The sequence below is a fragment of the Falco cherrug genome, chromosome 19 (genome assembly GCF_023634085.1).
Source record: "Falco cherrug isolate bFalChe1 chromosome 19, bFalChe1.pri, whole genome shotgun sequence".
Classification (NCBI taxonomy): Eukaryota; Metazoa; Chordata; class Aves; order Falconiformes; family Falconidae; genus Falco; species Falco cherrug.
The window spans coordinates 4,977,876-5,107,204 of NC_073715.1; the positions used below are offsets into that span (position 1 = coordinate 4,977,876).

The 129,329-nt window shown below is 66.7% G+C and overlaps 15 protein-coding genes and 1 non-coding gene across 24 annotated transcripts in view; 11 read left to right on the forward strand and 5 right to left on the reverse strand.

Annotated features, from left to right (window-relative positions):
* Positions 1 to 3,001, forward strand: part of PRKAG1 (protein kinase AMP-activated non-catalytic subunit gamma 1) — a 3,195-nt gene extending 194 nt beyond the window's left edge. Inside the window, 11 exon segments of the mRNA XM_055697197.1 lie at positions 1 to 51; positions 317 to 398; positions 483 to 541; positions 667 to 712; positions 1,056 to 1,110; positions 1,224 to 1,350; positions 1,744 to 1,909; positions 2,000 to 2,103; positions 2,204 to 2,257; positions 2,259 to 2,351; positions 2,449 to 3,001. The exon segment at positions 1 to 51 is cut by the window's left edge and continues 194 nt beyond it. Of these exon segments, the coding sequence (XP_055553172.1) occupies positions 1 to 51; positions 317 to 398; positions 483 to 541; positions 667 to 712; positions 1,056 to 1,110; positions 1,224 to 1,350; positions 1,744 to 1,909; positions 2,000 to 2,103; positions 2,204 to 2,257; positions 2,259 to 2,351; positions 2,449 to 2,547 (936 nt within the window). The 3' untranslated portion in view covers positions 2,548 to 3,001.
* Positions 3,002 to 15,670: 12,669 nt separating this feature from the next.
* WNT1 (Wnt family member 1) lies at positions 15,671 to 17,508 on the reverse strand. The gene is made up of 4 exons (XM_005435976.1): positions 17,408 to 17,508; positions 16,877 to 17,130; positions 16,396 to 16,661; positions 15,671 to 16,159 (listed from the first exon to the last, which is right to left on the reverse strand). Exons 1-4 carry the CDS (start codon positions 17,506 to 17,508, stop codon positions 15,671 to 15,673), a joined length of 1,110 nt encoding a protein of 369 aa, XP_005436033.1.
* Positions 17,509 to 20,545: 3,037 nt separating this feature from the next.
* ARF3 (ADP ribosylation factor 3) lies at positions 20,546 to 24,160 on the forward strand. The gene is made up of 5 exons (XM_055697257.1): positions 20,546 to 20,679; positions 21,638 to 21,808; positions 21,921 to 22,031; positions 22,163 to 22,287; positions 23,202 to 24,160. The coding sequence occupies exons 2-5, from the start codon at positions 21,661 to 21,663 to the stop codon at positions 23,361 to 23,363; spliced, it is 546 nt and encodes a 181-aa protein (XP_055553232.1). The 5' UTR covers positions 20,546 to 20,679; positions 21,638 to 21,660; the 3' UTR covers positions 23,364 to 24,160.
* Positions 24,161 to 26,145: 1,985 nt separating this feature from the next.
* On the forward strand, positions 26,146 to 29,122 carry FKBP11 (FKBP prolyl isomerase 11). The gene is made up of 6 exons (XM_055697189.1): positions 26,146 to 26,322; positions 26,776 to 26,841; positions 28,402 to 28,489; positions 28,604 to 28,637; positions 28,734 to 28,804; positions 28,889 to 29,122. The coding sequence occupies exons 1-6, from the start codon at positions 26,209 to 26,211 to the stop codon at positions 29,104 to 29,106; spliced, it is 591 nt and encodes a 196-aa protein (XP_055553164.1). The 5' UTR covers positions 26,146 to 26,208; the 3' UTR covers positions 29,107 to 29,122.
* A 137-nt stretch (positions 29,123 to 29,259) lies between these two features.
* On the reverse strand, positions 29,260 to 32,047 carry CCDC65 (coiled-coil domain containing 65). Its single transcript, XM_055697190.1, has 9 exons — positions 31,875 to 32,047; positions 31,500 to 31,645; positions 31,237 to 31,404; positions 30,999 to 31,168; positions 30,718 to 30,856; positions 30,413 to 30,610; positions 30,125 to 30,343; positions 29,883 to 30,035; positions 29,260 to 29,760 (listed from the first exon to the last, which is right to left on the reverse strand). The coding sequence occupies exons 2-9, from the start codon at positions 31,632 to 31,634 to the stop codon at positions 29,419 to 29,421; spliced, it is 1,524 nt and encodes a 507-aa protein (XP_055553165.1). The 5' UTR covers positions 31,635 to 31,645; positions 31,875 to 32,047; the 3' UTR covers positions 29,260 to 29,418.
* A 10-nt stretch (positions 32,048 to 32,057) lies between these two features.
* On the forward strand, positions 32,058 to 35,715 carry RND1 (Rho family GTPase 1). The gene is made up of 5 exons (XM_055697188.1): positions 32,058 to 32,339; positions 32,414 to 32,501; positions 34,664 to 34,773; positions 34,885 to 35,019; positions 35,112 to 35,715. The coding sequence occupies exons 1-5, from the start codon at positions 32,073 to 32,075 to the stop codon at positions 35,355 to 35,357; spliced, it is 846 nt and encodes a 281-aa protein (XP_055553163.1). The 5' UTR covers positions 32,058 to 32,072; the 3' UTR covers positions 35,358 to 35,715.
* A 504-nt stretch (positions 35,716 to 36,219) lies between these two features.
* DDX23 (DEAD-box helicase 23) lies at positions 36,220 to 42,072 on the forward strand. Of its 2 annotated transcripts, none has more exons than XM_055697021.1 (17): positions 36,220 to 36,324; positions 37,295 to 37,512; positions 37,651 to 37,749; positions 37,926 to 38,022; positions 38,125 to 38,190; positions 38,319 to 38,457; positions 38,570 to 38,703; positions 38,793 to 38,905; positions 39,001 to 39,144; positions 39,336 to 39,561; positions 39,714 to 39,859; positions 39,954 to 40,131; positions 40,233 to 40,475; positions 40,644 to 40,795; positions 40,962 to 41,070; positions 41,212 to 41,386; positions 41,472 to 42,072. In XM_055697021.1, the coding sequence occupies exons 2-17, from the start codon at positions 37,295 to 37,297 to the stop codon at positions 41,693 to 41,695; spliced, it is 2,463 nt and encodes an 820-aa protein (XP_055552996.1). In that variant the 5' UTR covers positions 36,220 to 36,324; the 3' UTR covers positions 41,696 to 42,072. The 2 variants fall into 2 exon arrangements, with proteins under 2 accessions (XP_055552996.1, XP_055552998.1); XM_055697023.1 differs by having other exon boundaries at positions 38,573 to 38,703.
* On the reverse strand, positions 41,799 to 47,705 carry CACNB3 (calcium voltage-gated channel auxiliary subunit beta 3). The gene is given in 18 exon segments (XM_055697024.1): positions 41,799 to 43,335; positions 43,337 to 43,390; positions 43,393 to 43,512; positions 43,514 to 43,525; positions 44,114 to 44,203; positions 44,205 to 44,264; positions 44,356 to 44,459; positions 44,538 to 44,681; positions 44,777 to 44,886; positions 45,015 to 45,073; positions 45,314 to 45,394; positions 45,641 to 45,660; positions 45,757 to 45,821; positions 45,893 to 45,947; positions 45,950 to 46,007; positions 46,099 to 46,221; positions 46,330 to 46,452; positions 47,532 to 47,705. Coding segments are annotated over 18 exon segments (1,422 nt in total). The 5' UTR covers positions 47,574 to 47,705; the 3' UTR covers positions 41,799 to 43,233.
* A 3,592-nt stretch (positions 47,706 to 51,297) lies between these two features.
* Positions 51,298 to 66,422, forward strand: ADCY6 (adenylate cyclase 6). Its single transcript, XM_055697025.1, is given in 24 exon segments — positions 51,298 to 51,476; positions 52,565 to 53,399; positions 55,173 to 55,232; positions 55,234 to 55,323; positions 55,441 to 55,562; positions 55,681 to 55,792; positions 55,876 to 56,003; positions 56,753 to 56,911; positions 57,015 to 57,156; positions 57,244 to 57,372; positions 58,060 to 58,085; positions 58,191 to 58,338; positions 59,390 to 59,487; positions 59,557 to 59,644; positions 59,728 to 59,844; positions 59,944 to 60,000; positions 60,002 to 60,103; positions 60,550 to 60,725; positions 60,816 to 60,845; positions 61,306 to 61,435; positions 61,561 to 61,824; positions 63,351 to 63,555; positions 65,734 to 65,858; positions 65,942 to 66,422. Coding segments are annotated over 23 exon segments (3,471 nt in total). The 5' UTR covers positions 51,298 to 51,476; position 52,565; the 3' UTR covers positions 66,071 to 66,422.
* A 1,328-nt stretch (positions 66,423 to 67,750) lies between these two features.
* On the forward strand, positions 67,751 to 77,178 carry CCNT1 (cyclin T1). Its single transcript, XM_055696927.1, is given in 10 exon segments — positions 67,751 to 67,969; positions 68,732 to 68,813; positions 69,128 to 69,256; positions 70,143 to 70,203; positions 71,642 to 71,704; positions 72,098 to 72,143; positions 74,459 to 74,492; positions 74,494 to 74,623; positions 74,982 to 75,052; positions 75,488 to 77,178. Coding segments are annotated over 10 exon segments (2,241 nt in total). The 5' UTR covers positions 67,751 to 67,793; the 3' UTR covers positions 76,937 to 77,178.
* Positions 77,179 to 80,259: 3,081 nt separating this feature from the next.
* On the forward strand, positions 80,260 to 91,640 carry KANSL2 (KAT8 regulatory NSL complex subunit 2). The gene is given in 12 exon segments (XM_055696928.1): positions 80,260 to 80,518; positions 81,486 to 81,664; positions 82,274 to 82,388; positions 82,801 to 82,968; positions 84,240 to 84,295; positions 84,298 to 84,336; positions 84,339 to 84,379; positions 84,382 to 84,402; positions 85,210 to 85,306; positions 87,970 to 88,223; positions 90,273 to 90,509; positions 91,368 to 91,640. Coding segments are annotated over 12 exon segments (1,587 nt in total). The 5' UTR covers positions 80,260 to 80,267; the 3' UTR covers positions 91,497 to 91,640.
* LOC129734350 (small nucleolar RNA SNORA2/SNORA34 family) lies at positions 91,163 to 91,291 on the forward strand. Its single transcript, XR_008729966.1, has one exon. It is a non-coding gene; the product is annotated as a small nucleolar RNA SNORA2/SNORA34 family (small nucleolar RNA).
* A 1,804-nt stretch (positions 91,641 to 93,444) lies between the features above and the next one.
* Positions 93,445 to 103,296, forward strand: NCKAP5L (NCK associated protein 5 like). Its single transcript, XM_055697246.1, is given in 13 exon segments — positions 93,445 to 93,558; positions 97,455 to 97,496; positions 97,568 to 97,675; positions 98,682 to 98,750; positions 98,864 to 98,902; positions 98,998 to 99,117; positions 99,225 to 99,338; positions 99,741 to 101,507; positions 101,509 to 101,561; positions 101,674 to 101,827; positions 101,942 to 102,020; positions 102,128 to 102,422; positions 102,871 to 103,296. Coding segments are annotated over 11 exon segments (3,030 nt in total). The 5' UTR covers positions 93,445 to 93,558; positions 97,455 to 97,496; positions 97,568 to 97,573; the 3' UTR covers positions 103,109 to 103,296.
* A 592-nt stretch (positions 103,297 to 103,888) lies between these two features.
* On the reverse strand, positions 103,889 to 107,501 carry TMBIM6 (transmembrane BAX inhibitor motif containing 6). The gene is made up of 10 exons (XM_055697142.1): positions 107,390 to 107,501; positions 105,475 to 105,578; positions 105,275 to 105,383; positions 105,062 to 105,182; positions 104,885 to 104,933; positions 104,709 to 104,806; positions 104,522 to 104,601; positions 104,304 to 104,404; positions 104,154 to 104,226; positions 103,889 to 104,034 (listed from the first exon to the last, which is right to left on the reverse strand). The coding sequence occupies exons 2-10, from the start codon at positions 105,528 to 105,530 to the stop codon at positions 104,011 to 104,013; spliced, it is 711 nt and encodes a 236-aa protein (XP_055553117.1). The 5' UTR covers positions 105,531 to 105,578; positions 107,390 to 107,501; the 3' UTR covers positions 103,889 to 104,010.
* Positions 107,502 to 107,824: 323 nt separating this feature from the next.
* FMNL3 (formin like 3) lies at positions 107,825 to 126,770 on the forward strand. 7 transcript variants are annotated; one of them, XM_055697122.1, is made up of 27 exons: positions 107,825 to 108,033; positions 111,671 to 111,754; positions 111,849 to 111,929; positions 112,016 to 112,092; positions 114,255 to 114,338; positions 114,661 to 114,813; positions 116,214 to 116,322; positions 116,414 to 116,490; positions 116,581 to 116,674; positions 117,224 to 117,298; positions 117,409 to 117,519; positions 117,590 to 117,739; positions 117,888 to 117,989; positions 118,064 to 118,310; positions 118,501 to 118,569; positions 119,819 to 119,943; positions 120,023 to 120,225; positions 121,052 to 121,286; positions 121,376 to 121,444; positions 121,570 to 121,650; positions 121,760 to 121,889; positions 121,966 to 122,126; positions 123,999 to 124,100; positions 124,182 to 124,271; positions 124,367 to 124,478; positions 124,593 to 124,691; positions 126,145 to 126,770. In XM_055697122.1, the coding sequence occupies exons 1-26, from the start codon at positions 107,887 to 107,889 to the stop codon at positions 124,682 to 124,684; spliced, it is 3,060 nt and encodes a 1,019-aa protein (XP_055553097.1). In that variant the 5' UTR covers positions 107,825 to 107,886; the 3' UTR covers positions 124,685 to 124,691; positions 126,145 to 126,770. The 7 variants fall into 7 exon arrangements, 6 of the variants coding, with proteins under 6 accessions (XP_055553097.1, XP_055553098.1, XP_055553099.1 ...); XM_055697123.1 differs by having other exon boundaries at positions 117,593 to 117,739; XM_055697124.1 differs by having other exon boundaries at positions 112,019 to 112,092.
* A 1,658-nt stretch (positions 126,771 to 128,428) lies between these two features.
* Positions 128,429 to 129,329, reverse strand: part of ATG101 (autophagy related 101) — a 2,280-nt gene continuing 1,379 nt past the window's right edge. For both annotated transcript variants that reach the window (XM_055697140.1, XM_055697141.1), the window contains exon 3: positions 128,429 to 129,329. This exon is cut by the window's right edge and continues 42 nt beyond it. In XM_055697140.1, coding sequence (XP_055553115.1) covers positions 128,967 to 129,329 — 363 coding nt within the window. In that variant the 3' untranslated portion in view covers positions 128,429 to 128,966.

Here is a 129,329-nt window from a genome sequence, read left to right on the forward strand (position 1 = left end):
GACCTGATCCCCACCAGCTCCAAACTGGTTGTCTTTGACACTTCCCTGCAGGTGGGCTGGGCCAGGAGGCAGGTTTGGGGCTGGGGGCCGCGGGATGGGGGCTGGGCTGGAGCCTGGGGGCTTTTAACTGGGCTCAGGGGGCAGGTTTGGGGCTGGGGGCTTTTAACTGGGCCCAGGGGGCAGGTTTGGGGCTGGGAGATGGTTTCAGGGCCCTTCCCCCACCCTGTAAAGGTCTTAGGTGCTGGGGTGGAGGGACATGGGCTGCTGGGGGGGGGTCCCTGTCCCTCCCGTGACCCCCGCCATGTCCCCCCCCCAGGTGAAGAAGGCTTTTTTCGCGCTGGTCACCAACGGCGTGCGGGCTGCCCCGCTGTGGGACAGTAAGAAGCAAAGCTTTGTGGGTGAGCAAACGGGATGGGGAGGGGTCTGGGAGGGGTCCTAGGGGGTCTCGTGGGACCCTGCTCACCCTGCCCATCCCCCCCCAGGCATGCTGACCATCACCGACTTCATCAACATCCTGCACCGCTACTACAAGTCACCCATGGTACGGAGCAGGCGCCTGCGCTGAGCTCGTCCCCGCGGGGACCCGGGGTCCGGTTTCTACCCTCCCCCCCCCGCGACAAAGCGAGCGATGCCGGGTTTGATCCCAGTTTGTCTCCTTACACCCAGGTGCAGATTTACGAGCTGGAGGAGCACAAAATCGAGACGTGGAGAGGTGAGAGGGATGGCCGCCGGCTGCCTCCCGCTCTCCCAGCCCTGCCTGGTGTGGCCGCAGCCCCCCGCCTCTGCCCCCCGCCTCTGCCCCCCGCCTCTGCCCCCCGCCTCTGCCCCCCGCCTCTGCCCCCCGCCTCTGCCCCCCCGCCTCTGCCCCCCGCCTCTGCCCCCCGCCTCTGCCCCCCGCCTCTGCCCCCCCGCCTCTGCCCCCCGCCTCTGCCCCCCCGCCTCTGCCCCCCGCCTCTGCCCCCCGCCTCTGCCCCCCGCCTCTGCCCCCCGCCTCTGCCCCCCGCCTCTGCCCCCCGCGGCGCTGCCGGTCCCCTCAGCGTCTCCTCTCCCCACAGAGGTCTATCTACAAGACTCCTTCAAGCCCTTGGTCTGCATTTCCCCCAATGCCAGGTACTCCCCTGCTGCGGGGAGGGGGGGGGGGGGCACAGCTGGCGGCGGCACCCTTGGGTGCGAGTCTGGGGTCTGTGCCAGCCCCACTGCCCCCTCTCCCTTCTGCCCCGCAGCCTCTTCGACGCCGTCTCCTCCCTGATCCAGAATAAGATCCACCGCTTGCCCGTCATCGACCCCGACTCGGGGAACACGCTCTACATCCTCACCCACAAACGTATCCTCAAGTTCCTCAAACTTTTTGTAAGTCGTGCCCCCCCCGCCCCCCCACCTGCCCTACCGCGGCGGCGGGGGCCACCCCGAGCCAAACCTGGTCCAGGCTGTGCCACGTACCCCCAGCTCCGGGGTTGGGCGCAGCTTCGGTGCCTCGCAGCGGATTTTTTGGGTGCTGGGAGCCCCCCCAGGATGCTGCATGGACCCCGCAGCCCATCTCTGCCTCCCCTGACCGCGCCGCCTCAGCCTGGGGGGGTCCCCCGGCCCCCGCTCCGCACCCAGCGCTCTCTGCTTTCACTCCTAGGACCCGCGGCCCAGGCCCCCCACAAGCCGGGGGGCGACCAGAGCCGGCAGCGCCGTGGGGCCTGGGGCACAGCAGGCCGAGCCAGCGTCAGCACTGTCCCCCCTCCCCGTCCCCTGCAGATAGCAGAGGTCCCAAAGCCCGAGTTCATGGCCAAGACGCTGGAGGAGCTGCAGATCGGCACCTACAGCAACATCGCCGTGGTGCGGACCAGCACCCCCATCTACGTGGCGCTGGGCATCTTTGTGCAGCACCGTGTGTCTGCTTTGCCGGTCGTCGATGATTCGGGTAAGGATGGGGACCGGCGCGGGTGTCACAGCGTGTGTTGGCTGTCCCCAAAGCACCGGCTGAGGTGTCCACGTTTCCTCCGGTGTGCAGGGGACCAGCCGGACGGAAACGGGCACCGTGGGCACCTCTCACAGCCGTTTCCTTCCCTCCCTAGGGCGGAGGTGGTGGATATCTACTCCAAATTCGATGTTATTGTGAGTACTGGGGGGCAGGAGGGGGGAAACCTGAACTGGGGGGGGGGTGGGGGTGGTCCTGTGTGACCCATTTGTGTCCCCAACGCTTCTCCCTGCCCAGAACCTGGCAGCTGAGAAGACCTACAACAACTTGGACGTGACGGTGACGCGGGCGCTTGCAGCATCGCTCCCACTACTTCGAGGGCGTCCTCAAGTGTTACAAGCACGAGACGTTGGAAACCATCATCAACCGCCTGGTGGAAGCCGAGGTACCAGTCCACCGGGGCACCGGTGATGGGCAGGGAGGGGGGGCTGGGGTCCCCCAAACCGGCCTCAGCCCCCTCCCTGTGTCCCCCCCACCCCCAGGTTCACCGGCTGGTGGTGGTGGATGAGAGCGACGTGGTGAAGGGGATCGTCTCTCTCTCGGACATCCTGCAAGCCCTGGTTCTCCCCCAGGGTCCTTGAGGCAAGGGGGGGTGGGATTCAGCCCCTCCCGGTGCCCCCCCCCTTCCTGTCCTGCCATGCCGTGCCCCTCCCTGGGCTGGCGGGGGACCCCTGGGGTGGGGACCCCACTCACCAGCAGCATCCAGCAATAATCTCCAGCCGTGGGGCAGCCCCCCGGCGCCCCAGCCTTTCCCAGGGGGAGGAGAGCCTGTGGGGACCCCCCCCACACACACACACGCCACGTGCTGCGCCCCCAGAGCCACACTGGTTGGGCTGGGAGTACTGGGGGTAGCCCCACCGGCGTGCAAGGGCCAGGTTCACCCACCTCCAGGCCAGAGCAGACCCTCACCCCACCACGCTCCCACCGAGGGATTTCACTTCTGTTCAGTTTTAATCACCCTCGATCAGCTCCGTCCGGCCTGGGGCTGCCCCCCCCCTCCTGCATCTGCCCCCCCCCACCCCCCCCACCCCCCACTGCTTTGTGCTTGGAGAAAAACTGCAAATAAACACAGACCTGGCACAAAGCCAGCCTCGCTGCGCTGCGCTCAGGGGGCACCGGAGCCGCGGGAGGGGGGTACCCACACAGGGGGTTTGCGCCCCCCCCCCCCCCCCCCCAATCCTGCTGTGGGAGAGGGGGAATCTGCTGAGCTCACCCAGACCCTAAATCCCTGTTTGTTCCGCCTGTGGGTTTTCTAAAAAGCTGGGATTGGGGACAGGACGGGGACCCGGTGGGACACGGGGACCCTCGTGGTGGCGGCCACGGTGAGTGGGGGGTGTCAGGGTGGGGAGAGGGGGAAGCTGGAGAGGGGGGGAGGGGTGGGGTGCTGGGGTCCCCGTGGGGTGCTGGTGGGGGTCACCGGTGGTGTGGACGCTTGGGTTCGCTGCCGGTGGTGCCCCTCGGGGGAGGCGTGAGGCCCAGCCGTGCTGAGCGTGGCACATTCCTGGCGGGGGGGGGGGGGAGGCTGAGACGTGCCCCCCCCCCATACCAGCTCCCACCAGCACTGGGGTCCGGCACAGGCTCTGGCACAGCGGTGCGAGGTGAGAGCTGGGGGCAGCTGTCTATGGGGCTGGAGGGGGGGGGGGGGGGTGAGGCTGGAGGAGGGGTCCTGGGCGGTCTGGTGCTGTACTGGGGGGTGGTGACCCCCACCACGACCAGCTCCCCCCCCGCCCCAGCTCCCACCAGCACTGGGGTCCGGCACAGCGGTGCGAGGTGAGAGCTGGGGGCAGGTGTCTGTAGGGCTGGGGGGGTCCTGGGGGGGCTGTTCCTGTACTGGGGGGGCTGATGCTGTACTGGGGGGGCTGATGCTGTACCAGGGGCTGGTGGCCACCCCCCCGCCTCAGCTCCCACCAGCACTGGGGTCCGGCACAGCGGTGCGAGGTGAGAGCTGGGGCAGGCGTCTGTGGGGCTGGGGGGGATGTGTGAGGCTGGGGGGGTCCTGGGGGGTCTAATCCTGTACTGGGGGGCCTGATTCTGTACCGGGGGCTGGTGACCCCCACCAGCACTGGGGTCCGGCACAGGCTCCAGCACAGCGGTGCGAGGTGAGAGCTGGGGCAGGCGTCTGTGGGGCTGGGGGGGTCCTGGGGGGTCTGTTCCTGTACTGGGGGGGCTGATTCTGTACCGGGGGCTGGTGACCCCCACGACCACCAGCTCCCACCAGCTCCCACCAGCTCCCACCAGCACTGGGGTCCGGCACAACGGTGTGAGGTGAGAGCTGGGGCAGGTGTCTATGGGGCTGGGGGTAGATGTGTGAGACTGGGGGGGTCCTGGGGGGTCCGATCCTGTACTGGGGGGTCCGATCCTGTACTGGAGGGCCTGATGACCCGCACCAGCACCAGCTCCCACCAGCACTGGGGTCCGGCACAGGCTCTGGCACAGCCGTGCGAGGGGAGAGCCGGGGCAGGCGTCTGTGGGGCTGGGGGGGGTCCGGGGGGGGCTGATGCTGCACCGGGGGGGGCTGATGCTGTACCGGGGGCTGGTGCCGGTGCCGGTGCCGTTGCCATGCCGCCGCCGGAGGGTTGCTAAGCTCCGCTCCGAGCCCGCGTGGGCTGCAGCGCTCGGTGCCAAACCCGGCATCGCTCGCTTTGTCGCAGGGGGGGGAAGGGATCCCGGGGGGGGGTGGGGGGGTGGGGGGTGGGGGGGGGCGCACCCCCGGAACGGTTGGTGGGGTCCCTACGGTGTGCCGAGCTCCCGGCCACCTGGGTTACCCCGGGTGGGGGAGGGGGCTTTGGGGGGGGGGGGTGGGGGGCACTGGCGGTGCCACCAGGCAGGGCACGGGGGTCCCCATTGCTGCACGTGCGGCGGTGGCTGCGTGCGGGTGGGCTGGCGGCTCCGCCGAAGCTCCGGTGAACTGTGGGGTCCCCCCTTGGTCCCCCCCGTTTTGTTGGGGACCTTTTTAACCCCTTGGGGTCATGCTGGGTGGTCCGGAGCGGGGTGCTGGGCGCCTGCGGATCTGCGAACGGACCAAACTGCTGCTGGTGGAGATCGACACGGTGGCGTGTTGCAGCCCGGGCGCTGGCATGGCTGGGGGGGGGGTGCCAGCCCCAGCCCCCCCTGGACCTACCGCCGCATCGCCGGGGAGTACGCGTGAGTGGGGACGGGCAAGCTGGGGGGGGGTCCATCCCACGCCCTGACCCCCCCTTCCCCCCCCCCCCCCCCCCCAGCCATGCCCCCCCCCCCCCCTCATGTCCCCCCTCTGTGTCTTGCAGGTACCTGGAGAAGCGCTTCGTGGCGGAGCTGGCCCCCCCCTGGCCCCCAGCGCCCCCCGCTCCCCCCCGCTGCCTGCAGGACTTCGGCACCCCCGCTCCCCGCCGCGTGGGAGAGCCGCCCCCGCGCACCCCCCCACCCGCTGCCCCCCGGGACAGCCCGAGGGGACGGGGGGCAGCGGACCCCGGGGGCAGCCCCCACCGCCGGCACCTCGACCCTCGGTGCCGGGGGGCAGGCGGGGGCCCCCCAGCTACGAGGCCCACATGCAGCGGGTGCAGGCGACCCACGGGCACCGCGGGGGCCCCCCCCCCCTACATCTCCCCCCCTGCCTACGATGCTCCCCATCGCACCCTACAGCTCCGGCCCCCCCCGGGGACCACGCAGCCCCCCACCCGCAGCCCGGGGTCGGGGGGCTGTGCCGGGGGGGCTGGAGCCACACGCTGCCCCGGGCGGCCACCGAAGCTGGCCACCAGCGACCCCGTGGCATGCAGCCATCCCCGGGGCGGGGGGGCGCCTGGCCCCCCCCGGCACAGCCAGACGTTGCCCCGGGCGGCAGCCGGCCGGGAGAGGGTCCCAGGCCGGGGTCGGAGGGGAACGGGGGGCCACGTCCTCATCGATGCCACCCGTGTGGTGGTCCGTGCCCAGTATGTCCCCCCCCCTCAGCGCCAGCAGGTCCGCTATACCGGGGGGTCCCCAGTGCCCACCGCCCCCCCGGGCAGCCCTCCTGCCGCCCCCGCAGCTGTCATCCCCCCGGCAGCCCCCTCCCCTCCTAGGGAGCCCCTGGGCAGCCCCCGCAGTCCCTGGCGGAGCCCCAGGAGTTGTGGGGGTCCCCGGGGTCGACCCCCCCCCGCGGCGGCCGGTGCTGTACGCCCAGGCCTTGCGGGAGGCCGTGTCCCGCATCCGCCGGCACACGGCGCCCGACTCCGACTCGGAAGCGGAGGGGGGGCCGGGGGGGTCCCGGTGGCGGCACTACCGGGACGCCTGCGCCTACAGCAGCAGCAGCAGCAGCCTGGAGAGCACCGGAGCCCCCCCAGGGACCACCAGCCCTCCCCGAGCCTGAGGGGAGGGGCTTAACGGGGTGTGGTGGCCTGGAGGTGGGGCGTAGAGGGGTGTGGCAGCCTAGGGGTGGGGCTTGGATGGGTGTGGCCCCCGGGGTTGGGGGCTGGGGGCTGTGGTCCCCGCGGGCTGACCGCAATAAAGGCTGCGGGATCCCGGTGTGCTGCCTCTGCCCCGTGTGTGTTGGGGGGGTGTGGGGGGGCAGCCCCCTCCCCAGGACCCCCCCCCCCCACCTCCTGCACCACCCCCCACCCCAGAGAGGACCCAGGCATCCAGACACCACCCCCCACCCCCCACAATGCTGGGGGGCAGTGGGTGGCCCCGGGCATCCTGGTGTGTCACAGCGTGGGTGGGACGCGTCAGTGTTGTCGTCCCCCCCCCCCCCCAGTGTCGTGTCGTCGTCCCCCCCCCCCCGCCATGGCCCCGGGTCCCCTGTAATGAGTAGGTGAGCACCACAGGTTTGGCCCACGGCCACCAGCCCCACGTCACGGCTGGGGGGGGACCCCGGGTGAGTCACTGGAGGGGACTGTCCCCCCCGAATGGCCACCACCTCTTAGTCACGCTGCGGGGGGGGGGGTTGGGGGGGGGGGGGGAGGATCCCCACGGCCAGAGGAAACCGCACAAATAACGTGTCCAATTTGCACGTTATTTAAAACCAGCTCCTCCCCCGCCCCCCTGCGCGACCCTGTCATTATCCCGGTGACACCGGCCGGGAGGTCACGGTGTGGGGCAGCCAGCACAGCGGGGGGACCCTGGCCCCCCACACCCGGGGGGAGCCGCTCGCAGGGCAGCCCCAGGGTCACATCACCCTGCGTGTCCCCTGTCCCCAGGGTCACATCACCCCACGTGTCCCCAGGGTCACATCACCCCACGTGTCCCCCGTCCCAGGGTCACATCACCCTGCGTGTCCCCTGTCCCCAGGGTCACATCACCCCGCGTGTCCCCAGGGTCACATCACCCCACGTGTCCCCCGTCCCAGGGTCACGTCACCCCATGTGTCCCCTGTCCCCAGGGTCACATCGCCCCACATGTCCCCAGTCCCCAGGGCCACATCACCCCGCGTGTCCCCCATCCCCAGGGTCACGTCACCCCATGTGTCCCCTGTCCCCAGGGTCACATCACCCTGCATGTCCCCTGTCCCCAGGGTCACATCACTCCATGTAACCCCCGTCCCCAGGGCCACATCACCCCGCATGTCCCCAGGGTCACATCGCCCCACATGTCCCCAGTCCCCAGGGCCACATCACCCCGCGTGTCCCCCATCCCCAGGGTCACGTCACCCCATGTGTCCCCTGTCCCCAGGGTCACATCACTCCATGTATCCCCCGTCCCCAGGGTCACATCACCCCGCGCGTCCCCTGTCCTGGCACGGCACTGGGGTCCCACACCTGGGCCTGTCCCCAGCCGTGACGGTGACCTGAGCCCACCACGGCTGTGGCCTGGCGTGGCTCGGTGCAGCTTGCCGTGGCCTGGCACGGTTGGTATGGTCTGCACAGCTTGGTGTGGCACAGTATGGCACGGCACGGTATGGCCTGGCATGGCACAGCACAGCTTGGTGCTGTTTGGCACAGTTTGGCACAGCTTAGTGCTACCTGGCATGTCTTGGGATGACTTGGCACAGCCTGGCATGGTTTGGTGTGACACAACACAGCCTGGCATGGCTTGGCATGGCTCAGCACAGCCCAGCAAAGCCTAGACCAGCTCGGCATGGCTTGGCACAGCCTGTATCAGCTTGGCACAGCCTGGCATGGCACAGCCTGGCACAGCTTGGCAAAGCCTGGCATGGCTCGGCACAGCCTGTATCAGCTCAGTGCAGCCTGGCATGGCTTGGCAAAGCCTGGCATGGCTCAGCACAGCCTCTATCAGCTCGGTGCAGCCTGGCATGGCTTGGCACAGCTTGGCACGGCTTGGCACAGCCTGTATCAGCTCGGTGCAGCCTGGCATGGCTTGGCACAGCCTGGCATGGCTCAGCACAGCCTCTATCAGCTCGGTGCAGCCTGGCATGGCTTGGCACAGCTTGGCACGGCTTGGCACAGCCTGTATCAGCTCGGTGCAGCCTGGCATGGCTTGGCAAAGCCTGGCATGGCTCAGCACAGCCTCTATCAGCTCGGTGCAGCCTGGCATGGCTTGGCACAGCTTGGCACGGCTTGGCACAGCCTGTATCAGCTCGGTGCAGCCTGGCATGGCTTGGCACAGCTCAGCATAGCTTGGCACAGCCTGGCATGGCTCGGCACAACCTGGCATGGCTCGGCACAGCCTGGCACGGCTCGGCAAAGCCTGGCACGGCTCAGCACAGCCTGGCACGGCTCAGCACAACCTGGCACGGCACAGCATGGCTCGGCATGGCTCAGCACAGCCCGGCACTGCGGGACACGGCTCAGGACCACCGGGCACAGCTTGGCACGGGTCAGGACAGCCTGGCACAGCTCGGAGCAGCCCGGCACGGCTCAGCACGGCTCGGCAGGGCCGGGCAGGCTGCCCGGTGTGGCCCGGGGTGTCCCAGACGCGGGGGAAGGCGGCGCGGCCCTTTCCGTGGGCTCAGCTCCTGCCCAACCCCCCCCCCCACTCCCCGCCGAGAAAATCACCTTCTAATTCGGGCTGCGCTGGCGCCAGCGCCGCCCCCCCACCCCCTCCGGGCCCCCCCTCTCGCCGCCCCCCCCGGGCTCCCCCTCCCCCGCCCCCCCGGGGTCCCGTCCCCCCCCCCCGACTCTCCCCTCCCGCCGCCCCCCCGGACCCCCCCTCAATCCGCCCCGACGCCCCCCGTACCCCGCTGCAGCCCGGGCCGGCGGGGGGGGGGGCACAGCCCGCGGGGGTGCCCACGCGGGGGACCCGGGGGGGAAGGGGGGTGTCCCGCCCCGGGGGGGGGTCCCACTCGCTACCGGGGGCTCCAGCCCGGGGTGCGATCCCGTCCGTGGCCGCCAGATGTCGCCGCGCAGCCGGTGACCGACCGGAGCGGGGGCACCGGGGGGCTCCGGGGGGCTCCGGGGGTCCTGCCCCGGCAGGGTGGGGACGCGGGGGGGCCCTGAGGGACACAGCTGGCACCCGGGGGGGGGGGGGGACGTGGCCACGCGGGTGTTGGTGTCCCCGCAGAGTGGTGACACGCGTGTGTCACCGGTGCTGGCGGTGTCCCCAGAGAGTGGTGACCCACGTGTGTCACCGGTGCTGACGGTGTCCCCAGAGATGTGTGGTCACACGTGTGTCACTGGTGTCCCCAGAAAGCTGTGCCCATGTATGTGCCCATGCCAGCGGTGTCCCCAGAGAGCCATGACCCACATGTCACTGGCGGTGGTGGTGGTGGCCCCAGAGAGCCATCACCCCAATGTGTCACCGCTGCTGGTGGTGGCCCAAAGAGGTGCGGTCACACGTGTGCTGGTGCCACTGGTGTCCCCAGAAAGCTGTGACCATGTATGTGCCCATGCCAGTGGTGTCCCCAGAGAGCTGTGACCCACGTGTGTCACCGGTTGCTGGTGGTGTCCCCAGCGATCCATCACCCCAATGTGTCACCAGTGCTAGTGGTGGCCCTAGAGAGCCATGACCCACATATGTCACTGGTGCTGGCGTTGTCCCCAGAGATGTGTGGTCACACATGTTCCAGTGGTGTCCCAGAAAGCTGTGACCGTGTATGTGCCCATGCCAGCGGTGTCCCCAGAGAGCCGTGACCTACGTATGTCACTGGTGCTGGTGGTGGCCTCAGAGAGCCATGACCCATATGTTTCACCAGTGCTGGTGGTGTCCCAGAGAGCCATCACCCCAATGTGTCACTGGTGCTGGTGGTGGCCTCAGAGATGTGTGGTCACACATGTGCTGGTGCCACTGATGTCCCCAGAAAGCTGTGACCATGTATGTGCCCATGCCAGCAGTATCCCCAGAGAGCTCTGGCCTACGTGTGTCACCAGTGCTGATGGTGTCCTCAGAAAGCCATGACCCACATATGTCACCAGTGCTGGTGGTGTCCCTGGAGAAGTGTGGTCACATGTGTGCCGGTGCTAGCGGTGTCCCCAGAGAGCCATGACCCACATATGTCGCTGGTGGTGGCCCTGGAGAGCCATGACCCACGTATGTCACCGGTGCTGGTGGTGGCCCTGGAGAGCCATGACCCATGTATGTCACCGGTGCTGGTGGTGTCCTCAGAGAGCTGTGACCCACGTATGTCACCAGTGCTGGTGATGGTCTGAGAGTGCCATGACCCCAAAGTGTCACCAGTGATGGCAGTGTCCCCAGAGAGCCATGACCCACGTGTGCAACCGGCGCTGGCCACACCACGACCCGCGTGTGCCATCAGCACTGTCCATGATGTCCCCACAGAGTGGTGGCTCCGACATGTGCATGACACCAGCCACACCACAGCCACGCAGCGCCGGCCACGCCGCAGCCCCATCCCACCGTGCCAACCGCATCTCCGCGCCGCGGTAGCCACATCCCTAGGCACGGTAGCCACATCCGTAGGCATGGTGGCCACACGGGGCCGGCTCCTCCACCGGCTCTCCCAGGCCGCATGGAGAAACCCGGTGGGAAGGTGGGGGTCCGGTGAATGCACCATTGTTGCGCGGGGTTGGAGTCACAGATAATTACCTCAATTAGTTACAATGGCAGAGTAATAAATACAGGCTTAGTGGCTCCTTCCCCACTGCGGCTTCTCAGATTAATCCAGCCCGGGCGAGCGGAGCTGAAAGGAGTGATGGACAATTCATTAAACTCGCCGAATGGCGCACAAGGCACCCGTGAAGGCCGGCGTTAGCCCCCGGCGGCTCCGGCTTTGTCCCTAATTGTTCGTCTCGGGCATTGGTCACCTATCAGGGAGTGGGTGACGGTGACGGTCCCCCCGGGGTTGGCATGCCCGGGGATTAGAGGCCAGCCCTGCCACGGTTGCTGGGCTCCTTGGCCCCGCGTCGGAGGAATGTGGCGGCCGGGGGGGGTGGCAGCCGGACAAGCCGGGAGCTGGCGGGACGTAGACCCGCGTCAACCGGAGGCGAGGGGCACCGGGGCTGGGCCGCGGCCGATGGGGAATGGGGGACGGGATGGGGACAGGGTGGGGATGGTCCCACAGGTGGGCTGGTGCCACTGGCTGGGCTGTGCAGCTGGACGTGGCTCTGTCCCTCCGTCCTGCGCTGCTGTGTGCCATCCCGTCCCTCTGTCCCGCGCTGCTATGTGCCATCCCATCCCTCTGTCCCGCGCTGCTGTGTGCCATCCCGTCCCTCTGTCCCGCGCTGCTGTGTGCCATCCCATCCCTCTGTCCCGCGCTGCTGTGTGCCATCCCGTCCCTCTGTCCCGCGCTGCTGTGTGCCATCCCGTCCCTCTGTCCCACGCTGCTGTGTGCCATCCCATCCCTCTGTCCCGCGCTGCTGTGTGCCATCCCGTCCCTCTGTCCCACGCTGCTGTGTGCCATCCCATCCCTCTGTCCCGCGCTGCTGTGTGCCATCCCATCCCTCTGTCCCGCGCTGCTGTGTGCCATCCCATCCCTCTGTCCCGCGCTGCTGTGTGCCATCCCGTCCCTCTGTCCCACGCTGCTGTGTGCCATCCCATCCCTCTGTCCCGCGCTGCTGTGTGCCATCCCGTCCCTCTGTCCCGCGCTGCTATGTGTCATCCTGTCCTTCTGTCCCACGCTGCTATGTGCCATCCCGTCTCTCTGTCCCGCGCTGCTGTGTGCCATCCCATCCCTCTGTCCCGCGCTGCTGTGTGCCATCCTGTCCCGCCATCCTGCGCTGCTGTGTGCCATCCCGTCCCTCTGTCCCGCGCTGCTGTGTGTCATTCTGTCCTTCTGTCCCACACTGCTGTGTGCCATCCTGTCCCTCTGGCCCACGCTGCTGTGTGCCATCCCGTCCCTCTGTCCCGCGCTGCTATGTGCCATCCTGTCTCTCTGTCCCACGCTGCTATGTGCCATCCCGTCCCTCTGTCCCACGCTGCTGTGTGCCATCCCGTCCCTCTGTCCCGCGCTGCTGTGTGTCATCCCGTCCCTCTGTCCCGCGCTGCTGTGTGCCATCCCGTCCCTCTGTCCCGCGCTGCTGTGTGTCATTCTGTCCTTCTGTCCCACACTGCTATGTGCCATCCCGTCCCTCTGTCCCGCACTGCTGTGTGCCATCCTGTCCCTCTGTCCTGCACCTCTGGGAATGCCACCATCCCTCTGTCCCATGCTGCTGTGTGCCATTCTGTCCCTCTGTCCTGCACCCCTGGACATGGCTCTGTCCCTCTGTCCTGCACCTCTGGGAACGCCACCATCCCTCTGTCCTGCACTGCTGTCTGCCACCCTGTCCTGAAACTTTGGGCACTGCCCTGTCCCTCTGTCCTGAAACTTTGGGCACTGCCCTGTCCCTCTGTCCTGCACCTCTGGTCACTATCCTGTCCCTCTGTCCTGCACCTCTGGGAATGCCAGTGTCCCTCCATCCTGCACTTGTGTGTGCTGCCCTGTCCCTCTGTCCTGCACCTCTGAGCACTGCCCTGTCCCTCTGTCCTTAATTCTGGGCACTGCCCTGTCCCTCTGTCCTGCACCCCTGGGCATGGCTTTGTCCCTCTGTCCTGCGCTGCTCTGTGCCATCCTGTCCTTCTGTCCTGCACCTCTGAGCACTGCCCCGTCTCTCTGTCCTGAAACTTCGGGTACTGTCCTGTCCCTCTGTCCTACACCCCTGGGCATGGCTCTGTCCCTCTGTCCTGCACCCATGGGAATGCCACTGTCCCTCTATCCTTCACTGCTGTGTGCCCCCCTGTCCCTCTGCCCTGCACCCCCGGGCAGATCCCCCCCCCCAGCCCTCCAGGGGGGTGGTCCCAGCCCACAGCAGACCCAGCTTGCAGCCACCATCCAGCTGTTACCCGGCTTCCCAGATGTGCCAGGCTGGCACAGGGCGGGACCGTCCCGTCCCTGTCCCTGTCCCTGTCCCTGTCCCTTCGTCAGCCCCGGCGCTGCGACAAGCAGCTATTTCCAGCACCTGGCTGTATTTGTCCAAGCCGGGGAGGTCTGCACCCCGCATGGGGGGTGCCCCGTCCTGCCCGGGGGTCATGGCTGCCCGAGGTGCCCGGCAGTCACCGGCACGCAGGAAAAGCTGAGTAACAGAGGTGACTTATAAGAATGTCATTATCTATATTCCTGCCTCCCCACCGCAGGAAAACAGGTTATTTTCATGCCCTGTGCGTGTGCAGAATTTAGCAGGCAGATAACTCCCGGCAGGCGGGAGATGCTCAGAGGGTTATTTCAGGCTGTGTTCCTTTCCAGGCGTTTTTTCTCGCATTTCTTTATTTTATTTTGCCACGCCAGGCTGTGTTTTGACCTTGGCGCGGACAGCGGGGGCCCCCGGGGTTGTTTCCCGCCCCCCCCCCCCCCGGGTCTAAACATCAACTTTTCCACTATCGGCTCTGGGGGATATTTCAGGCAGCAGCAGCGTCATCCTGCAGCCTTTGATGCTGCGGATCCCCAGGGGCCCTGTGAGGTTCCCAGCTTTGGCCACGGGGCAGCCCAGGCTGTGGGGACCCCCACCCCCGCGGGTGGGTCCTGCTGGGACTGGGGGTCCCCGGGCAGGGCCGCTCCTTGCCCACTCCCTGTGGCTGGATGCCACCGTGGCTCCGTGGATCACCCAGTGCTGGACATGAGGATGGAGGTTGCATCCTGTGCGGTGCTCAAGGCGTGGAATTGTGGCACAGAGGATGTATCTGGACAGGGATGGCTGTCCTGGGGGATTCCCACCCCGATGGGATACACATCCCAGTGGGATACCTGGCCCAGAGGGATGCCCTTCCTGGGATGCCAGTCCTGGGGCTATGCCCAGCCCTGGGGGATGCTTACCCCTGGGGAATACCCATTTCCAGGGGGATGCCCATCCTGGTGGGGTGCCTGTTCCAAGGGGATGCCTGTCCCAAGGGGATACCTGTCCTGGTGAGATGTCCATCCTGGTGGGATGCCCATCCCAAGGGGAAGCCTGTCCCAGCGGGATACCCATCCCAGAGGGATGCCCTCCCCAAAGGATGCCCATCCCAGGGGGATACCCATCCCAGAGGGATGCCCTTCCTGCAGGATGCCCGTCCCAGGGGGATACCCATCCCAGAGGGATGCCCTCCCCGAAGGATGCCCATCCCAGGGGGATACCCATCCCAGAGGGATGCCCTTCCTGCAAGATGCCCATCCCAGAGGGATGCACTCCCCAAAGGATGCCCATCCCAGGGGGTATACCCATCCCAATGGGATGCCCTCCTCATAGGATGCCCATCCCAGGGGGATATCCATCCCAGAGGGATGCCCACCCTGAAGGATGCCCATCCCAGGGGGATACCCATGCCAGCAGGGCACCTGCCAGCCCAGAGCTGCTCCCCACCTTTGCCACAGACTTTCTCCGGCTGCAGCCGGGCCCCACACATGGGTGTGTGGGGCCAGTGGCCAGTCCCAACCCCCCTGGCCCTGGCCCCAGTAACCTCGGTGCCCTCCCTGGCCCCCCTCCTCCCCCGGAGCCGAGGGGAGCCGTCAGCCCCGGCCGGGAGCGGTGATGGACGATGCTCATTCCCTGTCTGCCGTCTTGTACCTCCCGTGGCCGCTCCCAACGCTCGGCCTCGGCGGCACCAGCCCCGCCGTCCCGGCAAATTCCAGTGCCAGAGATGCTGCAGCCCAGGTGCCATGGTGATGGGCGCCCCAGCCATGGGGATGGGCGCCCCAGCCATGGGGATGGACGCCCCAACCGGGAGCAGAGGCAGGGATGGCTGGGCTGGAGACGGGCACAGCGGGAGAAAGAAGGGGGTCTGCAGGGAGGGGGTGACGAAGAGGAGGGGAGGGCCGAGGAAAGGGGTAGAAGGTGGATGGACAGACGGCTGGAGGGGCTGGTGGACACAGAACGGGGAGGTGAGTGGATGGAGAGGTGACGGATGGATGGATGGATGGTTGGATGGATGGGTGGATGACGTGGGTGGATGTGCTCCCCCCCCCTGCAGCTCATCCCCTCCCTTCCCCAGCCCCCCCAGAAACAAATCGGGGCAGGACTGATAAAAATATATCCTTTATTCTTCTCTAAAGGCTATCAGTGAAACCTGTAACAAAGCATTATTATTATTAATAATTATTATTAATTATTATTATTATCTTTAATTATAAAAAACAGGGCCTGGGTCCAGCGAAGCGGCGAGAGGGGGGGGACAGCATCAAACCGTCCACAATAAATATTTTATTTACAGTAAGAAGAGGACCCCACGGAACCGGAGCAGCCAAGGGGGCAGCCGGGAAGGTGCGTGGCACCAAGCCCACCCAGACCGGCTGCTGGCCCCGGGGATGGGACAGGGGGGGTCCCAGGGTGCAGCCACACGCCCACCCATGGGCGCCTTCAATCCAGCCAGACACCCATCATCATGGGGGGGTGGCGCAGACCCCCTCCGGGGCTGGGCAGGGTGGTCCCCCGGGGGGGGGGGCGGGGGGGTTCACAGGCACTCGTGCAGCACCTGCGTGTTGGTGCAGTTCAGGCAGCTGACGTGGCAGCACCAGTGGAAGGTGCAGTTGCAGCGCTCGGTGACACGCTGGGTGCGCGTGCGGTACCCGCGCCCGCAGCACAGCAGCTCGCACCCATCCAGCCCTGGCGAGGAGCTGTTGCAGAAGCGCCCGGCCGTCCCCGCCGTCCCCGTTTTCCCGCTGTAGGTGCAGAAATTGGGTGACTTCTCGAAGTAGACAAGGTCATGGGGCGAGGGGGGTTTGTGGGCCGGGTTCTCGGGCTCCAGGTGATGCAGCTCCACCCGCGATGCCCGGTTGCTGCCCTTGTTGCCGTAGATGACGCGGGAAGCGCCGTCGAAGCGGTCCTTCAGGACGTCACCCACGGCGCGGAAGGTAGGCAGCCGCATCCAGCACGTGCGGACGGTGCAGGAGCCCGACATGCCGTGGCACTTGCACTCCTGGCGCATCTCTGAGAAGACCGTCTGCAAGGGGGGAGGGGTGCGAGGTGCTGTGAGCAGGCTGGGACACCCCCTCCCCACCAGGGGACCACCGTGCTCCTGCACCCCACTTCCCTGCAGCATCACATCATGCCCAAAGCTGAGTGGGAAACATTTCTCCGACAGTTGCCAACCCATCCATGGGGACAAGCTGGGGGTCTCGGTGGCCTCTGTCCCCATCCCCCCTCTCCGGGGCTGCCTGCAGCCCCCTGTGCCCTCACCATGCGCCCGGCCTCGTTGTTGTGCAGGTTCATGAGGAAGCGCAGGTCCCGGCCCTTCTCGCTGGAGTCCACAAATTCCCGCCCGAAGAGGCGCCCAAAGTCGATGTTGTCACTGCAGCCCCCCCAGTGCCAGTCGGGCCCCCCGGGACCGCGGCGCCGGTAGTCACAGGTGCAGGATTCAATGGAGCCCTCGGAGCAGGACCGTGCCACCGAGTGCGTCACGCCAGCACTGGTGATGGCAAAGATGAACGCTGTCTCCCGGCAGCCTGCGGAGGGGAGCGGGACCTCAGGGTGCTGCCAGAGTGGGGAGGGGGCACCCACCGGCACCTCTAACCCATAGCCACGCCGGGCTGATGATGGGCTGGGCGCCAGTGCTACCCCACGGTGAACCAGGGCTGCTTGGCCACACATGCCAGCTTGGGGGTACCACGGCGGGGATACGGGGAGCCCCGTGCCGCCTCCCGCCACCCCATACCCTCACCCCGGTTGACGATTTTGCCAAAGATGTTGGGGCCCTGGGAGGTGGGGCAGTTCCAGCGGCGGTTGCGGAATTGCCACTTGCACTCCTTGATGGCGGTCTGGAGGCCGGAGCTGACGCTGTGCAGGATGCCGGGGTTCTGGCGGATCAGCTTGCGTTGCTTGCGGCTCAGCAGCTGCAGGCTGGGGTCCAGCACCAGCTGCACGTTCTTGGAGTCGGTCAGCAGGTTGGTGGACGAAGCCACATTGATGATGCCCCTAATGGCACAGCCAAGGAGGGTGATCACCGAGGGGGGGGGGGAGGGGGTCCCCAGCAGCCCACTCCCCACTTCAACCCCACCCCCGGGGGTCTCCCTCAGCTCCTTGCTGCTACCACAGCATCCTCTCCCCGAGCATCCCCCGCAGCCGGCACTCACCCGGGGGTCACAGCCCCGTGCGTCCCCCTGCGTTCCCCATCCCCGGGGTCAGTGTGGCCACCACCTTGCCGGTGTCAAGCCCGGTCCCTCCACCCCGGTCCCGGTCCCGGTGGACTCACCACCACCGCCCGCTGTTGTTCACCGCCAGCGTGTTGGAGAGGGAGGAGAGGGCCAGAGCCCAGAGCGCCCGGAGCGCCAGCCCCAGCGCGGCGGCTCGCATGGCTCCGGCACCGGGAGGCCCCGGCAGAGTGCGCGGGCGAGCGGCCGCCGGGGTATTTATGGTGCCGCGGAGCCCCCGGCCCGGCCGCTACATCCACGCGTGTTTCCGGACGCGCGGGGCGGGCGGCTCCGCTGAGGGCGGCCGCGGGGGGGCCGCGGGGAGCGCCGGCCGGCCGGCTCGGAACCGCTACCAGCACCGGTTGCAAACCGGTGGCCGGTGCCCCGGGGGTGGCGTCGGGGGTGCGGTGCCCGGCGCTCCCCGCCCGGTCCCTGGAGCGCGGCGTCGGGCGCTGCTCCGTGCGCGGTGCCCGGTGGTCCGTGCGCGATGCCCGCTGCTCCGTGCGCGGTCCCCGGTGCCCGGTGTTGGCTGCTCCGTGCGCGGTGCCCTGTGTTGGCTGCTCCGTGCGTGGTCCCCGGTGCCCGGTGCTTAACGCTCCGTGCGCGGTGCCCGGTGCCCGGTGTTGGCTGCTCCGTGCGCGGTACCCGGTGTTGGCTGCTCCGTGCGCGGTCCCCGGTGCCCGGTGCTTAACGCTCCGTGCGCGGTCCCCGGGGACTCCCCGGGGTGGCGGCGCGGCTGGACTCGGCTCGGCGCGGTGGGTGCGCAGCGCTCAGCACCCGGGAGCATCTTCCAGCCCCTTCCCTCTTATAGGGGCGGCGCGGAGGGTCCCCATGGGCCTGTCCGGCCGAACGGGGCCTCCCCGCGTCCTCGCCCTAACAATGGGGAGCGGCGGAGCCGCGGCACCTCTTATGGGGCGGCCGGAGCGGCGGCGCCGGGCCTGTCCGTCACGGCCCGGATTAGCCCGGCGGGTGGCTGCGCCCCGGCCCCGTGCCCAGACAGGGGGACGGGGGGGGGACCCTGCTGCCGCCCCCCCGCCTGGCCCCGCCGCCCCGCTTTCCCGGTATCGGCCCCGGTTGGGGGGAGCCTGGCACGGCTCGGGACAGCTCCCGGTGCAAGGAGGAGCGTGTCCTGGAACGGGCCGGGATAGCGCTGGGAGCACGGAGGGAGCGGGGGCCGGGGATAGCGCGGGATCTCCCGGGACAGCACGGGGGGGGTGGAGTGACGGGATCTCCCGGGATAGCTCCGGGAGCACGGGAGGGGCAGAGTCCCGGGACAACCCGGGCCGCACAAGGGAGCACGGTCCCGGGACAGATCGGGGACTCGGTCCCGGGATCCCCGGGTTTGGAGGGGGCGGGGGGAGCGGCGGGGCCGTGCAGCACCCCCCGGGGCACGGGACCGTCGGGGCCGCACCGATTGCCGGTGCCGGTCCGGAGTCCCCGGACCCCTCGCCCGTCCCGGCCACCGCCCGTCCCGGTCCGTGCCCGGCGCGACGGGGCGGCCGCGTCCTCCCACCGCTCGGGGCCGGGTTGTCCCGGGCCGGGCTGGCTACGGACGGGGCCCGACGGTCGCCCGTGCACCCCGGGCCCCCTCCCCACCAACGTGCCCGTGGACGCCCACGGCGTGTGCGACCCCCGTGGGTGCGGCACGGCCCCGCACAGCTCCCCTGCCCCGGGGGACCCGGCGTGGGCCGGCACCGAGCGGCAGAGGGAGGAAGGGATGGACCGGGGGGAGAGGGATGGAGGGAGGGATGGAGGACGGGAGGTGATGGAGGGAGGGCGGGGGGGGGGGGCCTGACGGGGGGGGGGGCGGGGGGGGGGGCCCTGGCGTGCCCACGGTCAGGGCACGGTGACACCGTGCAGGTGCTGGCACTCGTCCCGGTGGGGGACGAGGGTCTCTCCCTGCTGGGGACCCGGGGGGTGGGCAGGTGTGAAGTCCCGGGGCTGGGGCCGGGGGGGTTGAGCTGAGCCCCCCGTTGTGGCGGGGTGCGGGGGGGGTAATCTCCCCGCGGCGGTTTCCCCGACCAGTCATGCGGGGCCGGATTAGCCCCGCTCGCCCGTCACGGCCCGGGGCTGCCGCTCCCGATTTCAATGCAAGGACGGACAAAGCCCGGGCCGGCAACGGGGGTGGGGGGGCTCGCACCGGGTACCCCCCCTCACCCCTTTCCCCGGTCCGGGAGGGGCCCGGGGCCGCCTGGGGTCTGCTCCAGGACGGCGTCTCCCGCCCCCCCCCTCCCCGGTTCCCGGCCGGGCCAGGCGGTGTCCGCGCCCTCGGGCCGCCGCCCCGTCGGGGCTCCCGGGGCTGAGGTCACCGGCCGCGGGGAGGCCCCGGGGCGCGGCCGGGAGGGCCCTGCCCGGGGCCGTGCCACCAGCGGTGGGGCCCAAACACGACCCCCCACCCACGCTGCTTCATCCCGGGACCCCCCTCTCCGCACGCCTCGCCACCCCCCGCCTCTCCCGCTGCCCCGACCCCCTCCCCCCCCCTCCGGTGTACCCCCCATCCCCTCTGCTTCCCCCGCGCAGCCCGACGGCAGCCCCGGGGGGTGATGCTCGGGACAACCCCCCCCCCCCCCCGGCTCTGGTGTCTCTGCGGGAGCCCGGCGGTGCCGAGCGGCTCCCGCAGCCGTCGGGGCGCTCGGTGCTGCCGGTGCCTCCGGGGTGGCCACCCTTACCTGCCCGGGGTGGAGGGGGGCGTGGGGGGGGGGCTCGGTTTCCCGTCCTGCCGCACCGAGCAGGGACGGACAGACAGCCGGGGGGATGTGTGAAACCGGGGGTGCCCCGCACCCCCCGCCGGCCCCTTCCCGGCCCCGTGAGCACCGGGGCAGCCTCAGTACCGCCGGTACCGCACCGGGGCGGGGGGGGGGAGGGGGTCACTGAGCCCCCCGTGCTGTTATTGGGGTCCTCGCCCCCCCGGGAAATACAGCCCCCCCCCCCCCATGTACACACACACCCCGGGACGGGGCTGCTATGTCCCGGTTCTGCTACCGGGGGGGGCGCCTTGAGGGGGGGGTGGTCCATCAGCCCCCCCCTCCAGTGCAGCCCCCCCCGCACTGCTGCAACCGCTGCCATGGAAACGTGTCGCGGTTCTCGCGAGCTCCGCGGGCCCCCCTCCCCCCTCCATCCCTGCGCGCGCCCCCGGGCCCGGTGCGGGGTTGGGGTGCGGCGTGTGTGTGCGGGAAACGAGGCGGAGGGACGGGGGGGGGGGGGCGACGGCGGAGAGGGGGGGGGCCGGCACCGGGCGCTCTCGCGAGATCGGCGCGATCGGGCCTCCGCTTCCGGCGGCGGGAGCGGTGCAGAGTCAGCTGCGGGCGGGGGGCGCCACCGGCACCGGCACCAGGTGCGGGGGGGGCCGCCGGGAGGCGGGGGGGGGGGTGTCCGCCCGGGGGCGGGGGGGAGGCCCGCGGCGCCGTGAATCGGCGGGTGCGCTGCACCCGGGGGGGGTGTGGAGGGGGGATACCGCACCGGGGGGGGGGTCGCGGGCTGCGGTGCGTTTGGGGGTGCAGGGTGCATTGGGGGTGCGGGGAGGGGGGGGGCAGCATCCCAGCTCGGGGGGGGGGTGTGCGGTGCAGCGGGGGGGCGGGTAGAGGCCGTGGGGCGGTGCGGCGGGCGGGGGCGGGGGGCGATGCGGCGGGGGGGGGCGGTGATTTGAGGGGGGATGCAATTCCCCCGGGGGGGGGGGCGGTGCGTTGGAGGGGCGCAGGGAGAGCAGGGGGGGGGATGCTGTGGTCCTGGGCGGGGGGGCGCAGTGAATTCGGGGGGCGTCGCGCCGAGGGGCTGCGGGGGGTGGGGGGGGCGGGAGTGGGCGGCAGCGCAGGGGCGGGAGGGGCGGGCTGCGGAGCGGGGGGGCGGCGGGGGCTCCCCTCCGGGGGGGGGGCAGTGGGTGAGCTGGGGGGCGCAGGGGGGGTGTCAGGGCCAGGGTGGGGGCTGTGTTGCGTCCGTCCCCCCCCCCGAGGAGGGCTGGGATCCGTGCCTCAGTTTCCCCCCACGCAAAGCTTTGGCCTGTCCCCTCATTGGGTGCAGCGTGGGGGGGGGGTCCCCAGCATGGCCCCCCCATATCGAGCCGCACACAGGGAGCATGTGGCCCCATCCCAGACCCCCTGCTTGGGGTCCTCAGAGCCCCGCATCCCCCCGTAACGTGGGGATCCCCGATTCCCACAGCCCCCCTGAAGCACGGGGAATCCCTGGAGCCCTACAGCGCCGCCTGCTCGCCCCCCCCCGCCCCCCTCCCCGCAGTTCTCAGGGCCGCCCCCCCCCCCCTCCCACCCCGCCCCAGCACCTGCCCCGTGCCCCCGCAGGATCCGGCCTCGGCTCCGTCACCATGGGCAACATCTTCGGGAACCTGCTGAAGAGCCTGATCGGGAAGAAGGAGATGCGGATCCTGATGGTGGGGCTGGACGCCGCCGGGAAGACCACCATCCTCTACAAACTGAAGCTGGGGGAGATCGTCACCACCATCCCCACCATAGGTGTGCAGCGGGGGGGGCCACCGGGCAAGGACCCCCACCCCATCACGGCTCCTGGGGAGGGGGGCTGGCGGCTCCGCGTGCCTCAGTTTCCCTCCGCTGTCGCTCCCCGCAGGGTTCAACGTGGAGACGGTGGAGTACAAGAACATCAGCTTCACCGTGTGGGATGTGGGTGGGCAGGACAAGATCCGGCCCCTCTGGCGGCATTACTTCCAAAACACCCAGGGTAGGTTCCCCCCCACCCCGGGGGGCTGCGGTGGGAGGAGGGGAGGCGGGGGGGGTCGCTGGGGAGAGCGGGGTGGTGGTGGGGCTGGCCGGGTCCTGCGCTCCCAGCAGCGCTCCGCTCGCCGCCCCCAGGCCTGATCTTCGTGGTGGACAGCAACGACCGGGAGAGGGTGAACGAGGCGCGGGAGGAGCTCATGCGGATGCTGGCGGAAGATGAGCTGCGGGACGCCGTCCTCCTCGTCTTTGCCAACAAGCAGGTGGGTCTGGGGAGAGGGGGGGGTACCTGGGGTGGGGCTGGGACCATCCCCGGGGTGTCAGGGCTGGTGGTCTGGGGTGGGACTGGGACCATCCCTGGGGCATCAGGGCTGGTGGCTGGTGGTCTGGGGTGGGACTGGGACCATCCCTGGGGCATCAGGGCTGGTGGCTGGTGGTCTGGGGTGGGACTGGGACCATCCCCGGGGTGTCAGGGCTGGTGGCTGGTGGTCTGGGGTGGGGCTGGGACCATCCCCGGGGTGTCGGGGCTGGTGGCTGGGGGCCTGGGGTGGGGCTGGGACCATCCCCGGGGTGTCGGGGCTGGTGGCTGGGGGCCTGGGGTGGGACTGGGACCATCCCCGGGGTGTCAGGGCTGGTGGCTGGTGGTCTGGGGTGGGGCTGGGACCATCCCCGGGGTGTCAGGGCTGGTGGCTGGTGGTCTGGGGTGGGGCTGGGACCATCCCCGGGGTGTCGGGGCTGGTGGCTGGGGGCCTGGGGTGGGACTGGGACCATCCCCGGGGTGTCAGGGCTGGTGGCTTGTGGTGGGACTGGGACCATCCCTGGGGTGTCAGGGCTGGTGGCTGGTGGTCTGGGGTGGGACTGGGACCATCCCCGGGGTGTCAGGGCTGGTGCCCCCCCCGGTGATGGGATAGCGCCCATCCTCGTGGCATCAGGGCTGGTGCCCCCTGCCCGGTGACGGGATGGTGCCCATCCCCATGGCATCGGGGCTGGTGCCATCATTCTGATGACGGGATGGCGCCCATCCCCGTGGCATCGGGGCTGGTGCCCACCGCCCAGTGATGGGATAGCGCCCATCCTCGTGGCATCGGGGCTGGTGTCCCCCGCCTGGTGACGGGATGGCGCCCATCCCCGTGCCGTGGGGGCGGGCGCGTGACCTTGCCTCCCCCTGCCCCTTTAGGACCTGCCCAACGCCATGAACGCGGCGGAGATCACGGACAAGCTGGGGCTCCACTCCCTGCGCCACCGCAACTGGTACATCCAGGCCACCTGTGCCACCAGCGGCGACGGCCTCTACGAGGGGCTCGACTGGCTCGCCAACCAGCTCAAGAACAAGAAGTGAGCGGGTGGCTCCCGGCCCCCCTCCCCGTACCCCCGGCCCGCCCCCCCGGGGCCGTGCCAGGTCCCCCCCCCCCGGCCGCCCCCTCCCCGCCCCGGTTGGATTTTGCTTTCTTCTGGCACCGGTTGCTGTGGGGTTTTTCGCCTTTTTTTGGGGTCTCCTCGGTTCCCCCTCGGATCTCGTGTGTGCGTGCGTGGAAATATAGCTCTATATAATGTATGGGGGGGGCGGGGGGCAGGGCCCCGGGGAGTGGGTTGGGGGCTGGGGGCCACCTTGGCGCTGCCCTGCCTGGGGGGGGCCGTGCTGGGGCACCCCATCCCTGTGCATGTCCCCGCACCCCTCGCCTTCCTCTGGACCAAATGTGGGGGCAGCGGGGCCGCAGGGGGCATTTGGGACCATACACCCCCCCCCCCCCCTTCCCAGCACTCCCTCCCATCCCCGCATATCCCACCCCCACCCCACCCCCTGGGGGTCCCACACGTCCCCGGTCCCCCCCCGTATCACTTTGAGGCAGGTCTCCTCCCCGCAGCGTGACCCTCACAGGGGGGGAGGCACGGGGCTGCTGGGACCCCCGTGGTCCCCCCCTCTTGTCCGGGCCCCCCCCCCCCCCGGGTGCCTGCACCCCAATCCCATGCCAGCATAGTGATTGTATGTCCCTGCCCCTCACGGACGGTATGGACGATGGCCCCGTACTGTCCCCCCCCCCCTCGGCACCGTATTTATACCCCCGGTCTGTGCTTGGTGTGACGTGTCGCTGCGGCTCTGCCCCGTCCAGGGACGTGTGTACTTGCCCCCCCCCCCCCCCCCCCCTCCCTCCGCGCCTGAGACGGTGGGTGACCCCTGGCCCCCCCTTGGATATTAAACATGTTTTATGTAGCGCTGCCCCACGGCTCTTCTTCTGCAGCTCCCCCCCAACCCCCCCCCCCCCAGCTCGGGGGTCCCGTGGAGGGGGGACGGTGATGGACAGCCACGGGCTGGTTTTAATTAGAAAGAGCTTAGCGGGGCGAGGGGGGCTGGCGGGGGGGCGAGGGGGGGCTCCCCCTTCCCAGGCTCATCTTTAGGGGAATATTGGATGAAATGGTAAATCCCATTAGCGTTAATCCCAGCCGGGGCGTGGGGACGGTGCCAGCGCTGGGATGGGCGCGAGTGGGGCTCAGCCCCCCGGTGTCACCCCCCCTCCATGGGCCAGGGGACCAGCTGAGTCCCATTTGGGGTCAGCGCTGCTGCCCCCATCCCCATGTCCTCTCTGGGTTGGTGCCTGGGGGGGGGGGTGGGCGGTGGGCCCCCAGGACCCCCAGCACCCCCAGCCCCATGCCGGTGACACCGAGCCGGGGTACGGCGCTGGCTGCTTGGGTTCCTCGTGGGGCGGGGGCTGGGGTGGGGGTAACTGGGGTTCCCCAGTGGGCTGGGAGCCACGGTGCCAGCACCGTCGCGTTCCCACCGGCTGGGCCAGCGGCTTTGTCTGGCGGGGGCCAGCTCGGCGCTGACCCGGTGGCCCTAATCCCATTAGTGCCCCGGCCCCCAGCCGCCAGCCCGGCTTCCCCACCTCTCGGCAACCGGGGCTGGTATGTGGGTGCACCGGTGGGGCCGGCGTGCCGATGCCGTCGTCCGGGAGCTGCACCAGGGCCTGTGCCGACATCGCCATCGACGTGGCCACCACCACCCTCCACAGGGCTAGCGCCACCGGCACGGGATGAGGGAGCCAGGGTGACACCCGCTGTGCAGGTGTGAGCCCCCCACCCTGAGCCAGGGCTGCTCCCTGTGTTCCCTGGGGGCTGGTCGCCCCCCAGGCACGGGGATGGGCGGGGGGCTTTGGGGCAGGTTTGGCACGGCATGGCATGGCACGGCACAGCACGGGGCTGGCGAGAGGCTCAGCTGCCCTTGGCCTGCGCGCTGGGGGGGGGCTGGAAGGGGTGCTGGGGTGCCAAGGGAAGGGATGCTTTGCACCTACTGGGGGCCATGGAAGGATGCTGGACCTGGGTGGGTGTCAGGGATGGGTCCTCAACTCATATGGGTGCTGAGGAGGGGTTCTGAGCTTGGGTGGGAGCCGGAAAAGGGTGCTGGACCCAGGTGGGTGCTGGGGACGAGTCCTGGACCTGTATGGGTGCTGGAAAAGGGTGTATGGGCCTGGGTGGGTGGTCCTGGGCCCCATTGGTTGCCAGGGTGGGGGTCCTGGATGCATATGGGTGCTGGGGAAGGATGCTGGAGCTGGGTGGGTGTCAGGGATGGGTCCTGGACCCAGATGGGTGCTGAGGAGGGGTTCTGGGTCTGGGTGGGTGCCAGAAGAGGGTGCTACTCCAGGTGGGTGTTGGGTGGGTGGTCCTGGGCCCCGTTGGGTGCCAGGGTGGGGGTCCTGGCTGCATATGGGTGCTGGGGAAAAATGCTGGACCCAAGTGGGTGCCAGGAAGGGGAGTCTTAGACCCATGTAGGTGCTGGACCCGGGTGGGTGCTGGGGGGGTGTCCTGGACCCGGGTAGGTGCCGGTTTCCCCAGGCTTTGCTGCCGCCTGCTGGTACCGAGTCCCACCGGCGCCGGGACAGCGGGTGCTGCACCCAACCGGTGCCCCAGGGACGCCCCCGCCCCCCCCCCCAGACCCCCCCCCTCTCCCCGCCGGGGTGGGCAGGGGCGGCCAGCTCAGCCCGGCAGCACCGGGCAGGGACCGGCAGTACCGGGAGCCGGGACGGACACGTGTCCCCACGCACCGAGGGGGTGGCCGGGCCCGCGGGGCGGGGGCGTGGCCGGGACCCGGGGGCGTGGCCGGGACCCGGGGGCGTGGCCCGGGGAGCTCCCGGGGGCCGGGCCGGGGCGGTCCCGGTGCCGCCGCCGCCGCCGCCGCCGCCAGCCCGGCCATGCCGTCCCCCGCCACGCTGCTGCTGCTGGCGCTGCTGCTGCCGTCGCCGCCCGCCCGCGCCACCGAGAGCGAAACCGAAACCGGTGCCCGGGGGCTGCGGTTGGAGACGCTCGTAAGCGCCGGGGGGAACCGGAGAACCGGGGCTGGATGGGGGCGCACCGGCCACCGGGGACCCCTTGGACGGGAAGTTGGGATGGGACGGGGGGGGACGACACCGGTGGCGCGGCGGGGAACGGGGGCACTGGGGGGGTGCTGTTGCCCCGGGGGCGGCGCGGAGCCCGGCCTGGGCGGGGGGCTCACGGTGCACCGGGAGGAACGGGATGGTGGGGGGTGGGGGTGGGCGCCGGCAGGAACGGGGCACCGGGACCACTGGCTGCGGGGGGACACACACCGGGAGGACCAGGCTGCCGCGGTGGAGCACGGAGCACCGGGAGGACGGGAAGGTCCGGGGGGGAGTCCGGCTCACGGAGCGCTCCAGGGACCCGTGGGTACGGGGGGTGCGCGGAGCCCAAACCGGGGGGGCTGGGGGGCTCGTCCCGACCCCCCCCGTGACTCCCCATTGCAGGTGCCCCCCCCCGAGGGCTGTACGGAGCTGTCGGCGCCGGGGGACACGGTGCACATCCACTACACGGTGCGGCGGGCGGGAGGAACACGTCAGCACTGCGCGGCGCCGGGCGGGGGGGCGGGCGGGGGGGCTCCGGCACCGGCACCCGCGTGGGGGCCCGGGGGCACCGAGGCGGCACTGGGGTGGCACTGGGGTGGTACTGGGGCAGGCATTGGGATGGCACCGAAGTGGCATTGGGTCAAGCATCGGGATGGCACCGAGGTGGCACTGGGGTGATACTGGGGCAGGCACCAGGATGGCACCGGGGTGGCACTGGGGAGGGTATAGGGTTGGCACTGGGGTGGTACTGGGGCAGGCATGGGGACAGTACTGGGACAGGCATTGGGATGTCACCGAGGTGGCACTGGGGTGGTAGTGGGACAGGCATTGGGATGGCACTGAGATGGCACTGGAGTACTATTGGGGCAGACATAGGGGTAGTACTGGGGCTGGCACTGGGGTGGTACTGGAGTGGCACTGGAGTGTCATGGGGATGGCAGTGGGGTGGCAATGGGGAGGGCATGGGGTGGTACTGGGGAGGGAATAGGGATGGCATCAGTGTGGCACTGGGATGGGCATGGGGATAGCACTGGGGTGGCACTGGGACCGGCATAGGGACAGCAGTGGGACGAGCATGGGGATGGCACTAGGACAGGCGTGGTGGCAGCCCTGGGGCGAGCCCTGTGTGGCACTTGGGCTGGCATAGGGGTGACACTGGGACTGGCATGGGGGTGGCACTGGTATGGGCACAGACTGGCACTGGGACCAGCACAAGGATTATCCTGAGATAGCCCTGGCACTGGGAGCAGGATGGGGATGTCCCCAGGGGGGGACCACACTGGGATCAGCACCAGTGTGCCAGTTGTCCTGATGCAAGGACCTGTATGGGGACAACCCCGGGGCAGAACCGCCGCTGCATCCCCAGGGGTGGCCCCAGAGATGACCCCAGGGGTGGCCCTAGAAATGGCCCCAGGGGTGACCCCAGAGATGACCCCAGGGGTGGCCCCAAGGGTGGCCCCAGGGATGGCCTCAGAGGTGGCCCCAGGGGTGGCCCCAGGGATGGCCCCAGGGGTGACCCCAGAGATGACCCCAGGGGTGGCCCCAGGGGTGACCCCAGAGATAACCCCAGGGGTGGCCCTAGAAATGGCCCCAGGGGTGACCCCAGAGATGACCCCAGGGGTGGCCCCAAGGGTGGCCCCAGGGATGGCCTCAGAGGTGGCCCCAGGGGTGGCCCCAGAGGTGGCCCCAGGGGTGACCCCAGAGATGACCCCAGGGGTGGCCCCAGGGGTGACCCCAGAGATGACCCCAGGGGTGGCCCCAGGGGTGACCCCAGAGATAACCCCAGGGATGGCCCCAGAGATGACCCCAGGGATGGCCCCAGAGATGACCCCAGGGGTGACCCCAGGGGTGACTCCAGAGATAACCCCAGGGATGGCCCCAGAGATGACCCCAGGGATGGCCCCAGGGGTGGCCCCAGAGGTGGCCCCAGGGGTGACCCCAGGGGTGGCCCCAGAGGTGGCCCCAGGGGTGACCCCAGGGGTGACCCCAGAGGTGGCCCCAGGGGTGACCGTGACCCCGACCCCGCAGGGCAGTCTGGAGGATGGCCGCATCATCGACACCTCGCTGAGCCGGGACCCGCTCCAGGTGGAGCTGGGCAAGCGCCAAGTCATCCCCGGTGAGTGGGGGGCTGGGGGGGGCGCGGGGGTTAAACGGGCTGTGGCCAGGCCAAGGTGGGCTGTAGGAAGCCCCCAGCCCAGCCCCCCTCACCCTCTCCCCCTTCTCCTCACAGGCCTGGAGCAGAGCCTGCTGGACATGTGTGTGGGGTAAGTGGGGCGAGGGGGTGGGCAGCAGCCCCCCCACGGTTTGGCGTGGGGCTGGCCCCACGGGGCACCGGCGCTGATGGCCTCTTGCCACGGCAGGGAGAAGCGGAGGGCCATCATCCCCCCTCACCTGGCCTACGGCAAACGGGGCTCCCCTCCCACCATCCCAGGTAAGCGCAGCCCTTGGGGTCCCCGTGGGGTCCCCACCAGCCCCCCGCAGCCCCCCACTGAGGTTCTGTTCCCACCCATCCCAGGCGACGCGGTGCTGCGGTTCGAGGTAGAGCTGGTCGGGTTATACCGGGCCAGTTACTGGCAGAAGGTGCTGAACGAGGTGCTGCCGCTGCTGTGCCTGGGGCTGGTGCCGGCGCTGCTGGGGCTCATTGGGTACCACCTCTACCGCAAGGCCAGCAGCCCCAAGCTCTCCAAGAAAAAGCTGAAGGAGGAGAAGAGGAACAAAGCCAAAAAAAAATAAAGTCTTCCCCTCGGCATCCGCGGCTGCTCCGTGGCTGCCCTGCCCGGCTGTGTGGGGGACAGAGGAGGGGGAAGGGGCTCAGCACCCTCAAAGCTCCCGGCCCACTCCGCCAGCGTCACCTTGGTGTGGCTGAGGAGCTGACGCCAGGGTGGGAGGCGACAGACCCACGCCTGCCCTGACAAAACTCAGTGGGTCCCAGAAATAAGACCCCGGAGCACAGTTTTGGGCACAATTTCGCGCTTTTTACGGCACATCTGGGCAGTTGCAGTCTCTGCGGTGTCCCCAGGCCTTGCTCTGCGGGGGGAGGCATTGTCAGCTGGTGCTGGCGGAGCCGTGGATGGGGTCCCAGCCGGGATCCCCTCCCGAGGGGCTGTCGGGGGGTGCAGCACCCTGATGACCTTGTGCACAGCCCCCCTCTGGATGGGGCAAGTCCCTGGGGATGCAGCTCTTGCGCTCAACGGCGAGGAAGGGGTTGGGCTCACCCAGCACCTCCTCGCTGGCAGAGATCCCTGCCAGGTACTGCCGGAGCAGCTCCCGCAGATGTTGGTTCTTCTGGCTCAGCACCACCTGCTCCCGTTCCAGCGCCTTCTCCTCCAGCTTCACCTTGTTGAACCGCTGCCAGAAGCGCTCCAGCCCCACGTAGTCCCGCATGGCCTGGGCGAGAGGCAGGGAGGAGGGCAGGGATTCCCCACATGCCAACCAGATCATCACCAAGACCAGATCCCGATCCTCACACGCCAGTGGCAGTGCCTGGGATCCCAGCGCTGCCTCCTCACCTGAGCCAGGGGTTCTGCGGGCGTCTCCTCCAGGATTTGCCGGGTGTCCCGCTGCTCCCCCTCCGCCAGCGAGGACGAGTAGAACGGCAGCACCTTCTCCTCCTCCGTCTCCAGCCTGCGGCACATCTCAGCCAGCCGAAGGATGCGCTCAGCCTGGGGAGGGATATCGGAGAGGGCAGGGCGGGAGGGGATGGTGGTACCCCTCTCTGGTGCTCCCCCTGCCCACGGGCCGCCGGCCTCACCTTCCTCACCACCCGCGCCAGCACCTTCAGGGCAGTGCCGCTCTGCACGGCGAGCCTGGCCAGGCTACTGTGTGCCTTAGCCCTGGCCCGGCTCAGCTCCCTCCGGAGCTCCTGGAGCTGCCCGAGGACCCTTTCCTTCTCCTCCCGCATGCGCCGGTTCTGCTCCTCACTCTCCCGGAGATGAGCCGCGATCCGGCTTTTGGTGGCTGTGACCAAGTCCTGGGAACAGGTGAAACGTGAGCAGCGGGACGGGGGTCTTTCCACTCCCTCCACCATCCCAGCCGCCACCTGGAGCTTTTGCAGCTTCTTTGCCTGCATCTCTATCTCCCTGGAGTTCTTCTCATCCTTCTGCTTCAGCGCCTCAAAAGCAATCTTCTGGTGCTTGGTGGCCTCCGTGTAGCTCTGCATGGCCTTCTGGAACTGCTCCCAGAGCACCTCCAACCTCCCACCCAGCTGCACGCGGCTGTATTGCTTCTCCTGCAGGCTCTGAGGGCAGACACGGGTACGGGTGACCCGTCGCCTCCCAAACCTCACGGTATGCTCTGCTCACATGCCCTAAAAGGCTCCTCGCCGGTTCCTCCCCCTGCCCGTGCCTTGTTTTTGATGTCATCTCGGGCGCTCTGGAAATTCAGCAGGGCCTCGTGGGTGTTCTTGGCGTGATTCTGCTCCACAGCCAGCGCCACATCCCGCAGGTGGCAGTTTTCTTGCTCGTGCTGCTCAAGGATGGTCCTCCTGGGGAAAATGTGGGGCAGCTGCTGACAGAGGGAAGCCACAGTGGTCCCAGCTGCACCGTGAGAGGGCTCAGCACCTGGGCAGGACAGCCAGCGAGTGCCACTGCTGTCCCTCTCCACCTTTCAGTCTCAAAGTCCCGTACCTCTCCGCCTCAAACTCCATCTTCAGGGCCTCCAGCTGGGCATTGTACCCCTCCTCCAGGCACATCAGGCGGCAGCGCTGGAGCTCCAGCAGGCAGTCAATGTTGTGCAGGTGGCCGCGCAGGGCATGGGCGTGCTGCTCCTCTGCCTCCTCCAGGTCTTTGGCCAGGGACTGCAGAGGTTGGGGGGGTCACGGGTGGGCTCCAGCCACTGTCCCTGCCCCGCCAGCCCTGTGCTCACCTCGATGACGCTGTCCTTGCAGTCCATCACCCGTGTGAAGGTCTGGCTGAGTATCTCAATGTCCTGGTGCAGCTCTTTGGCCTTGGCCTCCCGCAGCACCGCCCGCCACTGTGTGTTGAGCTTGCGGAGGTTCAGGGTGCTGCTGTGCTCCTCCTTGGCCAGCTTGTCCTGGGGGGGGGGCATGAGCAGTGGGGAGGGGGAGAGGGGCTGGGCGGCGTGGGGGGGGAAACATGCTGCCAAGCAGCCCCCGGCCCCCCATGCACCTTCAGGAATCGGGTGAGCATCTTCCCCTTCTTCTTGGCCGCCTCCTCCTCAGCCAGCGCTTGGCTCTGCAGCAGCAGGATAGCATCCTCTGCCGCTATGGGGGCTGCCCCCTGCGGGCCGCGCTTCCCTGGCATGATGGCTGGGCCTGGGCATACGGTGTGAGGGGTAAGGGGGGTGCCCCGGGGTCCCGGCTGCGGCCCCTCCAGGGCCCCCAGAGGCCCCGTTTCCCCCTGCCCACCTCATCTCCCCCTCCTTGGATCCCCCCAGGCACCCCCCGCTTTGTGGAACCCCCAGGCCCCATTGCCCCCGCTCCTCCCCCGCCCCTCAGCGCCCCCTCCCGCACCACGGGGCCTCCACCCCCTCCGTCCTTGTACCGGTCGCGCTCCCCAACACGCCCAGGCCCCTCGGCCAGCGTCCCACCGGTCTCCTGGCAACCACAACTTCCGGTCTGGGGCGGGAACAGGGTCACACTTCCGTCCGCCACCAGACAGGCGCCCCCTAGCTTGGAGGAGCTGCCTCGCACCCCAAAGGCCGGAACCCGGCAGCCCCCCGCCTCTCCGCTATTGGCCGGCATGGCGCTAACCTCCGCGGCGATTGGCGGGAGGGCGCCGCCGTGGGCGGGGCTCGGCGTCGGCGGGGTATATAAGGGCGCTGCGGCGGCGGGGCGCGGGGCCGGCGGGCGGGAGGGCGGCGGAGGCGCCGCGCTCTGCGCCGCCGCCATGCGGGAGCGGAGGCCGGTACCGGCGGCTCCGGCCCGCTGCAAGCTGGTGCTGGTGGGCGACGTGCAGTGCGGCAAGACGGCCATGCTGCAGGTGCTGGCCAAGGACTGCTACCCCGAGGTGAGCAGGAACCGGCACCGAGCCCCGGGGACCGGCAGCGGGAGCGGGCGCTGACGCTCTCGGTACCGTTGCAGACGTACGTGCCCACCGTGTTTGAGAACTACACGGCGTGTTTGGCCAGCGAGGAGCAGCGGGTGGAGCTCAGCCTCTGGGACACCTCCGGTACCGGGGCGGGGATGTGTGTATGCACCGGGCGGGGGACAACCCTCCGGTACCGGGGGATGTGTGTATGCACCGGGCGGGGGACAACCCTCCGGTACCGGGGGGATGTGTGTATGCACCGGGCGGGGGACAACCCTCCGGTACCGGGGGGATGTGTGTATGCACCGGGCGGGGGACAACCCTCCGGTACCGGGGGGATGTGTGTATGCACCGGGCGGGGGACAACCCTCCGGTACCGGGGGGATGTGTGTATGCACCGGGCGGGGGACAACCCTCCGGTACCGGGGGGATGTGTGTATGCACCGGGCGGGGGACAACCCTCCGGTACCGGGGGGATGTGTGTATGCACCGGGCGGGGGACAACCCTCCGGTACCGGGGGGATGTGTGTATGCACCGGGCGGGGGACAACCCTCCGGTACCGGGGGGATGTGTGTATGCACCGGGCGGGGGACAACCCTCCGGTACCGGGGGGATGTGTGTATGCACCGGGCGGGGGACAACCCTCCGGTACCGGGGGGATGTGTGTATGCACCGGGCGGGGGACAACCCTCCGGTACCGGGGGGATGTGTGTATGCACCGGGCGGGGGACAACCCTCCGGTACCGGGGGGATGTGTGTATGCACCGGGCGGGGGACAACCCTCCGGTACCGGGGGGATGTGTGTATGCACCGGGCGGGGGACAACCCTCCGGTACCGGGGGGATGTGTGTATGCACCGGGCGGGGGACAACCCTCCGGTACCGGGGGGATGTGTGTATGCACCGGGCGGGGGACAAGCCTCCGGTACCGGGGGGATGTGTGTATGCACCGGGCGGGGGACAAGCCTCCGGTACCGGGGGATGTGTGTATGCACCGGGCGGGGGACAAGCCTCCGGTACCGGGGGATGTGTGTATGCACCGGGCGGGGGACAAGCCTCCGGTACCGGGGGATGTGTGTATGCACCGGGCGGGGGACAAGCCTCCGGTACCGGGGGATGTGTGTATGCACCGGGCGGGGGACAAGCCTCCGGTACCGGGGAGGTGGTGGGGGGCGCATGCACCCGCGGGAGGGCAACCTTCCGGTACCGGGGAGGGGGCCAGCTCTGGTCTCGGGGGTGGGGGCTGCAGGAGAGGGAGCCCTGCAATGGGGTGCGCTGTGGGGGGGGGGTGTGACTTGGTGGCCGCAGTGGGGACATGGGGGGCTTCCCCGGGGGGGGGGGGGGACACACACAGATTTCTGGGGCTGGGGGCGCACGGGGGTGCCTGGCTGCCAGGGAGTCCCTGGGGATTGGCCTGGGGAGGGGGGGCACAGACACAGGCTGGGGGGGGTACACAGGGCTATGCCCCGTCCTGGGGGGGGTCCCCCACATCACTGTGAGCCCCCCCAGGTAGGATACAGGGTGCCAGGGCCCCTGCACCCTCCCTGGGGGGCTGCTTGCGGATTGGGGGGGGAGGGGGTGATGGGGCATCCTGGTATTGCCCCTCCCTGGGCACCCCTGAAGGGTTGGGGGGGGGCAAGGTGGGGGGGTCAGGGTAGCCCTGCCCTGGTGCTGCAGTGTCCCCCCCATTGGAGGGGGGGTCCCCGCCACCCGCGGTCCCCGCGTTGCTATGGCGATGCGCTGGCGCAGCCTCTTTGCTATTCCATGCACGGAGCGTCTGGGCTGCAAAACCCCTCCGAGGCCTTTCGGGGTCGGGGGCGGTGATGGGGGGGGGCACCCCAATCACCCCCCACACCTGAAAGGGGTGGGGGGGGCGTGCCCCACTGCCCCCCCACACCCTCATGCAGCGCCTCCGCTGCAGTCCCCAGTGTGATGCTGGTGGCCCTGGGGACCCCGTGGGGGTGGCAGCTCCCCCCCTCCTTGCATCCCAGCTGCCTGCGCCCCCCCTTTCCCTGCTGGTGGGGCTCCCCAACATGGGGGGGGGGGTTGTTATATAAACACCGCGGGATCTATTTCCTGCTGCCTCGTTAGGGGCGATGATGATGTTAATGAATTGCACGGAGCGGAGGTGGCATTTTGGGGGGCTCTAGAGCTGTGTGCCCCCCCCCCCCGTCTTGGGCACAATGGGCTGTGCCCCTTTGCAAGCCCCTCCAGCCTGGGGGGTTGGGTCCATCAGAAGTGGGGGTGCTGTGCAATGACCCCCCACCTTTTTTTTTTCCTTTTTTTTCTCTCCCCCCCCCCAGGCTCTCCCTACTACGACAACGTGCGTCCCCTCTGCTACAGCGACTCGGATGCTGTCCTGCTCTGCTTCGACATCAGCCGCCCCGAGACCCTGGACAGTGCGTCCAAGAAGGTGATGGAGGGGGGGTTAAGCCCCTCTGTGGGGCAAGGGGGTGGTGGTTTGGGGTCCCCTGGCACTGACACCCACTCTGTGCGCCCCCCCCCCCCCCCCCCCACCTTTTAGTGGAAGACGGAGATCCTGGACTATTGCCCCAACACGCGGGTGCTGCTCATCGGTTGCAAGACAGACCTGCGGACGGACCTGAGCACCCTGATGGAGCTCTCCCACCAGAAGCAGGCACCCATTTCCTATGAGCAGGTATTGGGGGGGGGGGGGGGCGCGGCATTGGGGGTCCTTTGGGGGGGGGGTTTGGGGGTGTCACATCACCCTGACGCTGGGTTGGCTTGCAGGGCTGTGCGGCGGCCAGGCAGCTGGGAGCAGAGAGCTACCTGGAGTGTTCGGCCTTCACCTCGGAGAAGAGCGTCCATAGCATCTTCCGGACCGTGTCCGGCATCTGCCTCAGCAAAGCCCCCCCGCAGCCCCCCAAAAGCCCCCCCCGCAGCCTCTCCAAGAGACTCCTGCACCTGCCCAGCCGCTCTGAGCTCATCTCCTCCGCCTTCAAGAAGGAAAAAGCAAAAAGCTGCTCAGTCATGTGAAGGGGGTTGGGGGGATGTGAAACCCCCTTCTCAAAGCCCCCAGCCCCCCCTGAGTCCCCGGAGTGGGGTGGGGGGCTGGACAGGGCCCTAGAGCCCCCCCTTCCCTCCCCCCAAGGAGGATGGGGTGTCTGCTGCCCTCCCATCACACTGCTTCTCCCCTCCCTCCGCCTTCCCAGTATGGGGGGCAGCCCCCCAGGGAGCTGCTGTGGGTGGGGGGTGGGGGGGGAGGGGGTGGGCTCAGGGAGGGTGCTTAACAGCTCTTCCCCAGCCCCCCCACCCCCAGCTGCATCCTGTTGCCCTCCACCCCATCCCTCATCTGCTGCTTGGCCCTGGGGACCCCAGTGGGGGGGGGGGGCCGGGGGAGGGGGGGGGGGGCTGTTTTATGGACTGTGTTTGGGGGGGGGGGGGGGGGAGAATGTCTCTGTTCCATGGTCAGTGTTATTAAAAGCTTATTTATTATCGGAAATATAACACCCACCACGTGCAGCAGGTTTGCTCCTCTCTTTGGGGGTGGGTGGTGAGCCTGTATTTGGGGGTGGGTGGGGTGGGTGTTGGGGTTTGCGCTGAGGTACCCCTTCCCCCCCCCCCTCCATTCCAGCAGGGAGGGGTGACAGTGACATGTGCTGTCACCCATGGGTGCTGATGCAGAGGGCAAAGTCCCTGGGGGGGGGAGGTGTGTGTCTTGGTCACCCTAAAAGCTTCCCCCCAGGGCTTCCTGCTGCCCCCAGGCTCTGCTTGGTTAACCCACCCCCCCCCCACCCCCCCCGCAGCGTGGGAGGGGTCGGGGGGGCCCGGGCGGAGGGATCAAGGGCTGGGGGGGGCGCGCGGCGGTGCTGCGTCTGGCGCGGGGGCTGCTGGGAGTTGTAGTCGCGGCGCGGAGGGAGGCCTCGCCTTCCCGGCGTGCCCCGCGGCGCCCGGCGGACATGGCGGCGGCGGTGGGGCGGCGCTGAGGCCTGGGCCTGCGGCGGTGAGCGCGGGGCGGCGGGGTGGGGGGTACCGGCAGGAAGATCCCGGGGACCGCCCCCCCTTCCCCCCCCCCCCCCCCCCCCCCACGGGTGGGGCTGCAGGGCCCCGCTACCGCGGCGCCGAGCGGCAGCCGGGGCAGGGCCTGATTCCAGGTTCTCCGGGCCCGCAGCCCTGCCCGGGTCCCCCCAGCCCTCCCCGCTCCCTCCCGGGGTCTCTCTGCACCCCCCCGAGTCCCCCAGCCCTCCCCGCTCCCTCCCGGGGTCTCTCTGCACACACTCCTCCCGGGTCCCTCAGCCCTCTCCGCTCCCTCCCGGGGTCCTCTGCAACGCCCCTTCCCCCCCCCCTCCCCCCCGGGTCCCCCAGCCCTCCTTGCACCCCCCCCGGCCTCCTCTGCAACCCCCCGGGTCCCTCAGCCCTCCCTGCTCCCACCCCAGCCCCCCTGCATATTCTCCAGATCGCCTTGGACTCCCCCTGGGTCCCCCCCTCTGACTCCCTCAGCCCTCCCCATTTCCTCTCCAGGTCCCTTGTGCCCTCCCTAGGTCCCCTTGGGGTCCCCCAGCCCTCTCCAGGTTCCCTGTGCCCACCCCCCCCCATCCCCCGACACCCTTAGCCGTTCCTGCTCCCTCCCAAGGTCCCCTGCATCCTCCAGGCCCCCTTGGGCCCCCCTGGATCCCCTGCACCCTCCCCAGGTCCCCTGTGCCCTCGCTGGGTCTCTCAGCTCTCCCCAGTCCCCCCTGGGTACCCCAGCCCCCCCCCCGGTCCCCTATGCCCCCCCCCCTCCCCATTCCCTTAGCCATTCCTGCTCCCTCCCCAGGTCCCCTGTATCCTCCCAGGCCCCTTTGGGCCCCCCCCTGGATCCCCTGCACCCTCCCCAGGACCCCTGTGCTTGTCCCCGACTCTTCCCCAGCCCTCCCTGCTCTGTCCCCAGGTCCCCCCCGGTCCCTCACTCTGTCTGATCCTTTGCCCCACAGATGGCCGGAGAACTAGCAGATAAGAAGGACCGGGACGCATCCCCTGCCAAGGAGGAGAGGAAACGCTCACGATCCCCAGACAGAGACCGGGATCGGGACCGGGAACGGGACCGGGACCGCAAGGGTTCCCCCTCCAAGGACAGGAAGCGGCACCGGTCCCGGGATAGAAGACGAGGCAGCCGGTCACGATCCCGGTCCCGGTCCAAGTCGACAGAGAGGTGAGGGGTGTTATGGGGGCCCCCCCAGTTTTTAGGGAAAAGCTCTGTCGCTCTTGCCTGTCTGTGACGGCCCTGCAAAGGGGGTGGGGGGTGCAGGTGGTTGGGCTGGGGCCGCGCCGTGACTGCCCCACTTTGCAGGGATCGCCGGCACAAAGAACGTGATCGGGACCGGAGCAAGAAGGACCGGGACCGAGAGAAAGATGGGCACCGGCGGGATAAGGACAGGAAGCGGTCAAGGTGAGCCCCATTTTTTTTTCGGGGGCGGGGGGGAGGGCATGTCATACTCTTCTATAAGCACCCCAGGGCTGTTTTCTGTAGGAAGCATTGTAGGGCGAGAGCAGGATTTTCCCCGGTCAGTGGGGTGACCGTGGGGCTGCGTTCGGTGCTTGATTCCTCTTTGTTTTGCTGGGAAGCTTGTCCCCGAGCAGGGGCAAAGACTCGAAGTCCCGGAAGGAGCGGGACTCACGGAAAGCGGAGGAGGAGGAGGAGAATGCCCTGAAGAAGGAGAAGGTGAGGAAGGGGCTGAGGGGGCTTGGCTGGGAATAGCTCTTAGTGGGGGGATCGCTCTGGTGAGGCAAAGGGGCTGCTGACGGTCCGGCCCCACGTTTGCAGGCCCAGCCGCTGTCCTTGGAGGAGCTGCTGGCTAAGAAGAAGGCTGAAGAGGAGGCAGAAGCCAAGGTAGGAGCCTCCCGTGCTGTGACGGGATGGATTTGGGGGGAGGGGGAGTATGTCTCTCCTGGGACAGCCCCAGCAGCGAGGGGGTCGCAGCCAGGCCCAGTGTGAGCCCGTCCTTTCTCCTGTCGCAGCCCAAGTTCCTGTCCAAGGCGGAGCGGGAGGCCGAGGCCTTGCGGCGGCGGCAGCAGGAGGTGGAGGAGCGTCAGCGGCTGCTGGAGGAGGAGAGGAAGAAGAGGAAGCAGTTCCAGGAGATGGGGAGGAAGATGCTTGGTAAGGTGTTGTCCCCGCCATAGCTTTCCTGGTTCTAAGAGGCTGGGACCCCTGGGACCCCCCCACCCTAGGTGTGGGTGCTTGGCTCTGAGACCCTTCCCCTGTTCCCCAGAAGACCCCCAGGAGCGTGAGCGCAGGGAGCGCCGGGAGCGAATGGAGCGGGAGACCAACGGCACAGAGGACGAGGAGGGCAGGCAGAAGATCCGGGAGGAGAAAGACAAGAGCAAAGAGCTCCATGCCATCAAGGTAGCGCTGAGGGCTGGGCTAGGGGGAGGGTGGGTGAGCTGGGGGGGGGGGCTCAGGTTCCTTCCCCGCTGATCCTCCGCCTCCTGCAGGAGCGTTACCTGGGAGGAGTGAAGAAGCGGAGACGTACGCGGCACCTGAACGACCGCAAGTTCGTCTTCGAGTGGGATGCGTCGGAAGACACCTCCATTGACTACAACCCCCTGTGAGTGCTGGGGTGCCCCTGGGGCTGAGGGGTGCCCCGGGGGGGGGGTGTGGGGCACCCCCAGCCATGCCCCTGACGCTCCCACCCTGCTCTAGGTACAAGGAGCGACACCAAGTGCAGCTGCTGGGCCGGGGCTTCATCGCAGGGATTGACCTGAAGCAGCAGAAACGGGAACAGTCGCGCTTCTATGGGGACTTGATGGAGAAGAGGCGGACGCTGGAGGAGAAGGAGCAGGAGGAGTGAGTGCACGTGGGGGGAGCTTGGGAGGGTGCTGAGGGGTGTCCGGGGTCCTGGCTGGCTCTTCTTGGCTGGGATGTAGAGCTGGGGGTGGCTCTGGGATGCAGCACATTCTTAGGATGGGTGAGAGGACAATTCCAGCCTCCCCCGAGGCACAGGGTGAGCCCTGCCCCCTTCCTCACCCCCCACCCAGGGCTCGGCTGCGGAAGCTGCGGAAGAAGGAGGCCAAGCAGCGCTGGGACGACCGGCACTGGTCCCAGAAAAAACTCGATGAGATGACAGACAGGGACTGGCGCATATTCCGCGAGGACTACAGCATCACCACCAAGGGGGGCAAGATCCCCAACCCCATCCGCTCCTGGAAGGACTCCTCCCTGCCCCCCCACATCCTGGAGGTCATCGATAAGTGTGGCTACAAGGTGGGTACGGGGTGGGGGGGCTTCTGCCAGCGAACCCCGATGGCCCTCGGGGGAGCTGGGTGGAGGGGAAAAGGGCTGGTTCTTGGGGTCGGGTCTTTGGGGGGTGTGAGGAGGGGGAGTTCTGCTCTCAAACCTGCTGCTTCCCTCCCCAGGAGCCCACCCCCATCCAGCGCCAGGCGATCCCCATCGGCCTGCAGAACCGTGACATCATCGGCGTGGCCGAGACCGGTAGCGGTAAAACGGCGGCTTTCCTCATCCCGCTGCTGGTGTGGATCACCACCCTGCCCAAGATCGATCGGTGGGTGGGATGGGGCAGGGGAGGTGGGCGACGCTGCGGGACAGGGGGCACGTGGCACTCTGGGTGACGCTGCCATCCCCTGCCAACACCGCAGGATTGAAGAATCGGACCAGGGTCCCTACGCCATCATCCTGGCCCCCACCCGTGAGCTGGCCCAGCAGATTGAGGAGGAAACCATCAAATTCGGGAAGCCTCTGGGCATCCGCACGGTGGCCGTGATCGGAGGCATCTCCCGCGAGGACCAAGGCTTCCGCCTTCGCATGGGCTGCGAGGTGAGTGTTAGCCCCTGGGGGGGACGACCTGAGGGGAGCAGTTTAGCCCCGGGCTGTGCCCACCAACCCTCCTTGTGCCCCCCCCCCCCCGTCTCCCCCAGATCGTCATTGCCACACCAGGCCGTCTCATCGACGTGCTGGAGAACCGGTACCTAGTGCTGAGCCGCTGCACCTACGTAGTGCTGGATGAGGCAGATCGCATGATCGACATGGGCTTTGAGCCTGATGTGCAGAAGATCCTGGAGCACATGCCCGTCACCAACCAAAAACCCGACACCGACGAGGCTGAGGACCCCGAGAAGATGTTGGCCAACTTCGAGTCGGGGAAGCACAAGTACAGACAGGTGGGTGCAGGCAGGAGGCCCGGAGGGGGGGTGGGTGCCCCCCCTGGGCTGAGCGTGGTCCACGGCGTGGAGAGGGGACGGCTGAGGGCTTTGGAGAACGAGCCATGGGAATGGCAGCCACGCTCCTGCCACACAGGGGACGTCGCTCACCGCCCTGTTTTCTCGTAGACCGTCATGTTCACGGCCACCATGCCGCCAGCGGTGGAGCGCCTGGCCCGCAGCTACCTCCGTCGTCCGGCCGTGGTCTACATCGGCTCCGCCGGCAAACCCCATGAGCGGGTGGAGCAGAAGGTCTTCCTCATGTCGGAGTCGGAGAAGAGGTGAGGAGGGGGCCGGTGGGGTCGGGTGGAGTGAGAAGAGCAGGTCTTGGGGGTGCTCTGGGGGATTTGAGGGTGAGGGAGTTGTGGGAGGGGGGCTCTGGGGAGCAAAGGAGCTCCTGTGGGTCACCTCAGCCTCTCCTCACCCAACTGTCCTCTTCTGCAACAGGAAGAAGCTGTTGGCCATCCTGGAACAGGGCTTCGACCCACCCATCATCATCTTCGTCAACCAGAAGAAGGGCTGCGACGTGCTGGCAAAGTCCCTGGAGAAGATGGGGGTGAGTCTGGGCTGGGCCGGAGCTCCCCTACTTTGGCTGTGGCGGGTGTGGGGGGAGCCCCTGCACCCCCATCTCTGCCTGGGGACCCCGGTGATGTGGCTCTGAGCGCCCCCCGTTAACCCCCGCCGCCTCCTCCCGCAGTACAACGCCTGCACCCTGCACGGTGGCAAAGGCCAGGAGCAGCGGGAGTTCGCCCTCTCCAACCTGAAGGCCGGAGCCAAGGACATCCTGGTGGCCACCGACGTGGCAGGACGCGGCATCGACATCCACGACGTCTCCATGGTCGTCAACTACGACATGGCCAAGAACATCGAGGGTGAGTTTTGGGGGGGTCTACGGCTTTCGGAGGGGAACAAGGCCCTGCCTGACCCCCCTCCCCCCCCCTCCCGACCCCCCTGCAGATTACATCCACCGCATCGGGCGGACGGGCCGAGCGGGGAAGAGCGGCGTAGCCATCACCTTCCTCACCAAGGAGGATTCCACCGTTTTCTACGACCTGAAGCAAGCCATCCTGGAGAGCCCGGTCTCATCCTGCCCACCCGAGCTGGCCAACCACCCCGACGCTCAGCACAAACCCGGCACCATCCTCACCAAGAAGCGGCGGGAGGAAACCATCTTCGCCTGAGTCCCCGCAACTGGTGGCCCCCCCCTCGGTCACCCCAGCGGGGATGGTGGGACCAGCAGGGTCGGGGGGTGCCAGGACTTTTCTGGCTGCTCTTTTCCCAGCCCCCCGCCCCCAACCCCCTGTGTGCAACCAGGACTGCCGACAGCAGAGACTGGGGTTGGGACTGTCCCCAAATGTCCCCCCTCTTTTCCCAGTCCCCCCTCCCCACCTTCCCCACAGCCAGGAGGCTTTTTGGGGGCAGGGGCCCGTGCTGGGCTTGGCGTGCTGGTTTTTAAGGCAGGGCTGTCCCAGGAGCTGCGGTCATCTTTGGGGTTTTTTTGTTATTTTTTAGCTAAAGTTCCAGGCTGCAGGAATAAACCCGCAGCTGCGTTGCTGGATGTCGGCTCCTCGTACTCTTCCTGCGGCGCTGCCCCGAGCACCCTCTCCCAGCACCCTCCAGCGCTGGCCCCAAGGGGAAAGCCTTTGGATGCTCAGCAACCCACCAGCATCGGGCCCTTTCCCCCCACATGGTGTGTCCCCCACCCTAACATCCTGTGGTGTCCGCTGTCCCCCCACCCCCCCAAAGACACAGACACCGGCGCCTCCGAGCACTCGTCGTGTTTCTGAAACCGGTTACAGGGAAATCAGTGCTTTCTACAAAAGAAATTATAACAAATCTGTGCCCCCCCCACCCTGTCCCCCTTTGGCGGCTCAGGCCGGCTCCCTGCGAAGGGCCCTGGGGTGGGGGCGCTCAGCACCGGGCCCCTCCACCGAGCAGCCCCCGGCCGAAGGGCGGTGGGTGCCGTTATTTACAGGAGTGTGCGGTGACAGCTACGTGTGGGGGGGTGGGGAGCTATGGGGACAGGGCAGTGAGTGCAGGTGTGGAGTGGGCCCCCCCCTCCTCCCGGGAAGGGTCCAGCCGCCCCCTCCCCGCTCTCTCTGTACCCCGGGAGGAAGTTGTTTGGCTGCAGTGACCGGGGCAGGGAGAATTCGGTGCGGAGCGAAGCGACTGGTGCGGCCCCCTCCTCCTGGGGGTCCCATGCAGGGGCAGGGGAGGGGGCAGGCCAGGCCCCAGCGGGGGAGTGGGCACCTTCCCCTTCTTCCTTGGGGCTGTGCAGGATGGGGGACGCTGCCAAAACTGTAAAACTGTCGTGTGCGTGTGCGGTGTGCGTGTGTCCCCATTACCTGCCTAAGGGTCTTCCATGGGGAATGAGACAGGCTGCGATGCGGGGGCCAGGTGGGGAAACTGAGGCAGGGAGAAGGCATGTGGCTGTCCCCAGGTCCCCAGGAGCCGGGGAGGCGGGGGGGGGGGGGTGTGTGTCCCAGGGTATCCTGGCTGCCGGGCCCCCCCCCCCTGTGCTTATGGCTGAAGACGTGCCCAGGGGGTCGGGCGCGAGGAAGCTGCCAGTGCAGAGGGGTTCCCCGAGAGAGGGAGATTGTCTGAGCACCCCCAGTGCGGGGGCTGGGGCGAGGCGAGGAGCGCCCGGGGTTCGGGGGGGCCGGTTCCCAGCCGTGTCGCGTTCCCCCCCCCCCCCTCCCCAAATCCTCATCCCCCACCCCTAATAGCTGTCCTTGGCCCAAGGCCGGCTGCGTTGCCAGTTCCTGTCGAGGTTGCGTTCGGTTTGGCGATCCGGCGCGCCGGTGCCCTGCAACCCGCTGTGTGTGGTGCCGGTGGGGCTGGTAGAGGTCAGGGTAGGGGTCCGCGTACTCCTCTTCCTCAGGTGCCGGGAGCTGCGTTGAGACGTGGCCCCCCAAGTGTGGGGTGAGGTCTCCCCCGCCTCGTCTGAGGGCATCAGGCTGTCGTGCTCCAGCGGCGAGTGTTCCCCCCGCTCCCCCAGGCAGCTGCTGGCTCTGCGGGCAGGGGGCAGGGGCTGCGGGGATGGCACAGGGGGCTGCGTCCCCCTGCCACCCCACCTCTGCGTCCCCCTGCCACCCCACCTCTGCGTCCCCCTGCCACCCCACCTGTGTGTCCCCCTGCCACCCCACCTCTGTGTCCCCCCGCCACCCCCCACTGTGTGTCCCCCCCTGCCACCCCACCTCTGTGTGTCCCCCCACCCCACCTCTGTGTCCCCCCACCCCACCTCTGTGTCCCCCCCGCCACCCCCACCTGTGCATCCCCCCCTGCCACCCCACCTCTGTGTCCCCCCGCCACCCCCACCTGTGCATGTCCCCCTGCCACCCCACCTCTGTGTCCCCCTGCCACCCCACCTCTGTGTCCCCCCGCCACCCCCACCTGTGCGTCCCCCCACCCCACCTCTACGTCCACCCACCACCCCCACCTGTGCGTCCCCCGTCACCCCCACCTGTGTGTCCCCCCACCTGTGCGTCCCCTCCTGCCACCCACCACCCCCACCTGTGCATCCCCCCCCCCGCCACCCCCACCTGTGCGTCCCTGCGCTGGTTGCCAGCGGGGGGCAGGGAGGGGGGCTCCAGGGGTACCTGCAGGCCTGGGAGGCCAGTGGGCGAGGGCACGGCGTGGGGGGCGTGCGGCGGGTGGTGCGTGGCACGCCAGTACACCTCCAGGTACTCGCGCCAAGTGCTCGCAGGCGTCCTCCAGCTGGTTCTCATCCAGGATCACGTCGAAGAGCTCCTGGGGGCAGGTGAGAGGGGGCAGGAGTGGCTCAGGGACACCCCCCCCCATCCCCCCGAGCATCCCTAGGGTGGGGGTCCTGCCAACTCACCGGGGGACACTGCACCAGCTTGTCAGCTGCCATCATCTGCACGTTGAGGTGCTTCACCTGGGACTTGCCCCGGGACTTGATGAGCCGCTGCAGGACCTGGGGAGGCGACAGGAGAGGGATAGCACCGTGGGGGGCAGCTGCCCCTCCCCCCCAGAACCACAGTCACCCCTCACCTTGGGGTGAGGACACCTTGACGTAGACGATGATGGGCGCTAGGGAGGTCTTGGCCAGCTGGGCTGGGTGGTTGATGGTGTCGGCATCCAGCACCACCAGCTGCAGGGACTTGGCCAACTCAAAGATGCGCTCGATCTCGCTCTGCACCTCAGCTGGGGGGGACGCAGGGGGGACGTGTCAGGCTGGGCTGGGTCCTGGGGGGTGGGGGGGTGTGTCCCTGCACCCCGGGGTGAGCCCGGCCCCTCACCGATGCTGGAGCGGGTGGTGGAGCGCTCCAGGATAGCCTGCTTGCCCAGGTTGTTGAGGATGGAGCGCTTGGCCAGGGAGAGGTCAGCCGTGATGTGGGTGATGGAGATCCTGGGGGGGCACAGGGACAGCGGTGGGGTCCTGGGTGTCCCCCCCCCAGGCCATGGTGGGGGTTCCTGGGTCTCCCCCCCCCCCCCCAGGCTATAGGGCAGGGTCCTGGGATGGGGTTCGGCTCTCACCTGCCATCAAATCTGTGCTTGAGGAAATCGAAGAGGGCTTTCTGCATCATGTCGGTGACCTGCCAGTGGGGGCCACCAGCCCGTGAGCCCACGGGGAGCCGGTGGCAGATGGCACCAGCAGGGAGGTGGCAGCCTCCTGGCACCCTGCCAGCAGCCCTCGGTCCCCGCCATCTGCCCAGCACCGACACGGGATGCGCAGGGAGGGGACGAGGGACACAAGCCACCACCCTGGGGGCACAGTGGGAGCCCCACCCCCACCCCACAGCCCCCCACCCCACCCCTCCCTTCCCCCCCCATACCTCGTATCCTTTCAGCGAGGGCCCCACCAGCACCACGGGCCGCATGGAGGGGACCACATCGTAGGGTGGGATGTGCTGTGTCTGCGGGGGGGGAGGGGGACATGGGGACACATCAGCACCCTGCACTCCCACCCCCAGAAAGGGGTCAGTGAGCCTATTCCAGAGAATCCTGGCATTCTGGAGCCCCCCCCCAGCCCCACAACCGAGGGCGGGGGGGGTGTCTCTGCCCCCACCTGCTCCACCCCAGAAGCGACTGCGCTCAGCCCTGCCTGCAGCCCCCTCCCCATCTCCCCCTGCCCCAGGCACAGCCTTGCACCCGGGACTCACCTGCTTCTGCTTCTGCTTGGCTTGGGGAGAGGAGAGAAGAGACAGAGGTTGGTGACAGTGAAGGGGGGGGACCCCAGACCCCCCCCGGACCCCCCTGGGCCAGGACCTGCCCTTACCTAAGGAGGGGGGAGGCGATCGCCGGTTCCCACTGTCGCCGAGGCCCGAGGCGTTGCCAGCTCTCCTAGAGGAGAAAGAGGGTGAGCGAGTGTTGGGGGACCCGGGGGGGTTTGGGGGTGACTGTCCGGTCCCTACCTGGCTTTCTGCTCCTGCTTGAGCCTCATGGCTTCCAGGCGCTGGGGGCTGGGATGAAGGCGATGTCCCCCCCCTCCTTCACTAGGCGCCCAATCCACCAGTCATTGCTGTATTTCTGGGTGAGGGCAGGGCAGGGGTGAGGCTGGGGGGTGTGTGGGGGGGTGGTCCCTGACCCTGGCCCCCCCCTCCCCAGCACCCCAGCTCACCTCCTTGATGTGCAGGAAATCTTTGGCTTCAAAGTTGATGGCGGCTCCCTGCACCGGGCACTCCTCATCCAGCGCCCCGCAGTAGCTGACATTGGTGCGCACAGCGAAGGCGACCGGCTTGTGCTGGGGGGGTGATGGGGGGGGGGGGGAGGGCGGGGGGGTCAGTGTCCCCAGGCCCTGCCAGCCCCCACCCTGGGGCTATGCCCTGGACAACCCCCCCACTCCCAGTACCTTGGCCCTCTCGAGCTGCTGCTGGGCTTGGTTCTCCACCTCGCGCCGGGCACCCTCCCGGTCCTCGTCCAGGGACACGTCGGAGTCCAGGGACGGGCGGCTGGTGTAGGAGTCCGCCGAGCCCTGGGGGGGACAGGGCTGAGTGCTGGGGGGCTGCAAGGACCCCCACAAAGCGGGACCTCACCCTGAGCCGATGCCGGCCTGGGGAGGGGACCCCGCTGACCCCAGCCCACTGACCCTTTCCAGCTTTCAGGGATCCGTGGGGGCATCAAGCCAGGCAAATAGGGGCAGCATCACCCAGCGTGGCGGCCATGGGGTGCAGCCCCGTCCTGGGGGAGACCCCCACAGCCCCGGGGGGGGGGGGGGGGCGGGACTGCGGAAAGGGGTCCCTGTCCCCTCAGGGGTGTGGGCCTGCCACAGCCAGCCCCAACGCTGGGGTGCTTGGTGTAGCCCCCCCCCCCCCCCCCCCCCCCCCAGTAATTACCCGTCGCCTGCTGCACCCGGAACAGGCGCAGAAGCTGCGGTGAAATATTATAGGTCCCTGGATGTGGCCGAGCCCCCCCCCGAGGCCCCCAGGCCCTGCTGGGCTCAGCTCAGCACCACCGTCCAGCACCAGCCCCCCCCCGCCAGCAGATAGGCCCCCTCACCCTGCACATCCCCCCTCGCTCACATCGGGGGGGGGGGAGGGGGGGTCTGGGCCCCCCCCAGCCAACGCAGGCAATATGGTTTCCCAGCATGGCCCCCCCCAACATGGCCTCCCCAGCAGGGCCCCCCCCCCAACATCGTCACTGCCCCCCCCCCCCCCGAGCATCTTCTTCCACCAGCATCCCAGTACAGCATCCCCAGCGGTGCCTTCCCCTGCCACAACACGACCCCCCCGTGCAGCCCACGGCCCGAAGCATCGGCCCCCGCGGGGTCCTCGGCCACGGGGGTCGGGGTCCTCCCCCCCACCCGGTTCCGGGGCCCGGTGGCACCTGCCGGAGGGCGGGGGGGGGGGCGGGGGGCGGCGAGACCAACGGCGGCGGCGAGGAACAAAGGGTCGGGGGGCGGCACGGCTCCCCCTGCCCCGGCCATGAAGCCACGCACCGGTCCCCCCAACCCCCCCCGGGTGCAATCACGGCCCCCGCGGGACGCAGCTCCCCCACCCCGCGATCCCTCGGTCGTCGTCCCCCCCCCCGCCTCCCCGGTACCGGGGCCGGTACCTCGTTGAGCAGGAAGGTAGCGCTGGAGTCAGAAAACGACATAGACGGGGCGAGCCGAGCCGAGCCGCCCGTGCCCCCCCCGTCCGGCTCCGGTACCGGCACCGGCTCCGGTTCCGGCTGTGGCTCGGGCTCCGGCTGGCCCTGCCCGCTCCGCCGCGCCGCCGCCGCCGCCCCTCCCCGCCCCTCCCCGCCCCCGCCTCCCACCGCCCCCCCGGGGCGCACGAGCCGCCCCCGCCGCCTCAGCCTTGGGGGGGCGGGGGGCCTTAGGGGTCGCCGTTCCCCCTTCCCGCGGCTGCCGGGGTCTCCGGGCCCTCTCCGGTGGGACCCCCCGGGGGATGGCGGGGGGGGGGAGGGGCTGAAGTGGTAGCCGGGGTACCGAGCGGCCCCGGTGTGATGCACCGGGCCCCGGGGCAGCTCCCGGGGGGGGCGGGGTGGGGGGGGTAGTTTGCAAAGAAGACAGCTCGCGGTGGTGGAGGGAGGGTCCCGGGGAGGCGGGGGGGGGGGGGGATGGGGGGCTGTGTTCCCCTCCCCCCCACGGCCGGGGGTCCCCGAGCGGCGGCGGCGGGGGGGTTCCCCGTGGTACCTCCATGCTCCGGTGCGGCGGGCCCCCGTCCTGCCCCGAGCCGGTAGCAGCCCCGTCTGCAGGGCGAGCCCTGCGGCGGGGCCGAGCCGCTCCCGCCCCCCCCGCCGCGCCCCCCCCGCCCCCGAGGAGGGGGGGCAGCGGCGGGCCCCGGGGGACCGGACCGGCCCGCCCCGTTACCGCGCAGCGGGACGGACCCCGGCGCCACCGGCCCGGGACAACTCGGCTCTGACCCGGGGGCCTCGGGGCAGCGTTCGGGGGGGTGGGGGCTCCCGGTGGCGGAGGGAACGGCCGCAGGCACCGGCAGCGGGCACCGAGCACCCGGGCACCGGCCCCGGTACCGGGCAGCGCGGCGGGGCCGGGCCGGGCCCTCTCCGAGGTGCTGAAGGGGCCGCGCCGTGTGCGGGGCCGGGGCCGGGGGGGCCGGGGGGGGCCCGGGGGTTACCGGGGAGGGGGCAGGTACTACCTTGCGATGGCAACGGGATGCTCAGGGCGCTCTGCGCCCCCCGGGGCCGCCTCTACCGGAACCCCCCGCCCTGCCCGGGGCCGCCCCCGGGACCCGCTGCCTCGCCGGCGCCCGAGGAGGGGGGCACCGCTCCACCGGGTGAACCGGAGCAGGCGGGTGGGTGACGGCGGGGGGTCCGTACCCCTCTCCACCCCCCGGGCAGCACGGGGAGGCGACCCGGTGCCGGCTGATAGACCGGGCGGGGCAGCACAGCGGACCCCCCCCCGGCCCCGTTCCCCCCTCTGCTGCCTCAGTTTCCCCGGGGCCCCCCGGGACCCCCCGCCCCCTCCGCGCCGCAGTGCCGGTGCCCGGAGGCCGGCCCGGCCCTGACGCAGCACTCGCTATTTTTAGCCGCGGGGAGCGGCTGTTGCGTTGCCACCGGCGCCCGGTGCCGGAGCCCAGCCCCGGTCCCGGAGGAACGGCGGGGTGGGGGGCGGCCGCCCGGTTTCCCCCGGTGCGGAGGGTTGGGGCGGGGGAGTTCGGCCGCTCCCCACCCCCCCACCCCCCCACCCCGGTTCGTGCTTTACTGCGGAGACCGCAGAGCCGCTGCCCCCGGGAGCGAGCCGCGGCGGGGGGAGCCGGGACTGGCGGGGCTGCCCCGCCCCGGTATCGGTGCCGGTCCCGGTGCCGGTCCCGGTGCCTGCCCGCTCACCTGCCTGCGGAGGATGCTGGAGGTGGTGTCGGACGAGGTGCTGCCGTCCGAGCGCTTGAAGCGGCTCTTGCGCTTCGGAGCCTCCGGGGGCTCTGCGGGGGGAGCGGCGGGGGCGGCCGGTGAGCACCGGGCGGCCCCGGGCGGCGCGGCCCCGCCGCTGCCCCCCACCCCTCCGCAGCGCTGCGGGCAGAACCGAACCGGGCCCGCCGTGCCCGGGGGGATGGAAGGGGCTCAGCTCCGCTCACCTGGAAGGAACCGGGAGCGGCGGGTTGAGCCGGGGCGGACATACCCGGCGGCACCCACCGGAGCCCCCGGGATACCGGCGGGGCCGCCCCGCACCGGAGCGCGGCGTTCCGCCGGGAAGGGCCTCGCCGCCGCCGCCGCCACCGCCGCGCTCCGTATCACACGGGGCCGCCGGGCGTCCCGGTCGTCCCCGCCCCCGCCTGCCCGCCTCCGCGCCCATCCCCGTGGCGGCCGACCCGCGCCCCCGCAGCCGGGCAGCCACCGGGGGGGCGGGGGGGCACCGGGGGATAGACCCTCCCCGCAAGCCCCGGGGGCTGCGGGGAAAGACCGGGAGGCACCGGGAAAAAGGTCCCCCCGCTGCCGTGGCCACGCGTGGTGGGGGATGCGGGATGCGCGAACCCACCGGGATCGGTCCCGCCGTGCCCCCACCGGAGGGGACAGCTTATACCCCCCCCACCCCCCCCCCGCCAATACCCCGCGGGGGGCAGGCGGGGTCGCGGGGGGACCGTGCAGGGGGTGCAGCCCACCCGCACATTGTCCCCACGCCCCGCATCCCTGTGCCCCCCGCCCCGGTGACCGGATCCCGGGGCCGCGGTGCTGCAGCATCACTGCACCGCCCGGCCGGAGCGATGGGCGGGGGCTGCGGCGGCCCCGGGGAACCGGAGACTCAGCGTGCCGCCCCCCCCGCCGATCCACTCCCCCCCCTTCCCGTGGCGGGACTTCCGCGTGGGGCCGCGGGGACACGGGCCCGGCGGCGGCTGCTAATTAATGATTAATCTGCGCTCCTCGGGGGCCCGGCGCTGCTGCGGGGGGGCCGCGGGGCCCGGCACCCGCCGCTGCGGGGGGGGCTGGGGGTGGGGGGAGCGGTCATGGAGGGGGGGGGGGCTGGCAAGGCCTGACCCACGCACACGCGTGGGGTACGAGTGTGGGGGCAAGGCAGGGACCCCAGTGAGGGGTATCCCGCACCCCCGTTTTTGCACGGGGTGCTGACTGGGGTGTGCGTGCAAAAAGGAAGGGGGGGGGTGCGTGCAAGGGTGTGCTTGTGCGCGCACGCGTGTGTGTGGCAAGGGGTGCGTGTGTGCGTGCAAGGCGTGATGTGCATGCAAGGGGGTGCGTGTGCAAGACCCCTATGTGTGCAAAACGGGTGTGCGTGTGCGCGAGGTCGTGTGTGCGAGGGGGGATGTGCACGCGTGTGTGCATGCCAGGGGTGCCTAAGCGGTGTGTAGCTGCGTGTGCAAGGGGATACGTGTGCGTGCGCGCACACACGCACACACACATGCAAGGGGGCTCACGCGTGTGTGTGCAACACGGCTGCACACGCGTGCAAGGGGGTGCGAGTGTGCAAGGGGGGTGTAGGTGTGCGTGCAGGCTGGGTGTGCAAGGGGGGGGCACTGGGGTGAGCGTGCGGGGGGTGTGTGTGCAAGGGACACACTCAAAGGGGGGGGGACGTGTGCAGACCCGGGGGTGCAGGCGGGGGGAGGGGGGTGGGGGTGGGGGGTGCCGGTGGCGCGTGTCCCCGTTGTCCCCGCCATGTCGGTGCAGCGCGGCGGTGCGTGTGCGCGCAGCCCCGGGGGTGCCGGTCCGCCCGTGCCCGCGCGCGCACCCGCCTCCCCCGCGCTCCTCCCGCGCCTCCCCCGCCGCACCGGGGCCGTACCGGGGCCGTACCGGGCCGTACCGGGCCACCGCCGCCGCCGCTGCGCCTTTAAGGCCGCCGGCCGGGAGCGCCCGGGAGCGGATCCGGGCGGGGGGGGGGGGGGGGGGGGGGGCGGGTACCGGCCGGGGCTGGGCCGGGGCCGGGGCTGCGGCCGGGACCGGGACCGGGGCCGCCACCGCCGCCACCGGGGGGCCCGGCCTGGGCTGCGGGATGGGGCGGCGGGGTTGCGGCGCGGCCGCCGTGTAGGAGCGGGCGGCGGCGGGGCCGTGCCGGGGCGCGGGGCCCCGCGGGCGGCGGCGCCGGAGGCGGAGGTGAGCGGGGCCGACCGGGCGCACCGGGCGCGGTGGCGGTGGGGGGGGGTGGCCGGGGCGGCGGCGAGCGGGACCGCGATCGGGACTTGGGGGGCGGCAGCGGGGTGGGCCCCGTGGCGGCGGCAGCGGGGGTGGCCCCGGGGGGGGCTGCCCGGTGGCCGGGGCGGCGGCGGCGGCGGGGGGGGCGCTGGCGGGTTGGGGGTGACCGGGCCGCGTCCGGCGGGGCTCCCCGCGGGCCGGGGCCGGGGCCGGGGGGTGGCTGCCACCGGGCTCAGCCCTTCCCGGGTGGCCGTTCCCCCCCTCCCCCGCCGTTCCCCCGGGGGTGGGACGGGCTGCCACGTCCTGGCTGGTTCCCGGTGCCCCGGGGCCGCCGTGCCCGGTGCAGCCCGTTGGCCGCCGTTCAAGACAAACAGGGCCGGGACGCCCGGGATGGTTCCAGCTTTGCCGCAGGTCGTTGCGCTGGGGTGGACAGGCTCGGGGTGGCCTTGGCAGGGCCAAGCACCGGGCACCAGCACCGGGTACCCAGTACCAGCACCGGGCACCGGCACCGGGCATCCAGCACCAATACTGGGCATTGGCACTGGGAACCGGGTACCGGCACTGGGCACCAGTATCGAGCAGCCAGCACCAGCACTGGGCACCGGGCACTGGCACTGGGCACTGGCCACTCAGTACCGGCACTGGGCACCAGCACTGGGTACCCAGTACCAGCACCAGCACCGGGCATCCAGCACTGATACTGGGCACCGGCACCGGGCACTGGCACTGGGGACCAGGTACCGGCACTGGGGACCAGTACTGGGTACCTAGCACCAGCACTGGGCACCGGGCACTCAGTACTGGTGCTGGGCACCCAGCACTGGGCACTGGGCATTCCCACAGGGGCCATGGGTGGGAGAACTGGGGTTTGGGGGTCTGCACCCCCCAGGGGACGTGGGACATCTGTGCCCTTTGCTGTCTGTGCTGGGTGGGAGCCACGCTGCCTCGGCCCCCCCCCCCCCTCCCCCCATGGGCACCGGCGTCCCTCTTGGGGTGCTGGGGGGGAGGGGACACACACTGAGCGTTGACCCCCTCCCCGGTACCCGCAGCATGTCGTGGTTCAGCGGCATCCTGGTGCCCAAGGTGGACGAACGGAAGACGGCATGGGGGGAGCGCAACGGCAAGAAGGGCGCCCGCCCCCGCGCTGCCCTCTGCGGCCCCCGCTACATGAGCTGCCTGCAGGACCCTGAGATGGAGCGGGGTGGGGGACCCCCCCGGGGGCTACGCTGCACCTGGCAGGAGGACCACTACAGCAAGAAGGGACCCTCCGGTGACTTGGGGCTCAAATCGGTGGACTTGGCCTTGGAGGATGGCGAAACCAAAGGGCCAAAGGGGGCCGGGGGCCACGGGGGGCGGCCGTCAGCCGGCGAGTGCTGGCGGCGTTTGCTCCAGGTTTTCCGTTCCAAACGGTTCCAGTCGGCCAAACTGGAGCGGCTTTACCAACGTTACTTCTTCCAGATGAACCAGAGCAGCCTGACGGTGCTGATGGGGGTGCTGGTGTTGGTCTGCGGTGTGATGCTGCTCTTCCACTGCCTGCCCGGTGCCCCCCACGTGCCGGCGGTCGCCGCTTTGGCCGGTGCCACGGCCCTTTTCTTGCTTTTGATGGTGCTGTGCAGCCGCAGCGCCTTCCCCCAGGACTATATGTGGGTGGTGAGCTACGTGGTGCTGGGGTTGCTGGCCGGGGTGCAAGCGTTGGGGACGGTGGCTGTGGTACCCCGTAGCGCGGCCGAAGGCGTTTGGTGGAGCGTCTTCTTCATCTACATCACCTACACGCTGCTGCCGGTGCGGATGCGGGCGGCCGTGCTGGCCGGCGTCTTCCTCTCCGCCCTGCACCTCGCCATCGCTTGGCACCGCAACGCCACCGACCCCTTCCTCTGGAAGCAGGTAGAGGCTGGGGGGGGGGGGGGGGGGGGGGGATGCATATAGTGTGTGTGTGGGGGGCTGCCTGCTTGTGGGATGGGGGAGACCCTGGGGGGGAGACCCCTGTCCCCCGCCGGTGGCTCCCCCAGTGCCTCGCTGCAAAATTGGGCTTGGTGTTGGTGCACGTGGAAAATTCTGGATGCAGGAGGGGCCCCCTTGGCTTGCCCTGGGGGTGGGGGGCGTCCTGGGGGGGTGGGGGGGGGGTGTGTCCCATGCTAGGGACCCGTGGGTGCTGCCTACGGTGTGACCAGGGGTCTCTCCACTGCCGCAGCCTGGCGGGGGGGAGGTGAGGGGGCCCCTCGTCCTGGCAGGACCGTGCACAGACCCGCCATTGTGGGCTGTGCTTGGGGGGGGGGGGGGGCACCCACAAAGCCCCCGTTGTGGGGCTGGCGGAAACCCCCGAGGGGGGATGCAGGCCCAGGGAGCCAGGGCAGGGGGGGGTGGCTGCCACCCAGGGGGGCTGGGACCTTGGCAGTGTCCCCTGTCCTGCCCCCTTGGGCTGGCGGGTGCTCCCAGTGGGGTGCTGCATGCACAGGGGGGGTCCAGGGGGGGTCCCCTTGCCCACAAGGGCCATGTGTTGCCAGTCCCCAGCCCCCCCCCACCCCCGCCCCCCGCACGAGGCCACCCCGTCACCCTCGCCCTGCCTGGCCAGGGCTGGGGCCACGTGCTGTCCCCACGGGGCGCATGATGCTGAAGGGGGGGGGTACACAGTGAGGCCGGTGGGGCATGGAGGGGGTCACGGGAGGAGAAGCCCCCCCCCGAGTGGGGCTAACCTCTGCAGGGTGGGAGCGATGGGGCTGTGCCCCCTGGCCGGGGGGATGTGATGGGGATGGGGGGGGGGGGGGTGCGTGGCCCCCCGCTTCCAGCCCGCCGCTATAAATAGCCCTGGCCCCGGTCCCAGGGGACAGGGATGGGGACGGGGAGGGGGGGGAAACCACAGCACTCCCGCTGCAGCCATCTCCGCTTCCCGGCCCTCCCCCGGCTTCCTCCGCTTCCCGAGGGCCCGTGGGGCCTGGCTGTGTCCCCACGTCCCCCCCTGCCCCATCCCCCCATGTCCCCCCCCTGCCCCGTGTCCCCATGTCCCTCAAGTCCCTGCATCCTCGTATCCCTGTGCCTTGGGTCCCCAGGTCCCTGCAGCCCCTGTGCCCCGCTTTCCTGCAGCTCTGCGTGCCCCCCATCCCCCTGCTCGGGCTCTCCATGTCCCCCATGTCCCTGCAGCCCCCCCTGCCCCGGTTTCCCATGTCTCCAGATGCCCCATGTCCCCATCACCCTGGTCCTGTATCCCCAGGTCCCTGCATCCTCGTATCCCTGTGCCTTGGGTCCCTGCAGCCCCTGTGCCCCGCTTTCCTGCAGCTTCGGGTGCCCCCTGTCCCCCTGCTCTGGCTCTCTATGTCCCCCATGTCCCTGCAGCCTCGCCCCCCCCCCCCCCCCCGGTTTCCCATGTCTCCAGGTGCCCCATGTCCCCGTCACCCTGGTCCTGTATCCCCAGGTCCCTGCATCCTCCGTGTCCCCAGGTCCCTGCATCCTCCCTTCCCTTGGTCCCTGCATCCCACATCCCCTTGCTTTGTGTCCCCATGTTTCCGCCCCCGCCCCATGACCCCCCCCCCCCCGCAGCCCCCCTGCTCCTCTTGGCAGCACCCCCCCCATCCTGGAGCCAGGGTTTTGGGGTGCAGAGGAGGGTGGCAGAGCTGGCCAGGGGTCCCTGGGTGGCTGCACTGAGCCCACCTCCCCCACCAGCTCAGCGCCAACGCCCTGATCTTCCTCTGCACCAACGTGGTGGGGGTCTGCACCCACTACCCCGGCCGAGGTGTCGCAGCGCCAGGCCTTCCAGGAGACCCGGGGCTACATCCAGGCGCGCCTGCACCTCCAGCGGGAGAACCGCCAGCAGGTAAGCTGGGGGTCCTGGGTGTCCCAGGGACGGTGGGGTCCGCCGTGATGGGCCTGGGGGAAGGGGGGGTCCGTCAGGGCCCTGGCCCCCCGCTGATGGGGTGGTGCTGTGGGGCAGGAGCGGCTGTTGCTCTCGGTGCTGCCCCAGCACGTGGCCATGGAGATGAAGGAGGACATCAACACCAAGAAGGAGGACATGATGTTCCACAAGATCTACATCCAGAAGCACGACAACGTCAGGTACCGCGGGGTGCAAGGTCTTGGGGGGGGGGGTGGGGGTGGGAGGGGAGTGTCACTAGGTGAGGGGGTCCGGGGTGGTCTGTGGTCCCTCCCCAGCCCACGCTCTTCCTCCCGGCAGCATCCTCTTCGCGGACATCGAGGGCTTTACCAGCCTGGCCTCGCAGTGCACAGCCCAGGAGCTGGTGATGACGCTCAATGAGCTCTTCGCTCGCTTCGACAAGCTGGCGGCGGTGAGTGGGGTGGGGGGTGGGGGGTGCGGGGGTGGGGCTGGAAGGGGGTCCCAGAGCCCCCCTGACCTGCCCGTCCCCCCCAGGAGAACCACTGCCTGCGCATCAAGATCCTGGGGGACTGCTACTACTGCGTGTCGGGGCTGCCGGAGGCGCGTGGGGACCATGCGCACTGCTGCGTGGAGATGGGGGTCGACATGATCGAGGCCATCTCGTGAGTCGGGGGGGTCGCGCCTGTCACCGGTGCTGGCATGTCCCCAGTGCCACTGCAACACTGGGAGGCTGTGCCTGACCCCAGCGCCACCATGTCCCCAGTGTTGGCACGTCCCCAGTGCCACTGCAAGACTGGGAGGCTGTGCCTGACCCCAGCGCCACCATGTCCCCAGTGCTGGCATGTCCCCAGTGCCACTGCAACACTGGGAGGCTGTGCCTGACCCCAGCGCCACCATGTCCCCAGTGCTGGCACGTCCCCAGTGCCACTGCAAGACTGGGAGGCTGTGCCTGACCCCAGCGCCACCATGTCCCCAGTGCTGGCACGTCCCCAGTGCCACTGCAAGACTGGGAGGCTGTGCCTGACCCCAGCGCCACCATGTCCCCAGTGCTGGCACATCCCCAGTGCCACTGCAACACTGGGAGGCTGTGCCTGACCCCAGTGCCACCATGTCCCCAGTGCTGGCACATCCCCAGTGCCACTGCAACCCTGGGAGGCTGTGCCTGACCCCAGTGCCACCATGTCCCCAGTGCTGGGATGTCCCCAGTGCCACTGCAACCCTGGGGGGCTGTGCTTGACCCCAGTGCTGGCATGTCCCCAGTGCTGGCATGTCCCCAGTGCTGGCATGTCCCCAGTGCCGCTGCAGCCCTGGGGGGCTGTGGCTGGCCCCGGTGCTGGCACACCCCCTGGTGCTGACCAGGCCCCGGTGCCGCGGTGCCTTGGGCTGACGTGGGTGCCGGTGCCGTCCGCAGGCTGGTGCGTGAGGTGACGGGGGTGAACGTGAACATGCGCGTGGGCATCCACAGCGGGCGGGTGCACTGTGGCGTCCTGGGGCTGCGCAAGTGGCAGTTCGACGTCTGGTCCAACGACGTGACCCTCGCCAACCACATGGAAGCGGGTGGCAAAGCCGGGTGAGCCAGGACCAGGGGGGCTGGGCTGGGGGCTGGGGTGGGGAACGTGGAACAAGGGGGGTGGGGGGGGTGGGCTCAGCACCTTCATCCCTGCCATCCCCAGGCGCATCCACATCACCTGGGCGACGCTGCAGTACCTGAACGGGGACTACGAGGTGGAACCAGGCCACGGGGGCGAGCGCAACGCCTACCTCAAGGAGCACAACATCGAGACCTTCCTCATCGTGGGCTGCAGCCAGAAGCGCGTGAGTCAGAGGGGGGAATTGAGGGGGGGGGGGATGGGGGGATGGGGACCCTGGGGGACCCCCTCTCACGGCCACGTCGCCCTGCAGAAGGAGGAGAAAGCCATCCTAGCCAAGCTGCAGCGGGCTCGTGCCAACTCGACGGAGGGGCTGGTGCCGCGCTGGGTGCCCGAGCGCTCCTTCTCCCGCACCAAGGACTCCAAGGCCTTCCGGCAGATGGTGAGCGACCATGGAGGGGGGCGGGGGGGCATGTTGGGAAGGGGGGACCCCCCCTGCGGCGGTATCGGCTGCTCGCTGCCTTTCCGTGGTCGCCTTTGGGCTTCCCCAGCCTTGCCCGCAGCCCTCGCCTGCTTCCTCCTGCTGGCCGCAGCCCAGGGCCTTGAAGAAGCCCCCCCCATCCTCAGCAGATCTCGGGGTTCCCTCCTGTCCTCATCAGCCCTTGGGGACCCTCAGGTGTCCCCCCCCATCCTCAGCAGCCCGCAGGGATCAGCCATCCTCAGCAGCCCATAGAGATCCCCAGGTTCCCCCCCCCCCGCCTCCATCCTCAGCAGCTGTTGGGGACCCCCCAGGTGTACCCCCTGTCCTCGGCACCCCTTGGGGATGCCTCCTGTCCTCACTGGCCTTGGGGACTCTCAGGGGTCCCCCATCCTCACTGGTGTCAGCCACCCCCCCCAGACCCCTCCCTCCCCCCCTTGCAGACTCTTGGGGACCCCCCTATCCTTGCAAGGCTTGGGGAACACTTGGGAATCCCCCACATCCTGGTAACCCTTGGGACTCTGTCCCCTGTCCTTGGGGGGGCTTGGTTGACCCTGGGGGATGCCCTATGATCTTGTCATCTATGACCGCCCCCCCCCAATCCATGCCAGTGTCCCTGACACCCCCCCCATTTCCCTTGTGTCTCCCCAGGGAATTGATGACTCCAGCAAGGACAAGTAAGTGTCCCCATGCTGAGGGTCCTGGGGGTGGGGGGTCATGGCCAGCCCCTCTCTGGGGCAGAGCCAGGGGCTGGGGGGACCCTGACCTACCCCTGCCCCCAGCCGTGGTGCCCAGGAGGCCCTCAACCCCGAGGACGAGGTGGACGAGTTCCTGAGCCGGGCCATCGACGCCCGCAGCATTGACCAGCTCCGCAAGGACCATGTCAAGAAGTTCCTGCTCACCTTCCAGACGCCTGAGCTGGAGAAGAAGGTGGGGGTCCCTCCATCCCCCCCATCCCATCCCTGCCGTCCCCTCCATCCCCTGAAGTCCCCTCTGTCCCGCTCCCATCAGCACCTTTGTCTCCCTCATCTCGCTTCCATCCCCTGGGGTCCTCTGTCCTGGTTCTGTGGTACCCCCTGCCCCCCATCCCAGCTGCGCATCACATCTGTCCCCTCTGGTCTGTGAGATCCCCTTCATCCAGCTGGCTCCATGATCCCCCCTGTCCTGGTCCTTCCATCCTGTCCCCCTCCATCCCATCCCCTGGGGTCCCCTCAATCCTATCCCCTGGGGTCCCCCGGTGTCCCCTCCGTCCCATCTCTTGGTGCCCTCTCCGTCCCATCCATCGGTGTCCCCTCCCATCCCATCCCATCTTATCCCATCCCCTGGGGTCCCACATGGTCCCCTCCATCCCATCCCCTATGGTCCCCTCCATCCCCTGGTGTCCCCTCAATCCCATCCCTTGGGGTCCCATCCCATCTCATCCCCTCCCCTCCCATCTCATCCCCTGGGGTCCCCCATGGTCCCCTCCATCCCATCCCCCGGGGTCCCCTCAATCCCATCCCTTGGGGTCCCCTCCCATCCTATCCTATCCCATCCCCTGGGGTCCCCCATGGTCCTCTCCGTCCCATCCCCCGTGGTCCCCTCCATCCCCTGGGGTCTCCTCAATCCCATCCCTTGGGGTCCCGTCCCGTCCCCTCCCCTCCCATCCCCTGGGGTCCCCCTTGGTCACCTCCATCCCATCCCCTGGTGTCCCCTCAATCCCATCCCTTGGGGTCCCCTTGGGGTCCCCTCCCTCCCCTCCCATCCCATCCCCTGGGGTCCCCCATGGTCCCCTCTGTCCCATCCTCTGGTGTCCCCTCCATCCCGTCCCCCTGGGGTCCGCTCCATCCCATCCTCTGGGGACCCTCTGTCCCCCTCCATCCCATCCCATCCCATCCCCCAGGGTCCCCTCCATCCCATCCCCTGGGGGCCCCCAGGAGCCCCTCTGCCCTGCCCTGCCCTGCCCCGCCCCCAGCCCGGCTCACCGCTTCCCTCCCCGCAGTACTCCAAGAAGGTGGATGACCGCTTCGGTGGCTACGTGGCCTGCACCCTCCTCGTCTTCTGCTTCATCTGCTGCCTCCAGATCGTGGTGTTCCCGCAGTGAGTGCTGCAGCCACCCCCCCCCCCCCCGACCCCCCCCCCCCCAATGCTCACAGCCACCTCTCTCAGCTCCCCGCTGATGCTTGGCGTCTACGTTGGCATCTTCATCCTCCTTGCTGCCATCCTCTTCGTCTGCGCCGTCTATTCCTGTGTCACCGTGAGTACACGGCTGATGGGTGGGAGGGTGGGGGGGGGCTTGGCGGTGCATGATGGGGTCTTTTTGCGCCCCCCCCCCCGCAGCTGTTCCCCGCCGCCCTGCAGCAGCTTTCCCGGAAAATCGTCCAGTCCCGTGCGCACAGCACCGTCATCGGGGTCTTCACCATCCTCCTCGTCTTCATCGCTGCCTTCGTCAACATGGTAGGGACGTGGGGTCAGGGGCACGGGGGGCTGCGGGGGGCTGCGGGGGGCTGCGGGGCACCGGCTCACCCTTCTTCCACCCCCACCCCCCCCTGCCAGTTCTCCTGCAGCCGGGTGGCTCTGCGGGACTGCGCCGCCCGTGAGCTCAACGTCACCCCCCGAGGCTGTGGGACCCTGCCAGCTCCGGGTCCTCAACTTCTCGCTGGGGACCCCCGCGGAGCCCTGCCACGGTGACGGGCTGGCCTGTGACTTCCCCGAGGTGAGTGGCTGTGGGGCAGCCATGGGCGCAGGGCTCCCGTGGGTGCCAGCGTGGGTCCCTCTGGGTGCACTGTCCGCCTTGGGGGCTGGCATGGGGTCCCTGAGGGTGCAGGGTGCTGGCACGGGGTCCCTGTGGGCACTGTGTCCCCCTGGTATGGGGTCTCTGGGGGTACAGGGTGCTGGCACAGGGTCCCCACAGATATAGGGTGCTGCCATAGGTCCCTACGGGTGCATGGTCCCCCGTGGGTGCTGGCACAGAGCCCCTGAGGGTGCAGGGTGCTGGCACGGGGTCCCTGCAGCCACTGTGTCCCCAAGGATGCTGGCACGGGGTCCCTGAGGGTGCAGGGTGCTGGCAGGGGGTCCCCATGGGTGCAGGGTCCCTGTGGGGGGTTACCGGCGGGGGTTTCCCATGGGATGCCAGTGCATCCCTGCCACTCTCCCCCGCAGTACTTCAACTACAGCGTGGTGCTGAGCCTGCTGGCCTGCTCCGTCTTCCTGCACATCAGCAGCATCGGCAAGCTGCTGCTCATGGTGGCCATCGAGGCCACCTACCTGGTGCTGGTGGAGGGACCCCAGGCCACCCTCTTCGACAACGCCGACCTGCTGGTGGTGGCCAATGCCCTGTGAGTGCCCTGCGTCCCCCCGCCGGGTGTCCCCACCCTGGGAGCTGGGTCCCCACCTTGCTAAGCCCCGGCTCTTCTCCCCCTCCCCAGGCCCTCCTTCAATGTGACCCAGGGTGAATGGTGAGCGGGGGACTGGGACCAGTGGGGGAATGGGAAGGGGCGGGTGGGGAGGGTGGGCTGTAAGTAGGAGAGTCCCCTGAGGTGGGGGTCTGTGCTGCGGGGGTGGGTGCATCTTGTGAGGTTGGGCAGATCTTGGGGGGTCGCTGGGATGGTGCGTCTTACAGGGTGGGTGCAGGTTTGGGGTCCCTGGGGTGGGTGAATCTTAAGGGATCCCTTGGGTGGGTGCAGCTTTGGGGTCTGGCTGCAGCTTTGGGGTCCCTGGGGTGGAAGCATCTTGGGGGATCCCTTGGGTGGGTGCAGCTTTGGGGTCTGGGTGCAAGTTTAGGGTCCCTGCGGTGGGAGCATCTTGGGGGATCCCTTGGGTGGGTGCAGCTTTGGGGTGTGGGTGCAGGTTTGGGGTCCCTGGGGTGGGCATGGACTCGCCCAGCACCCCACCTCAGTGGGCGCGGGGTGCCCGCAGCCCGGCGGAGGGGAAGGTGGCCCTGCGGTACGTCACCCCCGTCATCCTGGCTGTCTTCGCGCTGGCGCTGTACCTGCACGCGCAGCAGGTCGAATCCACCGCCCGCCTCGATTTCCTCTGGAAGCTGCAGGTAGGACCGGGAATGGGGGGGGGGGGGGAGGGCGAGGGGCTGGGATTGACCCTCTCCCCGCACCCCAGCACTGGGGGGGGATGCAGGACCCCAGCCCGGCTCCTGCATGGTGCTGTGCGCCGCAGGCGACGGGTGAGAAGGAGGAGATGGAGGAGCTGCAGGCGTACAACCGCCGGCTGCTGCACAACATCCTGCCCAAGGACGTGGCGGCGCATTTTTTGGCGCGGGAGCGACGCAACGACGAGCTCTACTACCAGTCGTGCGAGTGCGTGGCCGTCATGTTCGCCTCCATCAGCAACTTCTCCGAGTTCTACGTCGAGCTGGAGGCCAACAACGAGGGCGTCGAGTGCCTGCGGCTGCTCAACGAGATCATCGCCGACTTCGACGAGGTGCCGGAGGGCGGATTGGGGTGGGGTGGGGTGCAGGAGATGGGGGGCAGGGGGTGATGGAGGCGCCGTGGGGCAGCGTGCATGAGGATGGGGTGCAGGAGATGGGGGGCAGGGATGGGGTGCAGGGATGAGGTGTACAGGGATCACAGGGACGGGGTGCAGGAGCTGGGGTGCACGGGGCTCACAGGGATGGGGTGCAGGAGGTGGGGTGCAGGAGATGGGGGGCAGGGGGTGATGGAGACGCCGTGGGGCAGCGTGCATGAAGATGGGGGGCAGGGATGGGGTGCAGGGATGGGGTGCACAGGGATCACAGGAACAGGGTGCAGGAGCTGGGGTGCACGGGGCTCACAGGGATGGAGTGCAGGAGGTGGGGGGCAGGAGATGGGGGGCAGGGGGTGATGGAGATGCCGTGGGGCAGCGTGCATGAGGATGGGGTGCAGGAGATGGGGTGCAGGGATGGGGTGCACAGGGATCACAGCAACAGGGTGCAGGAGCTGGGGTGCACGGGGCTCACAGGGATGGGGTGCAGGAGGTGGGGGGCAGGAGATGGGGGGCAGGGGGTGATGGAGATGCCGTGGGGCAGCGTGCATGAGGATGGGGGGCAGGAGGTGGGGGGCAGGAGATGGGGTGCACAGGGATCACAGGGATGGGGCGCAGGAGATGGGGTGCAGGGATGAGGTGCACAGGGATCACAGCAACGGGGTGCAGGAGCTGGGGTGCACGGGGCTGACAGGGATGGGGTGCAAGAGGTGGGGGGCACGGGGTGATGGAGGGGCTGTGGGACAGCGTGTGTGAGGATGGGGGTGCAGGAGATGGGGTGCACAGTGCTCGGGAATGAGGTGCAGGAGATGGGGTGCATGGGGATCACAGGGATGGGGCGCAGGAGATGGGGCGCAGGAGATGGGGTGCACGGGGATCACAGGGATGGGGCGCAGGAGATGGGGTGCATGGGGATCACAGGGATGGGGCGCAGGAGATGGGGTGCAGGAGATGGGGTGCACGGGGATCACAGGGATGGGGCGCAGGAGATGGGGTGCATGGGGATCACAGGGATGGGGCGCAGGAGATGGGGTGCAGGAGATGGGGTGCACGGGGATCACAGGGATGGGGCGCAGGAGACGGGGTGCGTGCGGCTCACAGAGATGGGGTGCAGCAGATGGGGCGCACAGGGATCACAGGGATGGGGCGCAGGAGATGGGGTGCATGGGGATCACAGGGATGGGGCGCAGGAGATGGGGTGCAGGAGATGGGGCGCACAGGGATCACAGGGATGGGGCGCAGGAGATGGGGTGCAGGAGATGGGGCACACAGGGATCTCAGGGATGGGGCGCAGGAGATGGGGTGCAGGAGACGGGGCGCACAGGGATCACAGGGATGGGGCGCAGGAGACCGGGTGCATGATGCTGACAGGACCGGGGTGCAGGAGACGGGGGATGTGCCGCTGCCAGGGACGGGGTGCAGGACCGGGTGCCTGGGACCCCCCACGATGTTGGGGGGGGGTGTGTAACTCCCCCGTCCCCCCCCAGATCATCAGCGAGCAGAGGTACCGGCAGCTGGAGAAGATCAAGACCATCGGCAGCACCTACATGGCGGCCTCGGGCCTCAACGCCTCCACGTACGACCGCGAGGGCCGGAGCCACATCGCGGCGCTGGCCGACTACGCCATGCACCTGATGGAGCAGATGAAGTACATCAACGAGCACTCCTTCAACAACTTCCAGATGAAGATCGGTCAGTGCACGCCCCTCGCACGCCCCTCGCACGCCCCTCGCACGCCCTTTGAATGCCCTTTGCATGCCCTTTGCATGCCCTTTGAGTGACCTTTGCACACTCCTTGCATGCCCTTTGCACTCCCTTTGCACGCTCCTTGTGCGCCCTTTGCACGCCCTTTGCATGACCTTTGCATGCCCTTTGCACACTTCTCGTGCGCCCTTTGCACGCTCTTTGCATGACCTTTGCATGCCCTTTGAGTGACCTTTGCACGCTCCTTGCATGCCCTTTGCACTCCCTTTGCACGCTCCTTGTGCGCCCTTTGCATGCCCTTTGCACGCCCTTTGCATGCCCTTTGCATGCCCTTTGCACGCTCTTTGCACGCCCTTTGAATGACCTCTGCATGCCCCTTGCACGCTCCTTGTGCGCCCTTTGCATGCCCTTTGCATGACCTTTGCACACCCTTTGCATGCCCTTTGAATGACCTTTGCATGCCCTTTGCACACTCCTCATGCGCCCTTTGCATGCCCTTTGCACACCCTTTGAATGACCTTTGAACGCCCTTTGCACGCTCCTCGTGTGCCCTTTGCAAGCCCCTCGCACGCCCCTTTGCACGCCCCTTCCCCTTTGCACACGCTGCCCTTTGCACAGACATTTACACACTCCTTGCACCTGCAAACCCTTTGCACGCCCCTTCCTCTTTGCACACAGCCCTCGCACACCCCTTTACACACTCTTTTGCCACTGTAAACCCTGTGCACCCCCTTTCCCCTGTGCACCCCCTTTCCCCTTTGCACACACAGCCTTCTCACACCCTTGCACGCCACTTTACACACTCCCTTGGCATCGCAAACACTTTGCATGCACAAACCCCTTTGCACACCCCTTCCCCTTTGCATGCCCCTTCCCATTTGCACGCCCATTCTGCTTTACACACTCCCTTGCCCTTGCAAACCCCTTGCACGCACAAACCCTTTGCATGCCCCTTCCCTTTGCACACACAGCCCTTGCACACCCATTTACACACTCCCTTCGTGTGCCCCTTCTGCTTTACACACTCCCTTGCCATTGCAAACCCGTTGCATGCATAAACCCTTTGCACACCCCTTCCCCTTTGCACATGCAGCCCTCGCACGCCACGTGACTCGCTCCCTTGGCATCGCAAACACTTTGCATGCACAACCCCCTTGCACGCCCCTTCCCCTTTGCACACACAGCCCTTGCACACCCCTTTACACACTCCTTTGCGTGCTCCTTCCCCTTTGCACAGCCCTTCCACATTGCACACGCAGCCCTCACACACCCCTTGTCTCGCTCCCTTGGCATCGCAAACCCTTTGCATGCACAACCCCCTCGCACGCCCCTTCCCCTTTGCACACGCAGCCCTTGCACACCCATTTACACACTCCCTTTGTGTGCCCCTTCCCCTTTGCACACCCCTGCTGCTTTACACACTCCCTTGCCATTGCAAACCCTTTGCACGCCCCTTCCCCTTTGCACGCCCCTTCCCCTTTGCGCGGCCCCTTCCCCTTTGCACGGCCCTTCCCCTTTGCACGGCCCTTCCCCTTTGCACACCCCTTCCCCTTTGCATGGCCCTTCCCCTTTGCACACGCAGCCCTCGCACGCCCCTTGACTCGCTCCCTTGCTGTCGCAAACCCTTTGCACGGCCCTTCCCCTTTGCACGGCCCTTCCCCTTTGCATGCCCCTTGACTCGCTCCCTTGCTGTCGCAAACCCTTTGCACGCCCCTTCCCCTTTGCACGCCCCTTCCCCTTTGCACGGCCCTTCCCCTTTGCACGCCCCTTCCCCTTTGCACGCCCCTTGACTCGCTCCCTTGCTGTCGCAAACCCTTTGCACGCCCCTTCCCCTTTGCACGCCCCTTCCCCTTTGCACACCCCTTCCCCTTTGCACGCCCCTTGACTCGCTCCCTTGCTGTCGCAAACCCTTTGCACGCCCCTTCCCCTTTGCACACGCTGCCCTTTGCACAGACATTTACACACTCCTTGCACCTGCGAACCCTTTGCACACCCCTTCCCCTTTGCACGGCCCTTCCCCTTTGCACGCTCCTTCCCCTTTGCACGGCCCTTCCCCTTTGCACACGCAACCTCCTCGCGCACACCCCGTGCCCTGACACCCGCAGCCGTAGGGGGGGGTCCGTGACGCTCTGCCTGTGTCGTGTCATGTCCCGTCCCCCCCCCCAGGTCTGAACATGGGGCCGGTGGTGGCAGGGGTGATCGGGGCGCGCAAGCCGCAGTACGACATCTGGGGCAACACCGTCAACGTCTCCAGCCGCATGGACAGCACCGGGGTCCCAGACCGCATCCAGGTCAGCTCGGGGGGCAGGGAGGTGGGGGGACCCTTTCTTTGAGCCCCCCCCAGCACCTCATCCCCATGTCCCCCTCCCCCCAGGTGACAACGGACCTGTACCAGGTGCTGGCGGCCAAGGGCTACGTGCTGGAGTGCCGGGGGCTGGTCAAGGTCAAGGGCAAGGGGGAGATGACCACCTACTTCCTCAACGCTGGCCCTGGAGGGAGTTAGGAGCGGGGGGGGGGGGAGGGCCGTGGTGATCCCCCCCCACCCCCAGCCCCAGGCTGATGCCCCCCAGCCTGCACCAGGGGTTAGGCAAAAAAAAAAAAAGGAAAAATCCCCAAATCCACATATTTAGAAAAAAAAAAAAAAAAAAAAAAAGAGGAAAAAGGGAGAAACGACACAAGGGAGGTGGCTGGAGGTGGGGGTGTCATCCCCCCCCCCCACTGTCCCCCCCCCCCCCCCAAGGGCAGTGTGTTGAGGGGAGCATTTCTCAGCCCTGTACCAGGGTGTGTTTTGGGGGGGGTGGGTGGGTGTCAGGGTGCAACCCCCCCTTTGCCAAAATCCCCCATGTGCCAAAGAGGGGAGGGGGGACACCCCCCCGGGGACGGGGCTGGGGTGGGGTTTGGGGGGTGGGGGTCTCCCCAACCTCCTCCATGTGCCAAATTAAAGTGCCGCCTGCTGGGGGGGGGACACACACACAGGCAAAGCACCTTCGCAGCCCCCCAGAACCCCCACCCAGGGGCCCGGCCCTCCCCAGCCAGGGGGTCCTGTACCCTCCCGGGGGCTGCCGGTGGGGAGGGGGGGGTGCAGCTTCCCCTCCTTTTAAATGCAAAAAAAAAAAAAAAAGTGACTTTTTTCTTTTTTTTTTTTTTTTCTTTTTTTTTTTCTCTTTTGTTTTCTGAAGCCGTTTTGGGGCCGGGGGGGCTCAGCCCGGGTTGGGGGGTACTGCCCCCCCCCCTCAGTGCAGACCTGAGGTACTTTGTCCTTCGTGTGTACAGATAAATTATATATAAAACTCACTTTGGATACGAGCTGTGGCCTGACGTGTGGGGCATGGGGGAGGGGGGGGGCTGCGGGAGGCCGAGACCCCCATGGAGGGGGCAAGATCCTGGTGGGTTGTTGGGAGGGGGGGTGTCCCAGATCTTGGAGGGGGGGCGTCCGGGCCTGGTGTGTGGGAGACCCAGATCCAGGTAGGGGGCTTGGGCCCAGTGTGGGGGCTCTGCCCTGGTATGGGGGGGCCACGATCCTGGTAGAGGGGCCTGGTCCTGGGGGGGGGGGGAGCCCAGATCCCGGTGTGGGGCCTGGTCCAGTATGAGGGGGGGCCAGATCCCAGTAGGGGACCCGGTCCCGGTGTGTGTGTGGGGTCCCAGATCCTGGTCCCTGGGGGGAGTGCCTGATCCCAGTGTGGGGGGCCAGACCCCAGGAGGGGGCTTGGGCCCGGTGTGTGGGGGCCCAGATCCTGGCAGGGGGCTTGGGCCCAGTGTGGGGTCTCTGTCCTGGTAGAGGGGCCTGGTCCTGGTGGTGGTGGGGGGGGCCCAGATCCCGGTGTGGGGCCTGGTACCTGGGGGGAGGCCCTGATCCCGGGGGGGGGACGGGCAGACCCCGACAGGGGGCCCGGTCCCAGTGGGTGGGGCCTAGATGTGCGGGCCGGGTCCCGGAGAAGCCGCAGGGCCCGTTGCCGGGGGGTCACAGTAGGTCCCGGAGGGCGGGGCGGACACCGGCTCCCCCCTCCCCCTCCCTGCCCCAACCCGCGCAGGCGTCCTGGAACGCGCATGCGCCACGACGGCTCCTCCCTGGCCCCGCCTACCAACGCCGCCGAACGCGCGCGCCTCTGTGCTGTGACGTCAGCGCGTTCTAGCGTCTGTGCGTCCGTCCGTGCGTGCGTGCGTCCGTCCGTGCGTGCGTGCGTCCGTGCGTGCGTGCGTGCGTGCGCGCGCGGGCGCAGATCGCCATGGAGGCCTCGGCGGGCGGCGGGGCCGGCGGCGCGGCGGGGCGGCGCTGGTATTTCACCCGCGAGCAGCTGGAGAACAGCCCTTCGCGCCGCGCCGGTCTCGACCCCGACAAGGAACTCTCGTACCGGCAGCAGGCGGCCAACTTGCTCCAGGACATGGGGCAGCGTCTCAACGTGTATCCGGCCGCGCTAGGCCGCACGGCCTGCGCTTGGGTACCAACTCTGGGAGCTGGGGGGGGGCCCGGGAGGCCTGCGGGTGGCGGCGGGGGGAGCTGGACCCGGCTGCGGGGCGGGCCGGGGGTGGCTGCGGGGAGAGCCCGGGCTGTTTTGGGAGCGGGGAGAGACGAGCCCCTTCCGGGAGTGGGGCGAGCCGCCGTCGGCCGCGGGGGGAGCCGGGCTCGATTCGGGAGGCCAGAGCAGGGAGAGCCGGGGCCGATTCGGGTGCCGGGCCCATTTGGGGATCGGGGGGCGGCCGGAGGCGTTGCGGGGGCACCGGGAGAGCCGGGGCCGTTGCGGGGCCCGCCGGGAGAGCCGGGGCGGTTGCAGGAGCCGGGAGAGCCAGGACCGAGCCGGGCGCAGGGAGCCCCGGGGCCCTTTCAGGAGCAGGGAGAGTTTGGCTCGACTCACGAGAGGGGAGAGACAGGGGTAGGGAGAGCCAGGTCTGTTTCGGGAGCAAGGTGAGCCAGGCTCTGCCGCGGGGAGAGTCAGGTCCAGGAGCGCCAGGTGCACCTCGGCCATAGGGAGAGCCAAATCCAGAAGCCAGGAAAGCCAGGCATATCTTGGCCACAGGAAATCCAAATCCAGGAGCCAGGAAAGCCAGGCGCATTCAGTAGCTGGGAGAGCGAAACCCAGCCCGGTGTTGGTGGGATGTGGAGGGATGGAGGGTGCTGCTCCGGGCTTGTCATCGGGGCTGTGTGTTTCCTTAACCGCCCCATCAGCTCCCAGCTCACCATCAACACGGCCATCGTGTACATGCATCGCTTCTACATGGTCCAGTCCTTCACCCAGTTCCACAGGAACGTAAGTGTGCTGGGGTCTGGCGGGGTGGGAAGCGCTGGGAACCCTCCAGCTCCTATTCTGCTGCTTGGCAGCCAGCTTGGGGGGTGACATGGTGGGACCGACCCTAGGGGATGGGGTTTGGACAGGGAAAGGGTTGTTTGTAGCAGTCAGTGGTCACCAGAGACCCTTTTCCCTCATTTGGACTTTGTTTCCTAAAGGAGTGGTTCTTCTAGATGTGAGAATTAGCCCAATTTATTTGATTTAAATAAATAAATATAATTTAATCTTGAACTTACTAATTAAAAAATAATATCTTTTTTTTTAATTTTCTGAAGTCGGTGGTCCCAGCAGCAGTGTTCTTGGCAGCCAAGGTGGAGGAGCAGCCTCGTAAGCTGGAGCATGTTATCAAGGTAGCACATGCCTGTCTGCATCCCCAGGAAAATCCTCTAGACACCAAGAGCGAGGTAAGTGTCGAGATCGGAGAACTGGGCTCTGATGTGAGGAGCGGAGGCACAAGGAATGGGAATGGCGGAAGCGTGCTGCATCCTGAATTGCGTGGCTACAGCATCTTGTTCAGTCGGGTTCCGCAGTACCTGCTCTCTAAGTGAGCGGCTGTGTCCTAGGATGGTCAGTGACAGCTTTCCAATTCAACTGCTCTTACGCTACCGAGAGCTTTTTGGCTTCTGTACAGCAGAAGGCTTTTCTTTCCTGCTCTGTGGCGACCTCTCTTCTGTTCTCCTCTGCTGTGCTGCTGCAAATGTGATTCAGGCGTGCTGTGTAACGGTGTCTGCGTGAAAAGCTTCTGAGGAGGGCATGGATGTTGGCTGCTGCGATTGAGTAGTGTCTGTGGCGGAGAAGGTGGTGTGCGCAGTTTGGTTCTGTTCTGTCCCCACATGTTTAACGGTGGGTTTATTAAAAACATTGCTGATTCCCCATCTCTCGAGACAGCCCGTCTTACCTGGAACTGAGCAGCCAACCCTGCTGAAAAGGGGCAGCTTTATCCAGGAAAGCTTAAGGAAAAAAAAAAAAAAAAAAGGCAAAAGCAGCTAATTCCTCTCCTGTACTGCTCGTATAGCCATCCCATGCAGTGCGAGGGACCAGGACTGAGAGGGCCACTGTGGATCCCGAAGCAACCCTCCCCTAGCAGAAGCACTAGCAGGGGAGCGGGTCCACCCCAGCACTCTGCTTTCTCTTTTCTGGCAGGGAATCTGTGCCAGTTCCCCCCAGTGCAGATCGGCATAAAGATTCCCCTTTGCTATTTTTGCCTCCCTGAGAAAAGGGTGTTAGAAATGTGCAGGCTTTATACGGAGTGCCTCATCATGAGTAACTTGCCTGTCCTCTCAACCCCAGGCTTACCTGCAACAAGCCCAAGACCTGGTCATTCTAGAGAGCATAATACTGCAGACCCTGGGTAAGTTTTTCAAAGCGGACGGGCTGCCACACGAATCTCAGACCCAGGAGTTGTTCCGCAGAGCGGAGAGCCTAACCGCACAGTCTTCTCCACAGCTGGAGGGCAGATGTACAGCTGGCCAGTGGGAGAGCAAGAGTCCAGGCAACAAACTATTTTTCACACCCGCTCCTTCTGTTTCCCTTTTAACATCAGTTTTTTCAGGTGTAACTTGTGTCAGGATCAATGCTTAGAGAAATTGAAGCGTGGAAGTGTGGCTCGTCTCTTTTTTTTTTTTTTTTCTTTTCATTTTTTTTTTTTCCTCCCCCCCTCCCACAACAGGTTTTGTACCGCTTGGACACCGGTCGCTGTCCTTTGTTGTGCTGTTGAACTTGATAATGCTCTAGTCCTGTGGCTAGGCAACAGTTTGCACTGAGAGATGTCTTAAAACCTGGGTTGAAAGTTTAATATTTTGATCAGATAGCTGAACATGGGGAAAAAAAAAACCAAACCCAAAACCCAGCAAGTTTTTGGGTTTTTTTTTGAAAGTAGAAGCTGGAGCCTACATTTAGGGCTGTGGCCATTGGATCCGGTATCCTGTTCCTTTCTAAAATGTACTGTTAAAACTTGATTTTGCTAACACGTGTTCCATTTCAGAGTCAGTTTGTAGATAGCGGTTCACTCCAAACTACTCGGTAGGCCTTTGTCATTTTGGAATTGGTTCAGAGTAAACGCCCCAGTCCCTTGCTCCCAAGGGGACAGGAGGGGCAGGTGTGTCGATGGCTCGCACGTGCTGGCCTGGCAAGCCAGTGGCTAAACTGTCACCCCAGTTCTGCAGCGACTCAGTCCTCCAGTTGCCTTTTTTAACGTCCCAGTTCTTCTAGAATGTTCTGCATTGGGAAGAACCAAATCTGTTGCACACATGGACCGATTTGAAAGTGGTGGGTTTTGGTTTTTTTTTTTTCTTTTCTTTAAAACATAATACCCAAACTGAATAGGAAGCTGAAGCAAGGGTTGAGTTCAGTTGTCTTTAGTGCTGTAGGCTCCTTCAAAGGGAAAACGTCTGCTTCCTCTTAGCTTTTTGGGTGACAGAAATTCCTTTGAGCAGATGCCATTGTCTTCTCCTTCCTCCCAGCTGCTGTAAGAGGCTTTGTCCTGCTATTTTTAAAATCCTTAATAGTTGTTTTGTTTTCAGTGAGGTCTTTCAAGCGCAGAAGTCATTTAGCTGCTTTGGAGGTCTGGCAGCAGCAGTGACCTTCGGGTTTTGTGACTGGAGAACTTGAGTCTTCTGGATACAGGAAAACGGGCTCCTCTATTCCTGCTTGCCTCCGAGCAGAGAGCAGGGGCTGTAGGAGGGAAGGGGAGAAGGCCTTGTCCCCCAGGAGCAGGAAAACATGAGGTTCATAGAGCCGGGGGGGGGTGCTGCTGGTTTTCTGATGGCCGTCTGTCTGTGTTCTTCCAGGTTTTGAGATCACTATTGACCACCCCCATACCCACGTGGTGAAGTGCACACAGCTAGTGCGAGGTAAGCGATGGCAGATGTCAGGCGCTTGTGGCTTCTCCTCCGTGTAACCTCAGCTTGACAGAGAAGAGCCATGAAAATATATGTTAGGAGTGTCCAGCCGGGACTGCTAAAGAACTTGCCTGCAGTCGATGTCCTTAGTAACCGTAACGAATGTCAAAATAGAGGCAGTTGCAAATGACTGTCGCGATGTTGTGGCTCTGCTGAACCATGCAGAGCTCTCTACATACCATAATTTCTAAAATCCTTCTAGCTGTGGTGCAGAGTTAGTCAAACCGTGCTGGGTGCCTCGTTGTGTGTGTGGTGGCGACAGGGCAGTGGTTCTTGCGCTAAAATATCATCATACTTGTCAGGATATGCAGACTAACGCCCTGTTTTTTTCCTTTTCTCTTTCAGCCAGCAAGGACTTGGCGCAAACATCCTATTTCATGGCTACCAACAGGTTATTATTTTACAATTGATTCATATTTGAACAGAGGGTCTTATCTGGAGGAGATGTGCTACTGGTGACCCCTGGGGCATTGCTCAGCCTGTGAACACCTGGGGATCGCTTGGTTTGGTTCAGAAAGAGCAGGAACCCTTTCTCCTGCCGGCTGCTGGTCAAAACCAGCTGTATAAGCAAGGTAGATGGGATGCTCAGGAACTTCACCGCTTTCTTTTATGGGGAGTTAGGCGGTTGTGGAAGTAAAAAGCCAAAATCTCAAAAAAACCCCAAAAAAACCAAAACAAAAAGGTAGACTTGGAACAAATATATACTTATTTACTTAGCACCTAGGTGTCGGAGAGTTTTTGCTCAAGTAGGTACTGTGCAGATTGTTGACAAATATGGTCTGTGCCCCAAAGAAGGCTGATCTAGAGTATAAAAGGAGAAAAAGAGGAGCTGGATGCAGGCATGAGGCATTACGAGAGAAAACGATACCCTTGTCTGGCCTGTGTGAGTGGACAGACAGCCCTTGAAGCAGAGTCTTGGAAACAAAAAAAGCCCCTTCATTTTTTTCCCCTTGAGATGTCTGGGGAGTTTTGTCACTAGATTTTCACCACAAGGCTGATACCAGTGCTTGTGTTGGGACTTCCGACATTATTTAAAAAAAAAAAAATTAAAATAAAAATCCTGCCTTACCAGCTGTAGGCAAATCACGGAGTTAATGGTTGGAACAAATCGTGGACAAGGAAAATGCGGTGGTTTTGTGAAAGAGCTCGCAGAAGCGAAAGGACGGGAGAAAAAGATGGTTTAGGTGCTAGCAGAGGTGAAGCTGCCAAGTCAGAGGATGCTTCCAAGCCCTGGCCAAGCCAGGAATGTGCGTGGCCTTGGGCGAGTAGTTTCTCTCCCCTCTGCCTGTGAGAGATGTTCCCTGCTCACCTCCGCAGCGTGCTGGGAGAATTGTCTGTTGAGGGTGTTCTCTAGCTCCAAAGGGCACTGTGTGGGTTTCCCCGCATCAAGGGAAGGTGGTGTTAGTAATGCCTGGGTAAATGCATCCTTGAAACGTGTTTTATCCCTGCAGCAATAATTGCAAAACCAAGGAATTACGAGTTAAGGTTGTAATTGAAAGAAAGCCAGGCAGAAAGAAAGAAATGCAGCCGGGCAGCCTCAATTTTGCCTTAAAAGTGATGCCATGAAATGCCTGATTAAGGCACTTCAACGGTATAGCTACGCCTGATAAATCCAGTTCGGATGTTTTAACTTTTATTTCCTTCTGGCATCGTTATGGGGCAGAGTTAAGGCTCCTTGTGCGCTTTCACTTCACTTCTTAACCTTGGCTGACTGGATAAAGGCTCTGAATTTCCTGGGTTTGACTTCCTGATGCATGGAAAAATACAATACCCGTGAAACGGCTTCAGACTTTTTGGCTGTAGATGCGTATCTCTGTCTCTCCGCATTGCATTGATAGAAAAATGTTTTAATAACCCGAGTGTAGCGAAGCAATGCAGATCGTGCCATCCTGCAGCTGCACGTAGGTGCTCGGTGGCACCGTTTTCATCAGGCACTTTTTAAAAGGGCTGATTCAGGAGTGTGATGGTAGGCCACATCCTGCACTTGACTTGCTGTCACGGTTTCTAAGGATCGGTGGACCTGGTGTTCCTGCAGGTGGAGAGTAGGATACTTTCTTAGTCCATCTGTTCTCCTGTTCTCAGCGCTACCTAGATCTCCTGGCACTGATGTCCGAGCTGTTACATCGCTAATTTTACTAATTAAAATGCTTGATAGGCGGCCAGGCTCCCTTTTAGGTGCTCCTGAGTCACTCCAGCGTATGGTGCTATTCGCAGCCGAAGCTTCAGCGCTTTTTCCTAAAAAATTTGAGAAGGATCAGACCCTTCCTAAAAGCCAAAGAGAGGGCCACTTTGCTCCTTGAGTGCCATCCCGGGAGCTGCACTTGGAAGTGAGTTACTGCTCAGACGGAGCAGAGCCCACGGCAGGGCGGGGGGGGCCCCGGCAGATAATCCAGCCGCTCGCTTTCTCCCTCGGAGGAGGGCTGGAGCAGGGCGGCAGCGTGCCTCGCTGCTCCCGCACGAGCTGCAAAGCCTTCGAGTCGCCTGGCCCCAAATTCCCTGCAGCAGAACGGGGAAGGAACAAAGAAATCGGTGTAGCGGGATCGAGTCGCCCGTACCAGTAGGGCGGTACTGGGGAGGAATGGCAGGGACCTCCCCACCGTGTCCGACCTCTTGTGCAGCGTCTCTTCAGTGGGCGATTGTGAGTGCTGAGGTTCAGGCTTGGGAGTTGATGGCTTTCTGTTTCTCTCTCCCTGCTGGTGACGTCAGCCTGCACCTGACCACCTTCAGCTTGCAGTACACCCCCTCCCGTTGTGGCCTGCGTCTGTATCCACCTGGCTTGTAAGTGGTCCAACTGGGAGATCCCAGTCTCTACGGACGGGAAGCACTGGTGGGAATACGTTGATGGCACTGTAACTCTGGAGCTCTTAGATGGTAAGTTTGGGAGCGAGGTTTTTTTCCCCCCCCAAAAAGGCTCTTCTATTATTTCGGCATCTTTATTCCTGGGTCTGCCATTCAAACACGGCCACCGGCCAGTTCGTGGAGTCCAGGACTTTAGGTTTTGCCAAGTTTTCCAGTGCAGCAGCAGCTTCTATGGTGCAACAGAGGTGGCAAAAAGGCGCACAGTGAGATGAGTTTAAATGTGGTCAGTGATACTAGTTGTGAGTATTTTCCCCTCCTGGAGTAGCTCCATCTCATCAGTAGCTCCATCAGTAAGTAGAGGGATTGCCCTGACGGATTAGCCTTGGTCTGCCTGCCTCTGACCCTCTTGCTTGGCTTTGTGTCTCTGCAGAACTGACTCATGAATTCCTGCAGATCCTTGAGAAAACTCCCAACCGGCTTAAACGTATCCGGAACTGGCGGGTGAGAATCTGCTTTAGGCTGTGGGTGCTTGCAGGAGAACACAGGCTCTGACTTTTTTGCTGTGAGGCCGTGTGGCATCTCCGCTATGACAATGCAAGACGGTGTCTGAAGGGCGTGTGTGTGTGTGTGAAAATCCGAATTCTCTGCATCTGCAAAATGCAGAATACTCTGCATCTGCAAAAAACCCCCCCCAAGAAAAACAACAAAAAACTCCCCAACAAACCCAGACAGAGTTTGTCTGTTCTGAATTAACTCTGGAGAGACCTTGATTTTTCGGCTGCCATAGCAGCCGTGCTTCCAGTGGTTGTGTCTTTACCCACAGGGGGGCAAAGTGGATTTGTCTTTAAATAAGAGCTGGGGGGGGGGGCGCTGCTAGCCTCGAAGAGCTCTAGTGACAGCCCAGAGTAAGTGATCGGTCGCTTGTTTTTATTCCAGGCCTCTCAAGCAGCCGGCAAGTCAAAGGCTGACGACCACGGTGAAGATGAGAGCCTGTCGGAGCAGACTATCCTCAACATGATTTCCAGGAACAATAGTTCGGACATGAACATTGCTGGGTTAATGAGCATGTCAACATCCTCAACCGCCGGAGCGGGGCCGGCTCTGCCAGCCGCAGCGGACTCACCCAGTGAGCAGAGCGGTGCGGATATAACCCAGCCTGAGCACTGGTTGTCCCAGCACCCTCCACCCAAGCTGGAGCCCGGCCAGAGTCACAGGACTAACGAAAGCTCCTCGGCTGCTGAGCATCCTTTACAGCAGGATGGCGCTGGCTATCAGAAGCAGAGCGGCAAGAACGCCCCGTCAGCCAAAGTGTCGCTCAAGGAGTACCGGGCCAAGCACGCCGAGGAGCTGGCGGCGCAGAAGCGGCAGCTGGAGAACATGGAGGCCAACGTGCGCTCCCAGTATGCCTACGCCGCGCAGAATCTCCTGGTCCAGCAGCAGCGGGAGAGGGAAGTCCAGCAGGACAGCAACCCCTCTCCGATCATCCTGAAAATTCCCATCGGCGGCTCAGAAAACCCCGAGCGCCCTCCCGGCCCTGAAAAGAGTGACAAAGCTTCGGCTCTGAAGCTGAGGATCCCGGTGGCAGGTGGAGGTGGGGAGAGACCCCTCCCTTCCAAGCAGGAGGAGATAAAAATGCGGATCAAAGTGCCAACTGCCGCAGACAGGCACGGCTCCTCGGACGAGAGCAGCGGCAAGAACCGCGAGCACAAGGAGAAACACAAGGGCCACTCTTCGAACCACCACCACCACCACCACAACCACCACTCTCACAAACACTTACACCCCCAGCTTGGCGCCGGGCCCAGCAACATGGCGAACAAGCGGCCGGGAGACTCTAAACACAGCAGCAGCCAGCCTAGCGCCGTGCCCCACAAAACCTACGGTCCCCTCGCCTCTTCCCGCAAGAGGCCACTGCCGGAGGAGGGGGCGGCCGTGGCCGCAGCCCACGAGCACCAGCCCAAAGTCAGCAAAGTCTCCAAAGGCCCCGGCATGCCGTTCCCTTACCCCCACCTCCCCGGGGCGGCCCACCTGCCAGGGCACGGTTCAGATTTGGGCAACCTTCCCTTACCCCAAGCTAACAAAGCTCGGGGAAGCCACAAATTGGACAAGGGGCCCACGGGGGCCAACGGGCACAACGCCAACCAGGCCAGTGACTACCAGGATACAGTCAATATGCTGCACTCGCTGTTGAGCGCTCAGGGCATGCAGCCCACCCAGCCCCCCGCCTTTGACTTCCACTCTTACGGCGAGCTCTTGAACCCCCGGGCTTCCACCAGCTCCAGAGCCACCGCCAACACGGACAAGCCCCGACCACCCCCCCCTCCCCTCAGAACCGCCCCCCCCTCTCCCCCCCTCTCCCCAAGTAAAACATCTTTCTACTACTGAGTTTGAGCAAAGCCCCTCCTCTCTCTCCCCCACCCCCCACCCCCTCCCACCCCCTCCAAGCTCAACCTGGGCTGCCCCTGCGGGTGCATGAAAGGGCTTGTTCAATCTCCACTGCCTCACGAAGAACTATTTTATTTTAATATAACTTTTATTATTGATATTTAGAGCGCGGAGTTGTTGAAGCTGTGAAAGGATAAGAAACCCTTTCTCTGTTCCTTGCTCCCCCTCCCCCCCCCCCCCCCCCCCCCCCCCCCCCCCCCCATATCAACTTCCAGTTAGCGGTGGGCTCTGTCCTTGCTACAACTGAGGCCTCCTCTGGGGAACATGCATTTGGGGGGGGGGGGGGGGGGGGGGCTCGGGGGGGGGGGTTGTATTTAAAATATGTCACAGAAAATTTAAGATGTTTTACAAATAATTTAAGCGGTAACTTATATCTTAGTGTTTTGTTCATTTTAATTTTGTGGTGCTGCCGGGGGGGGGGGGGGAACCCCAGTGAGGGTTTGGGGTGGTTCCACTCCAGCTGATGGCAACAGAAAGTGGGTTCAGGAGGTTTTTGAGGGGTGGAGGGGATGAAGCAGTGTGGGGGAGGATCCCAGCTGCTGTGGGTCTGGTTTCCTCACTCCTAAAGCTGCTCTGGTTTGGGGATCCTGTCTCGATCCCTCGCTCCCTGCCCACAGATCCCACCGCTTCTGCTGGAAACCCCGGCGGTGGCGGGGCTTGAGGGGCAGGGGGCCTGCTGGGGGCTTCTGGTGGCCTTTCAGGGCAGCTGGCATTGAACAGCTGGGGTGAGGTGATGGATCGAGGGTGCTTGGCCCAGGGCCGACCCCCCTCCTCGCTGTTTTTTGGGGGGAAGAGTGTCGGGAGATGCTGCCCAGGGATGAGTGCTGCTGAGCGGGGGGGGGGGTCCTGCGGTGTGAAGGGACGCGCTGGGGCAGAGCAGCCCCATGGTGGGGGCTGCTGCGGGTAGGGCAGGTTTTAGGCGTGAAATGCCTTGGCGGACTCGGTCCGTGCCCGTTGAGGACTTGGAGGGGAGCAGCGTGGTGCGTTCCCGGCTGGGATGCAGGATGGGATCATGCAGGACGGCTGGCTGGAGGAGTCCTCGTGCCCTGGGCAGCTCTTCCAGGGGATCCGTCGGCGCGTGGCAGTTCCCGGCCGCGCTGGTGACAACAACTCTCACCGCGACTTCGAGCCAGCACCAGGGCAGCCGCCTGAGATTTGGTTGAATGTTTCCGAAAAAAAGAACCCCAAACCAACCACCGTTCCCTTTGTTCTTGAGACTTTACTTTCCCAACCTTCAATAAACGTACTGTCTCCGTATGGTTTTGTCAAACTCTTGTTCTACATCAAGTTTGGTTTTAAGGGCAGTCGGTGCCGCGGACCCTCGCCAGCGCCTCCGCCATCAGTAACCCACCCGCGGCGGGTTTGGGAACGGTTCCTGGTGAAGGGCTGGCGCTTGCTCCCCCCCCCCCGCCGCTGGTTTTGGAACCTCTCTTGGGGGCTGGTTGCTCCCGCCTTGGTGGGCTTTGCAGGGCATCCCTCGTTTAACCGGCAGGGAGCAAGGGGGGTCTTCCGCTGCCCCGGGATAACCGGGAAGGGACGGGCTGAGAGCCCGCGGGGGGGGCTCTGGGCCTCCTGGGACCACGCTGGTGTCCCTGGGGCTACCGGGAGCTTCAGCCTTCCCGAAGCCAAAGCACAAACCCCGCTCCCGTCCCCGCTCACCCCGCCGGAGGCCCGCAAACCCCCTCGGCGGCCCCGCTGCCGCCGCGCACACGTGGCGGCTTCCCGCCGCGCCGCCTCACGTGACTCCCGGGGGCGCGGCCCTTCCCTGCGGACTGACAGCTCGCGCGGCCAATCGCGCGCCGCACCGCCTCCGCGCCCTCGTCGGATTGGCGGCCGGGCGAACCAGTGAGGTGGCGGGGCGGGCGTACGGCGAGGCAGCAGGGAGGCCGGGGCGGCAGTGAGGTAAGATGGCGGCGGCGCCGCCCGCCCTCAGCGCGGTCCGCAGAGCCCTTCGTCGCGACGCCTGCGCCGTCCCCCGGGGCACCTTCACCCCGTACCGAGCGGGGACAGGGTTTCCATCCCGCCCTCCGCTCCGGTAGCGCTGTCCGGGCCCCCCTCGGGAGCTCCCCTCATGCCCGCCGCCCGCGGACAAAATGGCGGCGCCCGGGCAGCCGAGGGGCGCGACTGCGCATGCGCGGGAGCGGAGCGGGGCGGGTGGCGGAGCACGTGCGTGGGGGGCACCGGGGGGCACCGGCAGCAGGGATGGATACCGGGGGGCACCGGGAGCAGGGGCAGGCACTGGAGGGCACCGGCAGCAGGGATGGGTACCGGGGGGCACTGGCAGCAGGGATGGGCACCGGGAGTAGGGATGGGTACCGGGGGGCACCGGGAACAGGGCTGGCTACCGGGGGGCACCGGGAACAGGGATGGGCACCGGGAACAGGGATGGGCACCGGGGGGCACCGGCAGCAGTGATGGGCACCGGCAGCAGTGATGGGCACTGGGAGCAGGGATGGGTACCGGGGGGCACCGGCAGCAGTGGGGGGCAGCGGGCACAGGGGCGACCACTGAGGGGCACCAGCAGTACGGATGGGCACCGGGGGCCACCGGCATCAGGGATGGGCACCGGGAGACGCAGATGGGCACTGAGGAGCTGCCCCGGGGGGTTGTACTGGGATGAGAGGGTCGCGTACTGGTGCCGCACTGGGCGGGTGGGATCCTGTACTGGGCCCTGCGGAGCTGGTGGGCTGCGCACGGGGGGGAGGGGAGGGGCGCAGGATGGGGGGAGCTCTGGGCTGTGTGGAGCGGGGGGATCCCCGCAGGATTCCCCCACCGAGGAAGGGACCGGGGGGTGAGGGGTGGGCAGACGATGCCGTGGAGGGACGGGGTTTGTAGCGGGTGTTCGGGGGTCGGTGGGCTGCAAATGGGTGGGAGGGGGGTTCCCCGGGAGGGTGTGGAGCTGTGGGATTCAGGCACTGGGAGGAAAGGGTCCCATACTGGTGTGGGGAGGGTAGAGGGGTACCACTGGGACGTGTAACCCCCCCCCGCCCCGGCCACAATGCTGGCAGGCAGCAGCGCTTGGCGTGGCTGTGGCTGCTCGGTGCCTCAGGTGAGTGCAATATATTTAATTCTGTGCAGAAGTGGGGTTGCTGCGGAGCTCCAAGTTTCCTCAGGCGCTGGAAGAAACTGTCTTTACAGGAGCAACTTCATCTCCTGCCTGTTCAAGGGGGTTCAAAAGAGTTTTATTCTGCTGCGTTAGCAGATGTTGCTCCTCTTCGTCCATTTGTTTCGCTTCTTTTAACTGGTCTGCATCTTTCCAGCAGGTGTTGGCATGAACAGAATTCGGATCCATGTTTTGCCGTCAAGCCGAGGACGCCTTACTCCTGTGCCGCGGCCGCAGGAGCCCCTGTCGTGTGCCTTCACCCACCGCCAGTGCTCCCAGCCGCGGCTGGAGGGGCAGGAGTTTTGTCTTAAGCACATCCTTGAAGACAGGAGTGCCCCTTTCAAGCAGTGCAGCTATGTTTCAACAAAGAATGGAAAGCGGTGTCCCAACGCCGCGCCCAAACCGGAGAAGAAGGATGGGTGAGTACCTCTCTCTCTCCTGGTTCTCTGGTTCTGTACCGTATCGAGTTAAAAAGGGCAGGAGAATCCTTCTCCTGATTCAGGTGCCGCGCTTACGGCACCTCAGACAAGCGGCTCCCTCTTTCCGAAGCGTTTTTAAGCTAAAAAAAAAAAAAAAAAAAAAAAGATTCTGTCAGTTGTGGATGCTGCGTGGAGTTGTCTCTTGGTTCTGAAGGACTGTGGGGTTGCTGCCCTCTGCCATCGGAAGGTGGCTGCAGTGATCCAGGTCCTTTGTAAGAGCCGGAGATCTACCTCCGCTCAGCCCAGCGGCTTTAACTTGCTGCTGTCCGTTCCTACGGATAATCCTCAGCACAGATACTCCGGTTGTGTCTTGTCGTGGAGCTGATGACCTGGTTGTGCTTCCTGTTCTCTGAGGCCTTTCAAATGTTCTGACTGCTCTGGATGGAAAGACCTAGAACAGTTCTCGGCGTTCGGTCAGCAGATCAGCAGAGCGCAGTTTCCCTTATGGGAGCATCGATGCGCGTTTCGTTCTCGGAGGCTGTGGGGGTGCGGGCGCTGGTAGCCTTCAATTCTGCCCGTGGTCCTTCTGCAATAAAAAGCATCCGTCCGACGTGGGCCAGCGCGCTCTGCGTGGAAACTGAGAGTCTGGTGTTAATCTTTGGAAGCAGAGGAGCTCGCTTCAATGCCTTTAAATAAAAAAAAAACGCTTTTCTCTCCCTGCTGCTGTGCCGTGTGGCTGCCGGCTCCGGTGCCAGAGGTGACGTTTCAGCAGCGGTGTGTGGTCTGGGAGCCACTCGGGGCTCTCTGGCATTTCTGTGGTGTACCTGCAGCCAGCGGCTCGCTCTGCGAGAGAGGTGTGATGGGTCTGTGCTCTCCGGGTGCCAGGGAACGTTTCTCACTGTGTCGCTTGTTCGTTTTGCTGGCTGAGGGCTTGGAGTTATAACGAGCTTGTGATTTATTCCGGCAGCGCGTCGTTCTGCGCAGAGCATGCCCGTAGGAACGTTCTGGCGCTCCAAGCTCAAATGAAGAAGTCCAATCCTGGGCCCGTAAGCGAGACTCTCCTTTGCCAGCTCAGCTCTTACGCCAAAACGGAGCTGGGCTCCCAGACTGCAGAGAGCAGCCGCAGCGAAGCCAGTCGGATCCTGGGTAAGAATTGAAAACAAAAAAACTGGTGAGGGAGGACCCGGAGTTCTCTCTTCTGTGTGGAAATGCCAAGAGTGTTGTTTCTGAAGTGCGGTGGGGAAAAAAAAATCCCGGGGTCCGTGGGTAAAAGATGGTGTTCTGCAAATTCTGGCATGTCTCACCCGCCCCTGACCGTAGCCAGGTCACACTGCCAGGCCAAAATCCTGCAGGTTCTCTTCCCTCGCGCTCACAGAGTAGAAACGTTGGCTAGCTTCCCTCTTGGCTGGGTTAGTTCTAGCAATGCCTGTCAAACGCTGGCTCGGTGCTGAGCTTTCCATCTTTCAGGGTTGCTCAGTGGGGCCAGCTAGCCGTTTGTGGCTCCTAGGTAGGCAGGAGCGTCGCTCCACGGGAGCTGCGTGGTTTGGCTGCGCTGAGCTGGTGGGTTTCCTCTTGTTCCGTGTCCCTTGTTCACACCGTGCCAGGGAGAAGTCTTTTCTTGGCAAGAGGCAGAGCCAGTTCATCTCTGCGGCTGTGGAGCTGAGCTCCTGGGGTCTCCGGCTGTCCTGTGCCGCAGCAGCGAGCGCTGGGATGCAAGACGGTGTCTTATCGCTCGGGGTGACTTTGTCTTTTCAGATGAAGACAGCTGGAGCGATGGCGAGCAGGACCCTATCACGGTGGACCAGACGTGGCGAGGAGATCCCGACAGCGAGGCTGACAGCATCGATAGCGACCAGGAGGATCCCTTGAAGTAAGTTGGCTGCCGGCTGCTTGCAGACGTGTGGCGTGCGGAGCGTTCCGAGCTCAGCGGGACACCTGAGAAGATGCTGGTTACGTTCCTGGTGACGATATTAGCGGTGTTGCAGTTGGACTTTGGGCTTTGGTGAGTTTAGGCAGGGACGCTCGCACGTCTTGGACCTGGTGGTTCTTCTGGGAAGTGTTTGATGATCATCCTCCTTCAGTGTGGAGAGGCCCGTTTGGCAGCAGTCGCTGGGTGATGTCGGCTTCAAAAACCCACGCCATAAATGCAGTTTTTCTGCTCATCACCCATCAATCTGTGTCATTCAGCCCATGTTTCTGATAACATCTGTGTCCTTTGGTCAGGAGAACAGCCCCGAGGGACCCTGACAGGCTTCACCCTGTTTTTCTGGGTGTTTTTTCAGGCACGCTGGCGTGTACACGGCTGAGGAGGTGGCTTTGATCATGCGAGAGAAGCTGATCCGCCTGCAGTCTCTCTACATTGACCAGTTCAAACGACTCCAGCACCTTCTGAAGGAGAAGAAGCGCCGGTACCTGCACAGCCGCAAGGGAGAGCATGAAGCCATAGGCAAGTACCGGTACAGGTCGTCACCGATGCATATTCATCTGGCTGAGGGCACGGCGCTTCTCTCAACCACATCCAGAACGCTCTACATGAAAAAAAAAAAAACCAAACGATTTTTTTGCCCTTTGTAGAAGCAGGTTTCAGAGCAGTGCTGTCTCAGTAAGGCTGAGAATTAGCGAGGGACTGAAAACTCGGTTAGAGAAGGTATTTCTGTGGCTGGCCTCATGCCTGGAGATTCGTATCGTTTGGGTTAGAAAGGTTGCCGGATTTCTTTGCTCTTCAAAGTTCGCAGCGTTGTCAGGAAATGAGACTACAAAGTTAATTCTGAGACAAAAGTTCTTTTTTTTTGTATAGGATTTCCTGTTTTTCAGTTTGATAAACAAAACAAAAAAAAAAAATAAAATCGATTTCATCTCTAAGGTCCTGTCTGTATCGGCAGGAGTTTGTTTCGGTTGGTTACACCCGTGCTGCTGTAATGACATACTCCCTCCTCAGCACTGATGCAGCTTTCCCTTGCAAAAGCACTTTTGCCTCGCTTGAATTTCGCCCTGGACAGAACTGGGGCTCTCGGAGGGAGAAGTTTGTACTTCAGAGAGGCAGAACCGGGCGGTGTAACGAGTATGGCAGTGCAAAGAAGCTTTCTCTAGCGTAGTCTTAGAATAGCTCATCCTGGAAAATGGCATAATAGAGCTCGGTCCCAAGTAAAAATAACTGGAAGTTTGGGTACATAACAATTTTGTAGAACTCTTTTTTAGCAAACCGGTAATAGAAAAGCAGATCCCGAGCGTTGCCCTGTAATTACAGCTGGGAGTGCTTACAGGAAGCTTCCAGAACTTGCATGGGAGCAAGCTGAAAATTGACAAAACTTCTGCCTGCAGAAATCGCAATAGGCTTTTGAGCGGCCAAATTATTTGAAACGAAGTTTTAAAAGTACTCTTGTCGGCCAATTGTTCGAAACGAAGTTTTAAAAGTACCCTTGCCGGCCCAAGCGCTCCTGATGCGCGCGGAGACGTTGGGATAAATTTCGGGTTGGAATCTCCTTTGTCATCTTCTTGTGTAACCAGAAGATGAGTTTCCTGTTTATACACGCCGTTCTCACTCCTCGTTCACTCTGTGCATCGACATCTGTCTCACTAGTCAGCGGCTGGAGCTCTCGACAGCTCATTTTGGCTCTGGGTACCAAAAAAAAAAAAATTAAAAAAAAAAAAAAAAAAAAAGGAAGGGACGTGTCAGGTGGGGTGGTGTTTTCTGACCCCTCCCTGGCTCCCCCGCAGGCAGCAGCCTTCTGACAGGCCCCGAGGGGCTGATGGCCAAGGAGCGTGAGAACCTGAAACGCCCAAGTGTTTGCGCCGCTACCGGCAACGCTACGGCGTGGAGGCCTGCTCCACCGGCAGCTGAAGGAGCGCAGGATGCTGGCGGGACCGACGGCGCTGCTCAGCAGGTAGGTACGCCCCGTGCGTGGCTGGGGGGTGGTTGGAGTTCCAGCCTTGCCTGGAAGCCAGGTCTCGCCTCTCCTCCCTTCCTGGGAGCGATCCCGGCTCAGGTTTGCTCTTTCCCTGCTGGATTGTCCCTTGTCACACCCTTTCTGCAAGGATCTGGTCCTGGACAGCACCCTGGGTATCCACAAAGCATCAGGTGTTCCTGGAGTCATATTAAATGGCCCCCCCAGGCTTCTAAAGGGGTGCCCAGACTGCTAAATGGGCACCAAAACTAGAGAAATTCAGGTGTGGGGTTGGAGAATTTTCCATTTTGAAAGGGAGGGCTCAGTACCCAATATACCCTGACTTTTTGACGCTGAAAAAAACATCTGGAAAATTCTCCTTGTGAAACCCAGATTCCTCCTAGACCTGTGGGGACCAAAAGGCAGGCCCCTTCGCGTCACGCATCATTCCAAATGGGAAGCTGTGTGCAGCCTTTCTTGTAACTCTTTTTAAAATTCAAAGCGTTCCATTAACTGGCTCCTGAAAGTTGAAAGATAAGTCCGAGCCGCCTCGTTCTTTGGGACGTACTCCTGAGGTGAAGTTCTTCCTGTTGAAATTGAGTTCGTGCCACCTTATCTCAGCTCGGTTTAAGAAAAGCTTGAATGAGAAGGACGTAACGAGGAGCTGGGCTCTGCTGAAGTGGAACTGAGAGTTTGGTCTTGGCGTGTTTTGAAAGCAGGACGAAAGTGTTGTGTAGCCCGGGGGGTTTCTCTGGAGGAGAGCTGGACGGCTCTCCAGAGCTCTCGGCTCTTCTCTTGGACTTGCAGGCGCACACCACCCGCTCCAGCCAGAGGTGCTTGGCCTTTGTTGACGACGTCCGATGCTCCAACCAGTCCCTCCCGATGACCAGGCACTGCCTTACGCGTATCCTTTGATCTGCCTGGGCTCTTGGGCTGCTCTCCTGACTCTTTGCTGGCAGCTCGAGGTGGGTCTCTGCTCTTCTCGGCCCTAAATCAAGGCCACCGGTTTGCCGTAGCCGGTGGTTTCAAACAGGAGCCCAGAGGAACAGTCTCCCCGTCTGTTGGCGCTCCCAGCCCGGTGGAACGACCGATTCGTGCGGGAGCGACAAAGGGCTGCGCTTGCTGCCTCCTCCGCCCCGGGAGGTCCCACCGCAGCCCTCCTGCGGGATGTTGGCCGAGCCAGAGCATCCAAACTGCGCGGCCAGTTCATTTGGAAGTGACAAGGGAACCTCACGAAGCCTGAGGGAGGCACGAGCTGGTTTCTGGCTGTATTGGAGGAGGGTAGAAGCTTGGCTGCAGGTGCTGGGTGCCAGCAGCCCCCCCCGAGCAGGGTGTTGGTAGGAGTCCTGCCCTGAGGGATGTGCGTAGGGAGGGCTGGCTGGCTGCTGAAGCATGTGCTCAGTGATTTTTTTTTTTAATTTTTTTTTTTTTTTTTTTTTTTTTTTTTGGGAGGATCTGAATGGGAGAGGAGTTCCTAGGCTGTTCGGGGCTGCCACAGAGCAGCTCGGTCTCCTTTGACCCCTTGAGAGGTTGGCACAGCCTCGAGCTCTTCAATTCCCTGAAACTGCCTCAGCTTTTGGAGAGCCAGCACTGAAATTTCCACTGGGGTCCCCCCTCAGCTCAGGGATCGCCACCCAAACGTGGGATCCACGAACCGAATGTTGCCCTAGGTGCGTCTGTACAACTCCTTGTCCAACTTGGGGTTGGATGGACGTGTCCAGGAGCAGATTTGGATCGTGGTGGAGCTGCGTGAGCAGCTGTGGCTGGGGTGAGTCAGGAGAAGCTCCGGTGCTAGGTCCCAGAGCAGAACTGGCAGCCAGGGGGAGGATGAGCTCTTCGTTTTGTTTGAGCTCTTCGTTTTGTTTTGTTGCTGAAGTTGGCAGGCTCGACCCCAGCTATGCACGGGGAGAAGCCCAGGGAGCAGGAAGCTGCCTTTGTTTCTCTCTAGTGACCGTATACTTCAAAATAAAGACAGGATAAATAACCCCTAAAACAGTTTGAGCGAGTTGCTGTTTGCAGCTGGCTCGCTTTGAGCAGGCGGGCCAAGAAGGGAGTGGAAAAAGCGAGGTTTGATTTCCTTACGTCTGAGCTGTCAGCTGACTTTCACTGACACAAACAAGATTTTACTTGGGTCAGCCCTGCCGAGCCGATAACATCTGCAATCTGCTCTGCTTTGTGCATTGTCGGGGAGGCTCTTGGCCTTTGTTTGCTTTTCAGGAGCTGGATTGTTTGTGACAATGCGTAAAGGGACCTGAACCCAGCTGGGCTGTTGGGCTCCAGGTGGAGCACGTGATTTTTGTCATCTTGGCAATCTCTGCTTTTTGGCTACCGATAAAGTCGGTGCTTGATCAGGGAGTCATTCAGAGAGATTAAAAATCTGGCTTCCCCACCCTGCTGTTCATACAGAGACGCTTTCCTCACCGCATCTGCCCTCGAGTGTCTGAGAGATTTGGTTCCTCTGGGCTGGGCTCCCCGGTAGCGTTGCTGCTAGCCCAGATGATGGGCTCCCCAATAATCGGTTGGGAAGTTGTTTGGGTGCCTTCACAGCTGCCTCGCTGCAGGGAGGGAGGGATAAATGAGAAACCTGGGGTGGCTTAAGAAATTGGGTTAAACTTGGTGCCTTTTGCCTGTTGCTGGGGGGTTGGAAGCCTGGGGGGGGTGGGAGGTCCTCTCCCATGTTGTGCAAAGAGGAAAAGTGCGGCGTGAAGCCCCCAAAACAGCGGGGCAGTTCTTTGGGTGGTTTGCTATCAATATACCTGACCTGAAAAGCTTGATCCACACCTGAAACCTGCTTTGGCTCCAGCTCTGAATTGTGTCACCGAGCGAGCGGAGCCGGGGACGGCCTCCACGCAGGTGACAGATCTCGGCTGTTCCTTGCAGCAGTAAGTAGAAACGTCACGACTCGTCAGTAAAAGTTGGGGTTTTTTTGCGGACACCCTCGCGCAGCCTCAGCGGTGGGTCCCTCTGTAGTTTCACAGGGCCTCTGGGTGGAGGAGGGGATTTGGTGGATCCTCTCTGCTGGTGGATTTCTCCGCGAGCACGGTGCATGCAATCAGAGCAGAGTTTCTGTTTGTGATTAAAGGCAGGAAATCCCATTTACACCCTCTGGCAGGAATAGGTTTTCCCATTGGGAAGGAAAAATGCACTGGGAAGATAGAAATAGCGGAACTAAACTCCTGGCTGTGGAAAAAGCATTGTGTGTGCTCGTATCTCTGCTGCCTGGTCGATGTTAAGGCTTGTGCAGATGGATGTCTGCAAATAAAAAGTAAGCCTGTGCGTTGGGTAATGTCTTCCATCTGAGGATCTGCGAGTGCTTTACAGGGATCCAGCTCCATCTCCCAGCCCCCACTGAGAGGCTCTCGCTCTTGTCCCCATTTTCCATCCCGCAAGTAACGGCAGCGGGCAGTCGGGGTGCGATTCTGAAGCCTGGACTCTTGGCCTCGGGAGAAAAAAAAAAATAACGTGTGGGGTTTTTAACACTGTTTTCTGGAGCAGGGGGGGGAATATTTCTACCTCTGGATCTGTGTCCGTAGCTTTGCAGGTTTCCCTTGACCCAAATCTTCCCAGATATCTGCCAGGACACTAACCAGACTCTGTTTAAGCCGTGTCAAGGCTCCGAGGAAGTGCCCTGCAACAAGCCGGTTCCCGTCAGCCTCTCCGAGGATCCGTGCTGTCCGCTCCATCTCCGCTTGCCTCCGCAGATGTACGTCCCCGAGCAGGTCCTGGCTGTCCCCGAGGAACTGGAAGCTGCCCCCACGGACCTGTACTTGAGCGCCGCTGAGCTCCAGCCCACGGAGAGCTTGCCCCTGGAGTTCAGTGATGTAAGTTGGGCAGGGTGCTTTAGGGAGAGGTGGGCACACAACGTGTCCTGCGGAAAAAATTACCCTGAATATTGCTGGTTTCATCCCATACCGTCAAGTTGCACTGAAATAACTCCGCTGCAGCGCAGCAGACTCGGTGCTCTCGATGTGGAGGACGCTTGGACATCATGTAAATCACTGCCTCCCCAGCACAGATAGCATAGAATTATTTTTATTCTTGCTGGCCCTGAATATTGCTGATTCCATCCCATACCGTGAAGTCGCACTGAAATAACTCCGCTGCAGCGCAGCAGACCCAGTGCTTTTGATCTGGAGAACGCTTGGACATCGTGTAAATCACTGCCTCCCCAGCACAGATAATGTAAAACTATTTTTATTCTTGCTGGCCCTGAATATTGCTGGTTTCATCCCATACCGTGAAGTCGCACCGAAATAACTCCGCTGCAGCGCAGCAGACCCGGCGCTCCCGATGTGGAGGACGCTTGGATATCATGTAAATCACTGCCTCCCCAGCACAGATAATGTAGAATTATTTTTATTCTTGCTGGCTTGGGGAAGAAGAGTCTCTTGAAAAACGTGCAGGAATGCAAAAGGTTTGGGAGGTGTTTGTTTCCCTAGGATTGGCAACTGCGCCTTTCGAAGGACCATGCTCTCATTTCAGTCGGTATTTAGGGGCTTTTTAAAAAGAGGATTCTTTTTTTTTTTTTTTTTTCCTTTTTTTTTTCCTTTTTTTTTTTCCCCCCCCCCACTTCTCTCCCGTGAGGAATACATGAGGATTTTAATCCCCGGATTATTCTGATGACCTGCATGTATGTTAAGCCTACATGCTTAAATCCTCTGAAATTTGTTTAAACGACAACAACAACAAAAAAAAAAAAATTACCACGGTCATTTGGAGCCGCTCGTCTGAACGAGGTATCACTTGCTCTAGTGTTTGGATGCTCCTGAGATTCTCGAGCACTGCGATTGGGGGAGGGGGCGGGGGGGGGGGGGCAAATGTCAACAGCTTTAGAGTGGGGGAGGGATGGCCCAGCAGCGTTGGCATCCCAGGGATGGCAGCAGCCACGGCTTTGAACGCAGCAGAGCAAGTGCTGCTGCTGGGTCAGGTCAGGCTGGACCCAGCACCCCTGGGGTCGAGGGAATTCTCCTGCCTTCGGTGGGCTTCAGAGATCCCAGCCCCCCTTCCCGTGGGGCCGCTCTCTCTGAAAACAGCCTTTGTGGGTGGGTTTGGTTGGGTTTTTTTAGGTTCACGATGATTGAGGGAACGGTTTCTCCCCCAGCCTCTCCTTCGAGAGGGTCCCCCGCTCTGCGCAGTGCTTTCGGGGTGCTTCAGGCAGGAATCCTGAATGTTTCAGGCAGGATCTGAACGGCAGCCCCCCTGGGAGAGCCCAGGATCGGAGGGACTCGGAGCTACGGCGGCGTACGGCCGCGTAGGGCATCTGTGGTTTATCTTGCGTCAGGCTGGGTTGGTAGAGTCGCAGGCATCTTGCCTCGATGGCAAAACACCCTCCAAAGCCAAACCCGATCCTGTCCTCTTTTAACAACAATAGCTTTGCAGGAATCCCAGCCTCTGGCGTCAGCAGCGCTCTCCACGCACGCAGCAGCCGGCAGCGAGCAGGGCGGACGGAGAAGCGAGCCCAGGGACTGTCCACACCAATGTGTTGTGTCAGGGCAAAAAAAAAAAAAAAAAAAAGGCTTGTGTGAAATCTTGGGGAGAGGGGTGACTGCTCCGGGTGCCCCGAGGAGAGCAGGATTGGACCCTTTCACGGCCCTCCTGGCTGCTGCGGGGATGCTGCTGGGGCAGCACATCACACTGGGCTCCAGACCTTGTGCCTCACGCCTTGTTTTCAGCGGGAGCGCGGCGCTGCCAGCCTGGATCACGCCGTTCTGGGAGGAGAAGGCTCCTGGGATTGTGGTCCCGGCCGCTGAGGCCGGTGGTCCCGGTGGCATCGTGGCTGCTGCTCTGCCTTCCTCCTCCGGTGCCTGCGGAGGGGTCTGCTGCCCGCTCCTGCCCCGCTGATGAGCCGTTCCCGGTGTTTTCTTTCCTAGGACTTGGACGTGGTGGGCGATGGTATGCCGTGTCCCCCGTCCCCTCTGCTCTTTGATCCATCTGTGGCCCTCGACCAGTCCCTCAGAGACGTCGCCGAAGCCCCCATAGATATCCTGGCCCTGGAGGAACCTTCCCACCCGGGCATCCCCCCGCAGACAGTGCCGACAGACCGGGGCGGCTCCTCCGCTCACGTCTTCTCCTTGGCCACCGAGCCACCAGCCGAGCTGCCCACACAGGTACAGCCAGGACATCACCGGGGGGGTCCCAGGGGGGCAGAAGTCCCCGTTTTTCCCTCCCCAGCCACGCAGCTGGGCCCTGGTGGGTTGCCCCGTGCTGCCCCATGGTCTGGATGATGTTCGGAGTGTCAGGGGGGTGGCAGCCGGAGCCTGTCCCCAGGCAGGGAGAGGAGGACGAGGGGTCGCCGCCTTCGTGGGTGGCTGGGTGCCACCCTCTTGCTGGACGTGGGGTGGGTGGCGTGGGAGCTCTCTGGGATGCGGTGGGGATGGGGTGGGGATGGCTCGCAGGCTGGGGACTGCCCGCTGGGGGAAGCCCCTTGTCTCCCAGCTGGGGATTTGAAGGGGAGCTGTCATCTGGGGGGCTTCTGCTTGTCATCTGGGGGGCTTTTGCTTGTCATCTTGGAGCTTCTAGCTTCTGCTTGTCATCTTGGGGCTTCTGCTTTCTCCTGGAGTCTGGGTTTTGACTTGGAACTTGTTCCTCCTGTCGCACCTGGAGCTGGTGGCCGGCTCGGGATGTGCCCGCAGGGTGTTGTCTTTGGAGATGTCAGCAGCCACTCGGTCCTGCGTCCCTCTCACCCCTCCAGCACTGTCCCTGCCATCCGGGAGCTGAGTATTTGGGGTGGGGGGACCCCAGCCCTAGAGCAGGCATCCCCCAGGCCCTGAATGAAGGCCACCGGTTTGCCGTAGCCGGTGGTTTCAAGCAGGAGCCCAGAGGAACCGTCTCCCGGTCTGTTGGCGCTCCCAGCCCGGTGGAACGGCCAATTCGTGCGGGAGCGACAACGGCTGCCGTTTGCCTTCGCCTCGGCCTGGCCACGTCCCCCTGCCACCAGCCCACCGTCCTTTTTCTGTCCCCCACAGAGTCCCCTGCCGCTGGCAGCGTGTCGACCGGCGCCCAGGGACAACAGGCGGCCGGAGGATGCCGTCACCTCTGCCCAGCCCCGCGGAGCGGCCGCCAACGGGAGCCTGGAGCCGGCGTCCGTGAGCTGAGACCGGCAGCACGTGGCGTCTCTCCGCTCCCTTGGCCATCTCCGGTGCCGGTGGAGCCCAGCGGTGGGACACGGGTGGCAACCTGCAGGCACCGGTGTCCTTGCCCCGGCACCGGTGTCCTTGCCCCGGCACCGGTGTCCTTGCCCCGGCACCGGTGTCCTTGCCCCGGCACCGGTGTCCTTGCCCCGGCACCGGTGTCCTTGCCCCGGCACCGGTGTCCTTGCCCCGGCACCGGTGTCCTTGCCCCGGCACCGGTGTCCTTGCCCCGGCACCGGTGTCCTTGCCCCGGCACCGGTGTCCTTGCCCCGGCACCGGTGTCCTTGCCCCGGCACCGGTGTCCTTGCCCCGGCACCGGTGTCCTTGCCCCGGCACCGGTGTCCTTGCCCCGGCACCGGTGTCCTACCCTTGTGGTTCTTGGAGCCACGGGGGGGGGGGCTGAAACCCCTAAGTTGGGGACCCCAGACCCTTCCCCCCTCCCTGTGGGGACCCCTGTGGCACCCAGGTGGCTGGGGGAGAAGCCACAGGAGGACTTGAGGAAAGGAGGGGGTGGCTTTCCATTCTTGGGGGGCGGGGGGGGGGTCCTCTGTCTTGGGGAGGGGGCTGGGGCTCGTGGGCCCCTGTGGTGGGGGGCTCCGAAGCCGGGGGTGTGATGTGAGGCCTGGGGTGTGTTCAGATGGCAGGGGGGGGTTCCCTCCCACGGGGACTCCCTCCCACGGGGACTCCCCACAATAAAGCGATGGAGGTGGGTGCGGAGTGTCCCCGTGTCCTGGGGGGGGGTGGGGGGGTGGAAGAGCTGAAGGATGGAGCGGCCAGTGCTGCCCTTTAGGGGGGGGGTGGGCGGGGGCTTGGGGCTGGCTTGGGGGGGGTATTTGGGGTTGCCCTAGGGGGGCTCAGAGCTACCCTGGGGGATCTTTGGTGCTGCCCTTGGGGGGGGGGGGGGGGGAGTGGGACAGACGACAGATGACTCGGAGCTGCCCTTGGGGGGTCTTTGGGGTTGCCCTTGGAATGAGGGGGCTCAGGGCTGTCTTGGGGGGTCTTTGGGGGGGGTCTCAGAGCTGCCCTTGGAGGATCTTTGCGGCAGGGGGGGGACACACACGACTCGGAGCTACCCTGGGGGATCTTTGGGGGGGGGGGGCTGTCTCCGAGCTGCCTTTGGGGGGGGGGGGGACACACACGACCCAGAGCTGCCCTTGGGGGGATCTTTGGGGGGGTTGACACACACGACTCAGAGCTGCCCTTGGGGGATCTTTGCGGGGGGGGGGGACACGACTCAGAACTACCCTGGGGGATCTTTGGGGGGGGGTTGTCTCAGAGCTGCCCTTGGGGGATCTTTGCGGGGGGGGGGGACACAACTCAGAACTACCCTGGGGGATCTTTGGGGGGGGGGTGTCTCAGAGCTGCCCTTGGGGGATCTTTGGGGGGGGGGGGGGGGGGGGCTCAGGGCTGCCCTATGGTGATGACCACCCCCCCGGGGAGGAGGTGACCCCTCTGCTCCCAAACTGCTGCCGCTGGGACCCCCCCACCCCCCTTTGGGGGTCGCTCCCTTCCTTCTGCCCTTTGCACGAGCCCCCGGGGCTCGGGGTTTGGCGGGGGGGGGAGGCGGGGGGGGGGGGGGCGCTCACCCCGGGACTGCGGGGTCCTGCTCCCCCGGTGCCGTACCCCCGTGGCCGGGGGGGTGGGGGGCGCCGCGTCTCTTCCGGGCAGCCCCGGGGATGGCGGCGGCGGCACCGGGACCTCCCCCCCCGACACCCCGCTACGGGGGTACGGCACCGGGAGGGGGGGCACCGCGCCCCTCGGGCAGCCCCGGGGATGGCGATGGCGGGAGGCCCCGGGGAAGGGATGCGGCGGCGGCGGCAGCACCGGGACTCCCCCCCCCCATCCCCCGCCGCCCCCGGGCGCGGATTGGCGGCGGCGGGGGCGCAGGGCGGAGCCGGCCCGGTGGAGCCATGACATCACCGCCGCCGCCGCCGGGCCAGCCCCGGCCCCAGCCCCGCTCCCCGTCCCGCTCCCGGTGCCGGTCCCGGCCATGCCGCCCCGCGCCGCCGCCCCGCCGTAGCCCCCGGTGAGTCCGGCCGTGCCGCGGCGGGAGGGGCGGGCGGGGAGCACCGGGGGCGGGCGGGGGGGGTGGGGGTGGGGAGGGTCTTCCCGGGGAAGCCGGGCCGCAGCTCGGGGACCCCGTCGAGGAGGAGGTGGGGGGTCCCCGCTGCTGCCGGGCACCGCGACGTGCGGCGGGGAGTGGGGGTGGGGGGAGCCCGGCCGGTCCGTGTGTGTCGCTCCCCCGCCCCCAGCCCCGGTATGGCCCCGGTGCCGCTCCCGGTATGGCCCCGGTGCCCCCCGGTATAGCCCCGGTGCCCCCCGGTTGTGTCCCCTCCATGTCCCCACTGTCCCCGCGCTGTTGTCCCCAGGACATCCCATGTGTCCCCAGCGCATCCCGCTGTGTCCCCGCTGTCCCCAGTACATCCCAGCTGTCTCCTGCCTGGGCTGTCCCCAACCGTGTCCTGCCTGTCCCTGGTGTCCCCTCCACTGTCCTCCATCCCACCCACCGGTCCCCACTGTCCCCAGTACATCCCAGTTGTCCCCAGTGTATCTCTGCTGTCCCCACTGCATCCTGGCTGTCCCCAGTGTCCCCACTGCATCCTGGCTGTCCCTGGCTTGTCCCTGCTGAGTCCCAGCTGTCCTCGATGTGTCCCTGCTACCCCCAAGGCTGTGTCTCTAGCACATCCCGCCTGTCCCCAGGGTGTCCTTGCTGTCCCCCTGCATCCCGGCTGTCCCCGAGAGCATCCTTGCTGTCCCTGGGCTGTCCCCAAGAGCATCCTCGCTGTCCCTGGGCTGTCCCCACTGCCCCCAGCGCGTGCTGCCTGCCCCAAGAGCAGCCCTGCAGGGTTGGGGACACTTGGGGCTGTCACCCCCATGTCCCCAAGCTCGGGGTGGGGACCCTGGCGTGGGGCAGGCCAAGGCCGGCTCATTGTGGGACCGTGGCCGGGGTGGGGGGGGACCGTTCCCTGCCGCGCTGGCACGTCCACAGCCACACGCTTTGGGCACGTGCCGTGTCCCCACGGGGCCTGGGGCAGCGGGTGCAAGTGACCGAGGGGGGGGGGGGGGGAACAACACCAGGGAGGGGGACACGAGCTCTAGGGTGGCCTTGGCTCCGCTGCAGCTGTGTCCCCCTCCCCACAGGGACCTTTGGGGCATGTGCCGCGTCCCCACGGGGCCTGGGGCAGTGGGTGCAAGTGACGGGGCGGGGGGTGGGGTGGGGACACAAGCTCTGGGGTGGCCTTGGCTCTGCTGCAGCTGTGTCCCCCTCCCCACAGGGACCCTCGCGTTGCCCCTGTGGGGCCCCGGGCTGGGGGAGGGGACGGCTGCGCCGTCCATCTGTCAGGGCCCCCCCTCACTGTCCCCCGCCGGGGGGGCTTGGGGGGGCTGTGGGCTGCTCTTCCCCTCCAGACGGAGCCTCACTTCCCCCCGTGACGCAGCCGGAGCCACTGGCCCCACGGCCGCTTCCTGCACGGGGGGCAGCGCCGGGGGGGCCCACGGGCCCCACGGGGACCCTCCTGCCTTTGCTGCCAGCCCCGGGGCGGGGGGGGGGCTGCAGGGGGCTGGGGACAGCACGCACGAGGGCCGGCCACGTGTGCCAGCGGTGCTGGCCGTGGGGCTAGTGGGGTGCTGGGGTATGTGGCCAAGGTCACAGCACCCGTCGGGTTGGGGACGGCTGGCTGGGGGCTTGGTGGGGAGGTGGGGGGCAGCCCACAGCCCCCCTCGGTGCTGCCGCGGTGCTGAGCAGGGCTGTAGGCCCCGGGGCTCCGGTTATTTTTGCCGCTCTCGTTGCGTTGGGTGGGAGAAGGCGGCAGAGTTTGCTCCGGGGCCGTCCGGTGGTCCCCAGCCCTCCCACCCCACGGCGCAGCCGTGTGGGGTCCCTGGAGGGGACGGGGCTGTTGTTTCCAGTGACCCCCCCCACGGCCTCCCTGCCTCCATCACCCCCAGACCCCCGTGTTGTCCCCTCCGGGGTGCCGGACCCCCTGGCAGGGGTGCTGGGCAGGTCTGGGTGAGCCAGGGCCACGTGGCCCCACGTGGACCCCAACCCCTCGTGGGGTGCAGGATGGGGACCGCGGCCTGTGGCCTCGGCGCGGCTCCGTGCCTGGAGCCCCGGGGGGGCTCCCCGAAGGGTGCCCGAGCTCCGGGGGGTCCCTTTCCAAAGGGTGCTGGGTGCCCCCAGGGGGGTCCCTCTCCGTGGGGTGCCCCGGTGCCACGTGGGGATGCCCGCTGCTTCCTCTGCCGGGATGCCCGGTGTCCCGCTGCCGGCTCTCCCGGGGGTCCCCGGTGCCCCGGACCCCCCTTCGCTCCGTGCCGGCTTCCCGGTGCTGCTTGCCCGGGGTTGGCGCTGGCGGAGCCGCGCACCGGGGGCGGTGGCGGCCCCGGCTCCTCCCCGGTGGCGGCGGGAAGGCGGAGCCGGGCCGCCGCCGCCTCCCAACAATAGCGCGGCCGGGCCGGGCCGGGATGAAGCCGCCGCCGCCGCCGGGACCGGCCCCGGGGCCGCTCTGAACGGGGACGGGCGACGCCACCGGGAGCCCTGGGCGTGAGTGCGCGGGGTCGGTGCGCGGGGCCGGCCCCGGTTCCGGTGCGCACGGGGCGACCGGTGCGGGGAGGCACCGGCACCGGTGGCGGGGGGAGCCCCGGGGGAAGCGGGGGGTGCGGCACCGGGGAAGCGCTGGGGGGGCCTGTCTACACCCCGGGGGTGCTGTGCGCCGGGTGCTGTGCGTCCCGGTGCCCCGGGGCTGGGGGTGCTGTGCATCCCGGGGCTGAGGCCGGTACGTGGGGATTTGTACGGTCCGGTGCCCCGGTGCTCGTGCCAGGGGTGCTGGGCATCCCGGTGCCCCAGTGTTGGTGCTGGGGGTCCCAATACTCTGCTGCTGGGGATGCGGTGTATCCCAGTGCTCACGGGTTGGTGCCAGGGGTGCTGGGCCTACTGGTGCCCCGGTGCTGGGGGTGCTGGGCATCCCGGTGCCCCAGTGCTGGGGGTGCTGTGGGTCCCAATACTCTGCTGCTGGGGATGCGGTGTATCCCAGTGCCCAGGGGTGCTGTGCATACTGGTGCCTCAGTGCTGCGGGTGCTGGGCATCCCGGTGCCCTGCTGCTGGGGGTGCTGGGCATCCCAGTGTCCCAGTGTTGGTGCTGGGGGTGCTGTGGGTCCCAATACTCTGGTGCTGGGGATGCGGTATATCCCAGTGCCCAGGGCTGCTGTGCATACTGGTGCCCCAGTGCTGGGGGTGCTGGGCATCCCGGTGCCCCAGTGCTGGGGGTGCTGTGGGTCCCAATACTCTGGTGCTGGGGATGCGGTATATCCCAGTGCCCAGGGCTGCTGTGCATACTGGTGCCCCAGTGCTGGGGGTGCTGGGCATCCCGGTGCCCCAGTGCTGGGGGTGCTGTGGGTCCCAATACTCTGGTGCTGGGGATGTGGTGTATCCCAGTGCCCAGGGCTGCTGTGCATACTGGTGCCCCAGTGCTGGGGGTGCTGGGCATCCCGGTGCCCCAGTGCTGGGGGTGCTGTGGGTCCCAATACTCTGGTGCTGGGGATGTGGTGTATCCCAGTGCCCACGGGTGCTGTGCATACTGGTGCCCCAGTGCTGGGGGTGCTGGGCATCCCGGTGCCCCAGTGCTGGGGGTGCTGTGGGTCCCAATACTCTGGTGCTGGGGATGTGGTGTATCCCAGTGCCCACGGGTGCTGTGCATACTGGTGCCCCAGTGCTGGGGGTGCTGGGCATCCCATTGCCCTGCTGCTGGGGGTGCTGTGCCTGCCAGTGCCCCGGTGCTGGGGGTGCTGGGCTCCCCCCACCCCCCGCGAAGGGACAGGGGTGGCTGGGCTGCACGAGGGGTCCCTGGGGCTCCGGGTACCAGCGGGGTTGGGGACCTCGGGGCTCCCCTGAGGCTCCATCCCCCTTCTCAGCCCCGTTCTCCCCAACAGGTGACACCGCGTCAGGCCGGGGCTGGGGGCGTCCTGCAGGAGGTACGAGGGAACAGGGGGGCCAGGGGCCAGGGGCCAGTGGGGACCCCGGCCTGACGTGTGTCCCCCCGCAGCCAGCGATGTCGGAGAGCGTGGCCGAGGTGCCGGGAGATGGGAGCCCCGCGGTGCTGGGCGAGACGGGCACCAGCCACGAGCTGCTGCAGCGGCTGCGGGAGCTGGAGGTACGATGTGGGCCAGGAGTCGTGGCCACCGAGAGCCAGGGCCACCGGGCAGCCGTGGCTGGTGCCACTGGGCCACTGTGGCCACCAGAAACTAGAGCCACCAGGCAGCCGTGGCCATTGCCTTCAGGCAGCTGTGGCCACTGCCATGGGGTACCTGTGGCTACTGCCACCATGCAGCCGTGGCCACTGTGAGTCTGTGGCCAGCGTCACCGTGCAGCAATGGCCACCGTGAATCTGTGGCTGGTGCCACCAGGAAACCGTGGCCGCTGTGAGTCTGTGGCTGGTGCCACCAGCCTTCAGGTGGCTGTGGCCACCGCCACCGTGCAGCCGTGGCCACTGTGAATCTGTGGCCGGTGTCACCGTGCAGCCGTGGCCACCGTGAATCTGTGGCTGGTGTCACCAGCCAGCTGTGGCCATTGCCTTCAGGCACCTTGTGGCCACTGCCACTTTGTAGCCGTGGCCACCGTGAATCTGTGGCCGGTGTCACCATGCAGCCATGGCCACTGTGAGTCTGTGGCTGGTGCCACCAGGAAACTGTGGCTACTGTGAGTCTGTGGCTGGTGCCACCAGCCAGCTGTGGCTATTGCCTTTAGGTGGCTGTGGCCACCACCACCGTGCAGCCGTGGCCACCGTGAATCTGTGGCCGGTGTCACCGTGCAGCCATGGCCACTGTGAATCTGTGGCTGGTGCCACCAGGAAACTGTGGCCACTGTGAGTCTGTGGCTGTGGCCACCAGGAAACTGTGGCCACTGTGAGTCTGTGGCTGGTGCCACCAGGCAGCCGCGGCCATTGCCACCGTGCAGCCGGTGCTGCGGAGCTGCAGCCCAGACGCCACGGTGAAGGGCAGCACCTTCCTGCTTTCCATGGCCCTTGTGTGCCACCGCTCCTGGGGCAACCCTGTCCCTCCGTGAGTGGCCACCAGGCAGAGGAGGGGTCCTCTTGGTGCCATGGCGGGGGGGTGTCCACGTGCCAGGGCCCCCCAACCACATCCCCCCTCTGTTCCCAGGCGGAGAACTCAGCCCTGGCCCAGGCCAATGAGAACCAGCGGGAGACCTACGAGCGCTGCCTGGACGAGGTAGTGGGGGGGCAGGGGGGACACGGGACACGTGTGCACACGCGTGTGCCAGGGCACGAGGCTGCCTGTGCCCTCGCACCCCCCCAAGCCCCTCCCCCCCTTCTCCTCCCCAGGTTGCCAACCATGTGGTGCAGGCGCTGCTCAACCAGAAGGTGGGTGTTGGGGGGGCTGGGGGAGCGCTGGGCGGTTGGGGGGAGGGGGGGGGGTCCTGGCTGATGCCCGCCCCCCCCCATCCCGCTGCGGCCAGGACCTGCGCGAGGAGTGCATCAAGCTGAAGAAACGGGTCTTCGACCTGGAGCGCCAGAACCAGGCGCTGAGCGACCTCTTCCAGCAGAAGCTGCAGCTCTCGGCCGGATCCTTACCCCAGGTGCAGCATCCCAGTGCCCCGCTGTCTGGTGGGGGGGTGTGTGTCATGGGCCAGACCTCCCCCCTCCCCCCCCCAAAGCTTAACCTGGCGTCTCCCCCCTTCTCCAGCTGCCGCTGCACCCGGTGCCGGTGCCCCCCGACGCCCCAGCCAGCCCCCCGCTGGGCTCTGCCGAGCAGCCGCCCCCCCCGCTGCCCCCCAGCTGCTGCATCCCGCTGCCAGAGGTGGGTACTGGTGTCCCCCCCACCCCCCTCCTCCGTCCCTGGATCCCCCTCTCTGGGCTGTGGCATCCCCCTCCCCATACTCGTGCCATCACCTTTCCCAAGCGGGTGGTGTCCCCAAGCCTGTGGTACCCCCCTTGCCGGGCCCGTGGCGTCCCCTCCTCTGTCCCCATCCCCGCCCCCCGCCCCAGGTCCGTTGTGCCCCCCACCCTGAGCCCCCTACCATCGCCCTTTCCAAGCCTGTCTGCCCACGGTGTCCCTGTCCCTGAGGTGCCCACCTCTCCGTGACGGTGGCCTTGACCTCTCAGAGCCCCTCTCCCCCAACCCCTCTGCCCCCAGCATCCTCCTCCCCAAGTCCATTGTGTCCCCAGCCCTGTCCCCCCCCTCCCCTCTTGGTGTCCCCAGGGTACCCCCAGCCCCAGCACGGTGCCGTGGGGCTCAGCCCGTGGGGTGACGGTGCCTGGACCCCACAGGTGCTCCCAGCGGTGCCATCGGGCAGCCCCGGGCTCAGCCCCGGCGCCCCCCCCCCTGGACGCCCTCTCCCCTTTCTTCAAGAAAAAAGCCCAAATCCTGGAGGTTCTGCGCAAGCTGGAGGAGACGGACCCGCTGCTGGGACCCCCCCCAGCCTCCCCCGGCTCCCCCGAGCCCTGCGCTGCCCCAGGCTGGCCCCCCTGCCCGCTGCGGGCACCGGGGGCTGCCGGGGGGTGGCGGGGGGCTGAGGGCAGCCCCTGTTCCTCGCCGGAGGAGGCTGCACCGCCGCGGGGGGCCCTGCTCAGCGCCTTGGCCGAGCGGCTGCTGCGGGGTGACGGGGGGGGGTGCTGCCGGCGCAATGGCGAAGCTCCAGGGGGACCCCCCCGGCAGCGGCACGGGGAGCACCCTGCGTTCCTGGGGCTCTACCCCCCAGGTGAGGAGAGCCCCGAGGGGGGCTTCGCCCCGCTCTCCCCTGGCGGGGGGGGCAACCCTTTGCCCTCCCCTCCCAAGGTGCTCAAGCTGCCTCCCCCCCCCGGGGGGCTGCGCCTCAGCCCCCAGCTCGCCCACCCCTCCAAGATCCCGTGCCGCAGCGGCAACCCCGAGGCTTCGCCGGCGCTCAGCCGCCGGCCTTCCCCTGATGCCCCCCTGGAGCCCAGCTCCCCCGAGCCCCCCGCCTTCCCCCCTCCTTGCACCTACGAGGCGGCCGAGCAGCCCCCCAGGCCGCCAGGACCCCCGGCCGGTGGGGAGCGGGCAGCCGCCTCCCCCCCTAGCACCCGCCGTGGCACAGGGGGCTCAGCCCCCTCTCGCCGCCCCGGCAAGAAGCCCTCCGAGCCGGGCTACTTGCCCTTCAAGGAGCGCCTGGCTGCCCTGGGCAAGCTGCGGGGGGCTGAGGGCCGTGAGACCCCCGGGCCGGGCCGGCCCGAGCGGGGCCACGGCGCTGAGCTGCGCCCCCCACCCCGGGGGGGGTTGGGGGGCAGCCTGAAGCACCCCGAGCCGGCGCATGGCGGGGAGCCCCTGGCCCGGTGCTACTCTTCAGGCTCCATGGGCGAGCCCGGGAAGGTGGGGGGCAAGGGGCGCCCCGCCGGTGGCAGGACCCCCCCGCGGGCTCCCCCGGCGCCCCCTGCCAAGGCCACCCGCAGCCCCCACGGCAGCCCCACCAAGCTGCCCACCAAGGCGGGCACCGGCAAAAGCGGGACGCCGCGGGGCGAGGAGCCGCCCGGTGCCAAGGCGGTGGGGGTCCCCCACAAAACGCCGCCGGCTCCTGAACCCCCCCCCGCTACGGGACCACCGGCGGGGGCCACCGGGCACTCGGCCATCGAGGAGAAGGTGATGAAGGGCATCGAGGAGAACGTGCTGCGGCTGCAGGGGCAGGAGCGGGCGCCGGCGGGCGAAGCCAAGGGGAAGGCGGCCGGTGGCTTGGCCAGTTGGTTCGGGCTCCGGCGCAGCAAGTTACCGGCTCTGAACCGTCGCGGTGACGGGGGTCGGGGTCGGGAATGGGCCGGGACACCGGCTCCCCTCCGACGGGAGGTCAAATTGGCCGCTCGGAAGTTGGAAGCCGAAAGCCTCAACATCTCGAAGCTGATGGAGAAGGCGGAAGATCTGCGGAAGGTGCTGCGGGAGGAGCACGCCTTCCTGCAAGGGCTGGCGCTGGAGAAGGGGCGCCCGCGTGGACCCCCCCCCCCGCGGCCCCGGCCACCTCCCGGTGATGTACCAGGAGGTGACGGCCGAGACCTTCATGCAGCAGCTGCTTGACAGGTCAGTGGACCCCCCCCCCGCCCCCCCATCCCCCAAAACCAACCCTGGGTCCCCTTTATGGGGGAGGGTGGTAGGTGCCCCCCCCCCCCCCCTGACGCCGCGTTGCCCCCAGGGTGGACGGGAAGGACGTGCCCTACGAGAGCCGCCTGGAGCATAAGCGGGAGCTGTGTGACCTCCGGCGGGTCCCCCCCGACGCCAAAGACCCCCGGCTCTGCCGCTCGCCCCGCAACGGCATCGTGGGGCATCTGCGGGAGCCCCCCGATAAGGTCAGGACGCCCCTTTTCACCGCCACTGGCTCCGAGCCCCACGCCGGGGGGTGTGTGTGTGGGGGGGGATTGGGTGGCCGCTCACCCTCTGACCCCCCACCCTCCCCCCACCAGGTGCCAGATGTGGGGCTCCGGGATGAGCTGCCATCAGACGAGAGCTTGTCCGAGTCGGGGACATCGCAGCACTTTGCCGGTAAGGGGGTGTCGGGGGGGGGGGTGTCAGGGGGGGAATATGGTGGAGATGGGGGCACCGGGGTGGCCCCCCTCTCCCGGCACTGACGCCTCTCCTTGTGCTGGCAGCCTGCGGGTCACTGACGCGAACGCTGGACAGTGGGATCGGGACCTTCCCGCCCCCTGACTACGGGGGGGTCCCCGCCAAGAGCACCCCCAAACCACGGGGCCGTCCCGAGCCGCTAGCCGGTGCCATGCCGGCACGGCCGCCGGTCATCACCAAAGTGCCGCGCAAGGCCCGGACGCTGGAGCGAGAGGTGCCCAGCGCAGAGGAGCTGCTGGTGGCCGGCAAACACCGGAGCACCCCGGCGTGCCACCCCCCGCCCCCCCCCCGGCCCGCATGGCCACTGCACTGGTCCCCAAGGTCAGTGACCCATCGTGCGGGGGGCACGCGGAGCCCCCGCTGATGGTGCTGGGTGTGCACCGATGCTCGTGCAAGGTGCAACGCGGGGGCTCAGCACCCTGGCGGGGAGATGGGGGTCATGGGTGGGGGGGCTGCAGGTCAGCACTGACACCCCCCCCGCCCCATTTTCCCCCGCAGATGCTGGCGATGATGGTGGGAAGCCGCGGCGTGTCCAGCAGAGCAAGAACTGGACCTTCCCCAACGCCAAAGCCTGCGGTGCTGCCGACCCCTTCCTCTGCCCCCCCGGGGGGCTGGAGGGGCTGCACCGCCCCGCACTGGTAAGGGGGGCTGGGGTGGGGTGGGGGGGCTGTGGGACCACCCCACCAGCCCCGGGGTGTAATTAGTGTTGGTGGGGAGCCGGGGCGGGGGGCACAGCAAGGTCCCCCCTCACCACGCTGTCCCCCCCCAGGCGCCCGTGTGCAGCCCGGCAGGGCGTCGAGGGGCGTCCCCAGAGGCCCCCCCCCCCACTGCCCCCCGCCCTGAGCGCCAGCAGCAGCCGGACCCCCAGCGCCTCGGACATGGGGGACGAGGGCAGCACGGAGGCGCGGTCGCGGGATGGGGGGCACGGCCCCCCAGGGCTGGAGCACTCCGAGTCCCTCAGCGACTCGCTCTACGACAGCCTCTCCTCCTGCGGCAGCCAGGGCTGAGCCCCCCCGGCTGTGCCCTCCTACGTCTTCCGCCCCCCCCCCCCCCCCATCCCCCTGCTCCCTGCTCCCAGTCTGGGGGTGCTACCCGGGGTTGGGGGGGATCCCAGTGCCCTGTGTCCGTCCCCCCCGCCCCGTGTCCAGCTCTCTCTGATGGTGCTATCGCAGTGTACAGCCCCCGCCGCCGGGTTTTTATTTCAATAAAGCCACCCTCCCCCCGTTTATTTATATATGTTGTTGTGCAGCCGCTGTCATCTCTGCGTCGGCCGCATCCTGCCCGCGGGAGGGAGGGAGGGAGGGAGGGAGGGGGCTGAGAGGTTCAAGTCTGAGCGTTTTATTGAATCGTCCCGGTGTACAAAGAGAGGCGACGGTGGGATTGGGAGAGCTCGGAATCAAAACACATCGTCCCCGCGGCCCCACCGGACGGCTCACCCAACAGATCGTTTTCTTTTTCCCGTTGTATTTCTTGGCACTGGTGCTAAAGGAGAGGCTCCTCCGTTGAGTTTGGCTTCAGGGGGGTCCTGCTGCCCCCCCAACCCCAGCCCCGGGCTCGCATGGGGGGGCCCACGGCTGCCCAGGTTGGGGGGATAGCGCCCCAGTTGCCCGGGGAGAAACCCCTGGAGAAAGCTCCCGTGTCGGCGCTAACCCCGAGGGACCACGGGCTCTGGGGGGGGAGCCGGGCCGGAGGGAGGGGGGAGCCAAACTCCAGCAGGATCCGCAAATTGGCCGGTTTCTAATCAAAGAAAAGCTGAACGAGAGGAAAAACCCACAAGGTGCAAAAGCTTCTGGGCTGCTTTTCATCAGCAGCAAAGCGCAACCCCTTTAATGAATCAGAGAAGGGACTGGGGGGACCGGGTGGGGATGGGGACAGGATGGGGACAGCTCCAGCTCGGCCTGGAGCTGCTTCACTTCTTCTCCTTCTTCTTGTTCTGCAAGAGGAGAGGTGGCCGGTCACTGCCGAGTCTGTGGCCCCTGTCCCCCTCCCCCGGCCAGGCTCCCAGGGGCAGGTTTGTCCTCCCCCAGCCACACCCGGGGGACCGTCACCCACCTCGGTCATGCCCAGGATCATGAGGAGCTTCCGGAAGATGTTGACAAAGTCGAGGAAAAGATCAACGCAGTGCCTGTGGGGATGGAGGGATGCGCTCAGGGGGGGCTGTCCCCACTCTATCCCACCCCTCCCCCCATCCCCAGCACCCACCAGATGTAATCCTTGTCCCCGCTCTCCGCCTTCTCGATGATGAGCTGCGTGTCGAAGAGCACGAAGCCGCACATGACCATCAGCCCCAGGTAGAGGTTGGCCTGCGGGAGGGAAGAGGGGGTGTTAGATGGGGACAGTGCCGTGCTGGTGTCACCCACCGGTGTCACCGGTGTCTGTCCGTCCTCCATGGGGTCTTGGCAGACAGGGGGGGGCCTCACCGTGAAGAGCCAAGTGGATCCCATGAAGGTGTTAACCATGGAGGAGAGAAGCATCAGGGTGAGGCCGGAGAGCAGGAAACCTGCGGAGAGCGGGCAGGGAGTGAGGCCTGGCCCTCGCCCCCCATGGGGGTGTCCCCCGCCCCCCCCCCCCCCGAGCTCCCGTGACCCCCCCCTCAGCCCCTCTCACCTCCCAGGTAGAGGAAGCTGCGGCGCTGGGCATACAGGGCGCTCAGCGAGAAGCAGGCGAAGATGGTGGCCGTGCCCAGGAAGGCGGTGGGGATGATGCTAGGAGAGAGGAGAGGGGGTGAAGGGGGCCTGGGGGGCAGTGGGGGGCAACTGGGGGGCGGTGGGAAATGCTCCTACCTGGGGTTGATGGAGATGCACATTTGCAGGAGGGGCCCCAGGTTGATGCCTGGAGGGACAAAGCAGGGTGTCACCGGAGCCATTTCAGAGCCAGTCGGTGCCGTCGGGGCCCTCGTCACCCCCTTCCCGGGGCTCGGGGTCCCACGGGACACCGGAGGGTCCCCAGTGCCCACCTACCCGTCAGGAAGGCGAAGCCAGCCAGCATCCCCAGCCTCTTCTGCTCTGTCTCCCGGCTGTGCGGGGTGGCCGTGAGCCAGACCATCAGCGCCAGGGCACCCAGCCCGGTCAGGAGGCTGAACTGTGGGGCGAGAGGCAGGTGGGGGCCTGGCACCGCCTCACCGGGGCGGCGCGGGCACGGGGTCCACCCGTGACCCCCCAGAGGCTCCTCACCTGGAAGAGGTGGGTCACCACGTTGATGTAGGCCCCCGCGGCCGCAACGAACATGCAGAGGGCAAAGCTGGCATAGACCCTCTTCAGGTGCTCCTGGGTGGAGGCTGAGCTGTGGGCGAAGGGGGGGACGGTGAGGCTGGCAGGAGGGGCTGCTGCAGCCCCCAGAGCCCCCCCCCCCCCCCCCCGAGAGCGTTACTCACATGTGGGAAAACTTGAAGAGGGCATCAAAGTTGATGTTTCGGTCAAAGACGTTCATGGTGCCGGGCTGGGAGTGGGCCCACCGGCCGCTTTGCAGAGGTGCAAGCTGCGGGAAGGGGAAGCGGGTCAAGGCGCTGCAGGAGCCCTCCCGTACTCCCAAAACTCCCACCACGCAGTTGAGGAGCTCAGTGGGAGCCAAGGACCTGCCCGTCCCAGGCAGAGCGAGCGGCAGGAGCTGTAAGCTGCTTGGGATCTGCTGCGCTCTGTGCCAACCGGGCTCCAGAGCCTTTCTTGCCCAGCTGGTGCAAGTGTTGCGGGCTGTTGCGAGACCGGGGTTGTCCCCGGGGACACCCCGACCCCACGGGAGGGCTGCCGGCAGCTGGAAAGCATCTTTGTGCCAGGCTACTATTAGTACCCGTAATGACGTCCCCAGAGGAGGCTCTGGCAGCGTGAGGCTCCCTGCGAAGCCTCCTCCTCTTCCTCGCCCCTTCCTGCTCTGGCCTCTCTGCCACCCCTGGTCCGGCCGGCTCCACCGGTGATTTTTATCCTGGCACCTGCGCGAGCCCAACCAGCCCAGCAAGTGGCACGAGCCGCCTGTCCCCCAGGGGCAGAGGGGATCGACCAAGCTGGAGCAGACACGGCCCGAGGGGCCACAGGCCGTGGGGCTGTCAACCGGCCGCCCCGGAGGAGGGGAGGGCCTGGGGTCTCCTGCCACACCCGCACAGACCCCTGCGCCCACTGCCCTTGTCCAGGGCTGCGCTGGATTCGCCCCAGTGAGAAATCGGTTGTCACTGGGCTGGTGCCACCACACCAGTGGGGACCTGCTGGTGCCAGAAGCAGAGGCCGCTGCCCCACAGCCCTACCGGGGGTTTGCGCAAGGTAATGGGGAAGCTGCCTCTGCGCAGGGTGTGGTGGTGGCAGAGGTGTGTGACAGCCTCCTCCCGCCCCGGCGGGTGGCTGTGACAGCGAGTTTCATCAGGCAGGGCCTGCCCTCCCTGCGGGGACGGCAGGTGGGTCCCAGCTCCTGGGACGGCAGCAGCAGCCGGGTGTCCCGCGCCAGCAGCCCTTCCCGAGGGACTGAGCTGGGGCTGGAGCCGTTTCAGTTTCGCTGGTGACTTCCCCGGGCGGTGGCCCTCGGGTGGCTGCTGGGCGCTGCTGTCAATGGGTAACCGGCACCATCGCTGCTGGGCGACCTTTACCCACCGGTGCCTACAGCCGGCCCCGGTGCTGCCCTGGGCCCACCAGCCACTGCCCTCATCCCCCGGGGGCACCTCCAGGGGCCCCCCACTGGATCCCCCCTGCTGCAGCCCCCGGGAACCAGCCGGAGGCCCCACGGGGAAGCGGACCCGTGTGTACCCCCACCCCGGCAGCGAGGCCCTTGGGACGGGGGGCAGGAGCTGCCCAGGCCAGGCCAGGCCCCCCCGGGGCAAGGCCTGATGGGGGGGGGGGGAAGCAGCCGTCGGGTCCCCCCGGGGTGAAGACTGCTAGGCGGGCAGCGGCCGTTGGCCCCCCCGCCGGGGTGAGGCCTGCGCGGAGGGGGGGGAGCAGCCATCGGGCCCCCCCAGCGGACCTACTCGAGGCGGGGAGCAGCCGTCAGGCCCCCCCGGGGTGAGGCCTGCTCGGGGGGGGGAGGCGCACCCGTCGGGCCCCACCGGGGTAAGGCCTGCTCTGGGGGGGGGGAGGCGCACTCGTCGGGCCCCCCCGGGGTGAGGCCTGCTTGCGGGGGGGAGCAGCCATCGGGCCCCCCCGGGGGTGAGGCCTGCTCGGAGGAAGGGGAGCAGCCTTCCGCCCCCCCCGGGTGAGGCCTGGTGGGGGCTACCCAGGGCTAGAAGCCCCCGCAACGTGGCCCTGGGGGCGGCGGGGACCCCCGAGGCCGGACCGGGCCCCCCCCGCCGCCGCGGTCCCCTCAGCCCTCACCTGCGCGGCGCTCCGCCGTCCGTGCCAGGCCTCGAACGGTCCCCACTCGCGCCACGCCCCCAGCCCTCATTGGCCAGCGCGCCACAATGTCCCGCCCCCCGCCTCATCCTACTGGCCCACCTCCACCTTCCTGAGCCGGACGGGGCGAGCCGCCGCCACCTCCCATTGGCAGCCAGCCGCACCCGAGCGCCTCCATTGGCCATCCTCCCCCTCCTCCACACAGAAGCGCGACGCTCATTGGCTACCATCCTCATGGCCGGACCAATCGGCACGTCCCGTTCGCTCCCTGCGCTTCGGGCGCCCCCTGGTGAGCGCCGCCGCCCCCCCGCCCCCGCCCGCGCCGCTCTCGGGCGCCCCCTGGCGGCTTCCGCCGCTTGAGCTGCGGGCGGCCCGACGGGGCGGGACCGGGCGGGGCGGGGCGGGGCCGGGAGGCGGTGGCGGCGGCCGGACGCGACGGGCTGAGCCTCCCCCGCCGCCCCCCGGTGCCTGGGCCGGGGATGGGGAACGTGGAGAGCGCGGACGGGGAGGCGCTGCCCCGGGGCCCGGGAGCGGCGGCAGCCCCGGGGGGGCCCGGGCTGTTCGCCCCGGGGAAGATGCCGATGCCGGAGCCCTGTGAGCTGGAGGAGCGCTTCGCCCTGGTGCTGGTAAGACACCGACCCCCGCCACGGTCCTGGTGGTCCCCGCTCCGCCCCTCCGGTTCCCGGTGTGCCCCTCCGGTGCGCTTCCCCGTTGCTCCGTTCCTGCTCCCGCTGCGCCCTCCCTGGCCGCCCGTACCCGGGACCCCCCCGGTGCGCCCCCCTGGGCTGGACGCGCCCGCCCCGCCGCCGCCGCCGAGCTCCCCTCCTGGTGGCCGGTTGCGGGGCCAAAGACCGGGCGGGCACCGACGGCGCCGGCGCCCGAAGGAACCGGGGGCGGGCAGGGAGCGCCGGTGCCCGTGGGGATGGGCAGTGGCCGTGGGCAGCCCGGCCCGGGACAGCCCCGGGGGGTGACGCCACTCCCGGTGGAACCGGGAAGGCCCCTTTGGCCCCGGGGCTCTTGGAACCGGGAAAGTCCCGCCGAGGCGGCGGCACAGGGAGCTGGGGGTGGGGGTCCCCGGGGGTCCCCATGGGTGTGGTTTTCCCCGTGGCTGCGGGATCCCGTGGCCGGGGGTCCCCGTGGCCGGGGGTCCCCATGGCCGGGGGTCCCCATGGCCGGGGGTCCCCGTGGGTGCAGTTTTCCCCCGTGGCGGGGGGTCCCCGTGGGTGTGGTGTCCCCATGGCTGGAGGTCCCTATGGGTGCAGTGTCCCCATGGCCAGGGCTCCCCATGGCTGGGGGTCCCTGTGGGCACAGCGTCGCTGTGGCCGGGGGTCCCTATAGCTGGGGGTCCCTGTGGGTACAGTGTCCCCATGGTCGGGGGTCCCCATGCGCTGGGTGTCCCCACGGGTGCGTTTTCCCCCTGGCCGGGGGTCCCTGTGGCTGCAGTGTCCCCACGGGCACCCTGCGTGGTCCCTGCTCCGCTGTCACAGCTGGGGCGGTGGCCTCCCCGCAGCGACCACCGACCGAGGCTACGGTGCCACCCCGGCACGGGGACGTGGCTCGGTGGTGACCCCAGCCCCACACGGTGACCCCGGTGCCATCGGGACCCACCGATGCCATGGGGACCACCACGTCCCCCCCAGCGCCTGGCTCGTGGCACATCAGGTGGCCCGGCCATGGTGTCAACATGGGGGTGGCTTTATCCGGGGGGTGGGGGTAGGGGGGGGGGCTACTGGTGAGGCCACCATGGCTGGGTGACACCCCCCAGCCCCCCAACGCCCAGCCCCGCCATCCTGGTGGTGGCCGTCGCCAGCGGAAGCCACGTCCGGGCAGGAAATGCCGAGTGTGATCCCACGGGGTTTGGGGAGCCGGAACCGGGGGGTACCGGGGGGCACCGACAGCCCCCCCCCCCCCCCCCCCCCCCCCCGCCCCAGCGTGGGCCAGGGCCACCCACTCGCGGGGCCATTGCCCGTCCCCACATCCCACGCGGGGCGGATGCGGCAGCCCGGTCCCCATGGGGCCAGCAGCGGGGGGGACTCATCCTGCCGGGTGCTGGTGCTGCCGGAGGTGGGGATTTTGGGGGTGATGGCATCGGGGGTCCCCAAAATCCACCCCCCACCCCCGGTGTCATCGCCCGGTGCCATCCCGGCTACTGCTGGGGAGGAAAATATTTCGCTGGACGGGCACGATCCCGGTGGCCTAAACCCCGGGGGGGGGGGGGGCGGGTGTCCAGCCCCGGTGGCCCCCGGTTCCCTGGGGGGCTCAGTCCCGGGGCAGCTGATGGGGGGTCCCCGGTGGGGGGGGGTTGGCGGAGGAAGTGCCCGGCCGGGAGCGGCCCAGCTCCCGCCACAAAGGCAGGAAACCGAGCGGCGGGAATGCCGGGGAGGGCGGCAGCGCTTCAAAGCCACCCCGGTGCCCCCCACCCCTACCCGGGCCCCCTGCACCCCCCCCTCCCCCACCTTCACCGGTGTCCCCGGGTGTCCCCATGATTTTGCCGACAGCTCCGGTGTACGAATAAGCGTGGCTCGATGGGGAGGGCGGCACTGTCCTCGTCCCCGCGGTAATTTTGGGGGGGACCCCATCCCCCACCCCCCCAGATCCCCGGGGACTGCCCCCCCCCCCCCCCCCCAGGCTCTGCCCCGGTTTCCTGCGGCTCCACGGGATCGGGATAACCAGGGGAGGGATAATTTTAGCTGCCGTGGGGGGGGTGAAGTGCCGGCACCTCCCGGTTGTGGCGGTGCCCAGTTCCTGCTAACGGTGCTGCCTGGGAGCTGCCTCGCCGGGGCGGCATCTCCCACCGGGGCGGCATCTCCCACCAGGGTGGCATCACCTGCGGGGGTGGCATCTCCCACCAGGGTGGCATCACCCACCGGGGCAGCATCACCCACCAGGGTGGCATCACCTTCAGGGGTGGCATCTCCCGCCAGGGTGGCATCACCCACCGGGGCGGCATCACCCACCAGGGTGGCGTCACCTTCAGGGGTGGCATCTCCCACCAGGGTGGCATCACCCACCGGGGCAGCATCACCCACCAGGGTGGCATCACCTTCAGGGGTGGCATCACCCACCAGGGTGGCATCACCCACCGGGGCAGCATCACCCACCAGGGTGGCATCACCTTCAGGGGTGGCATCTCCCGCCAGGGTGGCATCACCCACCGGGGCAGCATCACCCACCAGGGTGGTGTCACCTTCAGGGGTGGCATCTGCCGCCAGGGTGGCATCACCCACCAGGGTGGCAGGCATCTCCCGCCAGGGTGGCATCACCCACCGGGGCAGCATCACCCACCAGGGTGGCGTCACCTTCAGGCGTGGCATCTCCCGCCAGGGTGGCATCACCTTCAGGGGTGGCATCTCCCACCGGGGTGGCATCACGAGCCCACAGCCATCAGCATCCCCAGGTTCCACCATGGCACCCCGTTTGTGTGCCCGTCCGGGGGTCCTGGGCCACATCCTGCACCCGTGGTCCCCGGGATCTGCTGGGTGATGCCCAGCGCCCCGGTGAGCCGGGCGCCGTGCGGCGGGCGGGGAGCGGAGGCTGCGGTTTGCCGGCGAGGAAGCGGGTGCAGACAGGAAGGATGCGTCGGTGCTGGCGAGATTTGGTGCTACCAGCGTCTGGCGTGTGGCCCTGGTGGCTCATGGTGTCACATGTGTGGCCCCATGGCCACCAGTGCTTACTGGTGCCAGGGACCCTGGCTGTGCTGTGGGGCTGGGTGCCCCTGGGGGAGACCCTGGCTGTGCCATGGGTCACCGTGCCCTCAGGGGGGACCCTGGCTGTGCCGTGGGTCAGGGTGTCCTTGGAGGGGACCCTGGCTGTGCCATGGTGCCATGGGTCACCGTGCCCTTGGGGGGGACCCTGGTTGTGCCCCTCGGGGGGACCCTGGGGGGGACCCTGGCTGTGCTGTGGGGCTGGGGTGCTCCGGGGGGGATCCTGGTTTTGCCCCTGGGGGGGACCCTGGCTGTGACTTGGGGCTGGGGTGTCCCTTGGGGGGGACCCTGGCTGTGCCCCTCGGGGGGACCCTGGCTGTGCCGTGGGGCTGGGATGCCCCTGGGGGGGACCCTGGCTGTGCCCCTCGGGGGGACCCTGGCTGTGCCGTGGGGCTGGATGCCCCTGGGGGGGACCCCTGGTTGTGCCCCTCGGGGGACCCTGGCTGTGCCATGGGCCTGGGGGGTGACCCTGGTTGTGCCGTGGGGCTGGGGTGCCCCTGGGGGGGGGGGGGTCAGCGTCCCTGTGTCCCCCGGGGTGACGTCCCCCCCCCACCTCCAGAGCTCCATGAACCTGCCCCCAGACAAAGCCCGGCTCCTGCGCCAGTACGACAACGAGAAGAAGTGGGACCTCATCTGCGACCAGGTGTGTGTGTGTGGGGGGGGGGGGGTCCTGGGGGGCGTCCTGGGGGGGCTGTACTGCCGTGCCAGTGCCACCAACACCCCCCTGTCCCCCCTAGGAGCGGTTCCAAGTGAAGAGCCCTCCCCATGCCTACATCCAGAAGCTGCGCAGCTTCCTGGAACCGGGTGTCACGAGGAAGGTAAGGGGGTGGGGGTGGGGGGTGGGGGGCAGGGGGGGGCACAGCGGGGCTGGGGGGGCCCCAGCTCAGCCTTGCTTTACCCCCAGAAGTTCAGGAGGAGGGTGCAGGAGTCAACCAAGGTCCTGCGCGAGCTGGAGATCAGCCTGAGGACAAACCACATCGGGTGAGTGTGGGGTCCCCGGGGTGGGGGGTGGGGGCTCTGGGGTGGCGGGGGGGGGGGGGGGCGGGGGGGGGCAGGGGGTCCCGTTGCAGCTGCAGGGGAAGTCGGAGGCACTGCAGGAACTGGGCCGGTTCCTGCCCTGGCCGTACCGTGGGTCACGGCTGCCAGGTCCTGGGGGGAGGCGGGGGGGGGGGGGGGGGGGGGGGGGGGCGGATGCCGCGGGCGGATGGGGCGGTGATGCCGCCCTGCGCCAAGCACCGTGGCCAAATCCTGCCCAGTTCCTCCCAGCACCAGCCAGCTCACCAGCACCCCGACCCCACCCCGGCAGCTCATCCCTTTTGGTGTGCTGGGGAGGGGGGGGGGATGCACCAGCGTGGGGTGGCTGGAGGGATGGGGACACCGGGGTGGGGGGGGTGGGGGGGGCAGGGTGGCACGGTCCTGCCCGCGTGCTCGGGGTGTTTGGTGCACGTGCCGGGCTGTGCCCCACCACCGGCTCCGTCATTCCGCTCTTCCCTGAAAATAGCAGCAGCCGGAGACAGGAAACAGGCTGGGGCGGCAGGAAAGGGGCGGCCGCAGCCCCCCCCGGGACCCCCCCCCTCCCCGGCTGCCTGACTCGTTGGCTGCGGGCAGGGGTACGGGCAGGGGTACGGGCAGGGGTACGGGCAGTGGTACGAGACCCCAGGGCTGTGCACACGCAGTGCTCCTGGCTGCGGTGCTCTCTGCATGTGGGGGGGGGGTGTCCCCCGTGCACGTGTGCCCCCCCCGCTGTGCGTGTGTACACCCCCCGCATGCGTGTGCACACAGCCCCTCGCCCTGCGCGTGCGCCCTGCCACGCACAGACCCCCCCCCACCGTGCACGCGCACATCACGTGCATGCACACCTCCGTGCACACCCCCGCCCCGTGCACACCCACTATGTGCACTATGTGCACCCCCCTGTGCACATGCACACACACACGCCGTGCACACCTCATGCACACTCACACCGTGTGCACACCCGCCCTGTGCACACGCGCGCTGTGCACGCCCCCACGCCCCCCCTGCATGTGCATGCACCCCTCTGTGCACATGCGCACCCCGTGCACGCTCATACTGTGTGCACCCTGCCATGCACAAGCATGATGTGCACACCCCATGCACACTCATGCCGTGTGCACCCTGCCATGCACACCCCCCCGTGCACACACACACTGTGCACACCCCCCCGTGCATGTGCGTGCACCCCTCTGTGCACATGCACACCCCCCCCCATGCACGTGCACACCCCGTGCACGCTCATGCACGTGCGTGCACCCCTCTGTGCACATGTGCACCCCCCCCATGCACGTGCACAGCCTGTGCACGCTCACACCATGTGCTCCCTGGCACGCACACCCCCTGTGCACACACCCCCCCCTCCGTGCACACGCACCCCCTGCACACCCCTCCATGCACACGCACCCCCTGTGCACACGCACCACGCGCACCCTGCCATGCACCCACACCACGTACACCCCCCCATGCACCCACCTCACATGTACGCTGCCATGCACCCCCCCCCCCGTGCACACACACCACGCACGTCCCCTCGTGCACACGCACACCACAGGCACCCCCCTGTGCACACACCCGCCCTGTGTGCACCCACCAAAGCACACCCACCCCACGCGCACCCCCCCGTGCACACGCTCCCCACAGGCATGCTGCCATGCACACCCCCTTGGGCACACACACGCCACACACACCCCCGTGCGCATGCACGCCCACACCATGTGCACCCCCCATGCACACCCCCCCCATCCCTTGCACACCCACCCCAGGGCACCTCTCGACCAGGCTCCCTGCCCCACGCAGCACCTCACACCTGCACCCTCCCACCCTCCCAGGGGGGCTGGGGCACCCCGACCCCCAGGGTGCCCAAGGCTGGGGGGCACAGCCCCAGCACCCAGCTCTGCTTCCCGCCTTGCACCCAGCGCCGAGCCCACCCTACTCTGCAGCCGGCAGATAAAGCCGTGCCGGTGCTGGCACGGGTGATAGCAGAGGGGCTGCAACCGCCACTGGAGAACGGGGACACCCCCACCACCCCACCCCTGCGCCAAGCCGGGGGTCCCCATGGGGGGGGGGGGATCATGCCTGGTGGGGGGTCCCCGGCTCCTGCGGGTCCTGATGGGTGCCTGGTGCTGTAGGTGGGTGCGCGAGTTCCTCAATGATGAGAACAAGGGGCTGGATGTGCTGGTGAACTACCTGTCCTTCGCCCAGTGCGCCGTCATGTGAGTAGGGGGCTGGGGGGGGGGGGTCCCTGGGGTGCTGGGGGGGTCCCTGGGGTGCTGGTGCCCCCTGGCAGGTCCCTGCTGTGGGTGGCCGACACCACTCAGGGCAGCCTGGCTGGCACATGGGGACCCCCTGTGGGGGGACACGGGATGCTCGGTCCCATCCTGCCCACCCTGGGCTGGGGGTCCCAGGGCCACCCTCGCGCCTCTCCCCACCCCGCCGCTGCCCAGCCGCCACCCGCTTCAGCGCTTGCCACGGTGGCTGTGCCGCTCCGCGCCGAAGCCGTGTGCCCCCCCCGCCTCGCGCGCGTGTCCCACCCAGGTTGGATTTTGAGGGCCAGGAAGGCGGTGAGGACGGCGCGCTGGAGAAGCTGCGCGCCTGGAGCAGGTCCATCGAGGATCTGCAGCACCCCAGCGCCCTGCCCGCCCCCTTCGCCAGCACCCTTGCCCGCTCTGCCCGCCAGACCGCCCTACGGTACGTACCCGCTGCGCCTGCCCTGCTCTGCCTGCGTGCTGTGCACCATCCTGCTGTGGCGTGTGCCGTGCCACGCACCGTCCTGCTATGATGTGTGCCGTGCCACGCACCGTCCTGCCGTGGCGTGTGCCGTGCCACGCACCGTCCTGCTATGATGTGTGCCGTGCCACGCACCGTCCTGCCGTGGCATGTGCCGTGCCATGCACCGTCCTGCTATGATGTGTGCCGTGCCACGCACCGTCCTGCCGTGGCATGTGCCGTGCCACGCACCGTCCTGCCGTGGCATGTGCCGTGCCACGCACCGTCCTGCTATGATGTGTGCCGTGCCACGCACCGTCCTGCCGTGGCGTGTGCCGTGCCATGCACCGTCCTGCTATGATGTGTGCCGTGCCACGCACCGTCCTGCCGTGGCATGTGCCGTGCCACGCACCGTCCTGCCGTGGCGTGTGCCGTGCCATGCACCGTCCTGCTATGATGTGTGCCGTGCCACGCACTGTCCTGCCGTGGTGTGTGCCGTGCCATGCACCATCCTGCCGTGACGTGTCACGCCACACACCGTCCTGCCGTGGCGTGTGCCCATCTTACCCGGTGCCATGCGCCATCCTGCCTGTGGTGCATGCTGTGTGCCCACTGCCTTGTGGTGTGTGCCGTGCCACTGAGCCCTGTGCCAGGCCTAATCCTGCCTGCGGTGCGTGCCGTGCCATGTGCCACTGTTGCCCTGTGCCACAAACCATCCTGCCCTGGTGTGTGCCACGGCAAGCACCATCCTGCCACGGCATGTGCTGTGCCAGCGTGCTCTGCGCCATGCACAATCCTGCCGTGGTGCGTGCCATGCTAAGCACCATCCTGTCCGTGGTGCATGTTGTGCCGTGCAGCATCCTGCCCTATGCCGTGCATCACCCTACCCACGGTGCATCCTGTGCCATGCACCACCGCACGCATGGTCCATGCCACGTCCCGCTGTGCCGCATCCTGCGCTGCCTTGCATGCCACATCCCGTCCTGCCTGCCGTGCCATCCCCATCCTGCCCGTGCCACCGGCGCGTCCTTCTGCCTGCCGTCACCGCGCTGCCTCTGCTTGCCCCCGCTCTGGCTCTGCCTCGGGGTAACGCGCCCCATCTCTGCTTCCAGGGCCGGGTGCCCCCCTTTCTGGCTGCGCCCACCTTGCTGCTCTCTCTCTCTCTCCTCTGCGCCCACTTTGCTGCTCGCCCGCCGGGTAAGTACCGGCTGCCCGGGCCAGCCCGGTGCTCGCGGTGGCTTCGCTCGGTGTCTCCGGTAGCCTCTGTCCCTCTCGCCCTCCGACCGCTTGTCTCTGCCTCTGCCCCCCTGAAAGCCCCGCTGTCCCCATGCTGTCCCCACCCCGGGTGAGGGTCCCGCTCACCAGCACCTGTGTCCCCACAGCTATGGCACGCTGCCCAGCCGAAGGGCGCTGAAGAACTCCCGCCTGGTCAGCCAGAAGGATGACGTCCACCTCTGCATCATGTGTCTCCGGGCCATCATGAACTACCAGGTACCACTAGCCCCCTGGGGAGGGGGGGACGACACCCCCCGATGTCACCGTGCCAGCGCTGCCAACGCTGTCCTCCGCTCTGTCCCCACAGTATGGCTTCAACCTGGTCATGTCCCATCCCCATGCGGTCAACGAGATCGCCCTGAGCCTCAATAACAAGAACCCGAGGTAAGGGGGAGGGGGTCGGGTGTGGCGGGGTGGTCCCTGGCGCTGGCTGGGGGTGATGATGATGATGGTGATGGTGCTGCTGTGCCCTAGGATGAAGGCGCTGGTGCTGGAGCTGCTGGCGGCCGTGTGCCTGGTGAGAGGTGGCCACGAGATCATCCTGGCTGCCTTCGATAACTTCAAGGAGGTACGGGGGGAGCGGGGGCAGCGGGAGCAGGCAGGGGTGGGGTAACTGGGGGCACCAGGACCAGCCTGGGATATTAGGACACTGGGGGGCACCAGGATCAAACTGGGATGAGGAGGGACAGGGAGCACCAGGACCAGGCTGGATGGGAGGGACTGGGGGGACCAGGACCAGGCTGGGATGGGGTAACCAGGGGCACCAGGATCAAACTGGGATTGAGGGGGAGCGGGAGCACCAGGACCAGGCTGGGATGTGGGGGACTGGGGGCACCAGGATCACACTGGGATGGAGAGGGACTGAGAGCACCAGGACCAGGCTGGGATGGGGTAACCGGGGGCATGGGGATCAAACTGGGATTGAGGGGGACTGGGGGCACGAGGACCAGGCTGGGATTAGGGGCACTGGGGGCACCGGGATTGTGCTGGGATGGGGGGGCTGGGAGGCCCAGGCCCAGGCTGGGATTAGGGGACTGGAGCCCAGGGGCTGGGGGGGGGCTGGGGGCCAGGGTAGGGGGGCTCAGCCAGGTTAACCCCGCGTTCGCTGCCCACTCAGGTCTGCAAGGAGAAGCATCGCTTCGAGCGGCTGATGGACTATTTCCGCAATGAGGACAGCAGCATCGACTTCATGGTGGGACACCCGCTCCTGGGCGAGGGTCTTTGGGTTGGCAGGGGGTGCTGAGGACGATGGGGGTGGGGGGGCTCCTGGTGACACGCCCCCCCCCCCTCCCCTGCCCCCAGGTCGCCTGCATGCAGTTCATCAACATCGTGGTGCACTCGGTGGAGGACATGAACTTCCGCGTTCATCTCCAGTACGAGTTCACCAAGCTGGGGCTGGAGGAGTTCCTGCAGGTACGGGGAGTGGGGGGGCTGCCCCGAGGAGCCCCCCGCCCCGTCCCTGACGCTGCCCCGATGCCCGCAGAAGTCGAGGCATACGGAGAGCGAGAAGCTGCAGGTGCAGATCCAGGCGTACCTGGATAATGTCTTCGATGTGGGGGGGCTGCTGGAGGATGCTGAGACCAAGAACGTGGCCCTGGAGAAGGTGGAGGAGCTGGAGGAGCATCTGTCCCACGTACGTGAAGGCGGGGGGGGACACGGGGATGCTCCTTACCAGGTCCTGGGGGCATCCCCTCCCAGGGTCATGGGAGGTCAGTGGTGATACTGGGGGGGGTCTCTGAGCTGGTGTCACAGCTGTGTGTCCCATCCCCCCCCCCCCCCAGCTAACGGAGAAGCTGCTGGACCTGGAGAACGAGAACATGATGCGGGTGGCAGAGCTGGAGAAGCAGCTGCTGCAGCGGGAGAAGGAGCTGGAGGTGGTAAAGGTGCGTGGGGGGGCCATGGGGAGTGGGGCAGGGTCCTGCCCCCCCCCCCTCAGGCTGACGCTTTCCACCCCCAGGAGACCTACGAGCGCACGAACCACCAAGTGCACACGCTGCGGCGGATGATGAAGGAGAAGGACGAGGCTTTTCGGCGACGCTACGGCTCCGAGCCGCCCCCCGTGCTGGCCACCGAGCTCCCCCCCCAGCCCGAGCCCGAGCCCCTGGAGGAGGCCCTGTGCGTCCCTGTCCTGCCCCCCGCAGAGGCTGCACCCCCCCCGCCCCCCCCGCCACCCCCCCTGCCACCCCCAGCCCCCCCGCTCCCAGGTGAGGATGGGGGAGTCCCCAGGGCAGCCCCAAAACTGGGACATCCCAAGGCTGGGGCATCCCTGGGGTGGAAGGGGGGGGCTTCAAAAGTGGGGTGTCCCTGGTGCTGGACCACCCCTGAGGCTGGGGGCGTCCCCATAATTGGGACAACCCCACTGGGGCATGGGCTCATCCTCTCCTCCCTGCACAGGCAAGTGCCCCCCAGCCCCACCGCTGCCGGGGGCTTCGCCCTCCATCGCCCTCACCGTTGGGCTCTCGGGTAGGTGGGGAGGATGTGGGGACCGTGGGGACGGGGAGAGTGGGGGCTGTGGGGACAGGGACAGGGAGAGCGTGGGGGCTGTGGGGATGGGGTGGGTGGGGACCATGGGGACAAGGACCGGGAGGGTGTGGGGACGCGGGGACAGGGACAGGGAGAGTGTGGGGACTGTGGGGCTGGGGTGTGCAGGGACCATGGGGACAGGGACAGGGAGGGTGTGGGGACAGGGACAGGGAGAGCGTGGGGACTGTGGGGATGGGGTGTGCAGGGACCATGGGGACAGGGACAGGGACAGCATGGGGACTGTGGGGATGGGGTGTGCAGGGACCATGGGGACAGGGACAGGGAGGGTGTGGGGACAGGGACAGGGAGAGCGTGGGGGCTGTGGGGCTGGGAATGTGCAGGGACCATGGGGACAAGGACCGGGAGGGTGTGGGGACGTGGGGACAGGGACAGGGAGAGCGTGGGGACATGGGGACAAGGACAGGGAGAGTGGGGACCGTGGGGACAAGGACAGGGAGGGTGTGCAGACATGAGGACAGGGACAGGGAGAGCGTGGGGGCTGTGGGGCTGGGGATGTGCAGGGACCATGGGGACAGGGACAGGGAGGGTGTGGGGACAGGGACAGGGAGAGCGTGGGGGCTGTGGGGGTGGGGATGTGCAGGGACCATGGGGACAAGGACAGGGAGGGTGTGGGGACGTGGGGACAGGGACAGGGAGAGCATGGGGGCTGTGGGGATGGGGATGCACAGGGACCATGGGGACAAGGACAGGGAGAGTGGGGACAAGGACAGGGAGGGTCTGGGGACATGGGGACAGGGACAGAGAGAGCGTGGGGGCTGTGGGGCTGGGGATGTGCAGGGACCATGGGGACAAGGACAGGGAGAGCGTGGGGATGGGGACATGCAGAGATGATGGGGATTGGAACAGGGAGGGTGTGGAAACTGTGGGGTGGGGATGTGCAGGGGCCATGGGGACAGGGACAGGGACAGCATGGGGACTGTGGGGATGGGGTGTGCAGGGACCATGGGGACAGGGAGAGGACAGAGGAAGGGGCCGGGCTGCAGACACCAGGGTGTCGGGGCTGCCATCGCCAAGGAACGGGCGCAGGGACCACAGCACGGGGCTGGGGTGGCCCAGGGGATGGTGACAGCCTGGGGACCGATGCACTGGACTCCGGTGGCTCAGGGTGGGCCTGGGATGTGTCCCCCTGCCCCGGCGTGGGCTGAGCTGGCTCCTACCCCGCTGGCAGCCATCCGGATCAAGAAGCCCATCAAAACCAAATTCCGGCTGCCCGTCTTCAACTGGACGGCGCTGAAGCCCAACCAGATCAGTGGGACGGTGTTCAGCGAGCTGGACGACGAGCGGGTGCTGGAGGTGAGCCCGGGACCCCCGCCCCAAGCGGCTGGGTGGGTGCCACCGCCACTGCCCCCCTCTGAGCATCTTGTCCCACCAGGACCTCGACCTGGAGCGCTTCGAGGAGCTTTTCAAGACCAAAGCGCAGGGTCCAGCCCTCGACCTGGTCTGTGCCAAGAACAAGGCGTCGCAGAAGGTGGCCACCAAGGTGACGCTGCTGGAAGCCAACCGTGCCAAGAACCTGGCCATCACCCTGCGCAAGGCGGGCCGCGGCGCCGAGGAGATCTGCAGGGCCATCCACACGTGCGTGCTCCTGTGCCGGGGTGCAGCGGGGGCGGGGGGGGGGGGCAATGGGGAGCCCTGGCTGGGGTGCAGGGAGGTTGGGTGGCTTGCAGGGGGTCCAGGCAAGGTGCAGGGAGGTTGGTTGGGGTGCAGGGGGTCCAGGAAGGGTGCAGCGTATCTGTCTGGGGTGCTGGGGGTCCAGGCAGGGGGCAGGGGGGCTGGCTGGGGGGCAGGGGGTCCAGGCAGCGTGCAGGGAGGTTTGTTGGGTGCTGGGGGTCCAAGCAGGGTGCAGGGGGGCTGACTGGGGTGCTGGGGGTCCAAGCAGGGTGCAGGGGGGCTGGCTGGGGGGCAGGGGGTCCAGGCAAGGTGCAGGGGATCTGTCTGGAGTCCAGGGGTCCAGGAAGGGTGCAGTGGGACTGGCTGGGGTGCTGGGGGTCCAGGCAGGATGGAGGGGGTCTGTCTGGGATGCAGGGGGTCCAGGCAGGGTGCAGGGGGGCTGGATGGGGGGCAGGGGGTCCAGGCAGGGTACAGGGGGTCTGTCTGGAATGCAGGGGGTCCAGGCAGGGTACAGGGGGGCTGGATGGGGGGCAGGGGGTCCAGGCAGGGTGCAGGGGATCTGTCTGGGGTCCAGGGGTCCAGGCAGGGTGCAGGGGGTCTGTCTGGGATGCAGGGGGTCCAGGCAGGGTGCTGGGGGTCCAGGCAGGGTGCAGGGGGGCTGGATGGGGGGCAGGGGGTCCAGGCAGGGTGCAGGGAGGTTGGTTGGGTGCAGGGGCCCTATCTGGGGGCCAGGGGGTCCCAGAGAGGACCCAGTGGGGAGCTGGTCCCTGACAGCAGGGGTGGGGGGCAGGTTCGACCTGGCGACGCTGCCGGTGGACTTTGTGGAGTGCCTGATGCGGTTCCTGCCGACGGAGGCGGAGGTGAAGGCGCTGCGGCAGTACGAGCGGGAGCGCAAGCCGCTGGAGGAGCTGGCGGACGAGGACCGCTTCATGCTGCAGTTCAGCAAGGTGGAGCGGCTGCCCCAGCGCATGGCCATCATGGCTTTCCTCGGCAACTTTGCCGAAAACCTCCAGATGCTGACACCGGTACGGAGCTGGGGAGGGGGATATTGCACCCACCGGGGGTGCCCGGACCCTGCGCCCTGGCTGAGCCCCCCCATCCTGTCCCCCTGCAGCAGCTCAATGCCATCATCGCAGCCTCAGCCTCTGTCAAGTCCTCCCAGAAGCTGAAGCACATGTTGGAGGTGAGCATGGGGAGGCCAGCGGCCGGGGGGACAAGCCGGAGTCCTGCCCTCCATCCATCATGGGGGTCCCACGGGGGTCTCGCTCCTCCCTGACACCCCCATCCCTGGGGCTTTTTCCCCTGCAGATCATCTTGGCGCTGGGCAACTACATGAACAGCAGCAAACGTGGTGCTGTCTACGGCTTCAAACTGCAGAGCCTGGACCTGGTGGGCAGCCCTGGACCCCCCCTTCCCCCTTGCCTGGGTCCCTGTGGGATCTCAGGGGTCCCATCCCACGGTCCTGACACCTCCCACCCCCCCCAAAACCCTCCTGCAGCTCCTGGACACCAAGTCGACGGACAGGAAGATGACGCTGCTGCATTTCATCGCGCTGACGGTGCGGGAGAAGTACCCCGAGCTGGCAACCTTCTGGCAGGAGCTGCACTTCGTGGAGAAGGCGGCTGCAGGTGCCCCCCCGTCCCCACGCCCCCCACTTCACCGTCCCCTGCGGCCCTGGGTCCCCTGACCCGTTGTCCCCCGTAGTGTCCCTGGAGAACGTACTGATGGATGTGAAGGAGCTGGGCCGGGGAATGGAGCTGCTGCGCCGGGAGTGTGGGCTGCATGAGAACAGCGTCCTGCGCGCCTTCCTGGCTGCCAGCGAGGGCAAGCTGGAGCGGCTGCAGAAGGACGCACGGACAGCCGAGGTGAGCGCTGCCGGGCGGCTGTGCCTCACGCCTCGCGTGGCGCCTTGTCAGGCAGGCCTTGCTTCCCATGCTTCTTGTCCTTGTCATGCACGCCTTGCTTTGCATGGCCCTTGTGCCCGCCTTGCTTTGCACGCTCCTTGTGCCCGCCTTGCTTTGCACGCTCCTTGTGCCCGCCTTGCCTTGCACGCTCCTTATGCCCGCCTTGCTTTGCACGCTTCTTGTGCCTGCCTTGCCTTGCACGCTCCTTGTGCCTGCCTTGCTTTGCACGCTCCTTGTGCCCGCCTTGCCTTGCACGCTCCTTGTGCCTGCCTTGCTTTGCACGCTCCTTGTGCCTGCCTTGCCTTGCATGCTCCTTGTGCCTGCCTTGCTTTGCATGCTCCTTGTGCGTCCCTGTCGTCCACACCTTGCTTTGCAAGTTCCTCATGTATACCTGTCTTGCTTTGCATGCTTCTTGTGCATGTCTTGCTTTGCATGGCCCTTGTGCACGCCTTGCTTTGCACGCTCCTTGTGCCCGCCTTGCTTTGCATGCTCCTTGCGCCTGCCTTGCTTTGCATGGCCCTTGTGCCCGCCTTGCTTTGCATGGCCCTTGTGCCCGCCTTGCTTTGCACGCTCCTTGTGCCTGCCTTGCTTTGCACGCTCCTTGTGCCCGCCTTGCCTTGCACGCTCCTTGTGCCTGCCTTGCTTTGCACGCTCCTTGTGCCTGCCTTGCCTTGCATGCTCCTTGTGCCTGCCTTGCTTTGCATGCTCCTTGTGCGTCCCTGTCGTCCACACCTTGCTTTGCAAGTTCCTCATGTATACCTGTCTTGCTTTGCATGCTTCTTGTGCATGTCTTGCTTTGCATGGCCCTTGTGCACGCCTTGCTTTGCACGCTCCTTGTGCCCGCCTTGCTTTGCATGCTCCTTGCGCCTGCCTTGCTTTGCATGGCCCTTGTGCCCGCCTTGCTTTGCATGGCCCTTGTGCCCGCCTTGCTTTGCATGCTCCTTGTGCCCGCCTTGCTTTGCACGCTCCTTGTGCCCGCCTTGCCTTGCACGCTCCTTGTGCCTGCCTTGCCTTGCATGCTCCTTGTGCCTGCCTTGCTTTGCATGCTCCTTGTGCGTCCCTGTCGTCCACACCTTGCTTTGCAAGTTCCTCATGTATACCTGTCTTGCTTTGCATGCTTCTTGTGCATGTCTTGCTTTGCATGGCCCTTGTGCACGCCTTGCTTTGCACACTCCTTGTGCCCGCCTTGCTTTGCACGCTCCTTGCGCCTGCCTTGCCTTGCATGCTCCTTGTGCCTGCCTTGCTTTGCATGCTCCTTGTGCCCGCCTTGCTTTGCATGCTCCTTGTGCGTCCCTGTCGTCCACACCTTGCTTTGCAAGTTCCTCACGTATACCTGTCTTGCTTTGCATGCTTCTTGTGCATGTCTTGCTTTGCATGGCCCTTGTGCACGCCTTGCTTTGCACGCTCCTTGTGCCCGCCTTGCCTTGCACGCTCCTTGTGCCCGCCTTACTTTGCACGCTCCTTGTGCCTGCCTTGCTTTGCACGCTCCTTGTGCCCGCCTTGCCTTGCACGCTCCTTGTGCCTGCCTTGCCTTGCACGCTCCTTGTGCCTGCCTTGCCTTGCACGCTCCTTGCGCCCACCTTGCCTTGCACGCTCCTTGCGCCCGCCTTGCCTTGCACGCTCCTCCAGCACGCCTTGCCTTGCACGCTCCTCCAGCACGCCTTGCTTCACATGCTCCTCAGGCATACTTGACTTGCTTTGCATCCCCCTCCTGCCTGTTTTGCCTTCCACGCCCCTCATGCCCGCCTTGCCTCGCATGCCCCTCGTGCCGGGATGCCACCAGGAGCTGTGGGACACGCAGCCCATCAGGGACCACCCTGTCCCCTCTTCCAGGACGCCTACAACACGGTGGTGCGGTATTTTGGCGAGAGCCCCAAGACGACCCCCCCGTCCGTCTTCTTCCCGGTCTTTGTCCGGTTCATCCGCTCCTACAAGGTGAGGGGGGGCCGGGTGGGGACAGGCGGGGGGTCGGTGACACCGGGGCTGGCTCCCGGTGCCATCCCCGTGCTCCGGCAGGACGCGGAGCAGGAGAACGAGACACGGAAGAAGCAGGAGGAGGTGATGCGGGAGAAGCTGTTGGCGCAGGAGGCCAAGAAGCAGGAGAAGGTGAGCGGGGGGCACACGCGTGGGTGGGCTGGGGGGGGGACACGCACAGAGGGGACACGGCTGTCCCCAACCCGGGCTCTCTGCGCCTCTGGCAGCGGAACAAGTGGCAGCAGCAGGAGCTGATCGCGGAGCTGCGGCGGCGCCAGGCCAAGGACCATCGCCCCGTCTATGAGGGCAAGGACGGCACCATCGAGGACATCATCACCGGTACGGCCCCCGCCGCCGCCCCCCGCCCGGACGCCTGGCTCCCGCCCACCCGCGGGGGCTGACGTCCCCCTGTGTCCCCCCCTGTGTCCCCCCCCGCCCCTGCCCCCCCTGCAGCGCTGAAGAGCGTCCCCTTCACCGCCCGCACTGCCAAGCGGGGCTCGCGCTTCTTCTGCGACCCGTCCCACCACGACGAGTCCAGCTGTTAGCCCCCAGGTACCGCCTGCATGCCTGGATCCCCCCGGATCCCTGCCTGGATCCCCCCTCCAGATCCCTCCTTCCGGCCCCGCATGCCCCCTCCTGCACGCCCCCTCCCCGCATGCCATCAACCCGGGGTGCCCAGCACCCCCCGACCCCGCGGAGCAGAGCAGGGTCCTAATGTGGGAACCTGGTGTGAGGCTGGATCCCGGCACAGGATCCCTGGATCCTGCTGCACAGCTGGGTCCTGGCATAGGATTCTGACATAGGATCCTGGTGCAAGCCTTGGTCCCAGCACAGGATCCCAGCACTGGATCCTGCCACAGGATCCTGATGCAAGCCTGGGTCCTGGCACAGGATCCCAGCACTGGATCCTGCTGCACGGCTGGGTCCTGCCACAGGATCCCAGCACTGGATCTTGCCACAGGATCCTGGTGCAAGCCTGGGTCTAGGCACAGGATCCCAGCACTAGATCTTGCTGCATGGGTGGGTCCTGGCATAGGATTCTGGCACAGGATCCTGGTGCAAGCCTGGCTTCTGGCACAGTATCCCAGCACTGGATCCTGCCATGGCTCCTGGTACAGGATCCTGATGCAAGCCTGGGTCCTGGGACAGGATCCCAGTACAAGGCTGGGTGCCGGCACAGGATCCCAGCAGAGCAAGGCTGGGTTTCCAGCATGGGGGGTCTTTGCTGCAATGCAGGGTCCCTGTGCAATACTGGATCCCAGTTATGTGGTCCTAGTCCAATACTGGATCCCAGTGCAGTGTCCCACTGCAATACTGGAACCCAGTATGGGGTCTCAGTGCAATACTGGGTCCCAACATGGGGTCCCAGTTCAATAGTGGATCCCAGTGCAGTACTGGAACCCAGTTATGTGGTCCCAGTGCAATACTGGAACCCAGTTCTGCAGTCCCAGCGCAATAGTGGGTCCCAGCATGAGGTCCCAGTGCAATACTGGATCCCAGCACAATACTGGATCCCAGCGTGAGGTCCCAGTGCAATACTGGATCCCAGCGCAATAGTGGGTCCCAGCGTGAGGTCCCAGTTCAATACTGGATCCCAGCGCAATAGTGGGTCCCAGCATGAGGTCCCAGTGCAATACTGGTTCCCAGCGCAATAGTGGGTCCCAGCATGAGGTCCCAGTGCAATACTGGATCCCAGCGTGAGGTCCCAGTGCAATACTGGATCCCAGCGCAATAGTGGGTCCCAGCATGAGGTCCCAGTGCAATACTGGATCCCAGCACAATACTGGATCCCAGCGTGAGGTCCCAGTGCAATACTGGATCCCAGCGCAATAGTGGGTCCCAGCATGAGGTCCCAGTGCAATACTGGATCCCAGCGTGAGGTCCCAGTGCAATACTGGATCCCAGCACAATAGTGGGTCTCAGCCCGGTGCCAGGAGCTGCCACAGCCCCTGAGGGGGGTCGCCCAGGCCAGGCCCCCCCTGACACTGTCCCTTCCATCCCACAGCCCGCAGGTGCATCCGCCTGTAGCCGAGCGAGGGTAAGGACCCCGGTGGCGGGGGAGGGGGGGGGGGGGGGGGGGCAGCTGGGGCTGCCTCGGTTTCCCCTCCTCACCCCACGCTGCCCCCCCCGGTGCTGGGGAGGGGTCCGTCCTGCCCCCCGACACTATGCTGGGAGGGGCACGGCCTCCTGCCATCGTCCTCCCCCCCCGCCCCCCCCCGGGCTCACAGGTGGCATCCCTGTCCCCTGCACCTGGGGGGGGGGGGCTCACTGCCTGGACCACCCACCGAGCTTGCCCGCGGCATAGGCCAAATCCCACCCCCGGCTGTGGTGGGGGCCCAGCGCCTGTGGCTGACCCACGGGGTGTCCCCTCCCCATTGGGGTCACTGCCCCAGAGCCCCCAGCCCACTGTGGGGACCACAGGGGGGGCCCCCCCCTGCCGCGCTCGTCACTTTGACCACTGATGTGAACACTAATTGCCAAAAAAAGGGACCAAAGCCAGGCCGGGGTTGGGGGGGGGGGGGTGTTGGAGGCAGCAGGATGGTGCCCACCACCCCGGACCACCCCCCTCCTCCCCGGACCCCCTCCCAGTGACTTTTTGTACATGTGAAATATATGGAGTCTTGTACATGGCCACTGCCTGTTTTGGGGGGGGTGGGGGGGGGGTGGGGGGGGGTGGGTAAGACACAGTGGGGACCCAGGCATCTGGGGAGCCCCCTCCCCCATGCTGGGGGTCCTGGGTCCAGGGGTTGGGGGGCAGGGGGGCCATACATGTGCAGGGATGAGACCCTTAAGCTGGGCTTTGTGGTGGTATTATTAAAACTGCAGGATCAAGGGGGGAGGGGGGTGCTTTTTTCGGGGGGGAGGGGAAGCCCCCCCCAGTATCACCAGCCCTAGCGCAGGGTGGGGCAGCCCCGGTTCATCCCACTGCTGGCAGCTGTGGGGGACTGGGAGCAGCTTAGGGCTTGAAGGGGGGGAAGGGGGAGATGGAGGGGCAGGATGCAGCCCCAGGAACAAAGAAAAAGGGGGATGGAGGGGCAGGATAAACCTGAGCATCACCGGGGCTGAGCAGGGGCAGGATGCGGCCCTTTCGGGGCCTGAAGGGCTGGGGCGGGTGGGATGCGGTCACTGCATCCTTAGGAGAAGGGCAGAAAGGGTCTGGGGGGGCAGGATGTGGCCCTGGCATCTCCGCAGTGGGGGTAGAAGAGGCTGGGAAGGGCAGGATGTGGCCCCCAGCGCCCCCGCAGCAGCCGTGGGGCAGGATGCGGCCCCCATGGCAGCGCAGGTGCCTGGGCTCCCCCCCTGAGCCGCGCCTGCCCCACCAGCCCAGGGATTAGCTCTGCAACAGAATAAAAGTTTCCGCTAATCCTCTTGGGGGGGATTACCAGCACTGCCGCACCCACGGCCGGATCCAGACCCAGCTCAGGACCGGTCCCCCCCAGTGTCTCTGCTGGCCCCGTTGCCTTTTAATCCATCTGTACGAGCCGGGGTCGCTGCAGCCCCCAGCAGCGTTCTGCTCCGTCCCCAAGTACCACGGGCAACGCCGCTGGTGTCCATCCGTCCGTCCGTCCGTCCGTCCATCCCTGCGTCTTCTGGGCTGGCGCTGGTCCCTACGCCCCCTCGGCAGCGCCTTCGGCCTCGCGGGACTGCCGCCGCTCCCCCTGCGCCGGGGGTGCTGCCAGGCTCTCCGCCTGCAGCAGCAGGTTGCAGCCGAGGAAGAAGAGGGCGAAGGTGACGGCGAGGCAGAGCACCAGGACGACAGCGATACGGGTGGCCTCAGCCGCCCACACGTCGGCTCGCACCAGCGTGGCGTTCATCTCCTCCTCCTCCTCCTCCTCTTCCTCCCCCAAGCCGGAGTGCGGGTCCGCTGGGACTGACGGGAGGGTTTAAGTGATGTCAGGGACCGTCTTTAGCTGCCCATGTGGCCCCCCCTCACTCTGCGGAGAAGACGGAGCCCAGTGGATGCCGCCCCCCGGGGGATAAAAAGCAGCTTTTCCCCCCCCTCGGTGCTGCGGAGGGGACCCTGCAGGGACCGGGGATCAGCCGGTCCCCTCCCCTGGGTGCACCTGGGGGGCTGCCCCACTTGGTGTATCGCTCCCGGGGGGTGGGGGCAGCACTGACTGAGCCCTGGGGGGTGCCAGGCCCCCCCCCTCCCACCACCCAGCCCTGCCACTCCCCACTGCAGCCAGTGAACCCCACGATGGGGTCCCCCACGCAGCCTCGGCACCTGCTTCCCCCCTGTCCTGTGGCTGCCAGCACCATCCACAGCCAGGACGTGACCAGACTCCACCTGAAAGGAGAAATATTTTTTATTTTTGCCCCAGAAGAGGCAGCAAGCTCATCTCCGCGCCCCGCAGGGAAGCGGCTCAGTCCCAGGGATGGGGTTGCCACCGTGGCGGGGGGGACAGGCGGTGACAAAGGACAAGGCCAGCACTGGCTGTGCCACACAGAGCGAGTTGGAGAGGGGCCATGGGCCGGGCCGGCCGGGGTTTGGATCCATCCCTGCTCCGTGCTGATCCCCAGCACCGCTCTGCCAGGCCACGAGCCCAGCACCGAGCCAGTGCTGACACCACACAGCAGCTCCTGCCGCGAGGACTCGCCACCAACCCAGAAGCCACCAAGCCGGTTCTCCAGGATGGGCAAGCGCCCCTTGGTGCAAACCAAACAAGCAGCAACCCCCAATTAAGGGCCAGGCCAAGTCCAGCTCCTTGCAGAGGCTTTTTGGAGGCGGAGAGGAAGGATCCAACCAGAGACACTGTCCCAAAGAAGCAGGGGCTGTGCCAGAGAAGTGCCACGACGCAGGGAAACCTGCCTCGGTGGCACCCAGCCCTACAGGGCCAGTGTGTCCTTGATGAGGCGGCGCATGGTGGTGGTGACCGAGGTGCCCAGGGAGTCCGTGATCTGGTAGGAGATCTTGTACAGGTAGGGCTGCACGTCCTTCAGGCTGGTGTCAAAGACGTTGTCCACCTCCGACTGGGTGGGCATCTTGGGCAGGTACTCGTGGCGGTTCATCACCTCTACAATGTTGATGATCTTCTCGCAGAGCTTCTCGCCCACCTTCTCCCGGCAGATCTGCCGCTCCTGCTCGTTCGCCAGGTTGACCACATTCACTTTGATGGTCCACAGCTCCCAGGGGATGCACTCATCCGAGAAGGGCCAGCGTGACTTCTTTTTCTGGTAGAACTCCAGCGA

Coding starts and splice junctions, on each gene's coding strand:
- TMBIM6 (XM_055697142.1), bottom strand. CDS start 105,530: ATGAACGTCTTTGACCGAAACATCAACTTTGATGCCCTCTTCAAGTTT. Junction 104,934..105,061: donor TGGCTTCGCCTTCCTGACGG/GTAGGTGGGCAC, acceptor TTGTCCCTCCAG/GCATCAACCTGGGGCCCCTC. Junction 104,807..104,884: donor TGCATCTCCATCAACCCCAG/GTAGGAGCATTT, acceptor CCTCTCTCCTAG/CATCATCCCCACCGCCTTCC.
- FMNL3 (XM_055697122.1), top strand. CDS start 107,887: ATGGGGAACGTGGAGAGCGCGGACGGGGAGGCGCTGCCCCGGGGCCCG. Junction 119,944..120,022: donor ACGACGAGCGGGTGCTGGAG/GTGAGCCCGGGA, acceptor TTGTCCCACCAG/GACCTCGACCTGGAGCGCTT. Junction 124,101..124,181: donor GGTTCATCCGCTCCTACAAG/GTGAGGGGGGGC, acceptor GTGCTCCGGCAG/GACGCGGAGCAGGAGAACGA.
- WNT1 (XM_005435976.1), bottom strand. CDS start 17,508: ATGCGAGCCGCCGCGCTGGGGCTGGCGCTCCGGGCGCTCTGGGCTCTG. Junction 16,662..16,876: donor TGGCAAAATCGTCAACCGGG/GTGAGGGTATGG, acceptor TCCCCTCCGCAG/GCTGCCGGGAGACAGCGTTC. Junction 16,160..16,395: donor ACAACGAGGCCGGGCGCATG/GTGAGGGCACAG, acceptor CCCCCCTTGCAG/ACGGTCTTCTCAGAGATGCG.
- DDX23 (XM_055697021.1), top strand. CDS start 37,295: ATGGCCGGAGAACTAGCAGATAAGAAGGACCGGGACGCATCCCCTGCC. Junction 38,191..38,318: donor AAGAGGAGGCAGAAGCCAAG/GTAGGAGCCTCC, acceptor CTCCTGTCGCAG/CCCAAGTTCCTGTCCAAGGC. Junction 39,145..39,335: donor GAGGAGAAGGAGCAGGAGGA/GTGAGTGCACGT, acceptor CCCCCCACCCAG/GGCTCGGCTGCGGAAGCTGC.
- RND1 (XM_055697188.1), top strand. CDS start 32,073: ATGGCGCTAACCTCCGCGGCGATTGGCGGGAGGGCGCCGCCGTGGGCG. Junction 32,502..34,663: donor CAGCCTCTGGGACACCTCCG/GTACCGGGGCGG, acceptor CCCCCCCCCCAG/GCTCTCCCTACTACGACAAC. Junction 35,020..35,111: donor CACCCATTTCCTATGAGCAG/GTATTGGGGGGG, acceptor GTTGGCTTGCAG/GGCTGTGCGGCGGCCAGGCA.
- ARF3 (XM_055697257.1), top strand. CDS start 21,661: ATGGGCAACATCTTCGGGAACCTGCTGAAGAGCCTGATCGGGAAGAAG. Junction 21,809..21,920: donor CACCACCATCCCCACCATAG/GTGTGCAGCGGG, acceptor CGCTCCCCGCAG/GGTTCAACGTGGAGACGGTG. Junction 22,288..23,201: donor TCGTCTTTGCCAACAAGCAG/GTGGGTCTGGGG, acceptor CTGCCCCTTTAG/GACCTGCCCAACGCCATGAA.
- FKBP11 (XM_055697189.1), top strand. CDS start 26,209: ATGCCGTCCCCCGCCACGCTGCTGCTGCTGGCGCTGCTGCTGCCGTCG. Junction 26,323..26,775: donor GGCTGCGGTTGGAGACGCTC/GTAAGCGCCGGG, acceptor TCCCCATTGCAG/GTGCCCCCCCCCGAGGGCTG. Junction 28,490..28,603: donor CAAGCGCCAAGTCATCCCCG/GTGAGTGGGGGG, acceptor TTCTCCTCACAG/GCCTGGAGCAGAGCCTGCTG.
- CCDC65 (XM_055697190.1), bottom strand. CDS start 31,634: ATGCCAGGGAAGCGCGGCCCGCAGGGGGCAGCCCCCATAGCGGCAGAG. Junction 31,405..31,499: donor TGCTCACCCGATTCCTGAAG/GTGCATGGGGGG, acceptor CCCCCCCCCCAG/GACAAGCTGGCCAAGGAGGA. Junction 30,344..30,412: donor AGAAGCTGCAAAAGCTCCAG/GTGGCGGCTGGG, acceptor ACCTGTTCCCAG/GACTTGGTCACAGCCACCAA.